The sequence below is a fragment of the Cupressus sempervirens genome, chromosome 8 (assembly GCF_028749045.1).
Source record: "Cupressus sempervirens isolate cs-2001-9-10 chromosome 8, ASM2874904v1, whole genome shotgun sequence".
NCBI lineage: Eukaryota > Viridiplantae > Streptophyta > Pinopsida > Cupressales > Cupressaceae > Cupressus > Cupressus sempervirens.
In genome coordinates, this window is record NC_143125.1 from 798,673,684 (window position 1) to 798,817,862 (window position 144,179).

Consider the following 144,179-nt stretch of genomic DNA (forward strand, 5'->3'; position numbering starts at 1 on the left):
GATGATCAATATTGCCTATGTGTGACTTGACATCTTCAGTCTATTGCTCGACACCCACTCTCTATTGCTTGGCAATTCATTATACTACATCATTTCTTATTTGTTGAGAGACTGCAACTTGATTTGCTTTATTCATTAGGAGTGGTGGGAGAATCATCATCCACATAGATGAATGTACTATAGTCTTCAAGTTATTCTTTGTATGCAGTGTCACTTCTTTATGTAAACTCATCAATTCTCATATTTGCACTTTCTACAACTTTGTTAGTGTTAGAGTTCAAACACTTTTAAGCTTTGCTCTTGGTGGAATATCCTAGGAAGATACCTTCATCACTCCTTCCATCAAGTTTTCCATTCTTATTATCAATAATTATATAATATCTACTTCTAAAGATTTTGAAATATTTAACATTACTCTTAACTATTTACTTTGTTGTTACCTAATTTAAATATCATATCTATTTGATTGATGAAGATGATTTGAGAAATTTCTCATAACAATAGCACCTAGAGGAAAGGTTGAGTTATGAAAAGGAAAATACAATGGACATTTGATTAGTTAGACTTTGATAAGACAAAGTGATTGTTTATACCAAGAAAGTTAAGACATTTAAATATTTTGAATATCTTAATCATTTATTCTATTGCTTAGCTTAGCTTAAATTTCTTGATATAAAAAAATCAATTTGTCTTATCAAAGTCTAACAATTTCTCAAATCCTCTTCATCAATAAAATAGATACGGCATTTAGATTAGGTAGAAACATGTCTTATTAATAGATTTGACATCAATGACAAAATAACAATTATTCCAATTGTATTTTTCCAACAAACTCCCTCTTTGGCATTAATGGAAATATCTCTACATCTCAATATTAGCAATATCTTAATGTATCAAATGTATCTCACTTTGTTACAATACAATTAAAAAAATATTCTGCCTCTAAAATAATAGAGCATCCTTTGTGTTCATATTTGTCATCTCTAATATAACTCTCTTCTTTGTCCAACTCTCCTCTTCTACTATATATTCTCTCCTCTTCATGTCTATCTCTCCCTCTTTGACAACAATACCAAAGAAACTTAACTTTCTTAGCTTCAATCTCTTCATACATCTAAGTTATGTAGATTTTGCATGTCTGGCTGATTTTTGTCATCTATATATGACTGATTTATTATTTTGTACTTAACTATCTATCTTAGGAATTTCCCAAATAATAGGTGTGTTGCATCAATGTGTAAGATATTTTGATTAGCACATTTGATGCAATGCACCTTTTCTTCTTAAATATCTTTATTTAGGGAAATCACCCCTAATTTACCTCTAAGATATTCATGAGCATCTTTAGGTAAGGCTTTTGTGAATATGTTAGCAATTTGATCTTTGGTGTGCACATATTCTATCTTCACTTCTATGTCTTGAAGTAAAGAACCCTCAAGGAGTGATACTTGATAGCAATGTGCTTTGTCTTAGTGTGCATCACTAGATTCTTTGAAATTTTAATAACACTTGTGTATTCACAATAGATAACTACTAGAAATATAATTTTTTCTTTTATACCTTTTAGTAATTGCTTTATCTACATAATGTTGAATAGTTCACTGTAGCTACCACATACTCAACTTCAACTGTTGACTGGGAAATATAATTATGTTTCTTGCTTTTCTATGTTACCAATCTCTTTCCTAGAAATAATGTGCCACACTAGTGCTTTTTTTGTCATCCACATTTCTTTCCCATTCTAAGTCAGTGAATACCTTCAATTCAAATCTATCACTTCTCTTGTAATACAATCTATAATCTTCTATATCTCTCAAATATCTCATTATCCTTTTCACTAACAACATGTGAATATCCTTAAGATTTTCTAAAAATATAGTAGCTATCCCAATTGCTAAAGCAATATTAGGTCTACTATGAAAACCATATTACAATTTTCCAATCATGGATCTATATAAGGTCTAGTTCACATCAGTAGATTCATTATTCTTAGATAGTTATGTCCTGTTGGCATAGGTGTGCTCATTGGTATTGAATCTTCCATACCAAAAGTCTTTAGCAGCTCCTTGATGTATTTGGATTGTGTAATAAAAATACCAAACTTCTTTTGACATGTAATCCAACAAAGAATTTGATTTCACCAAACATAGACATTTCAAATTCCTTCTTCATTTCATTAGCAAATGATTTGCATAATGCTCCTCTTCCTCCAAATATAATATCATCAGCAAATATTTTAGAGAGTAACACTTCATCATTCTTACCATTGTTCAAATATAGATTACTATTATCATATGTCCTTTCAAAACCAATCTTCACAAAATAATTATGTAATCTTTCATACCATGCTCTTGGGGCTTGTTTCAATCCATAAAGGGATTTGTTCAATTTACATACCATATTATTCTTGTCTCGATCTAAAATTCCTTCAAATTGTTCATTATACACTTCTTCCTCAAATATACCATTCAAAAATGAAAATTTGATATCCATTTGATATACCTTGAAATTCTTGTAGGTTGAATATGCAAGAAGAGTTCTAAATCCTTCAAGTTTGAAATGTCCCTTTTTTGATTTTACATGATATTTCCAACTTTTAATCAGTTCTTTAAGATCAAACAACTAATATCACAAAGATCCTCCAAATTTCTCAAGAAATCCCAAATCGGGTATGCCAGAAATTGTGCCAAAAGCTTCACAGCTTCACCAATTATTAATAAATCTGGAAGTGGACATTTTTACAGAAATTTCAGCAGTATAAAAGCCTAAAAAATGACATTTCCAGATCCATATAACCTTTACAAAATAGTTCTCAAATGTAGGACAGAAACTATGCTCATCGGGCTCCCGAAATTAACACAAAAATGCCCAAAAACACCACACAACACTAATAAACTATCTCAAAAGTTTAATCACATACCAATACATATATTCAGCTCTATTTTAACAGCTTAAAGTCTGAAATACAGCAGCAACCAAAACTGATATGAAATGCTCAACTGAAAACACCAAACTCATGCAAAAAAACACACCCAAAAATCCACAAATCTACACTGTTCAGCACAAAGGCAAACTCTGTATGAGCATGCACATGGAATGAATTCAAACTCCTATCCTTAGCCTTCCTAGAAACTTGCAAACTCTCATTCTTGGGTCTCCCTAGAAACCTGCAAACTCCCGTTCTTGGGTCTCCTTCTCCACAGGTTTGGCAGCCTCTGAAGAATAACAAAGAATGAGCAAAAATCAAGTTCTCCCCCATCCACCCAAAATGCCTCCAAACTCCTTAAAAGAGGGCATAACTGTAACTCATGTCCAAGAGAGGTTAATGAAACATATTTTAATAATAATTTTCATTTATTAGTCCAACGGTTTCCAAAGATTAACCCCCTTTTTTTGAAACTTCACTTTCTTGGGCCTGCCTGCCTTAGCAAAGATTATTATTTTTTAATTATTTGAAAAGGGGACATGACAAGTCCTCCCCTCCCAAAAATTTCTTGTCCTCAAGCAATGGTTGAATAATAAACCAATCAATCCACCTAGATCCCAAATGTAGTCATGAACTATACTACTACCAATTAACACAGGCTCCTGCAATATCCTCTACAACATGACCAAGAGGAATCCATAATCAAACTGACAATTATAGCTCAACCAAACTCCAAAATCACAACTTCCATAGTTAGAAACCCACGAGACACAAACTCTTAGAACATCAAAACCCAAGTAAAGTGGACTACCAACATAGTAAATACCATCAACGCATTCCACTGGCCTATACGGAATGTACAATCCAACTCTGCAACAATGGTGAATGCTCTCAAATGAAACTATACCAAGTATGGAGAATCCACACACTATACAACTCCTGCAGTCAACACAACTCTGTAGATCATCAGCCACTGTCTCATAACCATAACTCCCATGCACCCCTAATGGTGAAAAGCCATCACAAGATAAAAAACAAGAAATGGAACCCAAAACAAATTTTCCCACCATCAACTCCTCAACACAAGGATCAATTGCTAACTGATGTACATACCCTGCAATATAATTTTGATTAAAAAAACCAACCTCATTCAACAGCTCAACATGAATAAGTGATATAACCCACTGTGACTGATCACTAGCTAAGTCAGGAGATGTCATAGCCAAAGGAGTAGAATCAATAACAACACCTGCTGAAGCATCACTCCAAAACTCCTGCTCTAAGTCATGTATTATCAAGCTATCAACTGCAGGACCTATCGCCATGTCGTGACAATCACAACTCTCATCCTGAGGCATCAAACTATTCCATGACTGATGATAAGCACTAGGAACCAAAGTACATCTCTGTATCATAATCTCATCAACATGGTCATCAAAGGTAAATTGATGAGCATACCTCATAGTGTAATGCCGATAGAATGCGCCAATCTCAGTCAGTGGCTCAGACTGTAATCCAGATGAAACTAATTGCAATTGATCATTAACCATGTTGGAACTGACTACTACCTCCAAAGATATCACCAAGGGAGTAGTATTACTAGCAGGAACCATGCCAACTGTCGACTCACCAACATCACACACGATCTTTGATACATCTCTAGTCTCTGTGCCATCAGTACTAGAGGCCACCACCATGTTAGGCATACAACAATCTGCTACAACACCCAACTCAACTGAACTTGACTCTAGTGGGAATGAACTTGATATGCCAATATTAGTATCAAGGATGGATGCATCCCCATCTCCACTATCTTTGAAAATCTTGGCCATGGTCATCCTCAGATCACTAAAAACCACAGCTTGTGACTGTATAGAATCAGGTAAAGACTGTAGTCACTTTAACTCCATGGTCACCTTATCCAAATGAAATTGCGACTCCTTGAAAGCCAACCGTGTACTCTCAAGAATCTCAGAAGTCACCACAAGCTGCTCAGTAAGCTCACTCACCTCATCTTCCTTAGCCAACAATGCATCATATGCTGTACTACCCCACTCCATAAGATAATCTTTATTGGCTACCAACTGCATATAATTTTGTCTCAAAATCTGGATAGCCTCCCATAAAGAGTGGAACTCTGTCAAGGAAAGATAACTGGCTCCCTGCTCATCACTAGTAGGAGAACCCCATCCATAAACTGCTAACAACTGATGAGCAACATCAAAATGTTGGCAAGTGATAGCAATGTCTTGGTCACTAACTCTCAACTGATTAGACACATGATGGCACTAGCTTGACTGTCTCTTACAAACCTCCTCTGATGCACTGTCTAAAGGAGTATCCTCAAAGTTACTAGTCTCTAGAGTATTACCATCCATATCTTGTGAATCAAATCTAAAACTCATATCAACATATGGAGTATCAAAAAAATTAGCATTGCTGTCCAACTCCTCTATACCCAAGGAAACTAAGTCTTCAAAATTGCCCACTACATCCTCCTGGATGTCATCAATGCCAATATGATCCTGGGACTCATCTATACACACTGCCAAATATGAAATATCATCAACACATTCTAGCAAGTATGGTCGACTGGATATATGAACAAAGCCCAACATCGGTGTATAAAAACTAATACCAACATTGGACAAGCTGCTAGCACAATAAAAGACAACACTGTGCAATCTGCTAATCAAATCCATGATAGCACCCAAAGAAACACTGCTACCAAAAAGTGTTAAAGATCTCTTGTCAACTAAATCCCAAATGCCAATATAACAATCTTGAGTCCATATCTGTAAACTAGAATCAGCTGGTAACTCAAGAAAAATCCTCACTTGAGTAATACGACCAATACCAACTAACTCCACATACCTATCATGATGAGATAATGAAGTCAAAATACTATCTTCACTCACCTTCAGCTGGCGGGATAAATCATGTGAAGTACTACCTGCCTCAACCTCATGTGATGAAGCATCTAACTGTGCCTGGTACTCTTTCTCAGCAAAGTCATGAATGCTCAATGTTTGCTCATCTCTACCAAGTATCTCACCATCCTACACAACAACATCCTCATAATCATCATCTGAACCCACTACACTGTAGTCACTGCCTGTTGTAACTATACCATCCTGAATACCTGTGGCATCACCCTTTGACAACCTGTAAACAATTGTCCCAATTTGAGTATCAAGTTGACTGTTACTATCAATCTGTGTAATATCCTTTCCCACCACCTCCTGTGGCAGAGTAGAATCTGAGACCTCTACCTAGCTATCAACTAGTTTCTCAAACTCCTCATGCAAGTTCTTGGGAATTGTGTCATCTGTCCTGTGAGAAAATCTGCAAAATAGAAATCCAGTCAACTTATCCACCTTAGCTGGGTCAGATAACATGTCATTCATTATATGGTGGTGCTCAACCAACTGTTTAGACATGTCATGGCTTATTTTCATAAGTTTATCTCGAATGTCTAAATAACCATCCTTTCTACTATTTTGACTCTGGCTATCAATTGTCCAAGATCGTTCCCTCTGAGACTCTGTACTATACCTATCCATTCTGGATAAAGTAGAGTGTAACCCCAATAGGATATAACTTCTTCAAACACCAAGAACTAACATGAAAATGATTAGAAGTAGCATGCAACCATAGATTTGGACATGCAACTGATTAGAAGCAACATGCAACCATGAAATTATGACATGCAAGATCTGGGTAGTTGTCAAAACTGACATGCAAGATCTGGGTAGCTATCAAAACTGACATGCAAACTTCTAAAACTGCCAAATTCACCAAGAACTAACATGCAAATGATTAGAAGTAGGATTAAACCATAGATTTGGACATGCAACTGATTAGAAGCAACATGCAACCACCAAATTATGACATGCAAGATCTGGGTAGTTGTCAAAACTGACATGCAAGATCTGGGTACTTGTCAAAACTGAAATGCAAACTTCTACAACCACCAAATTCACCGAGAACTAACATGAAAATGATTAGAAGTAGCATGAAACCATAAATTTTGACATGTAGCTGATTAGAAGCAACATGCAATCATAAATTATGACATGCAAGATTTGGGTAGTTCTCAAAACTGAAATGCAAGATCTGGGTAGTTGTCAAAACTAACCTGCAAACTTCTACAAACCCTCAGGCTGGCAAGATCATGGTTCTGATACCACTGAAATGTCCCTTTTCTGATTTTACATGATATTTCCAACCTTTAATCAGATCTTTAAGATCAAACAACTAATATCACAAAGATCCTCCAAATTTCTCAAGAAACCCCAAATCGGGTATGCCAGAAATTGTGCCAAAAGCTTCACAGCTTCACCAATTATTAATAAATCTGAAAGTGGAAATTTTTACAGAAATTTCAGCAGCATAATAGCCTAAAAAATGACATTTCTAGATCCATATAACCTTTACACAACAGTTCTCAAATGTAGAACAAAAACTATGCTCATCGAGCTCCTGAAATTAACACAAAAATGCCCGAAAGCACCACACAACACTAATAAAATATCTCAGAAGTTTAATCACATCCCAATACATATATTCAGCTCTATTTTAATAGCTTAAAGTCTGAAATACAGCAGCAACCAAAACTGATATGAAATGCTCAACTGAAAACACCAAACTCATGCAAAAAAACACACCCAAAAACCCACAAATCTACACTGTTCAGCACAAAGGAAAACTCTGTATGAGCATGCACATGGAATGGATTCAAACTCCCATCCTTAGCCTTCCTAGAAACCTACAAAATCCCATTCTTGGGTCTCCCTGGAAACCTGCAAACTCCCGTTCTTGGGTCTCCTTCTCCACAGGTTTGGCAGCCTCTGAAGAATAACAAAGAATGAGCAAAAATCAAGTTCTCCCCCATCCACCCAAAATGCCTCCAAACCCCTTAAAAGAGGGAATAACTGTAACTCACATCCAAGAGAGGTTAATGAAACATATTTTAATAATAATTTTCATTTATTAGTCCAACAGTTTCCAAAGATTAACTCCCTTTTTCCGAAACTTCACTTTCTTGGGCCTGCCTGCCTTAGCAAAGATTATTATTTTTTAATTATTTGAAAAGGGGACATGAAAAAATCTTGCCAAAGGAGAAAAAGTTTGTCCATAATCAACTCCTTCTTGAGCATATCCTTTACACACTAGTATTACTTTATTTCTTATTACTTCACCATTCATTGAGTTTGTTTCTAAAAACCCACTTTGTTCCAATGACATTTTTGTCTTTAGGTCTTGGTACTAAAGTCCAAATATTGTTCTTCTCAATTTGTTCAATTTCTTTGTTCATTCCTTGAATTTGATCTTTATTATCTAGAGCATCTTTTACTATTTTAGGTTCAAATTCACAAAGTAAGAATGTGTCATCTTTGAGTCTCTTTCTTGTCATAAAAGTTGATTCAACATTACCAATGATTTGTTCAAGTCTATGATGTCTTCTTACAAACTTTGCTAGCATAGATGGTTTCCTTCTTTGTTCTTCTATAGGTTCAACTCAAAAAATTATGTTAGGATCATTTCATCTTTCTTGTTCAAGTTATGATTCATGTTATACATTTTTGATATTCTCTATTTGATGATTGACATTTCCTATCTATGACTCAACATCTTCAGTCTGTCACTTGACACCCACTCTCTGCTACTTGGCAATTTTTTGCACTACATCATTTCTTATCCACTAGGAGACTGGAGCTTGATTTTCTTGCACATTAGGAGTGTTGAGAGTATCATCATCCACATAGATGAATGTATTATAATCTTTAGGTTCTTCTTTACATGCAATGTCATTTCTTTATGCAAACTCATCAATTTTTACATTTACACTTTCCATAACTTTGTTAGTGTTAGAGTTCAAACACTTGTAAGCTTTTCTGTTGGTGAAATATCCTAGGAAGATACCTTCATCACTCCTTGCACCATGCTTTTCATTCTTATTATCTTTAAGTATATAGGACTACTTCCAAAGATTTTGAAATATTTTAGATCATGAGTAGATCCATATCATAATTCAAAAGGTGTAGTATGTGTACCTTTCTTGATTTGTACTCTATTCAAAGTATAGACATCAGTACTAACAAATTTTCTCCAATATATCTTTGATACTCTCTTCTCCATCATTGATGTTCTTGCATAGTCCACTATTAATCCATTTTATCTTTTAGGTATCCCATTTTGAAGAGGGGTCCTTGGTGCTGACATCTATCTTTTAATTCCCTTATCATTGTAGAATGTATTGAACTCTTTTGAAATGAATTCACCACCTTTGTTAGATCTCAAGCACTTTAGAATCTTCCTTGTTTCTTTTTCAACTCTGGCTAAATACCACTTGAATAACTAAAAAGTAGTAGATTTAGCTTTAAGAAACATCATAGTCATCATCCTAGAGTAATCATCCATAAACAAAATGAAATAATTATCTCCATAGTAGATTTGAACATCAATGAATCCACATAGGTCAGTATGAACCAATTCCAAAATGTCACTAGAAGTGTATGTTTTTCTCTTAAAACTAGACTTTGTCATTTTTACCAATTGACATTGTTTACACATAGCATTGTCAGACTTCTTTAGCTTAGGAAATCCCCTCAATTTCTTCATTAAACTAATACTTATCTAATTGTCAAAATTTACATGACATAACCTCTTGTGCCATAACCAAACATCTTCTTGTTGTGTAAAAAAAATGTCTCATTAGATAAATCTAGATAGAACAAGTTATCTCTATTCTGATCATCACTTCCAATCAGCTTACCATCAGCATCATGTATCTTGGCCTTCCTATAATGGAATTAAACTCTAAAACCTAATTTTTTTAGCTGTAAAACACTCAATAGATTATAGTTAAGTACTTCAACCCAATAGATTTTATCTTGTTAGTTAGTTGAATAGTTCCTTTACCTTTTTCAACACATGTAATATCTTTACCAAATTTAACACATCCACCTTTGTATGGACCAATATCCTCAAATTTATCTTTATCACCAGTCATATGATTTGAACATCCACTACTGATTATCCATCTTTCACTTTTTTTTACATATGAAACTAATGTAGTTTTCTCATATTCATCAAAATATTCTTTCATAGAAACATAGACAACTTCATCATCATTACTTTAAGATTCATTGTCAGTTTCTTCTTCAACAATATAACATGATTTCTTACCTTTTTCATCCTTGTTTCTCTTGAAGTCTCAGTCATCTCTTCTTCCTTTGTACTTTCTTTCTTTCCTTTCATCCTTATCCTCTCTATTAGAACACCTAGTAGGAATATGACTAACTTTGTTGCATGAAAAATAGATAATAGGTAGTTTACCTTTGTATTTACCTTTTCCCCTTCCAAATTGTTTTATGATAAGAGCTTCAAGTTCATCAATCTCATCATTATAAATGTTACTATTAGTCTTCACATGTTTTCCTTTTCTTTTTCTAAGAACTCAGCATGATTAAAGGAAAATTAAATAGTAGTAGGTTTGTACTTATCATAGTTAGACATATCAAAAGTAGTAAGTCTACTAATTACATCTTCCAAAGTCAAAGTGTCACCTAGTGTGCATCTTAGTTCTTGAATTGCAAACACTCCAATGAAATATATAGGGAGTAGAGTCATTAATATCCTTCTTATCACAATTTCATCTATGATTTCTCCATTTTCACCATGAATAACATTAACAACTTCTTTAACCCTTGTATAGTATTGTACTATACTCTCATCTTCCATCATTCTCATGTCATCAAATTCACCTCTCAGGCTTTTTGATTTGGCTCTTAGGACATTGTCATCACCTCCATATATGGTTTTCAATTTGTCCCATATTTTCTTTTCACTATCATAGTCTTTTAAGTCATTAAACTCAACATAACTTGGGGTTGAGGTAATCTCCAACATTTCTTGATTATGTTCTTTCTTTTTCTTCAGTTGATCAGCTATTAGAGGAGTTTTTGTTACCTTTACATACTCATTGTCCACAAGATTGATAGCAACATCACTGATACTAGATATATGCAACCTCATCAAGGTTTTCTATTTAGGAAAGTTATCCTTGCTTATCTTAGGTACATCTCTCTTGTGAGTCATGATCTTTGGCTTTAAGTACCTTCAAACTTCTTTCTATAAGCACTGAGCTATAATACCAATTGTTCAAAATGTTTACAATAACTAAGAGGTGGGGGGGGGGGGGGGGGGGGGGTTGGGGGCAGGTGGGGGTGTGAATTAGTTACTCAAGGTCCTTAAGTACCATTTGACTAATTAAACACAAAAATCTTACTACTTTGCTTATCCAACTATTTTTGACTCTCTACTATATCGATAAAAAAAATTATTGTCCCAACTATAACATACTTTGCTGAATATAAAATGTAAAGCATATAAAACATTCAACACAAGTTTGACACTAGAATTTTATATAGAACCCAACTTGGGAAAAACCACTAGCAACATGTCACCACTTTTTCACTCTTTCAAAGTGAGCTCTATTAGGAGCCAACCTTGTTAAAGGTTTATAATACACACTATTAAACGTGGCCTAGTTAAAGGATTTAATCAACCTACTAGGAGTGGCATAATCAAAGGACTTTGATAATTCCATTTAGAATATCATCTTGCTAAAGGATCTACATAGACTATTAAGTCCTTCTAATGATTGTTAGGTCAATCTCTGTTAAAAGGATTTCAATACAAACTATTTTCAATGATTAGAAAGAAAACAACAGGGTTTTGATATATAGGTTTACAACTCACTTTACATGTTCATATCACTATTTGGTTCATGTACTAAGTCATTGATAAGCTCTCCATTGTCATCTCTATTCTTGACTCACTTGGAAACCCTACAAGAAATTAGTCTTCCCCCTTTAACAAAACTTAAGCCTTCTACTTAGGTTCACTTATCAACATCTGCAACATCTACATAAGCAATCTCCTTGTGCTTCACATTCACTCTCACACTTATGCATCTTTGATCAACCTTCTTCTATACTCACCTCACAAAAATATACTTGTGCGTGCATGCACACACACACACACACACACACACACACACACACACACACACACACACACACACACACACTTACACTTGTTCATCATTGTTCCTTCTTAAATAGGTGATTATTTCCTTACCATTTTCCACTATCACTATAGATCTTAGTGTTTATGATCAAGTTCAACATGATTCATTGTATATATCCATCTTATTTACCTTCCTCTAGAAACTTCTTTGGAATCTATTTGTTATGTGTTTACCTAATTTTCACCTTAAATTTAATGATCCAACTCATCAATCTTATATTCAACACAATTTACATCTCCCAAGAAATCAATTGAATCATCTAGGAATCATGGTTTTCTCAAATTCATTCTCAACACTATTACTCAACAATCACTAAATTCTATCACTCAGTCATCACTTAACACTTGGCCATTGTAGAAATTTTAGCTCAACATCAAATATCTTTCTTATCAATATTAGATTTTCTTGTCACTTTTTCTAGCTTAGTTGACACTAGCATCACTCGACATTCCTTAACCATTTACTCTATTACTCAACTTAGCTTAACTTTCTTGATATAAACAACCACTTTGTCTTATCAAAGTCTAACTAATCAAATGTATATTATAGCTTCCTTTTCATAACTCAACCTTTCCTCTATGTGCTATTGTTATGAGAAATTTCTCAAATCCTCCTCATCAATCAAATAGATATGACATTTAGATTAGGTAGCAATATGTCTTATCAATAGATTTGACATCAATGAAAAAACAATCATTGTTCCAATTTTAAGTTTCCAACGATACCTTGTTGATTGTGTCTAATATTTTTTTCTTAGTACACTTTTCTTCATCTCTATCTTCTTCTTTTGATCTCTCCTTTGCCTTAGCAATTAAAGAGCATTGCTAATATCTTTAGTAACTCATCTTGAATATATGTTTTTAACTCACCTTTCTTGTCTATACAAGAAAGTGCTTTTCTTAAATCACTTGCCAACAATATTGCTCCACCAAGTGTAGTAAGATTCTCCATGAGACTCTCTACCTTTCTCATTATCATATTTGACCTTGTAGTAACATTATCCTTATTAGTAGGATCAATGCTACTCACTTGGGGTGAAGGATGTTATACCTGAATTCCACCTTGATCATCTACACCAATTATCATTAATGAAGGTTTACCTTTATTGATCACCTCTATAATCTCTTCTACAGTCATAATATCCTCCTTCTCCTTATTTTCATTTTCCTTCTTTTGATTCTCCTCTTTAATGATCTCTTCAACCACATCTTTCACTTCAAGCATAATTTTAATTTCTTTACTTGAGATGAATTTTCCTATAAAGTTCTCTTTATCCTTCTCCTTAGAGGGATTTAATGTGATAGACACACTTGACATTAAAAAATTCACATTTTTGAATAGTACTAAAGAATTGGTTAACTTCTTTGACTTCTTTGGTTAGTGTAACAATTTGTTTACTAATTGTAATACCCTTAGGCTTAGATGTTGGTGCACCTTAGTGACCAAATTACATCAAGACTTTAGATATTTCTTTTTCAATCTCATCTCTAATATCTTCATATTTTCTTTCCATAATTTTAACTTCTCATCTTTTTCCTCATCTTATCTCTAGCCTTATTCAAGATATTATTCATAACATAAAAAGTAATAAGATTTCATAAATCATGAAATTTTTTCTCTCTAATCCTCTAATATTCTTTTAAGGTTCTTTATCTTCTCACATCTAGTTTATCATAGAACTCATTTTGTATGTTACCTTTGATCTCTAACAAATTCTTTTTGAGATTCAACAAGTAATTGAAACATAATATTTTAAAAGTTTCTTATCATTTTTCTCATACCTATTGTAGTACCTCACAAGATGATTAATCCTTCCTTATTTTTCAGTCACTTCAATAATATTTTTCATGTTATGTTTCTACTTCTTCTTCTCATCTTCTTTCTTCTCTTCTGGTTATTATGGTTAAATTGTGGAAGGTTTCTCCTTTTCTTTCTCTTCTACCTTGGTCTCAGTTACCTTAGGATTCTTTGGACTAGGCCCTTTAGCCTTGGACTTGGGCCTAGGTGTCTTAATAAATCTTGTTGATGGTTTTGAAATTGGATTTTCAAATTTAATTGACACTGGGGTTATTCTTGATGACTTCCTTGTGGCTCTCTGAGGTACTAAGGTAGTACATCATCTAATATACATTTGACTAAATTCTTAGTGGTAGAAACATCAATTTTAGTCTATTCTACTACCTCACTCTCATTTCTAAGAGAGAGAATCTACTTCTTAGAAATTCCTTCTTTTTTTACTATCTTATCTACCAAGTTCTCAATTTTCCTCTTCATTTTTCTACTAGTAAGCTCCTCTCTTGCCTTACTTCACTTTTCCTTATATGTTCCCCATCCTTCTACATTAGGATCTCTAGAATATGTAAGAACTACATCAATATGTTACACAATAATGTAGGGGTCAACTTCATAACCCATAGGAGGGATCCATTGAATGCTTGGTTCAAATGCCTCCATGCAAGTATTATCTATCTCAACCATAAAGTACACAATATATGAATATTTCTCAAAAATGTGCCTCAAAACCTTTATTTTACCTCTTTCTAAAATCCTATAAAGAATCCAAATAAATTATTGGAAATTATATGTCTATCCAACATTTTGTGATGTTATATGATCAATTTTTTAGTGAGAATATCTTCTCTACATGCATGAGGAAAAATATTTGGAAATTTGTGAATAATGTGGAAAAACAAGTGCAATATTAAAGATCCAAATCTAAAGAATTGTGACTTTTCATAATTTATTCTTCTAATGTTCTCTATCAATTTTTTTCTTAAGAACTCATAAGTGCCAAAATATTCATGCTCAACTACCATCTTATAAGTTGTATAAATTACAAGTAGCTAATACTGAGCTATCTTTTGTTGATATAGTGCATCTTATAGCCTAAAATATCTAAAACTAACCTCACACCTTGTTTATATCTACAAGGGTCATTTCCTTTTTGTCCCATTTAGGTCCAATTTTCTTTTCTACCTCCTTCACTAGCTTGTTCACAATGGGAATACTTATAACATTGTCCAATCTAGTAATGGATAGGTTCCTTAGTAATTTTAAAAAGTTTATCTTCTAGCCAAAATAATTGATCATGTATCCTACTTAGAACAATATTTATCCATTCTAGTTCATCAAATTAATCAAAGTCCATTACATGCATGATCTTTAGAGTTTCCAAGTGTTGTTATGTGGAGCCTAACTAGACTTAAAGGTTAATTTTTCCCACTTCACTTAGCACAATTCCCCCCCTCCCCCCATCCTCAATTTTTCCTATGGGAGTTTGAGGGCATCCTCCCCATGATAGAGGTCAAGGGGAAATGCCCCTCTTAGGGTCAAGGAGTAGGATCCCTTGCGGGGTCCACGACATCAAAAATGAATCTATTATTGTAAAAGGTGTCAAGAGTTATTTTTCTATTGGATGACATATTCTAGCCCTAATTTTGTAAGTGACATAATTATTGTATAAAATTTATTAGGGTTAGGAATTTTATGATGTATGATGATATAGTAGCTTCTTGTGTCATTATTGAGTTGCTAGGGGTTAAAGATTGTAATCAGGTTGAAATCACTGGATAATAATATTAGACTTGTTGTTTGGTAGACATAGCCCATGGATTGGGAGAACGACATTAAATATCTGTGCCTTTTTTCTCTTATGTGTGTTTTATTCCTTTTTGATATTGGTTATATTTGTATGTTTTTAATTATTTATATCTCTCTTATCCCAACACCAAGTGCTTAAACTCATCCTTAAATGTCCTATCCTCATTATAAATGTATTTTAAAATATTCTAGATATTTGTATTCCCTATAATCCCATACTTATAATGTATGTAAAATCTTATATTTTCTATATGAATTTGAGGGTTTGTGAAATGCTCCCTTAGGGTTATCCTCCATGGATTTAAATGGGTGTTATCTATGGGGCATCCATGATCTATCCAACCAAACAAAACTTTGAGAAACTTCAAATAAAGCTTGTTGGATTATTAAAATAATTTTTGTGTCATCAATGTTGGTTTTGTATAAAACCTTCATAAATCTCTTGCTTTAATGCTCAAATCACCTTATGCTATTTCTTCTCTAGCTATGGAAACATAAATGGTGAAAACTAACTCACATTTACTTGTTAAATCCTTGCCATTTCCTTTGCAATTAATACATTTGGTCACATTATTTATAAAGATTCTATAGAGATAGTAGCAATGAATTTAATAGTGATGTGTCATAATACAAAACCATGGTCTATGATTAAAGATATTAAATCTCTCTAACTTGATAAATCTTAATTCAAGCTCACACTGCTTCAATTTGCAAATTTGGGGGTTGGATAAAATCTGCACAATTACCCCCCAAGGCCATGGTATCCATTTAGGTTGATGAAGAGGGTTTAATTCTTAGTATTGATTCTCCCTTGTCAAATGTAACATTTTTCTCTTTTCCCTTCTATGCCTTCTCATTGCTACCATTTATTTCTTTCACAAAAGTCTTATTGATATTTTCAAAATTTATCTAATTAACACCATTTTCCCTTCTTCCATTAAAGTTATTAATTTTTACATTAGACATCCTTATATTATTCAAAAATCTATAAAATCTACAATATCTAGATGTATGCCCTAGATTATTATAGTTATAACATGTAGCAACTAAATTTCCATACCTAGGTCTATTCTGATCAACTTGTAGTTTGTAATCTCTACCAATGTGTCCAAAGTTGTTGCATTTGATACATTTAACTCCAATAGATAAACCATTATTTTCCCCAATATTTCTTCTTGCATTAGGTCTAGCATTATAACTTTTGTTTATTCTTCCATTTGTCCTTTGATTAGATATATATTTTGCATTCATATGGCTTATGCCCATAAAGCCAACACTTGAAATAATAACTAGTAAAAGGCTTATTATTAATATTACCTTAGAAATATATTTTTATGTTTCTTTACTTGTTTCATGCATAACATAATCCTTTTATCTTCTTTGTTTTCTCGTTAGGTTCTTCATTATGAATGGTTGTCTAAATATTTTATTGCATTGATCTTTCCCCTACTTCTTTAGAACTTCCACCATCATGATATCCAATTATAGTATGTCACCTTTAGGTTTTAGCTATTGTAATTTCTCATCAAGTTTATCACTACTTGAGTAAAGCTTTTTAAAAATGTAACTCTATCTCCACAAGCTCATCCTTGATAATACTAGTATATTTTTCAAGTTTGTGGTAGTTAGATCTTGAATCTTCAAGTTCCACTTTGATGTAAGGTAGGGAGGGATAATGTATAATGAACCCAACTTAAGCCTACTAACACCCTTTCTCAGAGTTACAAATGGAAGCTTTACTTATATAGAGAGCATAAAATCCATATGCAAAAAATCAATAGTGTAATTATTTCACTTCACATGTACTTTATTATACCTAGTTGTGAGGCCTTCTAGGTTGTGGCCATATACAAGGATTATTACAAAAGAAGAGTCAAATCTTGAATATTCTATCTTCTTCTCTCTAAGATTCTTAAGATTCCCCTTTCCTAGCTTCATATATAGCCAACTTAGCCACAAGTTGTCTACTCAAGCATTTAATTACAAGATAGGTCTAGTATTGGAAGAGTAAACCAAAATCTAAGAAAAGGACAACATAGGATCATGCACACTTAGGAATAGGTCGAAACACAAGTTAGGAGTCAACTCACAACTACACAAGATTCCATGTCATCATAGGAAACTACACCAATAGAAATAACACATCTCATTGGACAAAAATTGTAGGAAATAGAGACCACACAGAATGACACATAACTCAAAGAATATGAAACATCCAAATACACACACTTCATACAAGGATCTAAAATAGGTCCTTGACATGATATCAACTATTGGAAATTTATAGGGAAACTAAGATACCGAGGGCAGGGGGGGGGGGGGGGGGGGGGGGCGGGATCTATAAAACTTTTATCCTTTAAAACAACTTTAAACTCTTATCCCTTAAAATAGCTTTGTGTATTCACCATATTAACCTTGTCATATCTAGTTTACACATAACTTAAATTGGAATATCAAATATTGAAATAAATATATCTAATTATTACATCCAATAAATGTAAAAACATAAAATAAAAATTTGGTAACCCAAAAATACTTCAAGGTGAAGTTAAAACTAGGGTGGGGATGACACCCAAAAATCTTCACTATTGTAGTAATAATGTTTGCTTATTAGGGTTACAATTTTGATCACTTCTAATCATCTAACCTATGAGGGACCTAATTTATTAAAATAAATATAAGACTGTGAGGTCTTACCTTGGTTAAATTATTTAACACTTACAGTCAATTAAGGACTCTATTAGGAGATTTACAAAGGTTTGTTAAAACCACTCTGTTAAGAGATTTTTCCTTATTCAATCGATCAAAAATGATTTAGTACTTGATCCTTTAGTCTACACTTATAATTATTGATTATGGATGTCCTCCTAATATTTGATCTAATCTCTAATCTGATATATCTTTATACAATCCTTTTTTGCTTCATTAGGTTGCTAACTCTGTTCTTTCACAAATTTTGTATGCAACATCCAAATCTTAACTCCTTCCCACAATACTTCACTTCCTTCACATACTTCACATTCTCATCCATAATTTATATAAAAATAGGATTTGGATTTTCCTTTTTAAAAGATATTTGTAGAGTCTTCTAGATGCTTCCTTTTTTGCCTCTTTATCTGATTGTTTGTTCATCCCTCATAGGGATCGGTGATCCACGTCAAATGTGTAAAAACCTTCATAAAAAAATCTATGATCATTAAATTTCATGTTCATGTTAGCTTGAAATGGTTTACCTCAAAGTTTTTACCATTCTAGACATTTTTGTTCTCTCTATGTTACTCAACACATACTGTCTCTGATACTTGGTCATAACTATTCTTCCTATTGTTGCTCGGTCTTAACTTACTTAGCTCCTTCTACATAATTTCACATCTATGTTCACTATTTTCTTAACATTCACTATACTTAGCTTACACTAAAAGTACTCGACAACCAAATAATTTCTCAACTCCTATAGAGCTAGGCATATACATGATTATTTACTAGTCTTTACATGACTCAATCTATATAGAGTAACTCAGTCATAGTGATGACTGATTGAATCTTCCTTATATATGAATAAGTGTTTGAAAATAATAGACAACAAGAGTTAGAGATACCAAATATCAATTTCACACATGATGAAACCAAAAGTATCAACAACAACTTCATGAACAACTGACTAGTACATAAAACAAGAAACATATTTGGTTGATGTAAGAGTTCTCAAAGACCTAAGATGCTCCTATAGTAGAGACTTGGGGTTAATAAAGAATTTATGTCCACATCAAAGACTTCTTTATATGTTGACCTGAATCATAAAGATCCAACTTAGCTTGTGTAATCCATGAACTATCTTCCACTAGTTTATCTTTCCATTGAACTAGGTATTCCATGTAGTTTTTTCCTCTAGTACCATTTCCTATTCTTCTATTTGAGATCTTCTCAATTTTGTTTGTCTTATTGTTAGGATAATCTAGGTTATCTTTCAATTCATCATCTAATTCAAATTACTCAAATATATTTTCAATATTAAATATAGGTGAAATATCCATATCTTCTAGTGATTCAACTTCAGAAGCCTTTCCACTTGCAAACTTTCTTAGGATCATACAAGGAGAAAACTTCTTCATTTTTAGCTTACTATAGGTACCAACTAGAAATATATTCTTCTTCAAAGAATAATGACATCATCTCCAACTCCAAAATATTTACATCTCTTTCTTTTATTTTCTCTTTATTTATATTCCAAATTACTATCCTCCAAGTTCCCTTTCACTTCCTCAAGAAAAGCATTCATGAAATCTACAAATTCAATACTTATATTTTTATCTTAGTGTTCAAATCCCTTAGTTCAATAATTCCCATAGGATTTATTTCAATAACTATCTCAAAAGGTGTCTTATTGTTGCTCCTATTCACATAATTTTTATATGCAAACTCTACATTCCAAATTCTAATTAGTAGGCTCATTCCAACCAAACATCTCAACAAGTTACCCAAAAAAATTTTCACAACCTCAGTTTGTCCATCTATTTATGGATGAAATACATAACTAAACCTCAACTCTATATTCAAATTCGTCCAAACTATCCTCCAAAAATAACCAATAAACTTAGTATCTCTATCTGAAACAATAGTCTTAGGCAAACCATGCAATCTTACCAATTCTTTAAAGAGTAAATCAACCACATGTATTACATCAGATGTCTTTTTACAAGGTATGAAATGATCCATCTTTGAAAATATGTCAACCACTATCAAAATATAATCATTAACTCTCTAAGTTCTAGGTAAACCAAGAACAAACTCCATGTTGATATCTTCCCAAGGTTAATTAGGTACATAGAATGGTGAATACAATCCCAAATTCTATCTAGTTCCTTTTTCTATTTGACAAATTCTACAACCTCTAACCAATTTCTGTACATCTTTATAAATCTAGGGCCAATAGTACCTATCTGAAATAAACTTTAGTGTCTTATCAATCCCAAAGTGTCCAACAAGTCTACCACTATGCTTTTCCTTCATGATGTTATGTCTCATAGATCCTCTAGGTATGCACAATTCAATTCCTTTAAATAACATGTCTTCCTAAATGAAATTATTAGTCCACTTATCTCTTACCATCTAATATTTACAATATTTCCAAGATTTTGCAAAATTAGGATCAATTTCATACAAGTACTTGAAATCATCAAAACCAAGTACCTTAACTCTCATTTCTATTAGTTAATTCCTTCTTTGGCTCAAAGCATCATCAACTTTATTTTACTATCCACTCTTATGGTTCAATGAAAATGAAAAGTTATGCAAATATTCAACCCACTTCATGTATCTCTAATTCAACTTTTTCTGACTTCCCAAAAATTGTAAAGCTTTATGGTTAGTGTACAACAAAAAATATTTAGGTATCAAATAATATCTCCATTTCTTCAAGGCTTGAACAATATCATGTTGATATCTAATTGAAAAGATAATTTGAGTGGAAAGATTGTTGAAGAAGATTGTGTGTTTGCAATCATTGTTTTGTCACTATTGTCAAATCTACTACATGCTAATAAGATAATTGCTTACATATTTCAAGCACTATCACTTGATTGATGAGGAGGATTTGATCAACAAGATGTAACAAAAGTACCTAGAGGAAAGGTTGAGTTATGATTATATATTGAAGTGCAAGAATTAGTTAAGATAGTGATAATATAATGTATTGATGATCTACTTGAGCTTACCAAATGACTTGCCACACTTAGAAAGTTCAGAAGAATAAGGTTAAACAAAGTTCATTTGCCAATCTTGATCAAGTTGATAGCAAGTGCTGAGCAAAGTTAGTGCAAGCAAAGAAAAAGGAAAGTTGGAGCCAAGTGAAAGAAAATTCTAGTGGATGTCAAGCAAGTTAGTAGGTGTCAAGAAATTTAGTTGATGCCGAGTAATTTTTAGTTGATACCAAACATTAGAAAATTGATAATGCCGAGTTGCTATATTATGACAAAGATCAAAGTGTCACCAAATAAAAGCTAACAAGTTTGCTTTCTTGGAGCTTGTGAATTGGGAGGAAGATAAGATTGATGAGCCGATGGCACAAAATCTTATGTAAACCATTTTTGAGGTGAATTCAAATGGATTTTAGGAGAAGTTTCTAGAAAAGACAAGATATGGGGTAGATACATTGTATCCTACCTAATCCACTGAAAGCCCTAATTTTGATGATGGATAATGAGTGGGAAAAGTGTTATAATTTCCTATATATAGGGATGTGTGGTCATGAAGTAAAGATGTTAGAGATCTTTGATGCAAAAATATGACAAGGAGAAGGAAAAGGGTTTGCTTCATCAAGTGAGCCAAGTGAAGAAGTCTACAATGGAAAACTAAAAAAAAAGGCTTAAAGAGGATGAATGGTTGAAGGGGGAACAAGCTATTAGAAATTAAAATATTGGAAGCCAAGTAGAGTTGGGGACTGAATGGTGATTTTTAATTTACAAGTAAGGTTGTAAGTTGTATTAGATCAAAGCTCTTCTGTTACTTTCTAACAATTGTATCAACCTAGGGTAAATCCTTTGGAGTAAGGTTCACTTAACAATCATTGGGAGATCCTTTAATAGGGTGGCATTCCAAGTGAATGGCCTAAAATCCTCTAACAAGGCTCACTTTTAATAGGGTGATTGAAATCACTTAATTAGGTCACATTTAACTATGTGTATTGGAACCTTTAATAGAGTTGGCCTTTCATAAGGCATCACTTCAGAGGAGTGAGAAAGGAGTAGCATGTTACTAGTGGTTTTTCCCAAATTGGATTTCCACGTTAAATCATTATGTGAAATGTGCTAATGGATATGTTGTGTTTTATGCTTTACATTTCTACATGTTGATTTGATAGTAACATATTAGTTATAGTTAACACACAATGAATGCATGCATGACTAAGAATGTTTTATGGGTTCACTAAATTGTGAAAAGTTTTATTTGTATATCTGGACCTTGAATAATTGATTCACCCCCCACTCAGTTATTCTAAAAGAATTCCAACATATCATAGAATTTCTAATCATAGACTAAATATATTTTCTTAACATCATTCAAATTCTCACTAAATAAAGTTATAGGTCTTCCTTCTTCACTTAGAACAACTCCAATAACATATCCACTAGCATCACATTAAAGTTGAAAAACTTTTCTAAAATTAGGCAAAGCAAGTGTAGGTAATTCTACAATTGTCTATTTCAATGTTTCAAAACTTTTATGTGCTCCTTGTGTCCACTTGAAATCCTTTTTATCCATTCTCATAGTCTCAATCTGAGAATTACATTCTAAATAGGAGTTTCTAATAATCTACCTATAAAAACTTCTCAATCCATGAAATGATCTTAATTCTCCAACATTCCTAGGTGTAGGCCAATTAAGAATATCTTTTACCTTTTCAAGACTCATCTTCAAACCATTAGCTGAAATGACAAAACCGAAATACACAATCTCTTTCTTCATGAATGAACATTTCTTCATGTTAATCAACAACTTGTCTAATATGCTAAAGGTGTTCTTCTTTAGTCTTACTAAATATCAAAATGTCATCAAGATATACAATTAAAAACTTACCCAATAATTTCTCCAAAAATTCATTCATTAGCCTCATTAAATTACTAGGTGCATTAGTTAAACCAAAAGATATAACCAACCATTCATACAAAGCATCATTAGTCTTAAAATCAATTTTCCATTCTTCTTCTTCTCTAATTATGATAAGATGATAGCCACTTTTCAAATCAACCTTGGTAAAATACTTAGCTCCACTAAAATAATCCATTATGCCATCCATCCTAGGTAAGAGAAACCTATACTTTACTATGAATTTACTAATAGCTCTGAAACTAGTGCACATTCTCCATTCTCCATTTTTCTTATGTGCTAACACAATAGGTGTTGGAAACTAAAATTGAAGAAATTATTATGTTGTTATTGATATCAAACCTATTGGAGATATATTTACTAATAGTATAAAGTTCCATATCATTTGATTGATGAAGAGGGTTTGAAAACAAGAGATCATGAGATGACCTTGTGAAAGGTTGAGTTGAGATGTGTTAAGTATCATGGAAATGCAATGGGCACTTGATAAGATAATGTATTACTCAATAAATATGAAGAAGATAGTTAGATGCAGCTAAGAATTGAAACAAGTCAAAAGGATAAGCTTGACTGAGTATCAATATTACATGGTCAATGAAGAAGCTAAAGTAGAAGATTAAGGAGCTTAAGTAGAAACCTGAGTGAAACAACTCAATATGAGTGTTAATAATTGTTCAAAAAATATATGAAGGAATGTAGTAATTACTAAGCATAGTAATGGCTGAGTGAACTTGTTGATGTTGAGAAAGTATAGTGTGTATCAAGCTACACAATGATGATTGAGAAAAATAATATAGTGATTGTAGTGTGACAAAAAAAGTTATAGTTTGAGAAAGATTTGATTTTGAGGCCAACATAATTGAAAATTTGAATTAGTCAAAGCATGTGAAAGATAAGGATTCATGAGATGTTATATATAGTGCATAAGGAGATTTTGTTACATGATCAAAGGAAAGGATTTTATTAGGAGTTTCTAGAAGAAGGAGAACAAAAGGATGGAAGGAATTGATGAATCTAACCTACCCCTAAGATCAATGATTATGTTTAAGTGGAAAAAGATGAAAATTAATTATTTAAGTAGGCATAAGGAATGACTTTTAATGTTGGTTTGTGGTTGATTGACATTCTTAAGGAGAAGATGTGATGATGAGAAAATAGAAGTTAAGTGTGAAGATTTTGTGAAGTGTGATTGCTTGAGGAGATGCCAAGCAGATAAGTGATGGAGATGTTAATGGAGGCTAGTCAATGAATCAACAGATGAGTGAATGGAGATCTAAATTTGAAAAGTGATTTATACTTTATAGATCAAACCTATTGTTACATTCAAACCATTAAATCCGTCCAAAATCCTTTAATCAAGGTTGAACTAACAATAATTTTGTAAATATTTTAATCAAGGTGACATTGTAATGGAATTTTCTAAAGCCCTCTATTAAGGTCATTCCTAAGATGGTGATTAAATCCTTTAATAGGGTCACATTTAATAGTATGTTGTATAACCTTTAAAAAGGTTGATTCTAAACCAAGCTCATTTTAGAAGAGCGAAAAAATGGTAGCATGTTACTTGGTAGTTTTTCCCAAATTAGATTTCCACATTAAATCCTAGTGTCAAAGTGTTATTTTCATATGTGGATGTTATTATTTTGCATGCTCTATTTTACAGTAGTTTATTTACTAGTATTTGGTACTTATAGAGTCAATAAATCAATAGATGAGTGAATGGAGATATAAATTTTCAAAGTGATTTATACTTTATAGATCAAACCTACTATTATATTCTAAGCATTATATTAGCCCAAAATCCTTTAATCAAGGTAACAATCATTTGTAAATCCTTTAATCAAAGTGACATTCTAATGGAATGTTTTCAAGTCCTTTGACAAGGCCACTCTTAAAATGGTAATTAAATCCTTTAATAGGGTATTATTTAATAGTGTGTTGTATAAGCTTTAACAAGGTTGGCTCTTATCTAAGCTCAATTTAGAAGAGTAAAAAAATAGAAGCATGTTACTTGGTAGTTTTTCCCAAATTGGGTTTTCATGTTAAATCTTAGTGTCAAAGTGTTATTTTCATATGTGGATGTTATTTTTTTGCATTCTATATTTTATAATAGTTTATTTACAAGTGGTTGACACTTATAGAGATAGAAAGTTAAGATATTACATGAAATATTAAACTATTGATGATATGTTGTAGAGACCGAGTGGGTATTTGAGATTGATTAATCTTTTTGAAGTGATTAAAAGTTGAATTGTTATATCTAGACCCAAGGATAACTAATTCACCCCCCTCTTAGTTATTATAAATTATTATAACAATTTTTATTAGAGCATGTTGGAAATATTTATCATAGGCTAAGTTACTGATAAGGGAGGGGTGAATTAGTAACTAATATAACTTAATCCTTCATGTGTATTCTAATCTAATTATATGCATGAAAAAATAAAAGCATTAAAACATTCATAACACTTTGAGACACAATATGGTGACGAAAAAACCTTCCAAGTAGAAAGTAAAATAGGGGTGGGGATGATACCGAAAAGCTTTAGTACTACAGTATAAAGTTGGCCTATGAAGGCTTATAATGATCAATTCTGATGATTTTCCCTATTAGGAGCAATAAGGATTGCTAGGTCCACCTTGCAAAAGGATTTACAAACATACAATGAAGTATGCAATCGGTAAAGAGATTTACAAAAGATTATTAAGTCTACCATGTGAAAGGATTTAGTTGATCCACCTATTAGGATGAAATAGTGGTTGATATCTGATCTACAACTTGGTTTTCTAAATGAGATTCCTTTGATTGCAATGATCACCTTGCTATGATAGATAAATCTTTGTTGCTCCTAATAGTGTTGTACCCTTTGTACTTCATCCCTTTACTCTTCTCTAGTTGTTACATTACTTTTATTCTTATTTCATACCCTTGGATGTGATACAATACATTATAAATATACCAATCCAAATTATAATTCAACAAAGTTAGCTACAATACAAGTTTACACAAAATACACAAAATTGACCCAACTACAGGAACTTGGGTTTTGAAGACTAACTCAGTGAGGTTCTAATACTCAACATCTACTATCAATGCTCAGCATCATCATGCACTCAATAGACATAGAAGCTTAATTCATACTAATCACTTTCAAGTAGTCTAAACTCAATCTATACTAGTGACTCAATGAATACTATGAAACTCAGTACATAAAATAAATCACTTGATTCACATTGCATAGCTCGGTCAATGGTATCACTACGAGCTCAGTATATAATAAATCACTTGGTTAACATTTAGTGGCATGATCAAAACTATATTCACATCACTACAACTATGAACTTGATAAGTACTACACAACTTGGTTTGCACTGAGAAACTTAGTAAACACTAAGAAGCTTGGTTTACACTGATAATCACCAACCTACTAGAAACTACTCAGCATAAACTAAATACTGTTCCTTGAACTTGGTAGCAACTGTAGAACTTGGTAGAGTTTGAAATACTTGGTTTAAAACTATTAACTCTAGAATAAGCTTAGTAGATACTGAATAAGTGTGTGTCACTAATAAAAAACTTGACTGTAATGTCAATAATCTCCCCCTTTGTGAAAAAAACACTTATTAGTCAAAACTGAATTCTCAAAAAGTTCAAAACACTTTTTATTCTTCATCTTGTGTCTTCAACTCAGTAGCATACTCTATTTTTTAGATTTTTCAAAATTACTTTTGTAAGAGACGTTTCTCTGAATATTTATACATGTATATAATATGATGTTGCTCCCCCATATGCATATATTTAATATTATATACATCTTCTCATCTTCTTCCCATTATACATCACATCTCTTCCCCCTTGACATATGCTTTACATGTGATATACATTTACATCTTTTCCCCTTTTACAATATACTTTATATACATCATCTCCCACTTTTTGACATAAATGCCAAAGGTGTAATCTATAAAATAATACCAAAATGTAACAAGAAACCAAAATGTACCTTTAGAGTTAGTGCCATTGTCTTGTCCCAATTTTCTTGCAACACCTTGCTTGTGTGTAATGCAATTTGAACTTTTTCTCATAGTTCTATCATGCAATCTATATTAGAGAAGTTGTTATCATGGATGAGAGTTTTAGCATGTATAATATTTTTTTGCAATGAATCCATGTTTGAGAGAATTATGCACTTTCCTTTACATCTTCATTAATCTTTGAAAGTTTATCTTCAATTTCCTTGGTGAAATTTGAAGTGTCATAGAGTTTATGAAATAAATAAGTCACATTATTGAAAGAGGTTTCCAATGAGCCTAGAATAGTAGACAAATCTACTTGATGAATTGCAATCTTTTGTGCTACTAGCTCCAAACTTTATTCTCAAATTTCTTCTCTACTCTCTACAACAATTTGTCTTTCCCATTCAAATCTTAATTGAATTTCTAGACTACTATTAGCTAAGCCAAAATTGGTTGAGAAGTGTCAACCTCAGTGCTGAGTGCCTCTATAAGAATGTTCTTAGCATCTTCAAGCACTTGAAATTCTTTATTCCTTTCTTCTCTAAGCCTCTCTTGCTTAGCTTTCTTCTAAAATAGTTTTCCTATTATGTGCATTTTATTACCATTAAGATTAGGGATATCCCAATTCAGGATAATATCTCCTCATCAAGATCAATTTATTCTTCCTTTTCTTTTCCTTTACTCAAAAATTTTGTACTTAGTGGAGGCTTGGTCTCAACTATGATTTTACTTATTATTTGCATGCTATGAATGGAAACAATAGTAAAAGTAGTAAGACTAGTAGAAAAAGAAGATACTACACTTATCAAAGAAATACCTTGTGTGACCAAGAGTAATGGAAGAGGAAGTGCTGACTACTTGGTAGATGAAGTGTTTGTCACTTTTGTCAATGAAGTTCTAAGCTAAAAAAGTGAAAATATTGATTGAGTGCTTGTATTGCAATGTTTGACCCAACCAATTCTATAGTAGCTTTCTCTGAGCTTGATGTCTTCAATGCTTCACTCAGAGAATGAGTAAGTGAGGCTATGACCACTATTACAATCTTTTCAAGGTTGATCTCCTCAATTTTCTAAACCTCAAGTAGATTCTCCTCATTAGCTTCCTATTCCTATTCCTCATCATCTATATTATCATAATGTGTTTCTTCCCCATCATTATTTCCTTCTTCTTCCTTTTCATTTTCACCATCATCATCCTTATGACTAACATGAACCACAAAATCACTTTTCTTATGAAGATTGAAAATATTTTTGCATTCCTTACCACATGTTCAATGTCATTAATCAATATCAACCAAGTGTTAAATTTTAGGGTAAGTTTCTCTTCATTTTTCTTGATGGACTCTTTCACGTCTTTGTCACTCAAGCTTGGCATGAGTTGTCTTAGGGTTTTCTCATATACATATTTAGCAATTTTCATAACATGTTCTCATCTTGGCTTCATTTTCTCCATTAAATCACTTGGAATTTTCTAAGAAAGCTGGTATGGAGAATATTTCCATTTTCCCATCTTAGACATAACCATGTCTTCAATTTGCTTCTGCTCCTCTGCAGTTCTTATTTCATACTTCAGTGATTTGAAATTTTCCATATTTTCTCCAAAGTCAATTTCCTTCAACTTTTATTATAATGAGGGTGGTGCCCGTTTGAAGATAACATCTCCTCCTTGTTTCTTCCTAGATGCCCTCCTTGTGAACACTATAATAGATGGCTCTACAAGTTTGGTTATAATAACCTTACCTTTCTTCTTTATTGTCTCTTCTTCTTTTGACTTTTCTTAATCTTTTACATCATATTCCTTAATGTCATCTCCTTTACCTTTAATCAATAGGAGAGTGGTGCTTGTTTGTTTCAACTTTTCTATTCTTTTCTTTCCTTTGTTGACTGCCTAAGGGAGTTTTATCTCTATTTATATTCTTTCTTTTTCTTCCTCATAAGTGCCAAAATATGTAGCTTTTGTATCAATAGGCTCATTTAATAATGATTCAATGATATCCTTGGTTTCATCAATATTAATCTGATAACCTAAAGGCTTGACCCATACAATTCTTGGCCTTATTACTTATGCATACACTTTATCACAATCAACCATGAAAAAAATGTCATCTTTGTAGACTTCTACAAGTTTCTTTGGGATTTCAAATCTATTATTCATCTTGTCCTTAAATGCATCAAAATAGTTATCCATAATGCTATCATAGTTTTCCCCCATTTCTAATATATACCCATTTATTTGGTAGAGAGCAAGTACATCTTTTCTCCACACAACTATACCTTTTAATGGGAATAAATTTTGCACAAATAAAAATAGACAAGTAAAGATTGAACCAAACTTACAAGGGTTATTCTTTGAAGTTCTTATGCTCTCCATATTCTTGTTGAACTAGTTCACCATCAACTCAGCTAGGATAAATGACATGTTGTTCTTGACCACTTTGAATGTGAGATCCACTGCTTCACATGATACACTATTTAGGAGAATCAAGCTATATATCTTATGTGCAATGACATGTATCTATAACACAACTAATCTTCATTCCCCTTCCATCCCACTCAACAAGAATTTTCTTTTCTAGCTCCACCTGACTTAGGGTTTTAGTCATTTTAGCTTTGGTTAGGATTGGAAAATCTATGATCCTATGGATCATTTTCTTTGTTATCACAAAAGGGTGCTCCAACCACAACTATCCATTATGCACATGGTTGAGAATAAATCTTATCTGTTTAATCTAAAATTCTTTTGGCTTGTGAGGAATGTGAGTCAAACTCTTCATTTCAAGGTGTTGATGATCTGGTTTTAATATGCCACTAACACACAATTTTTTCCAATGACTCATCCATTTCCAAATTTCCCATATCTTTAATCAAACATTAAAAATGTGAACAAATATCATTAATCAATAGTATGTTAGCTAGGATTTGAGATTGAGCATTGATTAGATCTAGGGTTTCCATAATAGCTGGACTAATCTTAAAATCTAGAGCTTTCCATTCAATACCTTGAACCAACATTTTAGATTCTTTCTTTATCTTGCTATTGGTGGATGCCATCACCTAGTAGGGTTTGCAAAGACATGAAAATATTTAATAGTACTTCACATGGATCACTCAGATGCACTAAAATCACTCTGCACAAATAGCTCTTGAAAATTTGTAGTGACAAATGAATTTGATTTTTCTTTCTTTATCAAATTTGACCTTTCAATTGCCATAAATGTCTGGTATGATCATTTTCTTAATGAGAGACTATATTCCACTTGGCTTGCATTAAATTCTTGATAGAGTTATCCATGACTCAGTGTACACACAACTATTTGAGTAACTTCCAACCTTGCTTAGTAGGGTCTTGGAACTTGATCTCACTCGGTAATGACTAGAATTTTCTTGAATGCTTGATCATTCCTTTGCATCTCAAATACTAATATGGATCTTTCCATTCTATTGACTAGAACTAATGTAAGATATCTATTTCATAATTCTAGTTCTAGTTCTCCTTATGGTAGATCAAGTGGAAATGCTTGAGTCACCCAATTCTTGAGTGAAATTTTATTCATTTCTCAGAATAGCATTCTCAAAATATTTTGGAATCCATTGTTGTCTCATCTACTTTTGCCTTCTTTTCATCTTCAATTCTTCTAGTATTCATATAGTTCTTAGAAAGATGACCAAGTTCTAAAGAAATGAAACATCTTTTTGTGGTGTCTCTTGTCCTCATGTAATATTTTACACAATTCATTCCAATGTGTCCAAATTCTCCACAGTAATGACATCTACACCTAGTGTTATAGTCTAAACCAAATATAGCTTTTACAATCTTTTCTACTGGATTCAATATGTTATTTTTGCATTCAAAAGATTGTCACCCATACTTCTTGCATTTGTGACAACTACCTTCAAATTTAGATTTCTCTTTGCATTCATTAGCTCTATGACCATGCTGATTACAATTGTAGAATTTTCCATTGAATTTAGCTTTACCATTGCTCCAACATTTGTTTGATGTATGACCTAACTTACCATAGTTATTTAAAGTAGGTCTTTGATTCTTTTGAGCTCCTTGCTTGGATGATTCAACTTCTTCTATATATCCAATTCCTACTTTTCCTTTCTGTCTATATTGGATTTTTCATTTAGTTGATCCATGTCTTCTTGAGATTTCATCATTATCTCATTGGTTTTCTTTTCAGTGTTTAGATCATTTTACAATCTTTCATTCTCTAATCTTAGACTCGTGATTTCTTTATTTGCATTAGTGGGTTGCTCAAGGAAGTCTACCTACTGAAGGGATAGGTGTTGAATTCATTGTTCTTTTTTTCTATCTCTTCTTTTATCTTATTTTTCTCTTCCATGACTTTAAACAATCTTATTGACTAAATTTCTTGCTCTTTTCTCAACTTTCTTACTTCTTCTTGAAGTGTACCATTCTTTTCTAATAGTTCTTTGATTGCCTCATTTGCTTCATCTAAATTACTTTCTGAATGGATGTCTTCAATTCTTTCTTCAATATAGAGTTGGTCATTCATCTATACTACAAGATCTTTTCTTCTTTTCAAGGATTGAGAGAGTTTCTCCTTTTCTTTCTTGAGTTTCCCAATAGCCAATTCCAAATCTAGTTTTTCATCATCAATAGCCTTGTCAAGTCTGAATACCTACATAGCCTTTAATCTTTACTCAAGTTGTTAAAAATTTTCTCTTAGAACCACAAAGATTTGATGCCAATTTTTGGAAATATATATGATAGGCTAAGTTATTGAGAGGGGAGGGGTTAATTAGTAACCAATAAAACTTAATCCTTCATGTGTATTTTGATCTAATTGCATGCTTGAAAGAATTAAAATATTCATAACACTTTGACAAATAATATGGTGACCCATAAACCTTCTCAATAGAAAAAAAAACTAGGGTGGTGATGATACCCACAAGCTTTAGTACTACAGTATAAAGTTGGCTTGTTAAGGCTTACAATGATCACTTCTAATGATCTTTCCTATTAGGAGCAATAAGGACTACTAGGTCCACCTTTCATAAGGATTTACAAACATACAATGAATTATGTACTCAATAAAGAGATTTACAAAGATTACTAAGTCTACCTTGCAAAAGGATTTAACTAATCCACCTATTAGGATGAAATAGTGATTGATCTCTAATCTACAACTTGGTTTTCTTAATGAGATTCCTTTGAGTGTAATGATCACCTTACTATGATAGATAAATCATTGCTACTTCTTATACTGCTCTAGCTTGTGTACTTCACATTTTTTCTCTTCTCTCTTTGTTACATTACTTTAATTCTTATTTCATACCTTTGGATGTGATAAAATACATTACATATATACCAATCCAAAATACAATTCAACAAAGTTAGCTACAAGATAAGTTTACACAAAGTCAGCCCAACTATAGGAACATGGGTTTTGAAGACTAACTTGGTGAGGTTCTAATACTCAACATCTACTATTAATGCTTGGCATCATCATGCACTCAGTAGATGTAGAAGCTCGGTCCATATTGATCACTTCTAAGTAGTTTGAACTCAGTTTGCACTAACAACTCAATAAATATTGCAAAACTTAGTAAATAAACTGAATCACTTGATTCACACTAGATAGCTCGATCAATGCTATCACTATGAGCTCGATATAAATTGAATCACTTGGTTAACACTAAGTGGCTCAGTCAACATTAGATTCACATCACTACAACTATGAATTTGGTAAATACTACACAACTTGGTTTGTATTGAGAAAATTAGTAAGCACTAAGAAGCTTGGTTTACATTGATAATCACCAACTCAGTAGCAATTGCTTAGTGCAAATTGAATACTATTCCTTGAACTCGATATCAACTGTAGAACTTGGTGGAGTTTGAAATGCTTGGTTAACACTGTTAACTATACAATAAGCTTGGTGGATACTAAATAAGTGTGTGTTACTAATAACAAACTTGACTACAATTTCAACAGAGCATTGTGTTGGTGTAAATACATATTTACTATTTACACTTACTTAAGTTTACTTAGGTTAATACATCATTTTATTATTTTGCATTATTTTATTATTTTTATTTTGTAAGACACTTAGGAGTTTGTGCACCATTTTGAGTTGTCATATTGACAACATAGAAGTATGCAACTCTATTTTAGCACATGGTGTCTACAACACTAATTTGCATGTCACACCCTTGTAGGTTTATCCTCTCATCACTGCACTTACTTTTGTGCTTAATGGAGGATAACTCATATCTGGTGGACATTTGCCTAGTTGTATGACTTATCATGATGTTGATTACGAGGCATTCTTGATGTATCTCAAAGGCCTTTATATACAGACACTCCTAGTATACATTCACATTGCATATTGAATGAATATATCATCATTCTAATTATACTCTCTCTTTCTAGTCTACATTTGTGCTTGTGTTTGAGTTCTTAGTTCCTAGGTGAATTTTTCCCTTAAGAAAATTCTTACATGGAATCAAAGCTTGGAGATTTTCTCATCACATAGCCATTCGAGACCATTGTTGCTTCAACACCTCAACTTGAATCTAGAGTATTGGAAAAATTGGGAGCATCTAGAGCTAGATCTGACCTTGCTATTGCGTCCAGAACACTGATTCGATGAAAATTGACTACCTTGGCCCAAAGTCAACTGTGAGGCAAATGTATTTTGCAAATTGAAACCAAAAGGCCTCAATTTGAAGTTTGGGTATGGTTATATTTTGTAGATTTAATTGATTTATTTGGATATGCATTTTATTTCTCTATATTTTCAGATAGATTTTTTCAAATTTTTTTTCCCTTCAGGTAAATAGCAGAGAATGTTTTTAGCAAAATTGGGTTGTGAGCTCCTAGCCCTACATAGAGAACGTTCCTTTGTTATAGGAAAAAATTCTATTTCATTTGTCAATGGGAAATTTCCATTTTTGATCAACACAATACACATTTTCTCAATAATAGTCAAAATTTGGCTACAACCTTACCGAACCAACCATCCCCACTTCTAACCGGTGGATGGGCACTCATCCAACTAGCGACAAGCCCTTTGCCTTCACAACTAAGAACTATGTGTTATAAACTCTTATAAAACTCATCGTAGCATAGATGTGGGATTTTTTTTAACACCCCCATCAATTTTTTGAAATTTCTAGCCCCCACATTCTATTTTTGGTGACCTACAACAAAAACTAGCATAGACATTTTTTAAAAAAAAGAAACCTCTGCAATAGTATTATAGTTCTGATCCTGTGCATTTGAAAAATGCTACATTTCTCTGGTGAAGTCATTTTCTGGCATTCACAGCAAGGATTTTGATGAGAGAAAGGTTTTTTTAACATTTGCTAAGTGGTTTTTTAGGTACTTCATTGATTATCCTTGGCCCTTGCTTGTAGTTTTGGTACCACCTTTATCTTCTCTGATGACCTATAGATATTTTAAACTTTTAGTGATCGCATATTGAGTTCGGTGCCTACCAAATCATTTTAGCTAGCTATTTTGTCAAACCTTGTGGCTACCTTGCCACATGGATTCAGTGACAACAAACAAGCTTTTGACACATTGATTCATCCCATTGACTCTAGAACTACCATGTGCCACATGGAATATGCACTATTTTGCTACCATGCAGACCACTATTTTCCATGTCATCAAGCCCAATAAGCAACTCAACACATTAGCACCACCTACCACATCATCTATACAATTGACACATGTCACATCCTTATAGTATGGATGACACATTAGTAGGGGTCCCAATTTTTTTGCTAACATTAGTGGAGTACAAGTTTAAATTTGATGGCCATCTAACCATCATTCCCAAGCCTTTTTCAACTACTATGATGGTCATTTGACTATCAAATTTAAGATCATAGTTTTTCTTTTAGACCCCTCTCTAGATTTCTTTTCAATTTGGCAGGCTGACTTTGCGAGCCCATAACTTGGACATCTAGACTTCAATTTAGGTGCAATTTTTTAAAAATTGGGTATAATTTCCTAGGTTTTCTAGTGGTAGTATTGTTTTCTAGTTTTGGTGTAAGGATTTTGTAGAAATTGCATTTTTTGGTGACTGAACTTGCATAGTCTTGCATTTTGCAACTTCAAATGCTCCGTACAGGCACATCTATTCACCTTTTTGGGTTTTGTTTCTTTTGAAAGTGTGTTATTTTTTGTCTACTTTCTAGATTTCAATTTAGATTCTAGGGTTGTATGGACCAAAATCTCACTTTCAAAATTAAGTCTTTTTTTGCATTGTAAAGCTTTGATTACTTTTTAAAATTGTTGTATATCTCAGCTACAGTACTTAGTGATAGATTTGGGCCTCGAAAGGAAATTATAAAAGGAAAATCAAAAAGTCCACTTTGTTCATTTTTGACAAGTGGCCCATTGTACACACACTACTTATAATGTGCCAAAAGCATATTTTTTGGAGAGGTCTTTTGACTGAGTGAAAAGGGTGGGTGTGTACTATGTTCTTATGTCTCTCTTTTGTGTTCTTTTAATTTTCACATCATGGGTTTTAAATGTCCTCCTCTAACTTCACACAATTATTCTACATGGAAAGATATTGCATGGAGTAGATTAATGGAAAAAGGATATAGTCTTTATGTTGATGGTACAACTACCAAACATATTGATGCTAAAGAATTCCTTAATTGGTAAGCTCAAGATCGACAAGCTTTAGGACTTATCAGAAATTGTGTTCATAGAGATCTCTTGTTTCATATTGCTAGTTGTATAGAATTGAAACCAACTTGGAATAAACTTGCAACATTATATGGTAAGGTGGATGAAGGAAAGGGATTTCAAATTAAGGATGATCTACTTCTGTTGGATCCAAAGAATTTTGACAAAATTCAGGATTACATCAAAAAAGCCAATGAGTATAGGGCACTTCTTAAAGATTGTAAAAATCCCATGAAGGATGAAAAGTTGATTCATCACATCCTAAAGAGGCTAACTTTAGAGTATGCTTCCTTTGTTTCAAGTTTTAATACTCAGAGGTTGACCATGGGATCTGCTTACTAGAAGCCTTCATTTGATGCATTTATAGAGATGTTGATTGTTGAACAATCTCACTTGATGGGTTTAGGACTCCTCAAGTCATCAAAGACCAAAGCCTTGGTGGCCAGTGATAAGCACCAATCAAGTCAAGGGGGGAAAAGAAACAAGAAGAAGAAGTATTAGAAGCATAAATCATAGTCTAAGACACAATAATCCTCCTCACAACAAGGTGGTTCTTCTTCCAACAAGAAAGGAAGTAATGAAAAGAAGGAAAAACTTTTTTGTGCATACTACAAAAAGCCAAATCATGATGAGCATTATTGCAAGACAAAAAGAATCGATGAGTTTGAAAGCCTACTTAGGAAGAACAAGATTTAAGTGCTAGGTACTTCCAAAGATTCTACTCCAACCTCTTCAAAGGGTAAAGGGCAAGAACTTATGGCAAACACAAGTTCTTTAGAATGGATACTTGACTCAGGTGCCTCCTACCATATGGGTTCTTCAAAGGGAGATGTTTCTTCATTGAAGCAGTCAAAGGTACCACACATCTTCATGAGAGATGATACTAAAATGGAAGTTTAAGGAAAAGGACACGTGGAAATGGAAAATGGGGAATTCAAAGATGTTCTCTATGTTCCAAACCTTAGCTCCAATCTCCTCTTAGTTTACCAAATCACTCACCTTGGAGATGGTCATAAAGTTGAGTTTCTTCTAGATTCAGTGATGGTGCGTAGTCTTAGAGATGATTCATTGGTTGCAGTGGGGAAAGTCAATGATGATAAGAGGCTTTATTCCTTCTCCCACTTAGTGCCTAACTCTACTTTTCAAGCCTTATTGATTCACTCTAATTCACAAATTATATTATGGCATGAGTAGTTTGGTCACCTTGCCTTCTGCCATCTTTAGCAACTTTGCTCAAAAGATATGGTCAAAGGTCTACCTAGGATCAACTTTTCTAAGGGAAAGTGTTCATGGTGTAGGAGCACCCCACACATTCATTAATGGGACAAAGGTTAGAAAGACACCTACATATGGTATATAGTATAAATACTCAAAAGTTTTAAAAGGTACTCAAGGAGGATTAATACTGCATTTAGAGGACATATTGGACAATTATAAAGTCTATAATGACTTTGGTTACATGTAATGAAGATACAACTTATAAGTCCTAAGCTTATTTGTAATGGAACAATAGAGTCCTTGAGTTAGAGTCTAGGATAGTTTAGGTGGTTAGTAAAAGATCAAAAATTGGTAATTTTAGTGGTATTTTGTTAAAGGACTTTAATAAGTTGGAATCCAATGGTTAGTTTAGTTTGTTATGTGTTAAAGTTTTAAACATTCTAACCAACAACAGATAGTTTTGGTTGTTCTGTTCAAACCTATTGAATGTTGGTTGCTTTTAGTTATTGGATTTTTTGTTATAGTGTGTCTCTATTATGAGGGGAACTAAAGACTGAGTACACGAGTTTGAAGAGAAAAAAAAAACAATAAAAGGGGTAGATTTAATAACTATTCTATTTTTATCAACTCTCAGATTTGAGTGAATTTAAATCTTTATGTTTTGATAGAGTTTTGCTGATGTAGCAATCATTATCATGGAATGAATTTGTCATTATACTAAAGTTTTCTATACATACTTGGTTCTCAAATTTCATTTTGAATTCACTATTATAAAAAGTTTAGAAACCAAAAGTCTTCGATTGAGTTGCTATTAATTGGAGTAGTGTATTAGTATTATGAAGATCATTCCATGAATGTGTGGGCCCAATATTCATGGAATGATTAAAGTAACATGTATTATATATGATTAATTGTTTATGTGAAGTAGGAAAATCATGCAAGTATAATTGAGAATCAATGTTGAAATAGTGAAGACTTAACTGTGATCGATCTGCCATTGGGACATCAAGTGCTATGTTTGGGGGTGGAATTAGGTGTGTGAGGAAGTCTATGAAGATAATGAAGATTTAGAGATAGATAAGGATCAAAGTATTGCAGAGCCTTAGAGGCTAAGTTTTTTGGTGAGTATTCAAATCAAAGCAAAATGAAACCTGTTAATGATTGGAGGTCTTTAACCCATACTTCCTTTCAAACTTAGTCACCTTTATGTACTAATACAGGGAGTCAGTTGTGTATAATGGTACTAGTTCAAAATAGTCATAAAGAAGTTTGGTAATGTCATTGTACAAAGATGCTAATAAGTAGGGCATTACATTTTTGGTATAGTTTGTGGAATTTTGATGCATTGAGAAAAGGGGATTGAAGTCCGAGTTTTGGAATTCCTTGAACCAAGATTTGGGAGTCTAAAAGTTCAAACTCCTCATCTAGGGAGGTTGTAGAAGGCATTGCCCAGTTAGACCCTTAAAGCAATTGAGTTGATTGATAGGTTATAGTGCCTAAACCTCTCAAGTTTCTAATCTAATTATGAACTTGAAACGAACCTTCCCTCTACATCAAGTGGTATCAAAGTAGGGAAAGGTCTTGTGGAAGTTGTAGTGGTCTTGAGAAGTTGGTCCTTGAACCCTTTAGTAAGCCCTTATAGTTGAACTATCATAGGAGGAGTAGCCCTAGAGTAGATTCTTGTGCCAAGAAATCAAGCAACCATGGCTAAGCGAGAAGAGAGAGAGTTTCTAGTCAGAATGACCAACATGGAGTTGGAAAGAATTATGAACAAGCAATTGGCTAATAATAAAAAGCTGAAAGCAGCCCTAGAACAAAGGGACAAGGAGAACTATGAGAAGAATTTATTTATGAGAACTATGATGGAAAGGTTAGCATCATTGGAGAAAAGGGATAAGAGCATCAGGTAGGATGAAGAAGTAGAAGAAGGAGGAGAAACCCAAGTAGAGCAATCAATAGATCCTAAAGATGCAAGGGTGGCTAAACTAGTGAAGGCCATAAAGAGTGGAGATGTAAGGGTAACGGTAGACTTACCTATGTATGGAGGAAAGATGGATGATGAAGAACTAATGGATTGGTTTGGAGCAATTGAAAATTGCTTTGAGTGTGAAGGGATAGAAGAGAAAGATAAAGTGAAGATAGAAAAGTCTCAATTGAAGGGACATGCTTTGTTGTGGTGGGATTGTATCCAAGTAGATAGATGGAAGAATGGTAAACCCAAGATCACATCTTGGTACACCATGATGGATAAAATGGAGGCAAAATTTTTGCCAAGGGATTATAGAGTGTAGTTATACAAGAAGATGAGGGATTTTAGGCAGAAGTAGTTGGATGTACAAAAGTACATAGAGGAATTCCAAGAGCTTGATATTAGAGTGGATCATGAAGAAGAGATGGAAGAAAAGATTGCAACGTATATGGGGGGACTAAGATTCAACATTTAGGATGAACTTAGTCTTGCTACCCTGAGGTTGGTTGATGAGTGTTACTAGTTGGCCTTGAAGGCTAAAGAGAAGCAAAGCAACAATAGAGGTGGATCTTCCATGAGAGGAAGAGGGGGTAGAGGTACTACTATTTTTCAAAGCAGAAATGACAAGGATAATGATAAAACATTTTCAAAATCAAGAGGGGGTTATAGAGGTGGAAGAAGTGGAGGAAGGGGAAGTGGAGTATTTATAGGGAGATGCTTTAATTGTAATGAAGTGGGACATTAGTCCTTTAGGTGTCCTAAATGGTAGGAAGACAAAGGGAGAAGAGTGCACTTGGTTGATGAAGAGCCAAGAAAGGATGGGTAGAAAGAACCTATTGAAATTCTTCTAGAAGAAGGATAGTGCTTACTAATGGGAAGAAGCAATCAAATACCAAAAGATCTAGGTATATTCAGATCTAATTGTCTCATTATGAAAATTTATAATTGATTTAGGGGAAAGTAATAATGTGCTATCTTATGAGGTTGTTAACAATTTGAATTAATTTTTTTTTGCACATGTTACTCCTTAATATGCTACTTGGGTGATTGAGAATCAGAATTTGTTGGTTAAGGATCAAGAGATGGTTGAGTTTTTAGTTGGGAGTTATAGGGACAAGGTACTATGTGATGTCATTGGCATCCCATTTTGGGAAGATCTTGGCAATGTTCAAGGAGAGTCATGCATAATGGCTATGAATATACATATGCAATTCAAAAAGGCAAGCTGAAGTATAATTTGCATCCATTAGTGAGGAGTCACAAAAGGTTGATACTGATGTGTTTTGGAAAAGATATTCCAATGAATGACTAGACTATTTTACAATATGATATTGGTTAGGTTTTAGAGTAGTGCCAAATAAAAAGGTAGGATAGTCCTAGGGAGGCAAGGTTGTTTGAATAGTCTTTTGTATTGATTGGGATAGTCAAGTGTCTACTAAGAGGCACAACTGATATAGGACATGAACTAATGACACCATTTCAAGGGTCTATAGTTTAGGGACTTAAACAACAGTACCATCCTGGGGATGGACTCTCCTATACCAATATATTTTTATCTAATAATTTGGGTGTGAGTGTAGGGTCTAATAGGGAATAGTAGGTTCCTTTTGGGGAATGTATCATTCCTAAAAAACAAGCTGCTATACACAAATACAATGGGCACAAGGAGGAAAATTCTTAGGAAAAGAGTTCTTTGCATGTGGGGAAGTTTGGTGCAGGAGCACAACACACATTAATTCTTGGGATCAAGGTTAGAAAGATACCTACATATGCTATATAGTATAAAGACTCAAAAGTTTTAAAAGGTACTCAAGGAGGATCAATACTGCATTCAAAGGAAAATTATAAAGTCTATAATGGCTTTGGTTACATGTAATGAAGATACAACTTATAAGTCCTAAGCTTATTTGTAATGGAACAATAGAGTCCTTGAGTTAGAGTCTAGGATAGTTTATGTGGTTAGTAAAAGATCAACATTGGTAATTTTAGTGGTCTTTTGTTAAAGGAATTTAATAAGTTATAAGTTGGAATCCAATAGTTAGTTTAGTTTGTTATGTGTTAAAGTTATAAACATTCTAACCAACGATAGTCAGTTTTGGTTGTTCTATTCAAACCTATCAAACATTGGTTACTTTCGATTATTAGAGTTTTGGTTAAAGTTATAGTGTGTCTCTATTATGGATGGAAGTGAAGACTAAGTACATGAGTTTGAAGAAAAAAAATAAAATAATAAAAGAGGTAGATTGTATAACTGTTCTATTTTTATCAACTCTCAACTTTGAGTGAATTTAAATCTTTATGTTTTGATAGAGTTTTGTTGATGCAATAATCATTATCACGGAATGAATTTGTCATTATATTGAATTTTATTGTACATACCTAGCTCTCAAAGTGCATTTCAAATTCACTATTATAAAAAATTTAGAAACCAAAAGTCTTTGATTGAGTTGCTATTAATTGGAGTAGCATATTAGTATTATGAAGATCATTCCATGAATGTGTGGTCTCGATATTCATGGAATGATTAATTTGACATGTATTATATATGATTAATTGTTTATGTGAAGTAGGAAAACTGTGCTGGTATGATTGAGAAGCAATGCTGAAATAGTGAAGACTTAATTGTGATTGATCTACCATTCAAAACATCAAGTGCTATGTTTGGGGGTGGAATTAGGTGTGTGAGGAAGTCTATGAAGATAACGAAGATTTAGAGATAGATAAGGATTGAAGTATTGTAAAGCCTTATAGGCTAAGTTTTGTGGTGAGTAGTCAAATTAGGGAAAAATGAAACTTTTTTAGTGGTTGGAGGTCTTTAACCCATACTTCCTTTCAAACTTAGTCACCTTTATGTACTAATATGGGGAGTCAGTTGTTTATAATGGTACTAGTTCAAAACAATCATAAAGAAGTTTGGTAATGTCATTGTACTTTGAAAGGAGTGTTTGTAATTGATTTTAGGTTGTCAGTGCATTTGAGATAAGCCCAAGTTATTTCCATTATCAGTTTATAACAATGCTAATAAGTAGGGCATTATATTTCTGTTACAATTTGTGAAAGGTTTATACATTGAGAAAAGGGGATTGAAGTCTGAGTTTTGAAATTCCTTGAACCAAGTTTTGGGAGTCTAAAAGATTAAACTCTTCATCTAGGGAGGTTGTAGAAGGCATTACCTGGTTAGACCCTTGAAGAAATTGAGTTGATTGATAGGTTACAGTACCTAAACCTCTCAAGTTTCTAATCTAATTGTGAACTTGAAACCACCCTTCCCTCTACATCAATTCATCATGTTCAGTGGATATGCATCTAAAGGACAAGTATGATAAAGGGAAGTCTTCTAGAGCTCTAATTGTTCTTGAGCTAGTTCACATGGTTTTAGCAAGACCCTTTGCAGTGACTTTAGTGAGCCAAGGCCACTACATCCTCACATTTGTTGATGACTTTTCAAGATTCACTTGGGTCTACTTCCTTCATCAGAAGAATGAAGTAGTTCATAAGCTTCAAGCCTTTAAGACTCATGTTGAACACAAATCAAGGAAAGGCATCAAGGTACTAAGGGTGGATAATGAGAATAGATATGTAGATAGAAGACTTAGAGACTTTTACAAACTTGAGGGGATTGATCTTCAGAATTCACCAGCATTCAGTCTGCAAAAGATAGATGTTCCAGCACTAAGGATTAGAACTCTCAAGACCATGGAAAATTACATGATAAAAGCCAAGTCTCTTGATCCTACATTAGAAGTTGAAGCCATTAGCAGTGCTACTCACATACTTAATAGGTCTCCTCATAATGCCTTAGCTAGGAAGACTCCTTTTGAGGCATGGTGTGGTTGAAAACCAGTTGCGAGTCACTTCCAAGTCTTTAGTTGTCCAACATGGGAAAACCTATCTTTTAGGGGATGCAAGGCACTAACACCTAGGCCTTGTACCTTCATTAGTTATGAAGACAATGCTAAGGCTTATAGACTAATGGATCTAGTGACATATGAGATTTTTTTGGAGAAGGATGTTTACTTTGAGGAAAATTCACCTAGCTTATCCTCTAATCCTCTTCACACTTCATACATAGTGGAAACTGATAGTGACACTAGTGATAGTGCTTCAATAGATTCAAACACATGGGGTTCTATCGACAGTTGTAGTGAGAGGTCATATCATCAGTTTAGTCCACATGCTTACATTGCCATAATGAAAGGTACAACATAGCATGGTAGATGTCATCTTCTAGCTCTAGCTTTAGTTGATAACTGCATGGCAAAAATTGCATGTCAGTCACACACCATAGACTTGGGAGAAAGCCTTGAGGATTTACATCTTCTCTTTGATGAAGGTGATCCTTCTACAATTGTTGTGAGGGTTCACTCTAACCCTCATGTTCATTCTCTACATGATCAATCTTCATAGGTTGGCATGATTGAGGATACTTATGTACAATAGTTGTCGAAGATCTCTTTATCAATTGAGGAGAAAAATGGTTCATTGGAATAGGTTCAATAGAAATCCTTGCTAGATTCACATTCATTCTTTTCCACACAATTGGAAGGGGTGAACATTAGCATCAACATAGGGATACTTGAGCAGGTTTTAGGGCCATCATACATCTTTAGGATTGTACCTTTGCCTTTGTTTCTTTCAAAGGAAAGAAACATCATCTAACACTCTTGGACCAACTTCTTCACCAGAGTAACTTTCATTGGCCAACATTCTTCATTTGGGAGGGGGACGACTACCTTGTCTCTCTTCCTCTTCTTTCTTATGGGGGGGAACTTTTTCCTCTTATGAGGTTTAGTTATTCTCATTCTTCACTTTTCTATATACTAGATATATGTTGTAATGGGGGAGTCTTGATTACTTCATCCATCCATGCATCCCTTTTGATCTCTCTTTTTGGGGGAGGGCTTTTCCCATGAGGTTTTCCCTCTTTATCTACTTTATAAGAGATTTCATTTCATTATGTACATGGGTACCTAACATGGCCTAGTAGCTAGGACTCATTATGCATCTTCATCCTAGTTTTTGTATGCATAAGGGCATTTCCCTAAGTTACATTTAAGGGGGGGGGGGGGTGTTGGTGTAAATACATATTTACTATTTACACTTACTTAAGTTTACTTAGGTTAATGAATTATTTTATTATTTTGCATTATTTTATTATTTTATTTTGTGAGACACTTAGGATTTTGTGCACCTTTTTGAGTTGTCATGTTGACAACATAGAAGTACACAACTCTATTTTGGTACATGGTGTCTATAACACTGATTTGCATGTCACACCCTTGTAGGCTTATCATCTCATCACCACACTTACTTCCATGCTTAATAGAGGATAACCCATATCTGGTGGACATGTGCCTAGTTGTATGACTTATCATGATGCTAATTACGAGGCATTCTAGATGTATCTCAAAGGCCTTTATATGTAGGCACTCCTAGTGTACTTTCTCATTACATATTAAATGAATATATCATCATTCTGATCATACTCTCTCTTTTTGGTCTACAATTGTGCTTGTGTTTGAGTTCTTAGTTCCTAGGTGAATTTTTCCCTTAGGCAAATTCTTACACATTGGTTTGTGGCTTAACTTTCTTGACATAAACAATCACTTTATTTTATCAAAGTCTATCTAATTAAATGTCCATTGTAGCTTCCTTTTGATAAATCAACCTTTCCTCTAGTTGATATTGTTATGATTAATTTCTCAAATCCTCTTCAATAATAAAATAGATGTGACACTTAGATTAGGTAGAAATATGTCTTATCAATAGATTTGGCATCAATGATAAAACAACAATTGTTCCAATTGTAAGTTTCCAACAATGCATGTACTATTCAAGAATGGGAGCTTGTAAAATTGTTGACCATACATTTTTTCACATAAAATGGAAGATATCAATTCCATTGAAGATGTAGATGGATGAATTATGTTACAATCCTACAAGGCATTGTTAGAATGTAAACGTATGCATATATACCTATGAACATCATAATGGTAGAAAAAAAACATGTATCCTATAATAAAAAGTTGTGCATGTGTTTTATTTTCACATTAAAATATTTACACATTTCAAAATATATTTGACTAATTTTAATTTGATGATACATACTTGCAAATTTTGCAGAGAATTGTACCCAAGTTGAATCCAAAAATGTTTTAGATATTGATCATAGTTTCTACTACCTATCCTCCTTACAACATTTCTTTGATTATGAGAAACACACGTGTTATTATTTAAAAACTCTTCCATGAAGGATTTCAAAGCTTCAAAATTTTTTTTCTCCTTTTGTAATAATCTACTGGAAAATCCCCATAACTCATTGCTATTTGAATCTTCCACTCTTTGACACTTTCCCACAACTCTCATTAGAGATTTTATACCCATCTAAAATGTTTTGATTGTCATTATAACGAGTCAAGATTTCTTCATTTGAGTATTTACTATTGTTGATATAAGTATGCATCTTGTGACTTTATTAGCTTTTGTGCATGATGTAGAACCCACATTATCATACACATGTTGGCATTTGATGCAAATAATCTATGTGTAGATCATGCAATTATGTTTTTGTATTGTCATTATTGGAAACATATATTGGGAAAGATTTATATTAGTTATACCAATCAAGTTAAAGGGTCAAATAAGAAAATTATCTAAGTATCCAGGTAATCAGTGAATAAATAGAGTTCTAGTTTAGCAAGTTGAATCTGAAGAGACTGATTTAAAGTATAAGGTCATATAAATGTCATATACATAGGCAGATATAAGTGTATCTATGGTTACAAAAGTTACCTAAAAGATTTATAGGAGTTATTGTAGATTTAGGTGATGTTACTAGTAAGAATAGGAAACAAGAAGAACACTTTGATTTGATTGATCACTTGGTCAATCATAAGAAAAACATTGACTTAATCTTAAATTGATATACTCAGGGAAAAAATTATTGATTTCAAAATAAAATTTTAACATTGTCGGTAGAAGGATTTGGGTGGTAGGATGACCTAACTCAAGACACTAGAAAAATTTATTACCAACCCTAATGAAGAAGTTACAAATTAAGGGTAAAATTAAGTTTTTTCAAGAGAGACAAAGGTGTGATTGTGAAATTTATTTATTTGATGCATAAGGTGGATAGTGATTAGTGCTGAAGTGGATCTATTAGATATGAAGTGTCATATTTAGGTCATTCTTATCTTGGGTCCATCTCAAGGAAAGCCTTACTAGGCTTGAAAGATAAATCCTCTAACAAGGTCATTTTCAATAGGGTGTGTAGAATCTCTAAAAGGATATAAAGCTTAAATTATATAACTAGGTAGCTCCTAGAAGGAGTTTAAAATCCCCTAATAAGGTTTTTTTAACATAAATTTTATTCTAGCTCTTAAGTGAGCTAATGATACTCTTAACTAGATTCATCAATGCACTAGTGGAAGATCTTGTCCATCATTCTCACACATGGTTTTCACCCTCTAACTAGTGTTTCCATGAGAAGAATTCTTGTGACAAGTTTTCCTTGTGTGTGAATTCTTAAAGTTCTTAGCTTATGTGTGATACTTTCTTGTTCATGAGATTTTTTGTTAATGTTAAGAAAGAATTATTTTAGATTTGGATGAGATGATTCAAACCCCTTAGTTTCTTTGAGAACTAACAATTGGTATTAGAGCCAAGCTCCCTTGAAGAAGCCTAACAACTTGGGTGAGATCCCTGAGGAGGGCATTGAGAATTACAACTACAAAATATAGCTTGAAGAAGAAAAAAAATTTGATTAATGAATTGAAAAATCAATTGAAGATCATATCTATTTCAAAGAGGTAAGAGCTTTGTGACAAACTGAATGAAAGTCAAGATTACATTAAACACTTGTTAGAACATGGATCTCAAGAATCTGAGGAAGCTATTGCATATATGATGAAGAAAAATAAAAGGTTGAGAAAAGATAAGGAAAACCTAAGGAAATAAATGAAAAGATGAGAAATGAGGATATTTGAAGAGATGAAAACAAGAAGGTTTATAGATGATGCAAGAAAAGTTGAAAAATAAGTGAACAAAATTGCATTAAAAACCCAAATAGTTTTTAAGGATTCTCTAAAAGAAAGCAAGGAAGATTTTTTTAAGGATTAAATAAGAAAGTTCCATAATTCATGAAAGGCTCCATGACACAAGTAAATAAAATCAATAGATTGTAAGTGAAAATGATAAATTGAGAAAATAAAATGAGAAATTGAAGAGTGAACTAAAGATTGAAAAGGAAGCCAATGAGAAATTGAAAAAGTAAAATGAAAGTTTTGAGAATCTTGATGAGTAGTTAAGAAGTAAAAGGAGAAGTAAGGAGACTACAAGACTTGGATGTACAATTCAAATAACATTTGAAGTTGGTAAATCATTTGAACCAAAGAAGCCACATAAAGATCCAAAGGTGAATCTAAGAAAATATTTTAAGAAACTCTACAAACCTATTTGTTTCAACTCTTATAAGGTTGGTCATACAACTAATGTTTGTAGAAGTTAACCTATGATTAGGCACTATGATTTTTATGGAAATTGCTATAATTTTTAGATGAATGGTCATACTAAAAATGAGTGCAAGTTTAGGCCTAATATTAGATCTAGTAACATTATCTTCAATCAATGTTTTTATAAATGCATCAAATATGACCATAAAGCTAATGAGTAAAGGTAACAAGTGAATGCTCCAAGGTCACCAATGAATTGGGAAAGACAACTCAATATCACATGCTCAATGTGTGATAATCACAGTCACTTAGCTATGAATTGTAGAATGAGGCCATGTTGGAACTACAATAGGATAGGTAAAATTTTGTGGGGGAAGGGGTGAATCAATAGTTTGAACTTTGATCCTTAAAAAATTCACCACACATCCATCTCATACATTCACTAATTAAACTAAAATACCTTGTAATGCATGTGCATCTAAATCATGTAAACATATAAGCATTCACACATGTATGACATCAGATATGATTACCTAGAAAACCTCCAATGAGAAGGTAAAATTGGGCTTGGGATGACACCCACAAATCTTCACTATTGGAGTAATAAAGTGTATCCAATGAAGGTTACAGTGTTTGATCATGAGACATGATCTACCCTATGAAAGGTCTACCATGTTAAAGGCTTACAAAGATTGTCTCGTCTCACCCTGTTAAAGGATTTCAACACCCTATTAGAAGTGTGCCTTGTTAAAGGATTTCAACTCACAATTAAGAAAACATCCTATTAGAGGATTTCAGTATAGCCTATTAGGACTAATTTTTTAAGAGATTTGATTGACTCACCTACTAGAATGACTTAGCATTGATTCTACAATTAGCACTTGGTTCTTGATGATAGATCACCTCTAAACTGATGTTTCTTGATCCTTCTTGATCATATGTCTTGCTTCTATATATGATCTTCTCCTCCTCTATTCTCCTTTACCTGATCCTATAATGTAATCTTAGATCATAAATCAGCCACCATGTATGCTTTGTCTCTCTTTTCTCCTTCATACACCTTAAAAAGTTTAGGGTTTGTCCTCCTTAAGAAGACTTAGGTGACTTAGGGTTAGGTATGAATCAACAGCTGTGATTCATCCATTTTTCTACTTAAACCTTCCCTTTTTTTGATTGGTTGCATGTAATTGCATTGGGAATCCAACTTAATATTTTTCCTTATCTCCAAAATATAATAATTTAATCTTTAAGTCAGCTCAAAAATGGTTTACATAGTAGTTTGTGCCATTACAAAAAACTATGTCAAAATTTTCTAACTTGGCATCAAAAGTCTTTGATTCTTGGCATAGGCTATTTCCTTTACAATGACTTGACATCTATATCACTTAACATACACTACTTATTCTACTCCTGTATCACTTGACATACAAAACTGTTTGGAACTTGAGTGAATCAACACATGAGTGGCTCAACACTTAATGTGGAATCAACATGCTCTATTATATACATGTTGTTCTTGACATGTACTACTTTTTTGGCATGAACTAATTATATGACATAAGTGTGTAGGCACTCATTTGTCAAAACTAATTTGAGATCAAAAATCTCCCCCTTTGACATGGTGTCAAAAACACTTGGTCATTCATTAATATCCTTATCCTTATGAGCATAACATATCTCTCATTCAACTTATGTACAAAACTTCAAATTTTCAATTTTTTTTAACAACTTATATACCTCAAAATTTGATAACTCCCCTTGAGTTGATAGGTCTTATTTTGTAATCAAAAAATTCTATACTCCTATGGAGTAAATGCATCTCAACTAATACTCTTTGACTTCATGCTACTCTTTGCTTGCTCTCCCTTAGCTTATTCTCCCCCTTTTTCTCTATCTCCTCTTTATCTCCCCCTTTTTGACACTAATGTCAATGGGCTATACATTGATAGTGTGTTCATCTAGAAAAGATTTATGGAACTCTAGAATAATCTTGAGAGCTACATCCCAATTTTCACATACTACATCTAAATACTTGATTTGGATGGCCAGCTTGAAAGCAAGGTGAACTAGGCCATCTAATGTAGAAAGATTGGGGTCTTTCTTCATAAGAGTTTCTATGTAGGCTAACTCCTCATAAAAAATCTCCATGTGTGGGGTCAATGTTTTTTGGATGCTAATGATTTTTTTCCTTTATATTGGCTTCATCTATAGACAATGAAACTAACTAACTCTAGGTTTGTAGAAAAGTTTTGAAGTGCTTCTCACTTTGAGCTATTCATAGGAAATTTTGAACCTAATGCATTTATTTGACTTTCCAAACTCAAAATGTGACTTCTTATCTCTTGTGTGAAGAGTGTTGGATTGCATAGTTTAGTGTATAGTGAGAACATGTTCTCAAGTACCTTCTTCATACTTTCTACCTTTGTTGCCAATGCAACTTGTGTGAGTGCTATGTCACTTGATATTTTCTCATTCACTTTGCTTTGGAATTTCTTTTTAGACCATTCTAATAGTTTAGCATTTGTATCAAGGTATTCATTACTAACCTTTTCCACTATGTTTGTAAATTGTTTAGTGAGTGTCTTGGTATCATTTGGAGTAGGTAGGTTGAATGCATCTAGAAAGATGTCTTTAATATCTGACAATGCTTGGTTTTTCCTATGCTCCCTTCTGAGTAGTTCTTGATGCTTCTTTCTAGATAGGGATTCCTTGAGTATGCCCATCTACTCAATTGTCATTGTGTTATAATCATATTTTAGTAACACAATATCTTCATCAAGGCCTACATCTCCATATTTTACATTACTTCTTCAACCTTTGATGAGCTAGGAATTGGCATTGAGATCTGTAATAGTGTTGCATCTATGCTCAACTTTTAAAGAGTGTGATTGGAAGGAGTGCCAAATTCTTGTCAAGTTACTAGGACTTGAATAACTACTTGCTCCTTTAGCTTTGGTATAAAATTGGTCTCTTTAGGCTTGTCCTTGTTATCTACAATATTTTGACTTGCACCTTGTACTTGTGTTGGAGGTGTAGATAAGATTATCTAACCTATTTGACTTTGTGCATCAGTAGTGACTTAGGTTTCCACTATATTATTCTCAACTATATAAACTTTTTTTGATGTGGCTTCTAGGACTTTATCCAAAGTTTGTACATTAGTGGCTTCAGGTGGTTCTTGTATATTCACCTCTTCCCTTGTTGTGTCAGTCACTATTTTCCACAATTCATCTATACTCACTAATACAGGATCATCACACAATTTTTCCTATAGTGTAGACTGATCTAGTATCTTTTTCAAATCTTCCTCTATAAGGGGATTGATGTTCTGAGTAGCTAGATCAAAAACATCCTTAATTGTGATTGTTTTAGTATTTGCACTTGTTATTTGTTGAGGTAAGACATCTAGCAATTTTGTATCTTGTACACTTTGTTCTTGTTGTTGGTTTGCCTCAACTATTACCTTGTGATCTATGTTTATTTTTGTACCTCCCTCAGCTGTGTCTTTATTATTATCATCTTCCTCATCATATTTAACCTCTATGAGTTCTTGTTCACCCACCTATACTATTGCTAGTCCATATGTGACCTTCCACAACTATGTTGACTTCTTCACAACATCTTCAATATTATTTTGTAGTATGCTAAATGCTCTATATTTTGGAACAAATATAACTACATATTTATTGATAGTCTTAGAAATTTGTGCCTTATTGAGTTCAAGCATCACTTGTGCAAGTGAAGTCTCCCTTATTTGTCTTTCCAAGTGCAAGCAATAGTGCCATTTATACTCAACTCTCTCATATAAACTTTTAGGCATAGAGTTAGAAACCTCTAGTGGGGATTTCTTAAAAAAATTCATCATGGCATATATAGCTTCCTCAACTTGATTATTTTCAACTTTACCAAGGTTATCAAAATCAACATGAGAAAATATTGACAAATCTAAACTATTCTTAATATTTTCACATAGGCTTTCAAGATCTAAAAATGGATTGTGACTCACCACTTTGAATTGGCTATTGTCATATGATTTAGTTCTTTCTTCATCAGATTCAGCTTGTGCAATGTATTTCCTCCTTGATTTTTTCTAAGCTCCTCCTTCCTACTCTACTAGTTTGGCTTTATTGGAAAATAGATGGGGTAACTGAGGGGGGTGGTGGGTGAATAAGTTACCACTAAAATATTATAGATCCCTTCGATGTTAACAATAAAATAGATTGTTGCTGTTGTTCAGTAAACACATAGAAAATGCTCTAACTCAGTAAATGTATAAATGTAGAGTGTGATTTACTTTTAATTGATCTTAAAACATAATAATGATTAATTTGAAAACATAAGAGAAATAACATGAATATAAGGGACACTAGATTTAACTTGAAAACCAATATGGGAAAAACCACCAATGTAACTAGTTACTATTTTTCACTCTTCTAAAGTGAGCCCTATTAGGAGCCAACCTAGTTAAAGGTTACAAAATGCACTATTAGGTGTGACCTTGTTAGAGGATTTAATCACCTATAAGGAGTGGCCTTATAAGAGGTCTTAAAAAAATTCAATGAAATTGTCACCTTGTTAGAAGATTTACAACTGGGTAAAAGAACAGATTTGTGTCACCATTTATGATACCAAAACCCATTTTGTCAAATCTCATTTCTCTATCAAAACTCTTTTTTTTCTCAAAAACTAAAAAATACCCTTTTATAGATCTCAAATTCAATATCATCATTATATAGATTTTTGAGTGTTTTGATTAATTATAATATGTTATAATCTCAAAATATTATAAGTCGATATTTCAACATTTCAAAAGATGCTCCCTCAAAAAAGGAAAAAAAATAATCAGTTAGATCCAAAAAGTTAAAAAATTATATTTATCTCTAGAGGAGAGAATCCTCTTCATGAATATGCAATATTTTTTCAAGAAGGTATAGATTTGATAGGAAAATTTTGACAGGAGGAAAAAACTATTGGATTCTCATAAGGTCGAACTTGAGTACTTATAAAAAAGAAAATATACATAAAAAATAATTATTAATTTTCTCTTCACTAGCTATACATGTCATCTATAAGATATTTTCAAATTAGAATAAAAAATGATGATTGACATATACTTTCTTGATGGGAACTACACCTTATATTTTTTATAGTTAAAAAAGGGACTTCGAAATAAAATAAAATGAATAATATTCTTACTGAAAAAAATTATAAAAATTATGGGCATAAAATTCATCCAATTCTACACATTTCATCAGTTTACATCATCTTCATATTTTTAAAAAAAATACCATTTTTTTTGTCATTAATGTTGAACTGTCACATTTTGATATCTTGTTTCTTTATAAAAGGTGATGTAGGTTTGTGCTTTTACCCAACTAGCTATTAAACCAACTCTTTTGAGAGATTTTGGATCACTGCTACAATGGTAAGAAAGTAACAATCAAATGACCTAATTGAGATACAACTAAATTGCTAAATACAGATATCTATTTTGCTTCATAGAAAACTTGATCCTTCCTGATCGAATATTACTTTGCCACTTCACAAGGATATCTGACCATCCTTCAATTTTTCTTACACACTTTCTTTCTCAATCAATACACTTGCATATTACTAAAAATCACAACTTGACCTTATATTTATATTGTTCAAATTGTCAAGTTGGTTCAATACAAATTATAATGACCAATAATCATTATCATAGTCAGCTGTAATCAATACTTGAAATAATTAAAATTCATATCCCAAATCAACAAAATCCTTTGATAGCTAACATATCTTGGTAAACAATGGTCCTAAAATGATTCCTTGTGTTAACCAATAGAAGCTTGGCTAACACTGTGAACTTGCAAAATCCTTTGGCAATCGAGTGAACTTGGTTAATACTAACTCTTACCAACTTTCCTTCATTAACCATGAGAACTTGGTTAACACTGCTTCTTGCCATAATTCTTTTGACACCTGAGTGAGCTCGGTAGACACTGACTAACAACTAATATGACATTTGTGTAACATCAGAGACAACACACAATTAGTCAATTATATCCAACAATCTCCCTCTTTGGCATTGATGGCAACACAACATGTCATAGCACAATAAATTTTGAAAACAAGACTTTCTTTGATAGAAAGTCTCTCCCTCTTAGATTTTTATACAACAAGCTTATCTTTTATGTAGTAATCTCCCTCTGTGAAGGAATTACATAGCTTCTTTCTCAAAAAAAAATTCAAAAAGATATGATAGTAGACTTCTCCCTCTTTGACAAAACATGCCAAAGACAACACATACCAAATTAGTATCAATGTACCTTGAGTACTGATTCATATGAAACATTCTCTTAGCTATGCTGCATCAACTAATAGAACTTCAACTTGGTTCTTGTTGATGCATCACTAAAACTTATTTAGCAAGATTTAGATAGGGGAATGACCCCTAACTTACCTCTTACAAACATGAATGTATCCTTAGGTAATGGCTTGGTAAATATGTCTGCAATCTATTCTTTTGTATGGACATACTCCAATCTAATTTATTTTTCTTGCACCAGTTCTTTGACAAAATGATATTTTATAGCAATATGTTTGGTTTTGGAATGCATCACTAGATTCTTTGATATGTTAATTGTGGTTGTACACATGACAAATGGTTCCTTGATTTCAACCTTCACACCTTGCAGCAATTGTTTAAACCAAACAATGTTAGAGAAATTTACTATTTCTGCAACATATTTTGCTTTTGTTGTGGATTGGGATGTGGAGTTTTTCTTCTTACTTGTCCAAAATACTAACCTTTTACTAAGATAGAATGCTCCACTAGTTGTGTTTTTTCTATCATCAGTATTTCCTACCCAATTAGCATCAGTAAATACTTTTAGGTCTATATTTCCTCCAATTTTATACCATAAACCATAGTCTTCAGTGCCTTTCAAATATCTCAAGATTATTTTGATTACCATCATATGATTTTCTTTGGGTTTTTCCGAGAATCTTGCCACTATACCAATTGCAAGAGCAATATTAGGTCTTCTATGAACTACATACTATAATTTTCCAATCATTGATCTATACAGGGTCTGATTTACCTCTTTTGAGTCATCATCTTTGGTAAGATTTAATCTAGTACACATGGGGGTTCCAACTAGTTTTGAATTACCAAACTTTTTGAGTATCTCCTTGATATGCTTAGACTGAGTGATGTAGATATCATTCCTACTCTACTATATCTGAAGTTCAATAAAGAACTTAATCTCACCAAACATAGACATTTCAAATTCTTTGTTCATTTTCTTTAAAAATTCTTTGCATAGATCATCATTCCATATAAATAAAGTATCATCCACAAATATTTCTGCCAATACAATCTTGTTATCTGGTCCTTCCTTGATGTACAAACTACTATTATCATTAATTCTCAAAAAACCAGTCTGCATAAGGTAGTTATGTAATCTTTCATACCATGCTCTAGGAGCTTGTTTTAGACCATATAAAGCTTTGTGTGGCTTGCAAACCATGTCCCTTTTATTCAGATCAACAAAACCTTTTGGCTATTCAATGTAGACTTCTTCATCAAGAATACCATTGAGAAATGTAGATTTAACATCTATTTGATATACCTTAAATCCTTTATGTCTTGCATATGCAAGTAAGGTCTTGACACCTTCCAATCTTGCAATAGGAGCAAAAGTTTCACCATAATCAATGCCTTCTTCTTAAGAGTAGCCTTTACATACCAATCTAGCTTTGTTTCTTGATACCTTACTATCTTCATTCAAATTATTCCTAAATATCCATTTTGTGCCAATCACATCTTTTTCTTTAGGCCTAGGTACAAGAGTCTAGGTCTTGTTCTCTATTTTTTCAATTTCTTCATTCATAGCCTCAATCCAACTTTCATTTTTTAGCACATCTTTAACAATTCTAGATTCAAATTCAGCAAGTAAACATGTACCTTTTAGCTTGCTTCCTGTCATAGTACCTTCTATTTTATCTCTAATAATTTGATCAGGTGTATGATGCCTTTTGACATACTTGGCTAATATAGGTTCCTTACCTTTTGAATGAATCGCATTGTCTTCCTCTTGAATTTCAACTTGAGACCCAGGTTGTTCTTTTTGTGACTCAAGTCCTTCAGACTTGGTAGGCATTGGCTCAATAGCTTTAGACTGTAAGTTGGATTCTTGTGATTTAGTCTAAACTATTTGCATTACGATAACTATACTGGGCTTAGTAGACGTAGTCTCCTTATTATGAAATATACTTGGCAAAGTGTCAGATTCATAGTAGATAAACCTTCTGTAGTCTTCAGGTTCTTTCTTTCTTTCTTCTTTAGCCTTTTCTACAAACTCATCAATTCTCACATGTGAACTTTCTATGATTTTGTGAGTGGACAAATTTAAATATTTATATGCCTTGCTTTTGTTGGAGTATCCTAGAAATATACCTTCATCACTTTTTACATCAAATTTTCCTTTTCTAGATTCTTTCAAGATATAACATTTACTTCCAAATACTTTCAGGTAGCTTACATTGGGTTTATAGCCATACCATAATTCATAGGGAGTTTTATATGAGTCCTTCTTCAACTTTACTAAGTTCAAAGTATGAAGTGTAGTGCTAATAGCTTCCTTCTAGTATTTGATAGCAACATTCTTTTCAATCAATAAAGTCCTTGCACAATCCATTATGGATCTATTTCTCCTTTTAGTTATTCCATTTTGCTTGGGAGTTCTAGGGGTTGATACCTATCTTTTGATTCCTCTTTCAATGAAATTTTTTTTGAATTCATTGGAGATGAATTCGCCACCTCTATTTGATCCTAAGAATTTTAGTCTTTTCCCTATTTCTTTCTCTACTCTTGCCAAATACCATTTGAATTTCTCAAATGCTTATGATTTCTCTCTTAAATACCTAACAGTCATCATTCTAGAGTAGTCATCAAAAAAAAGAATAAATAATTTTTCTCCACTATAGCATTGTACTCCAATAGGTCTACACAAATTAGTACAAACAATTTCCAAGATATCTTCAGATTGATAGTTTTTTCATTCAAAACTAGTCTTTCCCATTTTGCAAATTTGACAATTCTTGCATAGACCAACATCTGGTTTCTTCAAACAAGGAATACCTCTTACTTTTCTGAATTTGTTTATTTTCACCATGTTATCAAAATTTACATGACATAACCTTCTATTCCATAACCAACTTTCTTCAACTTTAGCAATAAAAGATGAGCAATCACCAAGATCAAGATAAAATAGGTTACCTTTTGTCTGTTTTTGTCATGCCCAAAACCTGAAGGCATAAACACACACACACATTTTTTTGATAAAAAACTAATAATTAAACATGCTCTAAGTTTGATATGATTGAGGTAGAAGTTTTAGTACAGGTTATCTACATTACGTCTGAAGATTATAAAAAAAGGGATGGTTATTAAAATTTAAGATTTGAAACTTTAGTTATCAGATTTATATCAATAAACTTATGTTATTACATTAACTTTTAATAATAAGAAACAATTATTTAAAATGACACTATCTTCCACTATTTAAAACTTTCTAACCGAAAATTAAGTTTACTAATTACATTACGAAATTGGAAACTTTCCAAAATAAATATCCATTTTACTTAATTTAAAATGTTTTGAATAAAAAAAACAAATTTAAACAATTGCTAACCAAGTCTCGATTAAACTAACATGATTACTTATAATTAGGTAGTGAAACCTTACTCATCGGAAATAACTGCTTACTGACTAGAACTACTAGATAATATTAACTAAATCCAATTTAATCTATATTTAATTATATAACAACTGACTAAACTAAATTAAAAGCTAAACTGAAATATATACATCTAAAAATTACAACTTTAAGCAAATTAGATTAACATCTCATAAACTAACACAAACCTAACCTAATCTAATTAGGACTATCCTAACCCCTTACATTCTAACAAAATTTTACAATATTGAATAAAACTCAAACTAAAATAAATAAATAAATAAAAACCTACTAACCTACACCTAACAAGCTAACCCTAACCTACTAACCCCTAACACTTATTGCTAACTTTCTATACTACCCCTTTTTTTTTCCTTAAACCCTACTCTCCACCCTACACACTCCTCACCCAAGAAGGGCTTGGGCGAATCCCAAGCATACCCACGCGACCCGAGGGTCTGCAACACATAGACCCAAGTGGACCTGACCCAAGTACATGGGACAGCAAGTCCACCAACCAAAAGCTCCCTAAGAAAGTGATTGGTGAGGAAGGTGGATGAAACACATAGTCTAATCTTTAACACACCTTCACACAACCCAAAACTGGCACCCAAAAAGGGGAAGCATGGCAGGTGACGTCATTACATAGGATGACACTACTCCAACAATGCCTAGTACATAGGTACTCCCACCAATCGACCCTAAGGATATCTTCAGCATAAATACTATGGTTGTTTTAAAATCTCTGCGCTTTCCAAGAAGGAAGTCGACCCCTGCACAAGTATAGGGTGATGTCACCTAAGATTGACATCCTCACCAATACAAAAGGGTCATCATGACCCTCCTACAAGCTGGCTTCAAGTGGGTGGAGGACTTAATGCATAAAGATTATATGGTGAGAAAAGACTTTAGTAGCTTAGATATAAATATATATATATATATATTTATAAGCATTGTTATTATTATATATATTTTTTTAAATTTATTATTTCATTGAGGAATCTATTATTTTATTAGCCTGTAATAGAATCAACTAAATATGTGTTTGCCATACAAATTCCAAAATCCTGTAGGTGGGTTATTTGATAATTTCTCTACTCTCTCTTGGAACTCAATGTATATTTTTCTTTTGCAATTATATTACCACAATAGGTGTATGCATTCTCCTATGAATTTCTAATTCATTATTTCCATGAACCTCAAATGGTCAAGCATTTCAATAATACCATATTACATGAAATAGCCATCTACGTATTCATTTAACTGTCTAATAAGCTGATGGATCAACATAATGACTAAACTAGTCTTAAGGCATTTGAGACAATAAGAGAGGTCAAAATGATAATGTTCCATTCCTTTTGAAAGGAGTATCCCAATACACAAAGTTATTTCTCTATCATGTTTTCAGATTTAAGTTGGATATCTTGACATAATTCCTTCCTTCATGTTCTTGCAAATTCACTTTCCACACAACCTTACATAGACTAAATCATACCAAACTCAAGGAAATACCATACATTTACAATTTGAATCTTGCATAATTTGATATCATTGTTTCATCTTATCTTTGATACACATTCATATGACAACATAGAATACAAAAATTTTAAGAGAAGAAAAATTTTCTCAATCACTTATTTATTATCAACCTGATTCAAGGCTCAGCTAGGAAAGAATCAGGAAGAAAACCCGGCTTCGTTGCCATATATAACAAGGTTAAAAAACAAATACAATTTACAATAGGATCTCAATCCCAATTTCCAATAATTTCATCAAATTTCCTTCATGATCCAAATCAAGGAGTTTGTAATGTCTTCTAAATCTCATATCAAGAACCATGGAAGAAACCACTAACTGATCGGGTGACAACCAAGCAGAACCCAAAAGAACATCAAGCATGCATAATCATACATGGTTTACACAATAAGATTCACATTGAATCAAGACTAGGGAGAGGTGGATTCTTCCAACTGGAGAAGTCAAGCACAACACCAATTCAGATGTCCAATCGGGGCCAATAACCAAGAACTTCCGTTCTTCCATTTAAACTTGCCATACTCATACTAGGCTTGTGCTGACGGGTAGGGGCCCATAACACCCTACCTTTTATCCCTCTTCTCATCTTGAGAAGAGACTCTACACAGGTTGGAGTCCAACTAAACAGACCTCTCCCAAAATTGGTCACTTCTGCCCTCTCCTAGGGTGAGTAATACCAAGACACCCATGCAAGGAAACTCAAAATTTCAAACATAAACAAGAAAGGAAAACAACCAAAATAACAAGGTTTACAAAACTTCCCAACATACCCACAACCATACAACAGTAAAACAATAACAAGGTAACAAGAACATGAAACCAATCATAAACACTGAATAAGGGAAAATGGGAGTTTCCTACCTTCACAAAGAGGTAATGGCAATGAACCAATTTGAGTAGAGTATCCCTCCTTCCTTCAAGCTTCAAGAAATCCTCTCTAAAAGTAGAGATTGGGTAACCCCCCACCACTAAACAAAGGAAGGCCTCTAATAAGCCTCCAACTCAACCACCCAAAAAGAGCAATAACTATCTCCACCCACTTAGCCACTCTAGAAACTCCTAACACAACTTACATCATGGTTAAACCCTAAAAAGGAGGTGGGGTAAGACAACTCATGACAACCACTTGCAATTTTCGCACAAAGGCAAAAAGCGACTTTTTGAGTGCCCTCAAAAGTCAAAGCTAGGGGCTTAGGGGTTGGAAAAGACCCCTAACCCATACCCATACCCTAAAGTTAGAAAAAAAACATGTTTTAAAGCCTTAGGGAAGAGGTTAGAGTCAAAATAAAAAATCTAGAAATAAAATAGGTCCATCTAACAACTCTAACTAACAAATTAAGTACATAAACATTTTACGAGTGTCAAGCGACACTGAAAGAACACAATTACGAACAATAGGGTTTCCAAATTTTAGCACATGGAGATCAGTTTTTTTTTTGTTCCTCCGTAGGGTTCCTCGGCTAAATATCTACACACTCATTGCACACATCAGTAGTCCTAAAATTCACATGTATATAAATGTATATGTATCAAAATTTTCATAAATTAAAACATGCATCAAATAAGAGTTTCTTCATCCTACATAATTCTTAACCATTGAAATATCTTGAATCAAATCTCAATTTTACTGATTTCGTCAACATACATATACAAGATCATTAAATGACAATCATCAAATATATCTGGAACTAACATCACACAACATGAAAAAAATAAAATATGTTCTAATCATCAGATAATGTCCCGACATCTCGAGTCACGGATAACAAAAAATAGTAGTAATGTATCACTATGCTACGATGGGTCGGGGCGAGGCTTCACAGTTTTCTTGATCCAATCAGTTTTCCTTTATCATCTAGTAGTCTTACCTTGCCATGCATGAATTCTACCTTGAATCTAATATTGATAAGCTATACTACACTGAATAAATTGTGTTTTAGTCCTTCAACCCAATAGGCATTGTCACATATAAGTTCTTTGGTTAATGAGATTCGACCTTTCCCTTTTATGCAACAAGGTTCATTGTTTCCAAAACTTACACTACCACCATCATAGTCTTCAAAGTGTTCAAACTTTGTTTTATCTCTAGTCATATGATGTGAACATCCACTATCTATGACCCATGTATCATTTTTGCTAACATGAGAGATAAGTGCCATCTTATCTCCATCATCAAATTCATCTTTTACAACAATGTAAACTATTTCATCTTCAGTATTATCAGAATCCTTAGCCATAAAAAAAGTTTTTTTACCTTTTTCCTTGTATGATTTATGACTTTTGAATACCTTTTTGTCTATGTACTTGTGACTCTTCTTCTCATCCTTATCTTTGTTTGGGCACTGGCAATAATATGACCAACTTCTTCACATGAAAAATAGATTAGGGGAACTTTACCTTTGTATTTTCCTCTGCCTCTAGAATATTTCCTTGCAAGAAAAGCTTCAACACATTCAAGATCAATATCAAAAATTTCCTCTCTTTTTTCTTCACTTTCTGACTGAATGTCCTTCATTTTCTTGCCTTTCTCCTTAAGTTAAAGCTTGGCCTCAAATGCAGATTCAATATTTTTGGAAGTTCGCAAAGCTATCAATCTTCCAATTAAGTTATCCAAAGTTATCTTATGATTTGTCTCACACCTCCTTTCTTGAATAGTAGATACTCTAATTGCATAGATAAGAAGCAATGTTCTAAGAACTTTACTTACAACAATTTCTTCCTTGATTTCTCCTCTAGATACTCTAATTGCACTGACACTAGCTTTGATTCTTTCCACATATTTGGCAACATTTTCATCTTCTCTCATTCTCATATGATCAAACTATACTCTAAGGCTTTCTACTTTGGCTCTCTTCACATTTTCATCACCACCATAGATTTCCTTTAGCTTATTCTACATTTCAAAGTGGTTTTGTAGTCCTTGATTTCATCAAATTCATCATAGCTAAGAGAAGATACAATATTTATCATCATGGTGTTATGGTTCTTTTTCTTAGCAATATCTCTAGTAGATAATGTACTAGTAGGAGTTGTGTATTCTTCACAAAGGTATTTCAATCCTAAATCACTAATGGAAGCTAGATGAAATCTCATGCTGCTATGCTAAAAAGTTGTCTCTATTAAGCTTTGGAATTTCTCTCTTGTAACACATCCTAATCTTTAGCTTAGATCCTTGAAACCTTTCCTACAAGCACCAAAAGCTTTGATACCAATTTTTAGAAAATAGATGGAGTAACTAAGAGGGGTGTGAATTAGTTACCAATAAAATATTTTAGATCCCTTGGATGTTAACAATAAAACTAATTGTTACCATTATTTGGTAAACACATAGAAAATGATGTAACTTAGTAAATGCAGAGTGTGATTTACTTTTAACTAATCTTAAAACATAATAGTGATTAATTTGCAAAGATAAGAGAAATAACATGAAAAAAAGGGACACCATATTTAATGGAAACCCAACATGGGAAAAACCACCAATATAACTAGTTATTATTTTTCACTCTTTTGAAGTGAACCCTATTAGGAGCCAACTTGGTTAAAGGTTATAAAACACACTATTAGGTGTGACCTTGTTAGAGGATTTAATGACCCTATAAGGAGTGGCCTTGTAAGAGGTCTTAAAAAAATTCAATGGAACTGTCACCTTGTTAGATGATTTACAACTAGTTGTTAAACTAACTCTGTTAAGAGATTTTGGATCACTGCTACAATGGTGAGAAAGTAACAATGAAATGACCTGATTGAGATGCAATTGAATTGTTGAATCTAGATCTCTGTTCTACTTCACAGAAAACTTGATCCTTCTCGATTGAATATTACTTTATTGCTTCACAAGGATATCTGACCATCCTTCAAGTTTTCTCACATACTTTCCTTCTCAATCAATGCACTTGCATAATACTAAAAATCACAACTTGACTTTATATTTATATCATTCAAATTGTCAAGTCAGCTCAATACAAATTACAATGACTAATAATTATTACCATAGTCAGCTGGAATCAATACTTGAAATAATTAAACTTCATATCCCAAATCAACAAAATCCTTCAATAGCTAACCTAGCTCAGTAAGCACTGGTCCTGAAATGATTCCCTGTGTTAACTAATGAAAGCTTGGTTAACACTACAAACTTGCAAAATCCTTTGGCAATTGAGTGAACTTGGTTAATACTAACTCTAACCAACTTTCCTTCATTAGAACTTGGTTAACACTACTTCCTACTAGAATTGTTTTGATGCTTTAGTGAGCTTAGTAGACATTGATAGACAATTGATATGACATTTTGTAACATCAAAGACAACACACAATTATTCAATCGTATCTAATAGGCTTTTTGCTTGGCCTTTTGTGTAGTGACACATACACTAGCCCTTGTAGTAGGTGCAGTTGGTTTGAGCTAGCTTGGTTTGATAGACTACTTGGACCTTGTCACTAGTTGGGCCTGAGCATTTCTTTTCTTTTGATCAGTGGGAGTAGGTGCTTCCTTGGCTTCTTCTCCCTCGACACCTTCAACAACTTCTATCTTCTCCTCTAGTTGATCTTCTCCCATTCCTTGTGTAAGTGCAAGTGGTGCTTGTGTCTCGATGTCTTCTTCCTCTTCATCCTCTTCTTCCTCATCCTCTTCCTACTCAATACCTTCACCAAATTCAGCTTTCAACTTCTTCACCAATTTATCATTCTTCTTTATAACAAAGACAATCTTTAGTTCCATAGTTATTTTAGACTTAGCCATCTCATAGTTTCCAAATGTAGTGGCATCTTTGTCTATATCTTCTACAAGTAAAGCGATAATAGCTCTAGAGGTTTCATCTATAGTTATGTCATATCCTAATGGTATTAACCATCTTATCCTTAGGGTTGCTACTTGAAAAAATGTATAGGAAACATCCACTAAGAAACAAACATCAACATAATGCTTTTCCACTAGTGATATTGGAATTCTTAATCTTTTCTTTGTAGACTGCTTAAAGTCCTCAAAGTAGCTTGTCATAACTGACTCAAAGTTATCACCCAATTGTTCAATGAACTCACCAATTTGTACTGCTACTTACCTATTTGTTTTCCATCCCATAATGCTAAATGCAGGGAATGGGTTTTGAACATAAAAGAAAATAAATATCAAAATAGAACCAAATTTGCATTGAGAACTCTTTGTCTTTCTTATAGCTTATAGGTTCTCAATCAACTACTATAATTGTAGCTTGGCTAGATGATATGTGTGATCCTTTTTCACAATCTTATAGCCAACATCTACTAAAATACATGGCACATTGTTTAAACTACTGGATTGGTAAAACTTGTGTGAAATAACCCTTACTGAAAAATCTATCAATGGACCTATAATGGTATCAGTTGTCATTCCTCTTTCATTCCATATGGCTCCTATATTCTTCTCAATAACATCTTTTGAATCACTCCTTAGAGTCTTAGGCCAATCTAGAGTTAGATATCCTATTACCTATGGATTATCCTTTTGGTGATTTTGATAGGTCCATTGTCTAACCAAAGTGAACTATTATGAATCCTACTTAGTACAATCCTAATTAATTCAATTTTGAACACATCCAAGAAATCTAGTGTGTGAATTAATCCTTTCTTCTCTACAATTTTTAATTTTTCCCTTAGTACACCATTCTAAAAAATTCTATCATATGCTTGCCTGATCTCCATATCTCCAATACTACCAATTTTGCAATTGTAACATTTCCTAACATCTTGAATCTTTAAAACATTCAGTGGTATCATGGATAACAGACTAGAGGTGTCTTGTTTGTAAACAATGTCTAGAATGGCTTTGAATATTGGTTGTTTAACTTCATTACTAACTATTTGAACATTCAAAATCTCCTTACCCTCAACATTCTTTGAACTAGATGTCATTATGCAAAACTAGGGTTTATAAAAATTTAAACAATGTAACTTAGAAAATTTTAAATACCTTGCAAGATCTAATGAAATTGTGTTGAATCTGTTGGCCTAGTTTTTCACCATTCCTATTTTGTACATTCACTAGTGAAAAACCCTAACTATGTGCCTTGAAAACTTTGAAATTAGGTTAAGAACCTAGGTAAAATTAATCAAAAACCCTAGTGCTTTAGCTTGTTTTACCCTAGCTTTTGAATTTTTTTGAAAATACCTTTTCAAAATGATTTTAGGTGAGACATTTTACCCTAAGTTTTAAACTTATGCAAGGATGACTTCATAAATTTTGTTAAAACCTTTTATATCCTTGCTTTTGATTGTAGTTATTGTGAATATTTTATTGAAAGTATTTACTGGAACGACTTTTTGACCCACCATTGATCTTGGTTAGATCTAATGAGGGCACTTCCCTACAACACTGAAATGCAAAGTTTTTAAAGAATGTGGGCAACCACCTTTGTTCCATGTAGCCCTTTCTCTTGTTAGAATTTTAGTGCACCACAAAGATTATGATTTGTTAGAGTTGGTCAAAACCTTTTTGCATAACTATCAGTACCATTAGTGCATGTTCTAAAATTCTTGCAATGTCATTGGTTGATCTTTTAAGTGAAGTTATTACTTTATTTTCAATTTTTATGCACCATTGATCTTTTTTAGATCAAAGGCCATGGCTTACCTACAATAATAAAATGCACGAAAATTAAACAATGCAGGGAAGTGCAAACAAGACACATAGCACAACGTAACATCATGGGCTCACCTTTTTAGAGGGTAATAATTGCATATCTTCCATGGTAGTTGTTAGGAAAGTTGGATTAAAGTGAAGTGTCTCATTGGTCATCCAATTGACTTGATGTGGTCAAGGTACAAGATTTGTGATTGTTGATCTATGTAAGATCCATGGTTAGCGCATGCCTACATTATGAAGTTGCAAAAATGTTAAACAAAGTGAGGAAGCACAAGTCTAACATGTGGCAAGGTGGAACCAACTATGTAGGGTATATGATGAGTCATACCAAGCTATACAAAAGGATGTTGAGGTGTAATACTAGCTGGGCCATTCAAAAAGGTTCTTTGTCAAAAATGAATTGAACATTCCTGACCATAGATCTTTCAAAGATGAGTGGTCAACACTTACACACAATATGAAACTACCTGACTTTTAAATAGTGTGGGCAAGTGCCTTTGTGCCATGCGGCATAGTGGGACCAAGTTCTAGAGAGATTGTAGAGTCATGCCATGCTATAAGACCATAAAGATTCAAGCACATTCATTGGTCGAATATGATGTGTATGCCAAGTTGGGAGTGATGATGTCATGGGCATAGAAAACACTACCATTTAATGTAACACTCATACTTGTCAGAGCATGAAGGTTAAAAGGCATTATTTTATTGGTTAAAGTGGGTGATCACACCATAAAGGACAAAGATTTTGATCTACCATTGATCTTGGTCAAATCGATGAAGGGCACTTGCCCACATTAAAAACTTGCAAGAAATTTAAACAAAGTGGATAAGTGACATGTGGACATATGTCCATAGTGATGTTAGCACTTCTATCTTAGACTATCAAAATGGTTTAAGTTGTGCCATCATTGATCTCATAGAGATCAATGGCTGGTGCTTGCTTGCATTCATGAAAATGCTCATTGGTTAAGCAATGTAGGGAAGCACTAACCTAACATGTGGCAAGTGTGACATTAGGGACCACTTTCTCAAATGCTGATATGGGACCCACTTGCATGGAAGTATGTTAGAAGGCACTAATTCACATGGAGACTTTCTATTGGTAAATGTAGTTGACTAGGTTTAATCAAAGTAAGATAATTCATGATCATTAATTCAATTATGATCAAGGGTTAGTGCTTGCCCACAATTTTAAGATGCAAGGAGTTTAAACAATGTAGGGAAGTACTAATGTTACATCTCCCAAAATGGGACCACTAGTACATTTTGGAAAATATGTGACTACGTGACTAAAAAAATTAGTCACACCACTAAAAGTTTTAGTCATGTGACTAAAAGTGATCACATTCTACTATTTCTTTGTAATTTACAACTATAGGTGACTAAATAGGTGAGTAACTTGGTCATTGGGTAAAATAACAAGATCAACCAAATGAAAGTGACTAAATAAGTGATTTAATAACTAGTCACTTAAATAAAAAATACTAAATAAACTTCTAAATAAATGATTAAACAATTAGTCACTAATAATCAATCACCCAAACAAAAATGAATGAACAAAATAGTACAACTACTTTATAGTAACATTTGATAAAATAATCATAGAGTAATAAATAAATTAGAAGTTTCATTGCACTAGAAATGCTTTCTTGCTAATAGGATTATTGCATGAGGAATCCATCTACACCTCACTTATGCCATATATAAAGTAATTGAAAATGAAAAAATAATAATTGAGAACTAGTTCTTCATATTTATTTATTTATGTTGGTCTTAGATGGTTTTGAAATTTGAGTGTCAATACACTTAACCATTTTTTATATTGAAGATGAGTACACTATGTATGCCAAGCCACAATGTGTGCTGAGTCAAATTTCCAATAGGTGCCAAGCATTATATAGGTGCCAAGTGATATATAGGTGCTAAGTCATAGTTGATGCTGAGCAAGTCAAAATGCTTCATATTCCAAGTGAGCTAGAACTATACATGTGCCGAGCAAGAAAAAATGTAATAGGTGCAAAGCATTCCAGGATCAAGCATGTGCCGAGCACTAGTAGTCCACTATGTGCTGAGTAACACAAAATTGACATATGAGTTTGTGCTCTCACAAACTTATATGTAAATTATTTTTGGAGTTGACATAGAAGGATTTCAAAGGAGAAAAGGGATAAGGATGAATCTTTTACATTTCCTATACAATTAGTATGCAGCCAATCAGAAAAATGGAGAAGGCTTGCAACCAATGAGAAAAATACAAGGAATGAGTGGGAACTTAAGATTCAATATGGATCATAGATCCATACCTAACCCTAAGTCTTCACAATATTTAAAAAGAGGACAAAAAACCCATTGTAAAAGGGGAAGAGAAAAATGTATGGGTAAACTATACTGAAATTTAGTGTGAAGTGAGAAAGACTTAGAGGAACAGAGCAATAATTACATATCTAATTGATCAGAATAGTACAAGGGACATGATCAGATACCAAATCTTAGAGGATCAAGATTAGAAGGAGTAGATCAAGTGCCTAAAATCAGCAATTAAAGATTCTAAGCAATCAAGTTAAAGGTTTCTAATACTCTCTAGCCATTGTATTAGATAGTGAAAATCCTACATTGATAGATTAGCTTAACAACTACTTTGTAGATCCTTTGAAGAGGTGACTAAATCCTTTAATAGGGTAACACTTCATGTAAATTGTTTGTAAATCCTCTAACTAGGTCACTATTGACACAATGTAAAGCCTTTAACATGGCAGGCCTTTCACAGGGCAGACCATCAGAAGTGGTCAAACATTTATTGTTGTAGTGATTTTTGTGGGTATCATCCCCACCCTAGTTTTACCTTCTTATTCCTGGAGGGTTTTTGGGTTACCAAATATAGTGTTATGTGTGTTATGTGCATGTGTTTTCTTTATGTTCACTTAATATGTTTACATGTATGCATCTTATTTTTAGTTATTTGATTTAAAGGATTAGAAAAGGTTAAAAGTGTGATACTTCTGATTTAGCCCCCCCTCTCAGAAGCGCTCTTTCCATTTTGAACATTCCAACAATTGGTATCAAAGATTTGGTTCTCACAAGGAGAAGCATATTAGATTAGAGAAAAGATCTAAATATGGAACTCTTCAAACTTGAGAAGATCATGGACAATCAAGTGATTGATGTACACCTCGCTCTACACAAATTGGAAGAAGCTAGAGAAGAATTGAGAAAGTCCTTAAAAATAAGGAAGGATATAGCCATAGCTGAAAATTACATACACTACAATGAGATTGATACTACACAAGTGTTTTCAATGGAGATTATAAGGAATTTGATATAGCAATATCTAAACTAATGGAGAAAAATAGAGCACAAGCTAAAGAAATCAGAATACTCAAGCTTGAACAAGAATCACAAGCCATAATACTTTGTGAAGTGACTGAATAAAAGAAGAGAATCATTGAAGACAAGGCCATAATAGAAGATTGAAAGAGAAATCTTACCAATAGACTAGAGGAGAAAAAAATTGAGTTTGAAAGAATCTCAAACATGCAGCTAGACTCCTTAAGTCAAATGATGAATGCTCATCATGAACTGAACATGAAGGACATTGAGATCTCCATTTTGAGAATGCAGAATGAACAATTGAAAAATGAGTTGAAGAGAGAAAAGGAGATAGTAGAGAGCTTCAAAAAACCCAATGAGTCTATCAAATACTTTGAGCAACTACTAAAATCACCAAGGGCTAGTAATGATACTTCAGGACTTGGTTACACTAGCACTGAACAAGGAGAATCATCCAAGACTGCAGAAGAAAGGAGTAACAAAGGTAAGAACACTAAACTTTCTTGTCATTTTTGTGGTAAAAAAGGACATACCTCTAATGTATGTAGGAGCAAGAATGGTCATCGACATGATAAGCATAAGAAAGTAAGCTTTTGTCACAAGTGTAACAAACAAGGACATCAAACACATGAATGTAGAATCAAGACCATTAGGACACCAAGATTTTATGGTCACTACTACAACTACAAAAAGTATGGACATAGAGCTTTTGAGTGTAGACCAAAGCCTATGTGGACACCTAATCAGCCCACAAAAGGAAACAACCATGGTCATCACTATGACTAGGATTACAATACCAGGTATAGCTGTCACTATTGTTAGGAGTATGGATACATTCCTAAAAATTGCATAGGGACACACTTTAGAGGGAATTATAGTATATGGTTAAGCCAAACCACATGTTTTAGATGCTTGAAGACTAGACATATTAGTAGGAAGTGCCCAAAAAAGTCAAAAGTACCCAAGACAAAGTCAGCAAAGGAAAAGAGAAGGTTGATGTTGAAAAAATAAGAGGGCAAATGAACAAGACTTGGAAAAAGAAAGATGAGTGCATCACATCAAATGGAGAGATCACTTAAGCCAAGAGGTCAAGTGATCACATCTCATCCAACTAAGTAAGAATAGGTGTATGAGAATAATATACAAAGTTATATCATACATTAGTTCCAAGACAAAGAAGTACTGTAAAGAAGAAATCTACATGAGCAAAGATGCCAAGTCAAAATTTAAAGTTTTTGCAAATACTGCCGAACTATCCTCAAATGCCAAGTAAAGCTCCAATGGATGCTGAGTTGCTAATAGAAGCTAAGTGAAGTGGAAAACTAATGGAAGCTGAGAAAATGAAATAGAATAGGAGTTGAGTCATGGTGAAAGCTTCAAGTGTCAAGTTTACAGTTGTATGCACTAAGCATTTAATGCTAGGTTTTGAATTATATAAGGTTGAATTTTGTTAATTTTTATGTCATTTGAACACAAAGAAAAGACAAGAAGAGTGAAGAAGTGATCAAGCAGCAATCTAAAAACCATTTGCATGGATTTCAATAGAAATTCAACACAAATTCATCGATTTAAAGGTATTTATCAGGTGCCAAGCTATGCAGTGTTAAAAGTTTATTACATATTTAAACCCTAGTTTGGTAAATTGACTTCTAGTTCAAGAAATCCCAAAGGAAAGGAAGGTCATGAGGTTCAATTAGTTAGCAATGGGGTAAAACAATTTGAGTTTAGGCGAATCCCTAAAGTCACCTACAAAAATGACCTAGTTGGTGCATTGCCTATCATTCCACCTAAAGTTGCCATGGTGCAAGATGTGAGAAAGTGTTAAAACTACAAGATAGGTGTAGTTGGTGATCTTGAAATCTTCCAAGCTTATGAAAAACTATGCAAGAACAAGATTCTAAAAAACAAATTTGAGATAGTTGAGAAAAAGGGTATGACAAATGTCCTAGTTTTTCCCATGGTGTTTAAGACTGAATGGATACAAATTGTTTTAAGAAGAATTCACAATGGATGTTTGTGGTTAGAAACATGACCAATAAAGATTACTAAAAGGATAGTGCATAGGGTTATGGGTTTCCCAATCCTAGATCAACCTAAGACCTTGCATAGTGACTCCAAAGAGATCATTGAAAAGAATACAGGTGCCAAATGGAATAAGAGGGGTATGACTATTGATACTGTAATTGATCCTCTTCTAGATTTTACTGTAAGAATAATATCCCACAAATTTTATCAATCTAGTAGATTGAATAGTGTGCCATGTATAGTTGTTGATGTAGCCTACAAACTCATGAAGAAAGATCACACATATGATCTCTTAGAACTTATGTTGTAGCAAATTAATAAAAATCTAGGAGCAATAAGGAGATCAAAAGTTGCTCAATGCAAATTTGGTTAATTTCTTATGTGTTTATTCTTTTATGTTATGGAAGAGTTTCCTTCTATAGGAAAGGTGAATTGGAACCCTAATAAAACTACAATTACATAAATCAATGAGTTCATTGATCAAATAGGTGACATTTTTTAGGAACAAATGACAAGTTACTTTGAAGATTTTAAGAAATCCATGAAACAAAGGGTTAGAATACTAGTTTCCTAGAGGAAAAGCACATAAATGACATATTCTTATTTGTTGACATTGACAACACCTACATCTAGGTGGAAATACCAAGAGTAAGATGGATAAGGCCATTGGGATATGAACTTGACATAGATGAAGTGTCAACAACAATCACAACATTGCTTGTAGAAGAAATTGTTAAGGCAAAACCTCACTTTGGAACATATGATGTTGTAAAATCAAAGGTTAAAACTAAATTAAAGATAACCATTGTTATCAAGAAGAAAGATAAATTAGTAAAGAAGATAAAGAAGAAATTTGGAGCAAGTTTGAAGGAGAAGCAGGTGGTAAAGAAGAAGAAGAAAAAGAAGTAGAAGGAGAAAGTGAAGAAGAAGACAAGCAAGGGAAAGACCCAATAGAGTTGATCTAGGGTTTAGGAGAGGACAAGGAGGAAGGTTCCAAGGAAGAAGAAGCCAAGGAATCACCTACACCTATTGAGCAAAAGAAAAGAAAGGCTAAAACTCAACCTCCAGCTCAGCCCAAACCCAAGAAGGTCACTAAGCCAACTCAAGCTAAGCCAACACCAACAACAAGGGCTACTACAAGGGAATCCACAAAATAGGCCAAGGAACAATCAAAAGACAAGAAGAAGGCCAGTGAATAGACTGATGAAGTGCTGAAGTGATGCAGGAGCATCCAGAGGTCTAAGGGCAATCCCGTGTCACCCAAAAAAATGTACTTAGACTTAGTTTCTATTTCATGTGTTTTCATTTTTGGACACCCATTTGGGTCAAATAAAGGTTCCAACTCTCACAGTTCAACTATCAGTGTGCTAGAAAATCCCAAAAAAAAGGAGAATGCAATTTGGCCATCATTTTGGTGACCTAGAAGGTGTGAATTGGCCAGATGAATGTAATTGTGATTTAGAGCATTTCAAAAAAAGAATTAGGTCAAAAGGCCCCACGGTTTGAAAGTTATTGCAATTTTTTGAGTTTTGGAGACCTCCTAAGAATGCTTCAAAGTCAGGTTAGGGGCATTAAATGACCTTGAAAAGGGCCAAAAAATGGGGGACAAGAAAAGCTAGTCCATAGGGCTATAGAGCACTTCTAGAGCTTTTTGAAAATGTAAATGGTTCATCAATCAGAGCTACGGTTCAAAAGTTATGCCTCCCAGAAGTTTGGTTACCATTTTTGGATTCTTCTAGATTTGCACCGACTTCTAATGCAGCTTCTGGAACCTTCTATTTGGTTGGTGGATGCCTACTAGCACTTTCTAGAATGTACTCCTAGTCCTTAACCCTCTGGGGTCTATTTAAGGATATTTTTGGCATTGTAAAAGGCAGTTCGGAGTGGAGTTTGAGAGGAGGTACTGAAAGGAGAAATTATCTCTAGATTTATGCTATTGTAAGCCCTTAGGGCATGTTTTGAAGTTTATTTTCTCTATATTGAATGTACTAGCTTATTTTTTAGTTAATACAATTTCTCTTTTCTATTGTGTCCATTCTGTTCTTGGGTTGTGTCCCTATCATGAAGAAGAGAAGAAAGTATGTGGCATAACTAGATACAAATGATGAAGGAAGAATAGAATCACTGGATATCAACCAATTTAGAGTGGTAAGCTATCCTCCTAAGTCTACAATTGACAAACTTTATGAAAAATTAGGAATGCAAATTTAAATGATTTAAAGACTCTTGATTTTAATCAGCTTAGTAGAGAAGAGAAAAATAAAAATAAAGTAAAGGAATTTGTGTATGCCATGATGGTAGAATTGAAAAACACACCTCTAGAACTTGATAATACCATGTCTAAGGAACTGTATGAGATAGTTGAAAATAAATGAAATTATTGTCTAAAAATGGAAAAGGAGATTAGAGAATCTACCTTAGCTCAAGTAAATCCTGACATGATAAAAGGTCAAATAACAAAGGCTAATCAGAAACATGGTGGAAACTTTGAACCTAAGTATAGAGCCTTTAGCATCCTACAAAACAAGATTGAGGATGTAGTGAATAAATTCACACAATTATGGAAAGCAATTTATAAAATAACTGAGGACAAGAAAGAAGAAACAAATAAGGTAGAGACCAGTGTCAAGGAAAAGATAGAGGAAAAGAAAGTAGAAGAGTAGAAAGGGGAGGAAGAGAAGAAAGATGAGGAGGGTAAAGAAAAAGGTGAGGAGGAAGAAACACAAAAAGAAGATATGGAAATAGCTGAACAATAGCAAGCAGAGGAATAGGGTGTGCAAGACACACAAATACCATCTCCTAGTCCACCTCATACAACCATCACACCTCCAGACACAATAATCATTAAGGATGTTCCTCACAATTTAGCTTAGAACATCAATTCCCTAACTATAGAGGATCTCTCTAAGATCCTTCACCAATCTACTCTACATGCATAGTTATGCACAAGCCCTATATTGGTGAGTGTAGATGAACTATAAAAGTTAGTAGTACAACCACAAAGAGAAAAGGTGAAACCAAAGGAACCACCTTTCACCTACATAGCTACTAGGACTAAAATTTTGATGCTTCCACCACCTATAACAATAGGTGACACCACACAAAAGTTGAGTGTAGTGGAAGGAATGTTAGATGAGAATGAGGATACATCAAAAGAAAAGGAGTAGGCTTCCATACATACATTGGTATAACTACCAAATATAGGCACTCCTACAAAGATCCTTCAGAAGCCAAGCACTAAAGCCATTCCTTTGCAAATCTCAACTCCAGGCTCAAGCTCAACTAAAATGGCCAAGGTAATTCACTATGGAGACCTTGAATTAGATGAAGATATTGTAATACTTGCCTATGACTCCAAGACCATCACAATGGTGCAAATCAATGAAATGCAAGATACATTAGATAGAAGGAAGAGGCAAGAAAAACTCATAAAAGAGTATAAAAAAAAGAAAGCACTACATGAGATTAAGGACATCTTTATGGATGCCTTTAGCTTGCAGTCACTAGATGAAGCAAAGCCCATAATATAACAACTATTTGATATATTTGACCAGGTGACTAGTGAAGACTAGGATTCAAATGTTAAACTTATGGAATGGTCTACAAGAAAATTTCAAGGGAAAGTGAATGATAATATATCAAGTGGTACAACACTTGAATAGGTTGAGTTGGCCAAGAAAATAGACAAGGTCAAAGCTATACTTGAGAACATTTCTCATTATACAGAAAGTTGTGTGATTTTTCCAACTTCACACAAGAAATAAATCAAAGGATATTGATCTTAGAAAGAAATTTGAAGATTTCTAGCATGGAACTGCCAAAGGATCTAGCTCAAAGTGAGAAGCATTTTGCACAATCACTTCACAATCAAAGGGAGTTAGCTCTACTCATAGTAGAGGAAGCCAATATAAAGGCTAAATTGATGAAAATTCAATCCTCTATCACCCCACATTTGGAAGTCCTCCACAACAAGCAAGTACATGTAGAAATAGTTCTAAAGAAAGATCCTAATCTTTCTACACTTGATGGACTTGCAAACCTTGCTATAGAGACTGCCATCCAACACAAATCACTAGACATTACTTTGGAGAATTGGGATGCAACTCTAAAAATAATAATGGAGGTAAATATTAACTTTTTGGCTAAGTATGGTATTACTCCTTAGAACCCTTTGACATAAGTATCAAAAAGGGGGAGATAATAAGGAAGATAGGGGGAGAAATAATAGTAAGGAAGATATATCTAAGGGGGAGAATACTAAAATTTGATTACATTCTTTCATGGAGAGAAGTAATGTTTTGAGGAAGATATGAATAAAACAACACATAGGTACACATGAATAAAAAAATACACAGGTACAGATTACAAATATAGGGAAAAGGCAAAAGAGTATCAGGCACATTCAACACATAATTTTGGTTGCAAGAATGTCAAGGCACAATTAGCTCAAGGAGAGTTATAAGGTATTTTGAACAAATTTTGAAATTTTGTGGATAAGGTACTCATAAGGATAGATTAGTGATGTCTAGTTAAGTGTTTTTGACACTCATGTCAAAGGGGGAGATTGTTGGTCTTAGATGGTTTTGACATTTGAGTGTCAATACACTTAACCACTTTTTATATTTAAGTTGGGTAAACTATGTTAGGATAAACCATGGACAGAAATAAAAACTACATGCAAATATAACCAATAACAGAAAATAATAGAACACACAGAAATGAACACAAGGCACCAAGATTTAACGTGGTTCACCCAATCCCTGGGCTACGTCCACCAAACAGCAAGTTCAATCTTATTATAATCCAGTGATTACAACCTGATTACAATCCATAATCCCTTACAGCTCAATACCGCCGCAAGAACTAATTTTGTATCACCACACATAAAAATACCCAACCCTAAGCCCTTTTTATACAAGTATTAAACCACTTTAGGGTTATAACATGTCGGCCATATTATGTCGGCTACCATGTCGGCTACTTCCCAAAAAAAAAAAATTTGGGGCGATGCCCCAAACCCCACTATTTATGAAGTATGTACAGTACTTTCCTGATCAGTCACCACAATCTAACAATCTCCCACTTGGGGACTGATCAGGCTCCACACTAAACAACAATCTCCCACTTGGAGACTGATCCTATAGCAATACAACTACCACATGGGGCTCCCACTAGATCAAACCACCCTGGACTCTGCTGTTCTTTTATTCACATTTAGTCTAAAAGACCAACTGAAGCTGAAGAGGAGTTCAACTTCTCCCTTGTTAGAACCTTTGTCAACATATTTGCTAGATTTCCATTGGTATGTATCTTCTCTAGCTTTAACTATCCATCCTCCAAAACTGACCGAATGAAATGGTACCACAACTGTATGTGTTTGGTCTTAGAATGCAGAGCTGAATTCTTAGCAAGATGAATGGCACTCTGACTATATGTGAACAAATAATTAGCCTTCTAAGGATGTCCGAATTCTTCTAAGAAGAACTAAAGCCATATCATCTCTTTGGCTGCCTCTGTAGCAGCAACATACTCTGCCTCTGTAGTGGAGAGAGCATTAATCTTCTGTAGCCTAGAAACCCAGCTCACGGCTGCCCCACCAACAGTAAAGACATAACCTGTAGTACTCTGCCTGGTATCAATATCCCTAGCCAAATCTGAGTCAACATAGCCCTATAAATCAATAGTAGAGCCCCCAAAGTGTAAACACTTATTGGATGTTCCTCTCAAATATCTGAGAATCCACTTGACAGCATTCCAATGCTCAAATCCTGGATGACTCATATACCTACTAATGACTCCCACTGCATGTGAAATATCTGGCCTAGTGCATACCATAGCATACAACAAACTTCCTACAACTGAAGCATAGGGTACCTTGGACATCTTATCCTCCTCTTCCTGTGTCTTGGGACACATCTCCTTAGTCAATTTCAAATGACCAAGTAAAGGTGTGCTGACAGCTTTAGCATTCTCCATAGAGAAATGTTGCAACACCTTCTCAACATAATTAGCTTGAGATAGTGTCAATTTTCTATTCTTCCTATCTCTACAAATCTTCATACCAAGGATTTGTTTTGCTGTCCCCAAATCCTTCATAGCAAATGCATGTGCTAATTGTCATTTCAGCCCCTTAATATGATCCATGTTAGACCCAACTATAAGCATATCATCAACATATAAACATAAAATAATGTAGCTATCATCATCCAACCTCTTAAAATAAACACAGTAATCTGAATGACACCTATTATATCCATGCTCATGCATAAAACTGTCAAATTTTAGATACCATTGCCGAGGTGCTTGCTTCAAGCCATATAAACTTTTCTTCAATTTGCACACTAAGTTCTTCTTACCTTTGACCTCAAAACCCTGTGGCTGAGCCATATATATTTCTTCATCCAAATCACCATGAAGAAAGGCTATTTTAACATCCATCTGCTCTAAATGCAAATCTTCAGTAGCCACAAGACTTAAAACAGTACGAATAGAAGTCATTTTAACAACAGGATAAAATATCTCATCAAAATCAATTCCCTTTTTTTGTGCAAATCCTTTTACAACTAACCTGGCCTTAAATATTTTCTTACCTCCTTCCTCCTCTTTCAACCTGTAAACCCATTTATTCTGTAAAGCCTTTTTACCTGCAGGCAACTTGCACAAATCCCATGTCTTATTTTTTAGCAAAGAGTCCATTTCATCTTTCATTGCAGACTCCCACTGAATCTTAGTATCCACCTGCACAGCTTCATCATAACTTTCAGGTTCACCAGCATCAGTAAGTAAAATAGAATACAAAGAGGGAGAAAACCTTTGTGGAGGTCTAATTGGCCTTGTTGACCGTCTAACATTCACTGGTGTGTGTGGTATTTGTTTTTGCAGTTGTTGCACATCATGAGGAATGGCTGGAACATCAACTTTTGGAGTATCATCCAGCACTACATAATCATCTTCTTTCTTCTCATGTTGCTGCAACAGATCCTTGTACAACACTTTTTCATTGAATATGACATCCCGACTTCTTATAATTTTATGATTTTCAAAATCCCAAAGCCTATAACCAAATTCATTAATTCCATATCCAACAAAGACACATTTCTTTGATTTAGCTTCTAGCTTGGTTCTATTTTTAGAGTCTATATGAGCAAAAGCTTCACAACCGAAGGTCTTGAGAAAAGAATAACTCACCTTCTTACCAGTCCATGCTTCCTCTGGAATACCACAACCCAAAGGAGTAGAGGGACCTCTATTAATCAAATATACTGCAGTATTGACAGCCTCCACCCACATGTGTAAGGGCAACCCAGCATGCAACCTCATGCTCCTTGCGTGCTCCATTATAGTCCTGTTCATGCGTTCAGCCACTCCATTTTCCTATGGAGTCCTTGGAACAGTTTTTTGTCTACATATACCATTAGTGGAGCAATAATCTTAAAATTCATGACTGCAATACTCACCACCATTATCAGATCTAAGACATTTTAATTTCTTACCAGTCTCATTTTCAACCAAGCATTTCCATTTCTTAAAAGTTTGAAATACATCAGATTTCTGTCTAAGGAAATAAACCCATACTTTTCTAGTTGCATCATCAATAAATGTAACATAATAATGAGAGCCACCAAGGGAAGATACTTGAGCTGTTCCCCATACATCTGTATGCACAAGCTCTAATTTCTCCTTTTTGTTTTCCTTCCCAGTCTTTACAAAACTCACTCTCTTTTGTTTTCCATACACACAACTTTCACAGAAATCCATATTCACACATTTTAGACTTGGTAAACCTTTCTTTGAATGAAGTACTTTCATACCTTTCTCACTCATGTGCCCAAGTCTATTGTGCCACAGCGCTGTATCAGAATCTACATCAGCTATTTGTTCTCCCTGCTCAACTACAGTAATTGTTCTTGAATATTCATTTTTCTCTAAAACAATCAAAGTAGAAGGAACAATATGACCTGTACAAAGATATAAGGTGCCTACTTTCACACTTTTTGCTACTACAAGGGAACCTTTTGAAACCTTCCAATTTTTATCATTAAAAGCAACTACACAACCCTCATCACCGAGTTTCCCTGCTGAAATTAAATTTCTACTTAGTTTTGGAACATGTCTTACCTCATGTAGTAGCCAATGATTCCCATTCTGCAACTTAATCTTAATTTTTCCCTTTCCAACAATCTGACAGGGTTCATTATCCCCCAAATAAACAAGCCCAAAATCCCCTTGGACATAATCAATGAAATAACCTCTATGAGGTGTAGCATGAAAAGAAGCACCAGAATCTAAAACCCATGAATCATCAACACTCTCTAAAGACAGAAGCAAAGCATCCTCTTCGGATTTGTTACTTACCACATTTGCCTCTTTGTCTCCATCTGATTTATCTCCTTCATTTTTCTTTCGAGTCTAGCAATCTTTCTTTTTGTGCCCTGGTTTCCCACAGTACCAACAATCATTTGGTCCTCTCGATTGAGACCTCCTCCCCTTTGACTTTCCTCTTGATTTTCCCCGATTTCCAGAGTTACTTCCTCTTTTAGTCATTCTGCCCCTACTTTGTGCATTTAAAGCACTTCCTGATGTAGATCCACCTGAGGATTTTCTATGAGTTTCCTCACTTAAAATAACACTGATCACATCATCATATTTTAGGGTACTAGATCCAGGAATAGAATTACTCACCGCCATTACCAAGCCATTCCAACTTTCAGGCAAAGAACACAAAATCAAGAGAGCCCTAATTTCTTCATCAAAATTGATACCCACAAAAGATAATTGACTAGTAATAGTATTAAACTCATTTAAATGATCTGCAATAGATCCACCTTCTGCTATTTTCATATTAAATAAATGCTTCATGAGAAATACCTTATTTGAAGCGGAGGGCTTTTCATACAGTGTCGCTAGGGTTTTCATCAAATCTTTTGTCGTCTTTGCTTTTGTAATATTAAATGCCACCGATGGTGCCAAGCATAACCAAATGCTTCCGAGTGCCTTTCTATCCAAAAGATCCCATTCAGACTCTGACATAGTTCCCTGATTCTTGGCTTTTCCTTCCAACGGCTTCCATAAATCCTTCTGATATAAATAGTCTTCCATTTGCATCTTCCATAACTGGAAGTTCTGCTCATTAAACCTGTCAACCCTCAACTTACCCTCATCTGCCATCGCTCCCACTCAATTGTGAGACTCCCACTTAACCATGAGACTTTCCTATAGAGGATAACTGAAAGACAACCTTGCTCTGATACCACTTGTTAGGATAAACCATGGACAGAAATAAAAACTACATGCAAATATAACCAATAATAGAAAATAATAGAACACACAGAAATGAGCACAAGGCACCAAGATTTAACGTGGTTCACCCAATCCCTGGGCTACGTCCACCAAACAGCAAGTCCGATCTTATTACAATCCAGTGATTACAACCTGATTACAATCCGTAATCCCTTACAGCTCAATACCACCGCAAGAAGTAATTTTGTATCACCACACATAAAAATACCCAACCCTAAGCCCTTTTTATACAAGTATTAAACTGCTTTAGGGTTATACCCATTATTTATGAAGTATGTATAGTACTTTCCTGATTAGTCGCCACAATATAACACACTATGTATGCCAAGCCATGTGTCAAGTCAGATTTCTAATAGGTGTAGAGTGACATTAGGTGTCAAGCATTATACAAGTGTCGAGCGATATATAGGTGTCAAGTCAAAGTTGATGCCGAGCAAGTCAAAATTCTTTATATGCTGAGTGAGATAGAACTATACATATGCCATGCAAGACAAAATGTAATAGATTCCAAGCAATCTAGGATCAAACATGTGTCAAGCACCAATAGTCTTGTATGTGTTGAGTAACATAGAATCATCATATGAGTTTATGCCCTCACAAACTCAGATGTAAACCATTTTTGGAGCTGACATAGAAGGATTTCAAAGGAGAAAAAGGATAAGGATGAATCTTTTATATTTTCTATACAATTAATATGCAACCAATCAGAAAAATAGAGAAGGCATGCAACCAATGAGAAAAATGCAAGGAATGAGCAGGAACTTAAGATTCAATATGGATCGTAGATCCATACCTAACCCTGAGTCTTCACAATCTTTAAAAGGAGGATGAAAAACCCATTGTAAAAGGGGAAGAGAACAATGTATGGGTAAACTACAGTGACATTTAGTGTGAAGTGAGAAATACTTAGTGGAATAGAGCAGCAATTACATATCTAGTTGATTGGAACACTACAAGGGACATGACCAAACATTAGATCTCAGAGGATCAAGATTGGAAGGAGTAGATCAAGTGCCTAAAATTAGAAATTGAAGATTGTAAGTAATTAGGTCAAAGGTTTCTAATACTCTCTAGCTAGTGTATTAGATAGTGAAAATCCTATATTGATAGGTTAGCTTAACAACTACTTTGTAGATCCTTTGAAGAGGTGACTAAATCCTTTAACAATGTGACACTTCATGTAAAGTGTTTGTAAATCCTCTAACTAGGTCACTATTGCCATAGTGTAAAGCCTTTAATAAGGTAGGTCTTTCACAAGGCAGACCATCAGAAGTGGTCAAACATTTATTGTTGTAGTGATTTTTGTGGGTATCATCCCCACCCCAGTTTTACCTTCTTATTCCTAAGGGGTTTCTAGGTTACCAAATCTGGTATTATGTGTTTATATTCACTTAATATATTTAAATGCATGCATCTTATTTTTAGTTATTTGATTTAAAGGATTACAAAAGGTTAAAAGTGTGATACTTCTAATTCACCCTCCCTCTCCCCCCCCCCCAAGAAGTACTCTTCCCATTTTGAACATTCCAACAATTTATTTGTGATATATATATATATATATATATATATATATATATATATATATATATATATATATATATGTGAATAATAGTTGTTCATATTACAAGTACCCCATATTAGTTCACAATTAAATGGAGATTACTCCATTGTAATCATATTTGATAATATTCATGTTTTTTCACCAATATTTTTACTCTATGAAAAATTGGTGTAAGAGCACTTATCATTTAACATTCCTTGAAAAACCTGATGATTTGTATTTATTCTTTAAAAAATAAATTGTTTCATTAATGATATCTAAGGTCCTAAGGTTTGTTTGAGTAAGAAAAAATCATTTTGCAAGGCCATAAGAGTTATTTGTCCAAATAGACCTATAAGATCCTAATGTAGTCGAAAGTGGTCAAATGGTAAAATGCATCAAATAAGTGATGAAATGGTTGTGATTAGGATTATTTAGTATAATTTGGTATGTTTAGGGTGCCCAAGAATAATTTTACAAGGTTGTAAAACCTTTTGTCAAAAAAATTGTAAAATGTTAAAAAAAATTATACATTTGCAATGAAATGATGTATATAGAAGAGTTTAGTCCTATGCATTGGTTACAACAATTGAGAAATTTTAGAGAGTGAATAAACTAATGTATGGTTGATAGTAATGGAGTGGATATTTTGGAGAGTGATTCGTCTCCAAATATAATACATCTATATCATAATAAAAACCCACAACCTAATAGTCATGGACATTGTAAAATACTACTAACACAACTATAGAAAATAATATTTTCAGACCTCTTAAAGTTAAAATTAAAATCTTTCTTTAAAATTTAAACCATTATTTATTTATTTGAAATTAAAAACTATTTTCATATTAAAAACAAATATCAAATATACATCAATTTTTGATCACCCACCAAAAATTGCTCCTCTTTAACATTTATAGCTGGTTAGAAGAATAGTTTCAAGCAAGGTGAGCATGAGACAATGGGAACTTGGAGGTTTATATTTACATAGGATTTTTGAATTTTTTTTGGATGCTTCTTTGAGGTATTGTGAGCTTCTAACATGAGCTTCCTTGTTGGAGATGGTTTATGGGAAAATTCCACAAATTCTTTATTTTCCTGGAGTTTCTTACAAATTTTGGCACTTAGATAACCAAGGTAAGAATTTGATTTGACCATTTATTATTGTAGTTGCCTATCATTTACTCCCTTTCTAATGTATATACCAATAACTATTTATGAAATATTGAGCTTTCTATTAGGGCATGATTTCATCCTGTGTAGTAGACTTGTAGACATTCTTGCATCCCTTCTTTGTACTATATTATCTTTGTTTGAGTGGCTTCAATTTTTTATTAAAACCCTCACTTATTATAAAAACCTCACAAAATTCTCACATTGTGTATTGGACAAACCCTATTGAACTTCATTATTGAAATTAGTGAACAAACTTTATTTCCTATAGGATGTATCCTAACATAGAGGTTTCATTAAGGCTCATTTTGAAGATTTCATAGAAAATTTTTTAGTTGGCCAATTTTGTGTGCAAATACTAAGGGAATAATTGCTGCTCTTAGACTTTTGGCCATCATTGATCATTCACAACATTCATTTCATTCATTGGACTACTATTAAATTCATTCATTGTAGTAATCAGATGTCCTGGGAACATTTTGGACTAATTCACAATTTGCAAGTGAACTTGGTGATTGGCATTTGGAGAGTTTCATGTTTGTTTTTCAGAATTTATTGTTGATGTTTATAACCATTTTTGGCTAGATTTAGAGTGCCATTTTTTGGAGAATCCTAATAATATTATTTACTTCCATCAGCATGCCCAAGGTTTCTTATTAATATTTTATTTCCATGTATATTTTTTCTTCTTCTGACCCATTTGCTTGGAGCATTTGCTCTAGAAAATATCCATACAATTTTTGGAGGGTTTAGAGGTGTTATTTACTATTGATATCATATGATTTAAGAGTGAACTATAGATTGAAGGATTTTGTGAAGGTTGTGATTACTTTTTAGCATATTTTTCATGATAAACAGTGGTTATATTGTTGATCAATGGGCTATTAGATAGCTTAAGGACTACAATCTAACTTGAAATAATTATTTTTTTAGGTACCATCCTTGAAAGGACCATCTATCATCATCTCAAGGTTAATAAACCCTCATTTATTGTTGATTTCCTTATTTGGAGGTTTGTTGCACCATTCTCTAAAGGTGTTAGGTTTGTATAGCAATCCACGCAACACTGTAGAAGCATTTAGAAGGCTATACCAGTTAGAGATCATTGCCTTATAATTATATTCATTGGATAATATAAATTAGATTTGCATGAATTTACTCAAGAAAATGATTCAGTGAATTAAGCTCCACATTATGATTGTGTAGCTAATTAAAAGTCATATATGGTCATATGAACTTATATCATACTTTTGCATCAATATACTATTGGGTGTAACACAAAGATTTGATCAAGAGTTTCTAGCTATTTGTTTACAATTTCCAATTGTTGTTCCAATTTATTTTGGTTGTCAATATTCAAGAAAATTTGTGTAGAAATAGTATGTGTACCCCTTGAAACCACAAAAATATGTGCAAAAACACCATCAATTATGCCCTAAGAACACTATAACCCTTGTCGCATTTGAGTAGCACAATTTGCGGCACTAATTTTTTCAGGATGACTTTCTATCAGCACTAAGTTGTAGCATAAATGAAACCCCCTAACCCATCTATACAACATGCCCATTTCATGGCATTGACCCTGATAATGGGTAGGGGAAGTTGACTCTGATGGTACTACTAGGGACAACCTAGGACATGTAGGGATAGATACATACTTAGAGATCATGATGGCAATATTTTATTATTCAAATCTAGGAAGTTTCCAATTTTAACAATTAATAAAGTAGAGTTATTGCTGGCTTGGTTTGGGATTCCAAAAATTGCATTTTTAATGAGATTCCATGATGAGATAAACACAATTTGGTGCAATTCTATGCTAAATTGGAAGTTAAATAAGTTACTACCTCACATTTGGCTAGAGCTGACCAAATTGAAAGGTTTCAAAATTCCACACATCTATCATGAAGGAAAAACATGGAGGCAACATACTATTAGAAGTGGTTGTTGAGATGAAGGCTAGTGTGGATGGATTAGATTTGGTAGACTTGAATCCCCCCAAAAAGGAGTCTATGTTGGTGGAAAGGATGCCTAAAATATTTGCATTAATTTACAATTTAGATAATTATTAATTGTCCAAAGGAGAATTGGTGGTAACCAACTTCATTAGCTGATGAAATATTTTGATGGTAATGAGTTTTGATGGATACAACGATTTCTCTTAAAGAGGCAATTAGCTTTCCATACAATGATCCTAGAGTAGCGGTTGAAGAAATTATTCAACATGCCAAATTTTGGGGGGATGGAAGTCATCAAGGGTATCCTTGGTGAAGCCTTCCTTTGCTCCTGATATTGCTAGGAGAACCAACTAAGAGTACAAGACTTATGTGAAAAGCCTTTTGAGGAAAAAACCATAGAGAATGACTGAGTGGATCTTCTATCTAAATCCAACCACAACACAAATAGAATTCTCATACCTTCTTCAAAAACTTCCAATTTGGTATAAGTACGGAGGTTGCACCTGCCAATCAAATTTTCTTTAACCTATTAGAGAGCCTTTTTAATTAATCCATCTTGTGGATATCTTGCATTGAAATTCGACAAGGCATTATGTCAACCAGTTAACCATCTACTGTTCCATATTTTCAATATGTGTCTACAAAATCCTTTCTAACAAAAATTATCTTTCCTAACATAAACCTATATTTTCATTCCAAATCTACCAATTAGAAATAGAGAGGGAGGATGCTGGAAAAGGTTGTGGAATACCTACAATTGCAAAAGCCAAAAAATGTGGACTTAATGTGCAAGGGTTAAGTAGGTTTACCCACAATTGTTTTGGAAATCTATTATGTGTTTATCCTACCATGAAATCTATTGTATGCATATATTGCCATCATTGGAGTCCATATGATCACATTTCTTAGAGATAGGTTGTCATATAGTATCAGTGCATGTCTATTTTTCTAATAACATAAAAATTAAAGACAAAAATGTTGATAACTAAGAAATTTTTTTCCACAACAAGTCAAATTGTAATATTTCTATCATGTTTTAACTATGTAGTTGTTGAGTCAAACTCATTGACTGAGGTTTAATAAGTAGTGATTCACATGAACCCATCTTTGAGAATAAATGGAACACTTTGCACTCATTGGAGATGGGTTCACCTCTATGAGCATCATCTAGATCCAATGAGTGCTAAGTTTTCAAAAACTACATAGTTAAATCCTAATAGCAATATCACAATTTGACTTGTTGTGGGAAAATATCTCCTACTTATCAATATTTGGAAAGTTGATGGTTATTAACTTGGAGGAAGTTGAACTAAATCCACAACTAGCACAGGCATGGTCAAAACTATCTATAGCCATTTAAATATTAGTATGTGACTCTATTTCTTGGATAGTATACTTATGTTCAACTATTATCAACATTCACACTAATGTGGTTCCTTGATCTATAAAGATCTATGACACATAACTTAAGTGAATTTTAAATTAGGTAAACAAAAAATTCTAAATTCTAAATTTAAATAAAATTCTTTTAAAGACAATTTATTAACTAGAAATTGAATGATAATAGAAGAAATACGAGAAGAAAAAAGGGCACAAGTCGATAATGGAGGTCATCCAAATTGGACTGCATTTGAGGAGCTTCTCTAAAACAACACCAAGCTTGAACACTTTATAGTTTGTGTGAAATGTCCTATTGATTAGATTGGGGAAAGTATGGAAAAAAAAACCTACAAGCAGGGTATACTCCTTAAAGCACATTCTTTTTTTGGGGAAAATTATGTTAGGAGTAGTGTGGATCCTAAATGTCATGCCCTATTGCAACATCTTAGAATAAACCAAGATAGATTTCAAAATTTTTTTTGGGAGATAGCAATAAAATTTAGTATTATTTAAGTTCAAGCATAATCAACCTCAACTATTGTAGCCTAAGATGTAATAGAAGGCTTGATTTATTACTAGCCTATGAGAATGATCTCTTAAACTAATTGATTGAGCTTTGAGGTATGTGAGACTTGGGTGTTATGCACTATTGAACTATCTTGATGTAAAACAAGATAACTTGCTAAAAGCTACTCGAGAGGCAATCAAGAAAATCTCTATCACTAGGTCCAAATCTACTCATCCTAAATAATTTTCTGGTGTTCTTTTTTTGGTGGATTCATGCCTGTAAAATGAAAGGAGCATTGAAAATTTTGTGGAGAATAAAAATCTACCAACTATCCCTTAAAAGAGCTAGCTTATTTAGATATACTATGGGTATGCTAGAAGAAATTTCTCAAGATTGTCAAGGGACAAAATGGACATCATAATGAAGCCATTATCAATTTTCATTAGTAAAATCCCTATGGATAATGAAATCACCTTAAATTTAGGCTATAAGATATGATTAAATGTACTATTCTCATGATTTGGCTATTGAAACCATCTTTACACTCGGACAAAAAGAACAAATATTACACAAAATGAATTTGATGAAAAGACTTCAACATAAATGCAGAATCCATAACCTTTTCCACATCAATAGAGTAAGGTATCAATTATTAAAAAATCCCAACCAAAAAATAATGAACTCTTTCTTTATCCTCTTAATGCTACCATTTAAGATGTCTTAGATAGTCAAATTATCATTGATGATAATACCAAACATAGTTTAGACATCTCTAGTAAAAAGACATTCAGAAAAAAATGGGGGCTAATTTCAAGGATTCCATAGATCTTATATAGAAAAAATTTATGAAAAATAATTCAGCACATGAAAAATAAAATGTTTCAAATATTTCAGCAAAAGAGGATTATATAAACTTAGATTTGGAAACATGAAGGGGAAAGACATCAAATATTTGAAATAGGCTTTGGTATTTTTCTAAACTAAGTCATCCTTCAAAAAAGAAAAGAATATTTAAAACATAATTAGAAGCTCAAAAACAAGTGAAGTAAAAATATGTAAAACTAATGGTTCAATGTTGGAAAGTTTAATTTTTTTAATCACTTATCTAGATTGACAAATTTGTTTAATTACTATTTAATAAATTGATTGATGGGGTAGAACTATTTTTTCCTTTTCATCCATTGTTGCTCCTTAATTCTCAATTGCACCTTACCTAGATTCTTCTCCCTCCCTCCATACTAAGTCTTTTGATGCATCAAAATATAACTATTAACTTTCATATGTGAAGATTAGAAAACTGTTTAACAAAATGCCTCAACAATAGCTTTAATAGGAACCCATAATGTTGCACATGGTAAAATTCATATTATGGTCTTTTGAAAATTTTATTGTTGCCATAAATTAAATATATATGGTTTAACAATTGGCTTGACCTTGGACCTCCCAAGTACAAGTGTTCTTTTGGTTGCTCTCAGCTAGAACTACCTTTTAGTGAGTGATGTGGCAACCATTATTCTTGGGGTAGATGTTACACATTTATTTTGAATCCAAAATTCTAGAATATAATTTATGTATTTTCTTGTTCGAATTATAACTAGATTTTCTAACATTCAATCTTCATGTTTAATTTGTAAGTTGTGGTGAACTAACACCACATTGTTTATTTATTGTCAAATTTAATTTAACACTAGTTTTAACTGCATTTAATTTAGATCATGAATTAAAAAGGTAGATTATTTTGTGGTAGAATAAGAATCATCCATATTACATACCTCTTTTTGGCAAGAAGTTTGGTATGAGGAAGCATTGGTGGATGAGGATTCCAATATAGGAGGAGCCAAAGGGATAAGGATCCTTTGATTATTAAGGTATGTTGTTAAAATCTAGCATGTTCTTGGGTTGCTAATGGTTTTTGTTTTCATTCATGTGGTTGTAGACATCCTTCCTCCCTCCTCTCATCTTCTCATTTTTTCCCTACTCTCAACCAATATTCTAATTGATCATTTCTTTTAGTTTTTGTTACAATTTTACATCTTCTTCCCTCGTACATCCTATTCTCTCATATTTTTCTTGATTTTATTTATAGTCTTACTATAATTCCAAAACATATTGAATTTGAATCTATGAATTGAACCATCAAAGGAAGGAGGAATGGATGAGACTTCTACCCAAGATCAAGAGGTAGGACATGTTTTTAAATATCTACTTATTTAGATTGTTTCAAAGAACAATAGATGTAAACAATTATTTTATTTCTTTTATCTATTTAGATTAGTATAGTATCTTATGACACAATGTTGCTTTTAAGCTTGTCTAAGTTAAATTTTTTAATCTTCATTTGAAACAAAGTTTGTCATCACCTTCCATCTTTAAGATTTCTTCTTTTATTAACATCTATGGTTGAACCTTAAAATTAATGTAGAAACATTGTTCTATGATACATCAAGTATGGTTTTCTACATTTTTTTTCATTTAATTTTCAATGTGTGATTTAGGGCTCACAATTTTTATTATAAAGCATGGGAACCTTAAATATTACATGCATCTTAGCTAGGAATACCAGGCTGAATTTCAAGGTAATGCATCTTGAGGGGAATACAAAATGAGGCTTCCAAGGTTAGATACCAAAGTTTCCACCATGCCAATTGAGAATGTAAGAATGCATTAAGAAACCACAACTGACAATGTAGTCCAATTTTATCTGAGAATATAACAGATGTAGCTTTTAACAAACCATAGAAGGATAACATATTTTTAGACATCCTTTTGCACAAGATTTATAGACTAGACATATCATTCAACCTAGAGATGTCACTTTAGGCACTTAAGAAAATACCCATGCAAGATATCTACATTTATATGGGGCAATGAAACTCAACATTTCATAGGAAAGTTTCCAAGCCATTTCTTGTAGCTAAAATGCATCTTTCTATCAAGGATTACGTAGGCTTTACTACTGAAAGAGGCCATAAAATTAGGATCCTCTAGAAATAGGAGGATAACACCTTCTCTTAGAATGGATTGTCCATCCAATAACATGGTCCTTGGTCTATGTAAATTCTAGTGATACTAGATTTGTTTCCAAATGTTACTATGTTTGATTGAAAATACAATAATACCATTCCACTAAGTGTTGAGTACCAATGTTCTTGCTATACACACAGACTTCAATAGGGTGGTGACTTCCTTGGTCATGCTTCTAACTAGGCACATGCTCTTCATTAAATCTTAGGTACCTACCTTGTGTGACTTGGTTCATTTGTGTGATGTTTTCATGATGATAATATTAGACACATTTATTTATTTTGAATTCTCAAACTTCTTTATGTCTAAAAATACCCCTAATCCTAAAGACATCTATAGAAACCTCTATTGTAGGAACTTTAGTTGCACCATTTAGGAAACTTCCTTAAAGAATCATGTTCCTAATTTTTGTGCATGCTAATTCAATTTATACTTTCTAAGAGTAATATTGGTTGGAAGTTTTTCATGTTTGTTGATTGTCTTGTTCTAGGTTTTGCAAGACATTGATTGTATTCTTCACATGAGCCCCATTTCCTAATGGTATTACTTGGTTGTCAATCTCTATCACATTCTGATATGTTCTCTCCCAATATTGTTGCTACACTTTTTTGAGGAATGTAATCATTTCTGGTATGCTATAAAGATATAACAACCAAGAAATGGAGTGTTCGAATTATCAAGATTTTTTTAAATTTTTGGCATCTCCTATGATTTTCTCCATTGTAGCCACTTTTTGTAGATATAAAGTTGTGTGATTAGGTTTTTAGAATCATCATGTGAGTTGATGGGAATGAATTTACATGTTACCAAACATAGCCAATCACATTGCTCTATCTGTAATTGCTAGCATGTGTAACCATCGATCCTTACATCATTTATTGGTCACTATTGTTTGATAGTTTGTGTACTCCTTAACTCTGCTCAGCATGGCATATACCCTCTATTTTTAAGTGCTAAATATTAGTCAACCATGACCTATTGATAAAAAATGCATATTTTAATATACGGTGCTCTAGATTTACAGTGGATATAAAAGTATTTGATTTGTTCAAATCTGATAATTGTATACTACTGAAGAAGTCTCTTTTGTATAGTGATAGACAAATGCCTAATATATCAACTTCATATGTTGTTTAATATCCACATATATTATTATTGTGTAATCAAGTCACTTCCATTTGGAAGGGTTTTTCTTTGACTATGTTTTTCGTATTGTTCCAATGATGTCTTTGTTTAGGAGAATCAATATTTCAAGATCTATGACAACATCATTATACTCTATGTCATGATTTCCTTTAACCATCGCTACCTTAAAAGAATGTTGCTATCATTTGCTATGTAAGTTTGAATGCTAGAACCATTCTTCGTTGTCTTCTAGTAATTCTTCTAATCTCATTATTGACATGACATAATCTCTAATGATTCACTTTCCTTGTATTATGGATTCACGACTTCCATATGATAGCTTATTTAATGAGAATATGTTTATGATATCCTTATCTTCTATGATTTTACCTTCGTCAATCATTTATCTATTAACGATAACATTTCTATCTATAAATATCTTTAACATTAATCTCTAAAACCTAAAACTTGTTCACATGCTTTCACCTTTGACATTGATGAAGGTTATTCTGACAACCTTGTCCTTGCCTATGAAGCCCTTAGACATCAATGACAATATTTCCATCAAATAAAATGTATTACAACATAGAAAAATGTACCATTAAGCATTGCATCTCATGAACCATCATTGCAAGTTGTAACTCCCTACCCTGATAATTAGAACAAGAAAGCTAGTATAAAACTGGACCAATTTTAGGATAACTTCATCTAGAAACATTAGAATAAAATGCAAAGCTAGAGATTGGATCTCCATGATGCCTAAACTACACCATAAGGATTGCATAAGAAAACAAGCCAACTGGATTGATCACAACTTAAAACAACAAGAAAACTATGAATAGTGAACAAATAAACCAAAAGGAAATATTTTTTAGTGATACAAGATTACCAATGACCCAAGTATACTCTTGCATTAACAATAAACCTAGCAGGGATTCCATGTTACAATGAAGGTTGGAACAAGAAAGTGGATAGTAAGATATCTCCAACTAGGAAGAAGAGTGCAAACCAATGTAGGAGATTGCAGAACAACAATGTGGTCCTGTCAAAATCGGTTCTCCATTATCTAGAGGAGTAAAGAAGAAGATCTTGTGGAGGATGATCCACAAGCTGTAAATTTGAGGGAAACTATTAAAATCCCCCTTAGAATTTGTCTTAATATGTGTAGAATCTATAAGATAAGAAGAGGAGAGTTCCAATGAACTCCAAGTTGTCAGTATTGCCATGATTGTCATCATTCATTATTTATCAACATCTTGAGTGGTAGGAGGAGGAATCTAAAGAAATGACATATAATGGTTTAGTTCCTTTTTCTTTTCCCATAATTTTTTCTAAGGAGGCACCAAAACACATGAGTTTGACTTGTTCTACCACAATTATAGTAACCAGAGCAATGCAAAAATACTTAAGTTGTTCCCTGCTTGGATGCAACTCGGCAATGATTTATGGAGCTTAGAAGAAACACTTTCAATACTTACAAGTAGAATACTATGGAGTGTTTAATTAGAAAATTCCAAGAATATTGTAAAACCAGAGACATAAATGATGAGATCTTCTGAATGAGGTAGCAAGAAGAAGCTTTTGTAGATTATATGGAGTTGCTTTTGTTAGATTGGCAGCATGCTTGTCAAATTAGGTTAGATCAACAAGCAATTAAGATTACATTTGTATGAGGATTAATAGATGATTGTATTTATTGACTCAACTTAATGGGAGGTAGGGATGTGACCAAGCTTTGTGTGAATCAAATATACAATATGATTTTCATTTTCAGTTTTCTAATAATATGTTGTAGGAATATAGACTCATATTGTTTCAACCATGTTATTTGCAAGGATATGCAATAGTTAAATCTCAAATTCCTAAGTATTGGAGATTTGTTTCCATAATTTTGGATCCTTTTTGTGCATTGTAGGGCTTAGTCAATGCTATCACATAGGTACCAAAGTTGCACTAGTAACCATCAACACATTGTTTTGTCATTCATAGATCATTGTTACTTATATCTTAGGCTACTTTTTGCTGACTTTGTTTATATAAAACTAATGCATTTCTATATTACTTTCCTTGCTGTATTTATCAGCTTATGTTTTATAGTTAGTTCTTAAGCCATTTGATATACATAGATTGCCTTTTTTCCAAACATGAATTTAATTTTTCCATGTGCCACTTTTTTTAACTTTATCATCATCGAAGTTGACGGGAATATATTTGGTAGTTCACATGATCAGTCTAATTCACTATTTGAGGAGACAAGTGCAACTTGCTCCAACATTGAGAGGGATGTTTCTCTTGTTGAGTTGAGTAGTCACATTGACAATACTCCTGAGGTTTGTTTGCTAAGAATGTACCTCTTGCTAGCATTTTTCTCCTGCAATTACATCTAGTGTGTTCTCCCTTCTAAAATTTACACACATAGGATAAGTTTTTATTCTATGTCATGAATATGGACACCACATTTTTTTGCCAAATATGAAGAGGATACTTTCTTGTAACCTATTAATGTCTCTAAGTATTGGATTCTATTGGGAAATAACTTGCATTGTTCTATCATTAAAGGGTTTGTGATGCTTCATTTCATAAAATGGTTTGGAATTAATAGAAAGTTGAAAGTTTGAATCCATGGACAATAAATGACTTTGAATTGTTTGCCTTGTAGTTGTGTTGATGCCTTATTGTGTTTGTTTACCTATCTTCTTTATTCTCCTAAATTGCCAGTTTTGTACAGAAAAAAATATTCATAATAAAATTTCTTTTAGTATGGGCATCGTAAAAGTATTATACTTAGCATGTTAAGCTTTTATACCTTTTGATCTACATCTATGATATAAATATGTAAGTAGTGTAATCTATTTTAAAATATGTGCTAAGTCTTAACAATTTGATGTATATCCCTCAAAATGATGGCAATAGCCATGAACTCTATAATTCTACAAGCATCCATGGAGAATTTAGGTGTCCAAACTTGTGTTCGGATAGCTTTCAAAATGGTAGAGATTGCAAAACCATATATTAGACTATGATATTTTTATCAAGATTTAATCCTGATAGCAATATCACAATTTGACTTTCTATGGAAACTATCTCCTACTTATCCATATATTAGACATCAAGCAATCCATCATCTTGAAAAAGGAAGAGTGGCCATATTTGGTGGAGGGACTGGAAATCATTTCTTCAGTACTAATACAATATCTACTCTCCGAGCTTCTGAGAGTATAACCTTCTCCCTTTTTAACTACAAAAATTATTGGGTATTTGGAGGCATCTTTGAGTAGGAAGCCAAGGAATTTATTTAGAGCCTTTTGCTTTTGTAGTTAATGCTAAGGTGGTTTTAAAAGGAGAAAACATAGATGGTGTCTATTATTGTGTTCTTAGAAAGAGTAATAATGTTATAATTGACCACATATCATATAGGGACTTCACTACCAAAGGTCTTTCAACTGCAATGGAAATAAAAACTATAACTCTATGTGAAGAAAATTGCATTCGAAGTGAACTAAATGACTTTTCTTCTCATCACGTGTTTTTTGCACATTTGATCTTACACAAAAGGCTTTTTGGCTTATTGTTGCTCTTTTTTCTATGTAGTTATGGTGTTTAATTTGCACGAGCCAAGAAATATTTCAAGGGCTCTAAATGGGGACCAAATTGGCACTCTCATTGACCAAATGGGGAAAATTGGTTAGTCCATTTTTTGCAAGAGATGGATCTGTAGTTAAGAAAAATGGTAAAAATTGGCTAGTCATGTTTCTTATACAAGAGATGAATCTTTAGTATGGGACATTTGATCAACTTGAGAGGCTGAAATCACTAATACATTAGGGGTCAATTTGTGACAGCAAGCAAATGTAATGTGTTTTTGGCTTTTTTTTTCAATTTTAGCACGATGTCATCGCAATTGCGATGCTATCTCCAATACATATGGAGTGGAATTGTTAGGGCGGAAAATGTTATGTGATTTTTGGCCCTTTTTTTTCAAATTTAACTCAAAAATGTTGTAATTGCGATGGTAATGGGATATAAGAGAAAAAAAAACCAAAATTGCTCATTTGAAATCGACACAGGGACTTTGGGTTCTTCAGAAAGGAAAGGCAGGAGACTTGAGCAATGAGTTGACTCAATGCAAAAGCCTGATCACCATCTACCAAACTTCTCATTCTAGCTAGCTACTCCCTCAACTCGAGGCATTGAGAGGGGCAGAGACTCGCATCTATTAACTTCTTTCTTGCCCTACTATTCTATGGCGATCTCTATGGCGAAAGGCCCAAGGGCAACATTAAGAGGAGGATGATGGCAAGGTGCAAAATAAAAAAACCCATTACTCTTAGAATCCTTTTTTCTCCAATTATTATTATTATTCCATAAAGAAGACATATTTGTTCAACCAAACCTAGCAAATATGATTATATCAAGGGCAAGATGAATATGAAGATTGAATCAAAAGTTAAAGTTGATTGCATATTGAGATATGCTTTCGAAAAACATTGCCATTTCAATACAAAAGGCACCTCATTATGAATCCATATGCAATAGTGACGGCCACCAAAAGAACAATATTAAATGATTAGCAGAAGTGGCTAACCTACATTTACCCCATGGCAAATTTGCATTAACCATAGGTTATTTGCAACTGGTAAAGTGGCAAAGATATAACTAAGCAGTCAAAGAGTCAGAAACTAGATCACCAACAAATTTTCTTCCTTTTTCTTGGAAATTGATCTTTTTTCTTCTAACATTGTGAAACATGGAGCTATTATAAAATTTTCCATCCTTGTGAGATTGTTAGGTAATACTAAAAACTGATGCTTGGGCATTGGTCCCTTGGCATTATCTGGCACAAAAGAATCCAAGATAGAAAGTATTGCTGGTATTAATTTGATACAGTCAATATCTAGGATAAAGTGATGATTTTGAGAATGATTGTACAAGCAGCAACACCCCTCAGTGACCATTTGAAGAGAAAACTAATAATAACTAAGAAAAGACCATAAATCATTTCCTTCAAAATCAAGTTTTCTAGATAAAAATCATAGAATGGAAATTCAAAAGCCCCTTCATACCCTTGATATTTGACAAGGTAGATATATACACTAACTATAGTATTTCTTCGTATCATCATGCTTAAAGAAAACACATACATTGTTTGCCATTTGAGGCTATATCTAAATTATGGGAGGCAAAATATTAGTATTTGAATGGGGAGATTAGAAAGCTGACCAAAATTTGTCAATCTATTTGTAATTTATCTTAATTTTTTGACTGTGTTCAAGAATTATTTTGTTTTCTTGCAATTTTTGGTATGGATTGTATGATGAATGTCTGAGAAAATATGGAAATGCAAATGTATGGAAGTATTTTATAGATCTCTTTGATTACTTTCCACTGACAGCTCTTATTGAAAGCCAGGTAAAGAAAAAGATATTATACACTATTTTGTTGGTACCCTATGCAACACAACAAACTTGTTCTTACTATAAGAAAATTTTCTTTTCTTTTGTTTCATTGCAGATCTTCTGCTTGCACGAAGGTCTCTTCCCATCATTGGACACACTTGATAACATACAAGCTTTGGATTGCATACAGGAAGTGCATCTATACACATAAGTATAATGTTCTATGCTACATATATTTGAAAAGAAGATCACAACCATAACATTTAGTTCTATGGATGATACTGTCTTAGATCTAGTTCTATGTAGTGTTCTCTATTAGAAGAATTTTCTATCCTAGTTACTAAATAGTTTCTATTTGAAAGTATTTTGGTTGTACTGGCTATGTAGTGCCCCACCAAGGAACCCTTGGAACTAAGCATAAAACATGCAAGGAATTTTGTTAAAGCAATTGCATCATTACACACTTAAATTAGGACAACAATGCTAACAACATGAACAAAAATGAACAAAAAATCACTATCACTTTGTGCTTGTGTACAAGTAGAAGTCTTGACACACTTCCAAGGATCACATGAGACTCTACTAAACGATTGTAATGAAATTCCCATATTCCATTATTTTTCCTGACACAAATGGCCTGTTATCAAACTACTAGGGATGAAGGTGCCAATTACCAATTGGAGGCACTAACTAATGCATGTGTTGAAATATTGGTGGAGACATTAATCTAGTAAACTTGCCTACAAGATGAGTTAATATTCACCCAAGACTTTGCTAACTCCAACATATGGCTGAATACATAACATCCTCTTTAGTTAGGGTCCAATAACATGATTGTCAAGGGCACATCACTTGAGTATAACAACATACATATGCATCAATTTTCTACATTACAATATCCATGAATACATGCATGACTCTTACTAAAATTGGAAGAGAGAGAGAGAGAGAGAGAGAGAGAGAGAGAGAGAGAGAGAGAGAGAGAGAGAGAGAGAGAGAGAGAGAGAGAGAGAGGTGCAGAAGGAACTCATGTAGGTGCCACTAAATTCAGTTTAATACTTGTACACCGGTCCCCAACTGTGCCTTGTCACACCACTCAATCATGTGGTACTCTCAGGTCCGCTTCACTATGCTTGTGGAGATAGTCACATAGCCCAAACAAGAACACAAGGCATGCAAGGAGGTATAAGCATACTCACACCAATCAATGTATATAGAGTGCAAATAAATCATAGTCTTATTTAAGACAAAACATGGAGCAACGCAACATGAAGCAATGGCCACAATGCAATATCTAAACACACTCAATCAACCAATACCCAAGAGGTGCTATTCATACTACTAGGACTTCGGTGGTTGAGTACAGTGCATAGGGAATGTCATCACATGCCCATACATGTGTCAACTATCCTCACAAGTCACCCATTGCCTTGAGAAAGTGCTCATGGTATTATGCTCATGGATTTAATTGTGAAACTACCCTCACAAGTCACCCATTGCCTTGAGGTAGCACTCTTGGTATTCTTGGGGATTTAATTGTGAAATTACCCTCACAATTCAGCCATAGCCTTGAGAAATCACTTATGATGTGCTTGGGGATTCTATTATGCATACTACCCTCAAAAGTCACCCATAGCCTTGTAAAAGCATGTATGGCATGCTTGGGGATTCTATTATGCATACTATCCTCACAAGTCACCCATGGCATGCTCGTAGATTCAATTGTACAGCTACCCTCACAAGTCATCATAGCCTTGTGAAAGTGCTAACATGCTCATGGATTCTATTATTTTATTTTACATACCTAGTCAAAGCACCTAATCCTATGGCTTAAACTTTTTAGAGAAGGTAACAATATAAACTCAAAAGATTTGATTGGTCTTCACCAAGAGTGCAGGTCCCAAGATGATCACACAATATAATAACATGACTCCATTAGCCAACATGCCAAGAGGGTGGATCTCAATAAGATCTCACATTACCAAGAAATATCCCAATATATTAATATACCAAATCACAATATCCACAAAATCGCATAGATCCCCTTTTACAAGCAAAGGCAATGTGCAACAATCATACTCAATTGGCATCTTAGCCAAGAGTATGAATCCCTAAGTGATCCAAAGTACATTTCACATCACATAGCCATATAATAGAACATGTAAAGTTTAAGTGTATTACCACAAAGAATATAACCTCAAAATGACAAATTTCCAATCATACACATATGCACACTCAATCGACCTCTATACCAAGAGTTCAGATCCCAATGCACCTGAAATGAAAATTCCACAACAGTTATACCCAATGCTCCACATGGGGATAACATATCACAATGCACAAAATCCAGTGCTAATAAAATGCCATTAATGGCCTAAAACTAGTTTTAGAAATTAATAAAACTGATCTAGACTTTACCTATATACAATAATCAGAGGTGCAATTAGTTAAACAAAGATACATTGACCCAAACAGAAATGATAATAGCTATAGATTATGAAGGGCCAATGTGACTATCTCCTCTAACCACTATCAAGGATATAGACACAGGTAGACTTGTGAACTTAGTTGGAGTTGATGTAAGTTACTTGCCATCACTACAACACACATTAAGTGTAGCTGCTCACCAATTAAACAATTTTTAACCAATGATAAAGGGTGATGCTGATATCTTGGACTGGTGACTGATATTTGACTCAACTTTTAACTATTGATAATATAGCCTCAACTTCCCAAGGAGTATCCTTAGTTCATTTATTTTAAAGTCAATGATGGTCTGCCCAAATAAACTTGTTATGGAAAATCTGTAAGGCTTAATAGAAAAAGTGAGCTCTATGCTCAAAGGAGGAATCGATGTGATCTAAATATATTGCTAGGATAGACTAAATTTGGGGGAAACCGTATGTCCCCAACTTAGTATATTTCCAGCACATATCCTATTTGACATTGGCATTAATGTTCCTCCTTTACTTCCCATTCCCTTCTTCATGAGAATAATGCAAGGCATGCATTCAAGGACCATCCAAATTGAAGACCCACCTTGAGGACACTTAAGAGAGTGTAGAGGCAATTTGATCTAACGATCTATGGCTAATTATGGATGTCTTTCTCAACTTGATCCTTTATAAACAAGGCTCTGAATCAATGAAGAAAAAAAATAAACCTAGAAATGAAATCAAGATGATGAGACTAACAACTAGATCTAGTATTGACAAGAAGTCTGAGAGACTATCCATTTACAATAGGTCATGAACTGGAGTACCAAAGGATGAGCTACAATTAAGTTTATAATTTAGTATAACCAGTCAAAGACACCTTTTTGGACCTGTGAGGAAATCAGCTAGAAGAATGGTTACCCTACATATCCATATTTAATCAATCTTTGAGCTCCATGAAATCTGCAGACTTGATATTTTAACTAAAACTCCAAACTTACAGTGTTATTGTTGCACTTTTGCTTGCAAAGTTTTTTTTTCGATGCAGATCAAGGATACTATAGGTTGAAGCCTATACCAAAATTCCCATTGCAATATTATGAACACTAAATGACATGTTACTTCTAGACTTTTGTTCATTAACTTTGAGGGGACACTCTCAATATAAAATTCAAATAAAAAACCAAGATCTTGCATGCTCCATTAGTAAACTAAGCAATGTAAATTTATAATTTGTCTTCTAGCAAATGCAAGCTATAGCACTAAATAGTCTAGAACATAAGAGATGATATTTAAATACTCATTATTATCCAATCAAAATTTGGTTAGATCTGTCTTAAGAATTTGAAATGGAGGCAATAATTCTAAGAACTCCAGATTTTGAACTAAGACTTAACGAATGGAAAAACGGCTTCACACTACCCATTGCCTTTCAACATGACAATTCAAAAACATGTCGAAGAATGGAATTAATAATTGAAAAATCTTCCTAAAATTAATAATGTTGAATTCTAATAATTAAAATTTAAAAATACAGTCTCCTATTTTTTCAAATATTATTGCAAAGATCATTCACACCAGTCCAAGATATCAGCATCACCCTTTACATAACAATAAAGGGGCATTTGGATGGTGTAATCATTCTTATATATTCAAATGTTAGGACATTGACCCTTTCATATCTGATCACCATTTAAACCATCATAATAATAATGTAATTAAATATATGCATTTAAATAGCATTTAAACAACAACAATGGGTATATATCAAATCTCCCAACTAGATAATAACAAAGCATTATCAACAACAATATGTCAACAAATCAATAACTAGATAATTTATGTACTTTTTCATGACTATGTTTGACTCATATAATTGTGATATCTCTAGCACTATGATGTCATTTAATATGTCTTGCTAAAGCTTGTAAATTTTATTCCTTTTGCCATGTCATGTAATATGTCTTGCCTTTTAGGTTAAATTTTTTGAAATTGTTGTTAGGCCTTGTAGCTTGTATAATTTGATTGCTAGAGAGCTTCTACAACTAAGCAAGAAGGTCATTGCATGAGTTATAGCCGCACACTCGGGTATGAAAATTGTATATTTTTTAATCTAATGTATATTTTAATTAAAATTTTAGCTTATATGTTTTGAAATTTCTTTTAGTGGCTTAATTTCATAAGGTCTCTTGAAATAAGACCTTCAGGCGGTTGGTCAAAGTTTTACAAATAATCTTATCCAATTTGCCTAGAGAAATTGACTGAATGTTATAAAAGGTGATTAGGTTAAATGTCTTAGGAATAAAGTCAATTAAGAAAGTATTTTTAAAATATTAAAGTATTTAGCTAGGTCTAAGAAGATTTGTGTACTTTTGACAATTTTGCTTAGTTTGTGAAAGTTGTAGACCGAAGTTTTCATAGCTTGATTTTTGCTTCCTACGAAGAACGATCATGTTAGATAATATAAGTGAAGAACAAAATAGGGAGACAATTAATAGATTGTGGTCTAACTTGAAAATAAAAGGTGATGGAAAATGTTATTTTCCTTGAAAATTTTGTAAGGGCTTAAATCGTAGAAGACTACTAATCAGAATAGTTAAGAGACATTGTAGGGAGAATGGTGACATTGAAGGGGGGCATGACTATCATCCACTAGTAAGTTGTTCATTATATCATTTGAAAAATTTATATACATATGAAATCACTTGATGACTAGTTGATGATCATAGTTTATTTATGTTAATCAATTTTATATAGGTTGATATCCCTAGGGAAGTATATGATATGAACCACAACAATCCAAAGAATATGGTTTTTGACGACAACGATGACAACGATAGCAAGGATGATGATGATGATGATGATGATGATGATGATGATGAGGATGATGATGATGATGATGATGATTATGATGATGATGACGAGGATGATGATGATAAAATTTAGAGGTATGCCATCAATCCTTCAACTATTTAATATTCATTTCTTGATAGAAATATATTTGTCTTATATATATGGTTACATAGTTTATTCATTATCTATTTAAAAGCTACAAGTTTAAACTAAAAATATAATACTATTAATCTAAATTAACTATTAATCTAAATTAATTAAATAAAATTATTTAAAACACATATTGATGCATGAATGTATTGAGCCTTATTTTCTTTAAGGTCAAAAGCATTTGTAAGTGTTTAGTTTAGAAAAGGGAATTCATTAAATATCTATAAAAGGGAGTTGTACCTAGAATAAAATTCATAGGGAAAACATAATATAAGTGCTTACCCAATTTTTTGGTTAATAATTCTACCTCTATAGGTGATGCAGAGACCCTAGGTGGACTTGCAATCATTCATAACAAGAGGGACTTCCATAGTGTTCTCACAACACCAACCAAGCATCTTCATAAGATCCCTCTCCTTGTTCCAAGCCAACTCCATAAGCTATCAGAGTGCACACCAAATCCTTATGCCACCTTAGGTTTTACATCTTTGGAATAATCCCATGAATGTCCCTCAATCCATCCAATGGATTCATCCAAGTAATCTAATCAACAAACTATCAAATGCTCACAATGCCTCAATAGGCACCAAACTTGACTTCACCTTAACTAGGTGTTTCCTCCACCTCCACACACATCAAAAAACTTCAAATAGCATGTCCCCAAGGTGACTAAGCTCTCAACTCATCAACTGATACAAAAACCCAGTTTTAGCCCTTTACTAGGCCTACTTCGATTAGGCTTATAATGTGAGCCTGATTTAAGTGTTTTATTGTGTACCTTTTAATATTTTTAATTTTTTATGTGATGCTAATGATGGATGTGATTATGATTATGATGTGATTATGCTCATGATAATTGAATTACATTTTTAGGAAACTGAACCCCTTTCAAGAGCATCTCGTACAGTCTCATGGATTGATAGGTATAAGTCAATGCTCCTTATAGATAGTCTATTTAATACACTTATCAATAGTAAGATTGATGTCTTCTAAGATCTCTCCCATTTGCAAGTACTAGTGAATAGGTATTTGTCAGAAGTGTCTTCCTCGAGTGAGGGAAATATAAGAATAGAAGAGGAAAGTGAGACATGTAGTTTATCTAGAACATGGAGATTAAATAGAGGTCAAAGGACTAGAAGGAAATTCAATAAATGCATGAAATTCAATAAACGCATGAAGAGGGCCAGTGGTCAGAGGGAGGGAAAGGAACCTACAGTCCTTGATCAACAATCCTCCCCTAAGGAGGACCCTTTTTATATTGATTTAGCAGACACTAATGACTCAATCGGTTTGACTAAAAAGTTGCTAAAGAAAATTGGCAGAGAAATTTTACATTTGGCAACCATAAAGCCTACTACTTAGGAAATAAGAGATAGGGGATCTAAATTGATGCACACCTCTAAAAACTTAAAAGTATTAATGAAATTTTTAATTATAACAAGAGTTCAATAATGGTTTTTATGTTATGCTCTTTTATGGCATTAATTAAAATATGGATGCATTGTCTTTACAGAGTTTTTTGCATGATTTCGAGCCCTGTTCCCATGATGAGGGTGCTGCAGGTGGTTTAGGTAGATTGCATGTTCCATTCTCCACTTTTTTTTTCCACTGAATATATATAGGAATGATCATAATCATTGACAATACATGCTCGAACAATCCTTTTTTTTAATGCTCTAACAATCTTGTCCATGCTAGTCCATGCATTCTATATTTATGCATGCTCTAAAAAATTTATTCTTCAGCTTCACATCAATTGAATCCTATGATGACATTGCCTCCATCAAGGACAACCACAAATCTCTTTCTGACTACTGAGTCGGCAACATACAGTTTACAGGTATCGACTGTTGTACCATCTACTGGTACACAAATTCCTCTTTTTCTCTCTTATGACAACAACAAACAGTTTTTTTTTTACAAATTTTTAACATCAATTATCATTTTTTCTTTTATACTTTGTGACAAATACTTATGAAACTTATGAAACTTTTTGCAATAGGAGTTGTAGCATCATTTCCTGGATGTTCCTATGTTCCTAGTATGGGAATGATGAAGGATTTCATATTGATCGTCAGCGACGATGAAGGCATTCCATTAAAAGTAGCCAAAGTTCTAGGTACTTTAAAGTTATTATTATTCTACCATGATATAATAGTAATTTAGTTTTTGATCACTCGTCGTTGACTAATGATCCCATGATTGTTTTGTAGGGAATGATATTTTTTGGAGTAAACTTGGTGATGAGTGTTTGCAAATATTTGGGCCCACCCTGCATACCTGGTGGAACATCATATCCTAACTAAAACCCCAAAGCACTATTTTGATTTCATATCATTGCTATAATAGTTTTCCTTTTCATCCATTTCTTGAACTATATTAATGGTAGCTTCACTTTATTTATGAGTCTAACATGTCATTTTTTACTTAAAAGGTGGAATAACCAACACAAACTGCTAAAGAATGATCTTATAGAGAGCATGACCCAACTCTTTGGACCTCATTCATTTGAGAGAAACGAGCTCATTAAAAAAGGTGGTTTATGTTTGAAGTATATTAGGGACCAGTATAGAAAAAATTTATGAGATAACCCCAGGTATGAGCATCCACCCTATGTTCCTAAGGCTGAGTGATAGGCTTTGATTTTGGATGAAAAGTATAAAGCTGACAAGAGAAATAATATTACACTAGTGGAGAGTACAACAAGGTATGTGATACTGTTGAGAATCTAATTATGTACTAATTAACCTCTATATTTATACTATCTAACATATTTCAAACTTTTCATAGATTGCCTGACACATAAAAGGCAACAAAGGCAAGACTAGAAAAGCACGGGACATACAAGCTCGGCTCTGGTGGTTTTTTGAAACTTCAAGCAAGAGTTGTAAGTATTAGTAAATGAAAAATTGTATCAAATTTTTTATATAATGTGATGGGAAATGCTAGGATAGACTAGCTTGTCTATGCTCCTGATCCTCAACTTGGATCTCAGTGTTCCTCCACACCAATATATGATGCAAACTAACATGCTTTGGAAGCACTGGTGTAAGATAAAACTCCTAGGCTTAGTTTTCCACTTCCACCAAGAGATTTCTCTTATCTCCTAGTAACCTATTGTAATGCCCCGCCAAGGGATCCAAAGAATTAACCTAGAATTTCACTAAGTTTGGTAACATTTTTTTTTTTAAATTACATGAAAGTAAATACCACATATAACTTATTCACAATAACAGAAGCATTAGCAATGTCCATCTAAAAATAAACATAACATACTTAACATATTACATTCTTTAAAGATCCCTTAACATTGAATTACATACATGAATCCATCTAGTACAACATCCACATGAAATAATAATGATAAGTCCATTGTTTAAATATTACATTTCAAATGCTCATTCATCCTCTGTACATGTCATAGGGTATGACAAGCTCAAACAATATACATATTTAGAACAAGGTACATCATCCTATTCTAATCCATGATACATCAAAGTAAAGATAATCACATGATACACATGATACATCATCATATAATACATATACATCCATCATAAGATCAAACATAATAAACTAAGTGCACGGTTCCTCCCAACCATTAATAGCATCATTAGACCATCGTGGGCCCTAGCCATCCCTCCGTGCGTAACATCCCAAATCACTGAAGAGATCATCGGCATTAACATAGTAGGAATGTCACTCCTAATAAATACAACATAATATGTAGAAAGTAATCTAACATGAAAATATAAGCATAAGATAAAATCATCTAACATATGCTAATCATCAATGAAAGGATACATATCCACCATCACGAAGGATGCTTCAGCCACGATGTCTCAATGAATATCAAATGATAAGAGTGGAAAATACACTACCACCCGACCACGTGGTCCCTAAGTGGTCCACTCCCACCATGCTGAGGAGATAATCTCAAGTCCCAAATAGGCTATCAAAATCACATAGCACAAGTCTCTAAAGTCCAGGAATCCTAAAAGTATACTAACTCAAAGGTTCCAATCACAAAATAGACATCTACTTCCCAGAGGCACACAATGACATGTAGGAACCTACTATGAAAGTGGGAAAGTGTCATCACATTTATCTCGTAAAAGTTACCTTGGCAGTTAGCTAAACTCCACAGGTCCATACAGATCTCATGCGGCCACTAGTATCCTCTCATACTAACAAGGCATACTATGGAATGCAAGGTCACAACCATGCATTCTCACTACTCCCATCCTAGCCTATACAAGCACTCAAGGCATGGGCGAGAACCAAAACTCTTATCTTTTTAGGTTCATTTAGTTAGTATTAAGTGTGAGTGTTATCACTTATTAATCCAACTTACAATGAGTTACCTTGGCAGCCTCTTAGGGCCCCGGCCCCCATTGCAAGCCACTTCCCAACACTACATGCAGATATCCTACCCTAATGCTCATGGTATCATAAATCATCAAAATCACCAAAGAAAATCCATAGTAAAATCATCAAATATCCACAATAAGAATCATCAAATATCCATGAGAAAATCATCAAATATGCATAAAGCATCAAATCTCCATGAGCAACATCCATAGAAAATCATGACCACAACAGCTCTCTATTGGAAACTAAAGTATCACTGATAATCAAAGTATCCATTGGTTCTCAATAACCAAAATATGTTTCAATCATACCGATCGAAGACTCCAAAAATGGTTGAGTCAAACATGTCACAACATGACATCATTAAGAATAAATCCACATTTCAGTCCCATCATGGCGACTAGAATATAACCAAGGATAACTGATCGATGACCAAAAATAATGGTTAAGTCAAGGGTCTCAAACATAAGAATCTCAACTTTAACAATCAGTAATCACAACCAATACATAGAGCATTCCATCACATAATCATGGTTGGGTTTATAAAGATCGAGAATAAAACATCATCATGACATCACAATCACATAACCTCCAAGCCTCTGGTAGACATCCTATAACTGGTCAACACTAGTCAACCCAAAACCCAAAACAATAGCATAAAGAATACACAATGTAAACACATGTTTTGGTTTTGCTAAGTTTTCAAATTTGAATACAAAAATCTCGGTTTACATTTTCAAGTTAAAAGAATAAATGGAGGAACAGTTGTATGTTTTCCCATGTATTGTTTTTGGATGGATAAAAGTTTTCCTCTAAAATCCAATTTCCAATTATAATATTTTATTAAAATCGTTCCCCACCAACTTTAATTAAATTTCATATAATTCATATATTTTATAATTTAAAAACTATTAATTAAATCTTAATAGTTAAATTATAAAATTATAAAATTATTCATCATTATAAAAGATGAATTATTAAGTCTTTTATCAAATAATTTTAAATCTTTTTAATAACATATTTACATATTACATATATACATATATACATATATTTAAATATATATATATACATACATATATAATATATACATATTTATTATTAACGCATTTTATAAAAAATTGAATAACATCGATATTTATTATTATCGCGTTTTATAAAAAAAATGAAATATAAAAATCGAATTATAATATACTAACACTAGCCAAAAATCAAATAACATTAAACATATAACACTCGATAGTCTTTTTAAAAAAAAATGACGCTGTCCGCTTGTTATGACACGGTGCCAAGTGTCTAGGTACTCTGCTGTCGCAGAGTACTGTGGCAACAGCGGGTACAGAGTACCCCTGTCGTCGCAGTACCTGCGACGGTAGGTACTCTGCCAACCCGAGCGGCCCGAACACAATATTATATATATATTTTTGTTTCAATCGCTATGCGATTGTCATTTGCGAAAATCATTTATTAAAACATTTCTGCCCACAGTATGATATTCGATTTTTAACACATATAAATATATATATATATATTATATATATACATATATATGTATGTATATATATATATATATATATATATATATATATATATATATATATGTACAAGCAAAATGACAATTTATGAATACAAGCTTCCATTTTCAGAATTTCTCTATGAAACTTGATTTCCAAAATTTCTAATAATTAACCTAATGGGTTTTACTATGAATTTTCAACCCTAGCCCTGTGTCATTTTCAGATCTAAGCATATAGAATCCTCAAATAAATTTTAATTGCCCAAATTGAAAATGCATAATGAAATATGAGATTCCTCAGAAGACATATGGAAGACACGAAGAAGACAGGAATGCATGATGTGGAGATAGCATAAGTAAAATCACAAGAATCTACCCGGATTCTGATGCTAATTCACTCTTCCTCAGAAAACTTGTAGAGCAAGCTCCCTTCTTCAGAATTCTCGATTTTTCCAATGCTCCAATTGTTCTCCACGCTATCCACGCTATCCACGCTATGTCTAAGCTTCTAGGAATGCCTGAATATAAAGAGCTCTCAGGAAACCTCTAGAATGCTTCTAGAAATAGCTGGAAGGTGTCACCAACTAAGCATGTGTCTTTTCCAACCTTTTTGATGAGTCATAGGGTTGTAGACACCATGTGCTTAATTGATGCAATAACCCCCGTGTTGTTGACACATGAGAAATAGAGAAATGCGTTAATTCCCATGCAAGCTTATAACTCCAATTTACTTTTTAAATAATTTTCATTTAAATATTTATAACTTCCATTTTAATTTTTATAACTTTTATTATTATTATTTTTTTATTAATTTATTAGTATTTTATAATTATTATTTATTTTAATTTCTAATTTTCTTTTATTTAATTCTTTTCTCTCAATTAATTCTCATTTAATTAATTATAATCAAAATATCAAAGATCATGATATTTAATTTTCTCAAATAATTAATTTATTAATTAAATCTATTTGTTGAGACTTAATTAATAGAAAATTCACCATAGACCTCCAAGATAAAATATGAAAACCCATCATAGGACAATTCATACAAAATCAGTCTAAAGGATTAAAAATCACGAAATATGTCATCTGACACATTTAGTGGGTACTCAACTCTAATACTTGTCCTAACTCACTAGGAAAAATGGTTTTAGGGTTTGGGATTTGGACTTGAGAATTTATCTCCCCTCTCTTATCATTGAGATAGTATAATAGGGTACGCTCATCCTGGCAATTCAGGGAAGTCGATACCTAGTACCTGCAACCTGTAGAAAAACCATGCATGTACATACAATATATATAGTGCTAAGCTAAATAGGCAATGGCAGGAAGTGGTGCATCGTGTAGATCCCAACTAAGCAGGAAACTATGACTCCCTTCCTTAACCACATCAAAAATGCCATACAATGAGAAAACATGCACACCATACACATGCAAGTATGGGGTAAGTATCCATAATAAAACACATGAGATAATAAACCATCTAACTAATCATCAACAATAACTGAAAACAATATAATGATCATCATACATACATGAAATGTAAATTCTAAATGATCTCATCATATAACAATTGAATCCATAACATAATGTCTGATAGTCTCAAAACAATACCACTAATCCATTAACATAAAGCTTGTCTATCATAGTCTGATAATAATAGCAATAATATGTCCAGAAAAGATGTGAACGAGGGTAGGCACTACAGCTATACTTCTATAGGATCTCCTAATAGGATTAGATCATTAACTAAATCCTATTCACTCTTTAATACAAGAGTCACACCTTGAAAACTCCACCTTGGATGATCCACACCTTAATTTTGGTTCTCTTTTTCACTTTCACTTAGATGGATCTAAGTGCCAAATCCACTAAAACATCACAAATTTCAAACTTCATTGTGGGGACCTTCTTCACATTGAATTAATTCATATTCCATCCCATTTTACTGATTTGGGAAGGTTCTTGGCTCTTAGGTTTATTATATTCAAGATTTCATCCAAAAGAGATCTTAAAAATAGGCCTATTTCTAGTAGCCTTCACCAGTCAGTTTTTCCCCTTTTTAGAAATATTTTCCCAAAAAACTCAAAAAAATAAAACCTAATTTGGATACCATTTTGAAAGTTTTAAAAATTTCATTGTGGTTTCTGGGTCTCAAAGTGACCATACACCTCCTTCCTAATATCAAGGAGAAATAGGGCTAAGAGGCCTAGTTTCCAGGACAGCTTGTCTAGGATTGATGAAAAATGCTCAAAACCTATCCTAATGGACTGGTATGACTTCCCAATGCTTAGGATGGATAACTAACATGAAAAACTACCATAAAAATTCCTAGGGATGTATTGTACTTCCCATTCCCCACATGAAATGATTTGATTTCTCCCTGTCAAGCCTCTAACTGGGAATGTCAAACTCGCCTAGGGCCTGATCATAAAGCTAGCTCCCTTTCTCATGATGCTTCCTAAATTTAGATATAATATGTAAAGAGGCCCCTGTTGAAGATTCAACCACTTATTTAGTATTTCCATGGTTGAAACTCATGTGGGAGCCATTTTTACAAAATCTATCACAGTGTGACCAAAAGAAAGTCCTGAACTAAAACAACTTGAAAACTATGATAAAACTACTCTAAACCCTTAACACATAAAATTAAAAAGTCTTCAAAATGACTATATAACATGTCTCAACCATTTTATCAAGACTTTTTAGGCTTCAAGTATGACTGTTCCTTCAAAAACCGAAATATCACTTCAAAAATAGAGTTTTCCAGCCACTTCATTAACTCAAACTTTTTACAATATGCAACCAATGCTTGGAGATTCAAGACATCACTCCATTAGGTGTCTTCTCCACCATTATAGGGCATATTTGGTCGAAAATAACCTCCCACAATCAAAGGAATCCAAGGCTATCCATGTTGCATGGAATATTTGCAATAAGTGCAAAATGTTGTTATGACAACATTCTTACAACACTTGGCAACTTTGATAGATGCCTTAATCCTATATTATAGGATTGTTATCCTCACATATTTTGAGGATCCAAGATAATTCATGATCATCATATTTATTTAATAACCATTAACCATTCTTAGGCCTAAGACATATTAATGACTCAATCTCTCCAACTCCTAACATTAAGAATTTAAATAACAACTAACAAAGGCTATTTGTGTGACTTTAGTCTTAGTGACTAATTCACGTAGCCAACATAAAACAAGAACTTCTAAGTTCCTCAACCAAATTACACTAACTTCTTGACTTGGCTAGAGTCAAGTACAAGCCAAAATTGACTAACTAGTAGAGGTTAGCCTAGGTGCTCCTACACCAAGCACCAACAAAATCCTAGCACCTTGGAACAACTAAGCAATTCAAGTTATCACTCCAATCCTCTATTCTCTACAAGAACATTCAAGGCTTGATTCACCTTCAAAAAATGAACTAATCTACTATTACAACATTTTCTCTTTTAATTCATGGACCCAACTCATCACATAAGGCTGCATACTAGTTACTTCTCCCTTGTACCATTCAAGGCCTCATACACCCAACCTTGACACCAAGTGTTTTGGAAAACTCCAACCCTCTAACATAAATGGAAACCAAAAAAACATCAACACAACCCAAAACAAATTAGGTCTAAGGAAAACTTGTTGTTACCAGTGACAGGGCAGATTGCAGCACTTGACCTTTATTCTACACACCCAACCAAGAGTGAAATTGGATCCTCTAGAACTCCCAAAGACCAAAGATAGTTTAGTACAACTCCAACATGACCAAAATAAGGTGTAAAAAGGGTTGGAAACCTTGCTAACTATTTACCATTTCCTTTTGATATTTTAACTACCCTCCATTGGTTGATGAAACAATGCAAGTAAAATTCACCATACCATGCAAAAATGTAGGGCTCAGAGTTCAAGAGATGCCTCACAGAAGAGGATAAGAGAATTGGCTTCCAACAAGGCTATACAGCCGTGGCTGAATAACTATGAGCTGAAATTAGTGTGGAAGGTTCTAATAATGATGCATCTGAGCCACAGGTAAATAAGCTAAATGAAATTTATTTCAAATTGAATACTTTACCAATTAGTCTATTTGATGTTAAGTTCTAATATAAAGTGAGTATATCTATTTTAAGCAAGCAATGATAACAATGTGTAGGATGTTGGAATGCAGCCTGACAATCCTTCTACATAATCTGTGGATGTTGAAGGTTCACATGATGTGCATCCTAGTGGTGGAGGTATACATTTTCTATTAAATTTTTTATATGTAATTTCAATTGGTGTTTGGATTAACATAACATTTTGTATAGCAGCTATAGAGGATCAAGGGGTCGATGTTTATGACCATGTTGACATTGAGTCCAGACAAAATGATGTGGTCAGATCAGGAAAAGAGCACCACAATTATGTTATTTAAAATAATTAAATACTTGTAACAATTATAATAAATTATTTTTAATTTAACTCTTTTATTTGTTATTGTAGAGGACCCCCCTTTGCAACAACATAGGAATTTGAGATCATCAAGAATAGAGAACTAAACAATTGACGAGGGGGGAATTGATGATGACACTGATGCTCCTCTTAGAGCTTACATAGAAAAAAGAAATAGAAAGAAAAAAAAAGAAATGATTGTCATCTACATACCTTAATTGATAATGACTGAATTTTATGTCTCAATGAATTTAATTATGTGCTAATGAATGTTCATGAATTATGTGTTAATTCAGAATATTGATGAATGTTGCATGTTAAAAAATCTAATGTGTTAATGAATGTTATCATGTGATATTGATTGAATGTTACATTTATTAATGGTTGAAATAATGAATGAATTTTAGATGTTAACGAGAAATGTAGAGTGATGTTAGGGGGAGGGGGGTGGGGCCAAATGAGCTTCCACCTTCACGTGGTTGGCCCTATTTAGTAGAGAATATTAAACTATTCTCAAAACAAAGTGAAGCTCAATAAGATACTAAATATTTCTCTATTGTGTCCTATGTTTAGACCTATAACACTATGTCTTGCTAAGGCCCGTTTCAAGTGGAAGGACACAAGCATGTTTTACATAGATGCAAATTTGATAGGATCTATTGATGATTACAAGTAACAATTGGGTATACTGTCAACATGAGCTCAAGAGCAGTTTCTAAGGTTTGTAAGAAGAAGATTAAAAGGAAGCACATTGAACAATATGGAAAAAAAATGGTATTATAGAATCTGAGGTGATGTTTTTATTTTCTCCAATCCATCTCCAATAATATACTGCAATGCTCAATGTTTTGAAGATGGTGAAGAATCCACCAATGTATGAATGATTCAAACACATTAAGTTTTATTTTCATTAACATGTACTGCTTGATTAAATGTTTGCTGTTGGATTCACATTGGATGACATTTACATCTTATTCTAGATTGGTTTTGGCAAGACATACACCATGGGACTGGTTATGCAGAAGATGAGGAGATAGGAATTATTCCTCAAGTTATGGAGGCAATATTCAGAAAAATTGAAACATTGAAAAATCAAGCAGAATTTTAGTTAAGAGTTTCATTCATTAAGGTATGCTTCAATGCTCCTTTATTGTATTGTTTGTTCCAGTTTTCTTCCTTATCTTCATCAGTCATGATACTCAATTTGTTTATCCTTGTTTATCTCTCCTTTCTATATGTTGTTATTTAAACCTCAAAAAATTACTTTATTACATCAGTTGCATTCCTCTTGGGCTAAAGAGAGACACTTCTTGTCATGTGGCCCTTCTCTACATGGTATAGTATTATTTCTTGAGAAATGTAAATTAGGGTCTTGATGTATTTAGTACATATTATTTAATTGATGAATTTAAGCAGGAATAATCAACATTTCCTTTCACTTGCCCTTTTCTTTGTGCTAAGAGGCACAATTTAAATCCCAAATCAGCTTGGGCTTTTGTTGTGTATAGGTGAAGGTATGCGTGGATAACTTTGAAGGTTAAAATTAATAGGGATAAAATGAGTAGAACAAATTCAAATAGGATAGAATATTCAAGCCTCAATGAAACCTAGATTATATAAAAAAGAAAGTAGACCAAAATTGTTGTAGTTGTGCATTAAAACATTGTTTAAAACTTAATTTGTCAAAGAATTTACTCTAGATGATTCTTTCTCTAGCTAATTACTATTTTCCAATTTGGGAATTGATCAGAATGCAAGATCTTGATTAACATTCATCAAGTCACATTCAATAACTAGCCTTCTACCCCATGAGTGGCGGTCAATGCTATAACTAGTGCAGCATCCCATTCTACCACCTTATATGTCTTCATGGGTGGCCATGGTTTAATATTTTAAACAATGGTGCAATTTTACACATGTGCATGTGCACATGTATAAATCAATTTTCTTTTTTATTGACATTTGACAATTGTCATTAAGTTATCAATTATTGTATGTGTTCCATATTTAATTTTGAGTATTTTGTAAAAATCTTGATTATATGCCAAACACAACTGATGATTGATAGTTCAATGTCTACTGTCAAGTGTTTATAATAAATAAATTTGGTTTATATTACTTGATATTGAATTATCAATTTGTAGCTGTGTTCTGTATTTTTAGTTCATATATTTTGTGCAACTATATATTCAACTAGTTTTGAAGAAATGTGCAATTTCCCTAAAATCATCTATTGTCATTGAAATAACTAAGGGGACATCTTTTATTTAATCAGTATTTAGATGCAACATGTCCATCAAGTAGTTTTGAATTGTTAATTATTTTGATTAAGTACTTTGTTGTTATGTATGGTTATTGTGTTTCTAATATACACATGAATATTTCCAAGGTAAAACATTGGCATTTGTGTTGCCTATTTTGGAGTCATTAACAAGTGGACAATATTCCAAAGGTAGGAATAAGTCCTATGGAAAGCTACCTAGTGCGATTTTTTTGGTTCCAACTCGAGAGCTTGCAAAATAGGTATTATGTCAGCATTGACCTGTAAACTGTCTGATTATGTTAGTATTTTGAAAGTATATTCTTTCTTTGGAAATTTCTCTACATCAGCAAATTTGGGAACTTTGTATGATGACTTTTGATATGTAGGTTCATGCGGATTTTGAGTTTTATTGTGGATCTATTGGCATTAATACATGTTGTGTGTATGGAGGTGCTCCGTATGGTCCACAAGTGAATGCACTACACATATGTGTAGATGTTGTTGTTGGAACACCAAGTCATATCAAGGTAAGTGAGTAGCTTTTATTAACTACTTTCCTGATATGCAATAGTTCATCGGTAAAAAAAATGTTTCGATTTCTTTACATAGGATCATATTGAGAGAGGCAGTCTAAACTTGAAATCATTGAAATTTTGTGTCCTTGATAAGGCTAATGAAATGCTTAACATGGGCTTTGTGGAGGATGTGGAAAACATCCTTGGTATGATTTGTAATTTTGTATTGAAATTGTAACTAATAGACTATATGACTTCTTTTGTGAATGACATAAATTACATGTTTGCTAAGTTTTCAATAAGAAGTGCCAATTTCCATGATGTATCTTTAGCACCTCACTTTTAATGGTTACCTTCTCATGTTTACTTGTTCCTATTCTCAAATTGAATTCAGTTTCAAGTGTTTTTTTTTTACAGTGTGTCAAATTATACTATCTCTGCATTTAATTAAGATATCCAAATTCTTACAATCTTGTGATTTGTATAGATTACTCAAATATTTGGTGCTCTATACTATATCAGTTTGTGCTTATTTATCTAGATTCAACTTACAGTGATCCATATTTAAATGAGAAGTGGTTAGTGGTTAACTAAAGTTCATATCTCATGACCCATGTTTAAACTTCGTTGAACCATATTGAACATCAAAAATATTCTCAAAATTTGTTTGGAAAAATTGACCTTATATTGTGATATTGCTAACAGGATTCAACTCTTGACCCATGTTTCACAAGTAGTGGTTCATAAGAACAAATTTCTCATTACATTCGCTTGTATGTAGTCATATAGTTTGCTGAGACATTTTTTTGATGTTATTTTGAGTCAGAAAAGCTGCTTCTGGGGCACTTACAGGGCCAACACAAGATTTGTAAAGCCAATATGTGACCAAACTCTTCATAGAAAGAGCCATCATTTATAAGCTTTAGCATAAAGTCTTGTTAAAATCTTAAATAGCTTTTGTTTATATTTAACATTTATTATTTAATCAACTTTTTGGAATTTAGATTTGAATTCTATAATTTTATGGAAGTATTGGTATTTAATGTTTTAAAGTTATTTTAATTTTTAAAGTATAATGTTGATGTGTGTTTTATGATCGCACCAACAACAAAATAAAATATGAAGGTATCTTATCCTTTCTTGAGCAAAACCCCCTGTATAATTAGATTGTGAAAGATAATACATGATTCCAAGGTTCTTTACCAATCATGTCTTGACTTGTGATAAGTTCAATGGTTGATGTGATATGTTGGTGTCATAAAGGGACTTACATTTAAATTGTTCTTCACTTCCACAATATTGATTGAAACTACATCGCTTATTGCAATTTCGCTATGATTTTTCTTTGAATGATATAATTGAAGTAAGTGCCCATTGTGTAAGTCCATTGAGGAAGAGGGGTGAAATGAATGCCCACTATGCATTAAATGTCTTGCACCATGTAAGTGTGCTAGGTACCATGTAGGTTTGGGTCTTTTCTACCTGCATCATTTAATAGGTTGCTATACTTCAAAAATTTAATGTATGTCCACTGCATCTCTTAATAGTCTCATTTCTTCCTACTATTTTGTGAAAAGTCAAGGATGCGAGTAAGGTTCAGACACTTCTTTTTAGTGCAACAATGCCGAATTGGGTAAAGCAGGTGGGGTTTTTGACAATGCTCAATGTGGCCTTTTAATTTTTTATAAAGCATGTACGTTGTTTATTTGTAGCAACTACAGTACATGCTAACACTTGCACTTTTCAAGTTGGTTTCCAAATTTTCTTATTACATGCTAACACTTGATACCTTGTTTTTACCTCTTCAACAGATTGCATCAAAATTCTTTAAACCTGATAGAAAAATTGCAGATCTTGTTGGTGATGATAAGATGAAGGCAAATGCAAGTGTGAGGCACATTGTTCTTCCCTACTTTTATAAAGCAAGAGCAATGGTTATACCAGATGTCATTCACTACTACAAAAGGTTGGATGAGAAATATATGATCTATGTATTTGGAAATGGTTTCTATAAATTTTGATTATTGTATTGTCAAGCATCTCACATGAGCAACTCCATTCTTAATTGGAAGGTAAATTCTATTTTACTTTTGGAGTGGGGGACGTAGTATTATTTTTACAGAGACAAAGAATGATGCATCTAAGCTTGCTAAATCATTTCCTGGTTAAGCTCGTGCATTGCATGGAGATATAGAATAGTCACAACGTGAAGTAGGTTATACTAACTCTTAGCTGTGAACTATTTTTCTTTAAAATGCTTTGTGCTAAATGAGGATACTTGTTACAAGTGGGAGGCTTGTCTATGATGTTTACTCACCTATGTTTGTTTCTTTAGATTCAATAGAATTTTTTGGATATTTTTGAGATATTTAATGTTTGAGATACTTGCACTATTGTAACCAAAGAGAGAACATCAGTCAGTTGTGCTCAAGTAACGGTGGTCATGTATTATTTCATTTCTGTGAAAAAGGCACCGTGCCCATACAAATGGGATGCAATGAAAAGTGTGAATTATTAAAATTGTGGAGTTATGGTGTTTTCATTTGGTATGGGATTTTTGGGAGCCTGGGTATGTTTTGTGCAGTTTTAAAAAAAAGAAAAGATTTTGAATGTATATTACAACCAAAAAACTGTAACATATTGATATTAAATTACATTGTATAACTTTTTTGAAGTATTGAAAAATCCATTTCAATATCATCCTCTAAATAACCTATCAATATGTTCTTTTTTAATTGATGTTTGAGAAAGTTACTAGTTTAGAGATCAGAAATTGATGAGATTATTTGGGGACTTCACACTGTTGAGAAATAATGTTTGATTGAATGAAGACCATATATTCTAGTTTTATCAAGAAGGAAGCAGGAATGGTTTTGTTCAGTCAAATATTGAAGTCATTGGCTGAGAAATGGAAAAGTATTTTGTTAGATATGGTTGTGGTTTTCTATTGTGTAGTTGCTATCATTGTTCTTATGGCTTGTCAAAGTGGTGTTCAAGTAAGCAGAGTTTTCTCCTTCACATTTGTGTTCGATCAGCAAAGGGTTCCCTTGTTTCTTGTGGCATCTAAAACTCATGAAATGAAAGGAACACTATCATCAATGGTTTTTTACTTTGAAGTTGAAGCAGGAATCCTAGCCTAGAGGCACTATGAAGATTGGTGCATTGGTCAAGATAGATGCACATATATGACCAAAGTTGTTGTAGTTGTGCATTAAAACCTAAAAAGACCTATGATTACAATATCATTCCTTGCTACTTTACCCTAGAAATAATCTCAAGTTGCAATTATTTTACAGTGGAAAGGAGACAAAAGGTCCCCTGGGTGAATATTATTACCCCTTATCACTATAGACTAAGATTTTCCTGATCATATTATGATTTAGGTGAAGAATTCTTGGATTGTAGTGTTTTTCTCATCCTTGGCCCTTGAGGCAGTGGCCTATTGTCCATATCCATATGTTTTTTTGAGATAAAACAAGATTGCCTTTATTAAAATAATATCCTCACTTAGTTCAAATAATTGAAGTTATATAACCTTAGAAATGCTTGATCCTTTAACATTTACTAAACTTGGATGGTACATTCACCAAATGGATGTGAAGATGCATTTTTTGAGTTAGAATCTCCAAGAGGAAGCAAATATGTAAGTACTCGAAGGATTTGAATTTCAAGAAAGAAAGAAGTAAATATGTTAGTGTCCACAGATTATAAAAAGTAGGTCAATGCATCTCAAGAGTACAGTAGATTATAAAGAAAGTTCAAGGAGATTCCTAGAGCATCAGTTATGTCAATTGATCAAATCATTGTATGGGTTGAAGTAAACTCCTTCTGTAGGGTACAACACAAATTGATTAGCACCTTTGAGCTCATGAATTATGTCAAAGTCTTTTAGACAAAAAATTTGCACACTTTTAAACTGGACTCTTAGTAATTGAATCTACACAAATTAATATTCAGTGTGTGTGTGTTGAGCAACTCGACAAAACTTTTTTTCATTATAAAACTACAGTGTTAGAAATACAGTAACAATAATCTTTACAATTTCAACTCTCTTGTTGTTTAATTACACTTATGTATCAGACACAGCTTTCAAACTACTAGTTTCTTTTGTATATTAATATGTGCACATGAAAATACTATCATGCCATTTATTTTTTAAATAATGCATGATGCATATTTTCTCAGTACTTGCTTCAATTTATTGAAATCCATTAATGCCTTGTATTATAATCATATAGATTCTGAGATCTAGATTTTAAATTCAATGGAGTCGTAGAGTATATTTCTAACTTCTACCAATTTTTTATTATAATTTTGCAGGTGCAAATTGGTACACATTCATTTACATTTGATCACGTGTATGGAAACATTGGTTCTCCATCATCAATGATTTTTGGAGAATTTGTTGCTCCACTTGTTGATGGTTTGTTCCAAGGTTATAATGCCACAATTCTTGCATATGGATAGGTGTGTGTCATCTCATCATGGCACCTACATGTTGATTGATCGATTTCTTTTTTAAATCTCTAAACATGTAAAACTAAATTTCACAAATCCAATCTCTAATCCATAAACTTTTAAAATTTAATAAAATTCATATTCTAACTTGTTTATTATTTGAGATGTTGTTCCTAGAATCATAATTGTAACTTAGTTTCATCACAATGATCCTTATGAACTTACATGTACATTCTCTAACAAGTAACTCTAGATGAAACTTTAAGTTTATTTACCAAATTTCAACATTCTCACCAAAATTTGAACTACATTATCTATGATTGTTGCAGAGTACCACTGCTCACATGTGAAATAGGCATCTAGATTGCTGAACCCTTCTTAAAATTAGTTTCATTGAATTAATATATGTTATGCTATCACTGTGTGTGTAATTTGAGCATGAGAATAATGTCATATCTATCTATGTGTTTTGCCTAACAAACTTCTAAAATATAATTTCTATAAGTTTTTAAAATTAGAGTAGATGAATTATTCTATAGGAAAAGGTGTTGCATTTAGGCATTTATTGATAGGTTTGGACATGAACAATTTTCTATTTCTAGTAGATTATAATAATGATAGTATTGGATTTTTTTCCATGTTTAATTTTTCTCGTGATTCTTGAACTTTCAGGTTGTTGCTTCACAAGATTAGCCTAAACTTATAAAGGATGCAGGTTTTTTCTATGTATGCTCAAGCACATCGGAAAGAATTGACTCAAGAGATAGAAAGATCATATGAGGGGCACTATATCTACACTTTCAACTCCCATGCATTGCTATATATTTCATATTTGGAACAAAGGAAAAAATCATATATTCAAAAAAACACAGAAAAAACATAAAACTTTCTTTCACTAGTATGAGTATATGTATCTATATTGTTTAATTGAATCATCTATTGCTTATGAGAAGAGTCTAGTACATAAAATATTTGGTGGCTGACTCATAAGTTAGGTTGTGATTTTTAGGTGTTTATATTTTCAAAAAATTTCATACTTTGTTAACACGGATGAGTGAATGTAAGAAGATATTAGAAGAAGTTATTCATATCTAAACACCATCTTTTTAAATATTAGTGAGGGAATAGAAAGGGGCTTATAGACACCTCCAAGATTTACTGTTCATTTCATAAATGGGATTTTTTGAGTCACTTAAACCTTTCAAAATTATTTTTATGCTAGGAACTCTAGGTTATAGTCTTAGAAAAGTATTTTATTCATTAACAATTGCTTCAACCTGGCTTGTAGGTGAAGTGCACACAATGTTCTTATTGCTCAAATAAATTTGATCATTTCTTAGATTTGAGCCTAGAGATCATTTGATTAGATTCCTTGTTGAAAGCGTTATCCGATTACATGGCAATGGACTAGTTAGATGGGGGTGTGAAAAGATATCAATGTGAACGATGCAAAGTAAAAGTGAAGGCTCTAGAACAACTCAAAATTGATAAAGCACCACATGTTCTTGCAATTAATCTCAAGCACTTTAGTGTAGTTGGATCTGGAGGAAAAATTGACAAAAAAGTAGACTTTGGTTGTACGTTGGATGTCAAACCATTTGTTAGCAGTTCACATGTAAGTAGCCCTTACAATATTATTTTCCAGTGGATCACATTTTTAGTGGAATCTAATAATATAGTTTTTGTAATATCTACTGGTTTTTTAATAAATTTTGCACATTTGAATGATATTCTAGTTTCTCTATCTATTGATCAATCACATGAGGGAAATTTTAAGTACACTCTTTATGGTGTTCTTGTTCATGATGGCTGGAGCACACATTTTGGTCATTATTTCTACTTTATTCGTTCATCCATAGGCATTTGGAATGCTTTAGATGATAATCGGGTATACATTTACTATAGTTGTGAAGACATGTTTAATTTTGTGGAGCAAACTCATTATAATTTGTGTATAACAGAATACACAAAAGAACTACAATTTTATGTAGAACCTTTTCTTTATATGGTAACACTAATTATACTAAAGTTTCTTAGACTAATTGAAGTTATTCTTATGACATTTTGTACTCTAGGTCTATTCAGTCAGTGAGAAAAGTGTTCTTTCCTAGAAATCTTACATGCTATTCTATATATGAGATAAGGAAACTAGCATTCAAACAACAGGTGGGTCTAAATCTTAGTATAATGGCTCTAAACTAAAGAAGAGGGTGTCATTGAACATTGGACATCCAAAGGAAAACCACTTACAAGATTCATATGCCCCCCAGGTGACAAAAAAAAATGCATTCTTTCCAAACGATAGCAATCTCTTTTCATGTTGCAGATGTAAACAAGATACCCCAACAGGTAGAAAATTTGTCAAATGTCAATTTCATTTCAGAAAGTCTAGAAAAGAACACAAGTTCTGGCCAGTCATGTAGTAAATCCAAATCATCAGCAGATCATGATGCTACATTATAGATGGTGCCTCCAAGAACCAATGGTATTCAAAAAAATAATGTCTTCTAGTCAAGTCATACCATAAGTAATGGATGCACATCGAATGGGTCTAGTAATAATGTTAAGAAGTAGGAATATGAAATAAAGGGAACTAATTCTGTGCATAATTTTAATATTATGGTTGTTAGACATTCTCAAAACTGTGATGTGAGCAATGATAATGAGAACTATATTGGTAGAAATTCTGAAGCTTATTAAAAAATTAATGGTAACAGATCATGAGAATGTCAAACATTCTACAAATGGTTTGACAGGTATTATTAGTCGACATCATGCTACTAAACTTCCAAAAACTGATTCAAATGGTAAACTTGTAGCTGGTGAGCATCTAGAGAATGGTAGTGTGGTCCACAATTGTATAGATAATGAGAGTGAGGCTGCTAAGCTCCTATTCCTGGAAGATGGTTCCTTATTTTAGGTGCTTGTTTTTTGTATTAATGTTGCAGTGTATATGTTTGTTTTTGAGAAAATTGTTTTTAGTCCTAATGAATCTTTATATGCTCCTTTTGGCAGGGAGGAAAAAATGGTACTTTTCTCTATAAGGGAAGGGAAATGAATGGGTCATGTGTAAAAGCTATGCATCCACATAGGTTGCAAAAATATAGTCAAGAAACTAAATGTATTTCCAGCCAAAAGTACCAAAAACACCATGAGGACAACCACTACCTCGTTAGTAGAAATAGATTGAAGCTTATGAAGCATCTTCCATGTCCTCAATTTTTACAAGCATTGTCTTTTAGGAGGCATTTTCTTCTAAGAACAATGCATATTTTGAGGAAGAAATGATCCAATGAAAGGAAGAAATGCACAAAGTTATAGTTTAAGAAGGCTAACATTTTTCTTAAGCAGAAACGCTCTGCAAAAATGCCTTTTGGAAAAGAGTATCCAGCTGTGAAAAGTTTTGCATGTTTAGTCACTTCTAAGTATCCACAACAATCCCGTGGAAAGGGTTTGTCAAAAAAAAAAAAAATGGTTGTGTTTTTGTGTAGCAAAATGAGACATTAGAAATTATAGTTGGTGTGGTTCAGAATGGGTGTAACATTGCTAATATTTGTGGCTAAAGTAGTAGGCTGAATATGCGTGCGGTGGGGTCACTATGGTGGTGACAGCAGTTGGCATCATTGCCACAATGGCCCCATCGCAATGCTTGTTGTGGACATTGTAATTGCGATGTTTTCCCCGACCATTGTGATGGCCCTTGGCATCACCACCACAGCGGCACTGTCACAATTCTTGTAGTGGACATTGCAATTGTGACATCCACTACAAGCATTGTGATGGCCGTCGACATCACCACCATAACGACCCCGTCGCCAGATGCTGATGTGACCCCATCACAATTTTCCATGGACGTCACAATTACGATGTCCAGGGCAAGTATTGGGACGACTACCACTATAGTGACCCCATCGCCAGATGTCATCGTGACCCCATCGCAATGCTTGTGGTGGACATCACAATTATGATGTACACTGCAAGCATTGTGATGGGATTCGTGCCATAATAAAGTGGTCTCATAGCAATGGATAGTTGTCATAATTACAACAGCATAGGATAGACATCATAATTTGTGACTAAAAAATAACATCTATTATTGTCACAGTGGCAACACATTGTGGTCATAATTGTGACACTTAGCCATCGCAAATCGATGCTAAATGTATTAGTGAATTGCCTAAGGAAATCATGTGCCATAATGGAAAATCATGAATTAAAATAATTGTTTTTCACTCCAAACAAAAGAATAATGCAAGCTATACCATTGTGGAAAGATGAGGGTTTCAACATGATTATGACTTCCATCCAGATGAATGGCTATTAAGAATATGGAATTTTTGGTTTAATGAAATTATTTTAGAGTAGTATTCTTAACCATGCAAGAGCCTACTTGAATATTTCTTGTCTTCTACAGATGACCAAGCTATTGGACATTCTAGAGGATTATTGTATGTACTGAGGATACTAGTATTGCCAAATTGATGGAAATACAAGTGGTGAGGAGCATGATGCTTCAATAGATTCTCTCAACCAAGAGGGAAGTAACAAATTTATTTTCTTGCTTTCTACCAGAGCAGGAGGTTTGGGCATTAACCTTGCCACCAAAAATGTTGTCATTCTGTATGATAGTGACTAGTATGCACCTATTATATGAGGAATATTGTATTAGGTGTGAGCATTTCTACCAAAGTATTTGGAATCTAAAGTTTTTAGGGTTACAGGAATCCTCAAGTAGATTTACAAGCACAAGATTGTGCACATAGGATTGGCCAAAAGAAAGAAGTTCAAGTCTTCCAATTTTGTACAAAGGTTTTCCTTTTTACTTTAGATGAACAAAACATTTTCAAGTTTTGCTATCATTTTTAAAGATTTACTCTTGTTTATAATTGTAGTATACTATAGAGGAGAAGGTGATAGAGAGAGCTTATAAGAAACTTGCACTAGATGCTTTGGTCATATAGCAAGGATGTTTGGCAGAGCAAAAAGGTAATATATCATTTAGGCTTTTGGGTCAATGGCAGTGATTACATGCTAGTTCATTTTGTTTTTATGAATCAAGGTATAGCCCAACTACTTATTAAAGTTAATGCCCAATTTTAATCTATTTCCTTTTTAAAGGATTTCTAATCAGTTACCGATGATTTTTGGTCTTCTTAAATTATGTAGGCAAACATCTGTGAAAATATGTTGGTGCTAGGGAAATTTGATGTGTGTGTCACTAGTTTTGAGATGACAATTAAATAAAAGATAACACTTTCAATGATTTAGTTAGTGATACAATATTATTGATGAGGCACATCAAATTAAGAGTGAAAATTCACTTCTTGCAAGAACAATGAGAATCTACAGCACCAATTATAGACTTCTTATAACTGGGACACCTCTTCAAGTATAATGCATCTCTAATCTTTCCAAGGCTTATATTATATTCCTATGACATTTTATGTTGACATATAACTTGACTCTATGGGTGTTGATCCAATAAGAATGAGTCTTATAGCTAGTAAGAGCAACCTTGTTATGTGTTAACTATTATTTAAATGTGTTGGATACAATTGTTCAATTGTGTGTTGTCTTTGATGTTACACAAATGTCATATCATTTATTAGTTAGAGTCTACCTAGCTCAGAAGGTTAGCAAAGTGAATTACAGAGTCTACCAAGCTCAGAAGGTTAGCAAAGTGAATTTCAAAGTCTACCAAGCTCAAAAGGTTAGCAAAGTGAATTATAGTTTCTACCGAGCTCACTCAAGTGATGAAGGCTTCTGTGGTAGAAATAAGTTTCTATTGAGTTAGCAGGGTTAGTGAAGGAAAGTTAGTTCTTATCAAGTTCACTTGGTCTCCAAAGGATTTTGCAAAGTTTGCAGTGTTTACCGAGCTTCACTTGGTTAACACTGGAAATCATTTTTGGAGTAGTGTTTAGCAAGTAGGGTCGGCCAATGAAGGATTTCATTATTTTGGGAAATAAATTTTATTTGTTTAATGTAATATTTGTAACCAACTGATGTATGGTTTATTGGTAAATATAACTTGTAAATGAGCTGACTTGACAATTTGTAATGTATAAATAAAAGGTCAAGTTGTGGATTCTAATTGTAAGGAACAAGTATGCAATGAGTTTATTGTGTGAAGAGGAAGCATAAGCAAATTTTGAAGAAGGATTAGATATCCTTGAGGAGAAGAAAAGTTGTATTTGATTAGTGAGGATCTATTAAAGTAGAGAAAAGATCAGTATTAGCAAAGTCTAATTGCATCTCATTCAGGTCACTTATTGTTACTTTCTCACCATTGTAATAGTAATTCCTAAATCTCTTAATAGAGTTGGTCTAATAGCCATTTTGTAAATCCTCTAACAAGGTGGATAGTTCTACTAAATTTTTCTAAAGTCCTCTAGCAAAGCCACTCCTAGCTAGGTGATTAAATCCTCTAACAAGGTCACATCTAATAGTGTGTTTTGTAACCTTTAATAGAGTTGGCTCCTAACATGGCTCACTTCAAAAGAGTGAAAACTGGTAGCTAGTTGCTTGGTGGTTTTTCCCATATTGGGTTTCCACATTAAATTTGGTGTCTCTTGTGTTCATGTTGTTTACTTTTGCATGCATGTTAATAATTGTGAATGCTTAAAAATCAGTAACAAGTTAATCTACCAAGTTACATCATTTCCCTATGTGGCTATCGAGTGACAATAGTAACTAGTTATTTAAGACATCTAAGAGATCCATGGATTTTTTTTTTGTGATAACTAATGCACCCCCCCCGCCCCCATTTCAGTTACTCCATGTATAATTCCAACAATTGATAGCAAAGCTTTTGGTGCTTGCAGGAAGGATTTCAAGGATTCAAGCTAAAGATCAAGATGTCTTACAAGAGGGAAATTCCAAGGCTTAATAGGGATAAATTTTTAGCATGGCAAGGTCTCATGAGACTCCATCTAGCTTCCATTAGAGATACAAGACTAAAATATCTGGATGAAGTATATTTAACTCCTTTTGGTACATTATTTGCAAATGACATTGCTAAGAAGAAGACTCACAACATCATGATGATAGACAATGCATCTTCCCTAAACTATGAAGAATTTGATGATATCAAGGATTGAAAAACTACTTTTGAAATGTGGAACAAGCTAAAAGATATCTATGGAGGTGATGATAATGTGAGAAGAGACAAAGCAAAAAGTTTGAGAGGTCAATTTGATCAGATGAGGATGAGATAGGATGAAAACATAGAAAAATATGTTGAAAGAGTCAAAGCAAGTGTTAGTGAAATCAAAGCTTCTGGAGGAGATATCAAGGAGGAAATAGTTATAAGTAAATTTATGCAATTAGAGTTTCTACAATTCAAGAAAGAAGATGTGAAGCAAATCATAAGATAAATCTAGAGGCCATAGTTGGAAGATTGACTACATTTGAGCTAGATAACTATGATAACTATGTTCCAACTACCAATAACATTAAATCACCATTTGAAGCCAAGCTTTCACTCAAAGAGAAAGGAAAGAAGGTAAAGGATTCTTAGTCAAAAAGTGAAGAAGAATCAGAATAATGTTTAGATAGTGATCTTGGGGTGGTTAAAGCTCTGCTAGCAAGGAAATATTCAAGAGGCAAAGGAAAATACAAAGGTAAGGTTCCTCTAATCTATTTTTCTTGTGAAGAAATTGGACATATTGTTACTAGGTGCCCAAATAAGCAGAACAAGGATGAAAAGAAAGGTCACAAGTGCAATGGCAAGAAAGACTTCAAATCATTCAAAGACAAAGGTAAGAAAACATGTTTCATGGCTAAAAATTCTAATGATTCTGATGATGATGAAGAAGATGAAATTTTTTACATTGCTATGAAAGATGATTGTAATAATGATGAGGAAATGGCCCTTATTTCTCGTGTGAGAAAAAATGATACATGGATCATAGATAGTGGTTGTTCTCATCATATGACTAGTGATAAAACTAAGTTTGGACATTTTGAAGACTATGATGGTGGCAGTGTGAGGTTTGGTAATAATAAACCTTGTTGCATAAAAGAAAGAGAAAGAATCTCACTAACCAAAGAGCGTGTATGTGATAATGCATATTAGGTAGAAGGACTAAAACACAATCTGTTGAGTGTGGCACAACTACTCAATAATGGATTCAAAGTGGAATTCATGCATGGAAAAACAAGATTGTTGGATGAAAAAGGAAAGCTGATTGAATCAAGCACTCAAATAAAAGCTAACTTGTTTTATCTTGAACTTGGTGAATGTTCATGTTTTATTTCTCAAGTTGAAGAAAGTTGGTTATGGAATAGAAGGTTGTGTCATGTGAACTTTGATAACTTGGTGAAAATAAGTAAATTTAGGAAAGTAAGAGGCATTCCTAACATAAAGAAACCTGAGGTTGGCCAATGCAAGAATTGTCAAATTGGCAAGATGGGAAAGACTAGCTTTAAAGGTAAGAACTATCACTCTAAAGAAGTTTTAGAAATTGTGCATACTGATTTGTGTGGATCTATTGGAATTGAAAGCTATACTGGTAAAAAGTTTTTCATTCTTTTTGTTGATGATTATTTAAGAATGATGAATGTCATGTACTTGAGAGAGAAATCAAAAGTATTTGAGAAGTTCAAATGGTATTTGGCTAGAGTTGAGAAGAAAATAGGTAAAAGACTAAAATGTTTGAGATCAGATAGAGATGGTGAATTCATCTCCCATGAATTTGATAATTTTTGCATTGAAAGGGGAATCAAAAGACAAGTATTAGCCCCTGGAGCTCTATAGCAAAATGAAATAGTTGAAAGAAGGAATAGATCTATCATGGACTATGCAAGAACCCTAATCATTAAAAAGAGCATTGCTATCAAATACTAGAAGGAAGCTATTAGCACTGTAGTTCAAACCTTGAACCAAGTATAGCTAAAGAAGAACTCATTCAAAACCCCCTATGAGTTATGGTATGGCTATAAACCCAATGTAAGTTACCTAAAAGTATTTGGAAGCAAATTTTACATTTTGAAAGAATCTAGAAAAGGTAAATTTGATGTGAAGGGTGATGAAGGAATATTTTTGGGATATTCTTGCAAGAGTAAATCATATAGATGTTTGAATTCGTCTACTTACAAAGTCATAGAAAGTGCACATGTGAAAGTTGATGAGTTTGCAGAAAGAACTGAAGAAGAAAGCAAAAGGAAACCAGAAGACTACAGGAGATTTGTTTTCATTGAACCTGATATAGTGCTAGATAAACCTATCAATTAGGAAAATTCTACTCCCAAGTCTTTAGTAATTGACTTGTAGGAATTTCAAACCGAGGTACAGGAACTTGAGTCACATTTTGATGCTACCAAGCCAATACCTATTGAGTTTGAATGACCCAAGCAATAGATAGAATAGCCAAAACCTAAAGTTTAAATGCAAGAGGATGAGAATGAAAAGTGTTCAAAAGGAAAGGAACTTGTATTAGCTGAGTATGTCAAGAGATCATGCACTAGATCAGATCATTGGAGATAAATTTAAAGAAACTATGACAAGAAGTAAGTTGAAAGGTACATGTTTACTTGCTAATTTTGAACCTAGAAATGTCAAAGATGCATTAGAAAATGAAAGTTTGATTGAACCTATGAATGAAGAGATAGAGCAGATAGAGAAAAACAAAACATGGACTCTTATACCTAGGTCTAAAGACAAAAATGTGATTGGAATGAAGTGGGTATTCAGAAATAAGCTGAATGAAGATGGTAAGGTGTCAAGGAACAAAGCTAGACTGGTATGCAAAGGATACTCTCAAGAAGAAGGTATAGACTATGGAGAGACTTTTGCTCCTATTGCAAAATTGGAAGGTGTAAGGACCTTAATTGCATACACTACATACAAAGGATTTAAGATTTATCAAATGGATGTCAAATCAACATTTCTCAATGGTATACTAGATGAGGAGGTGTACATTGAGCAGCTTGAAGGTTTTGTTGATCCAAACAAGAAGGACATGGTCTACAAATTACATAAAGCATTGTATGGTCTAAAACAAGCCCCTAGAGCATGGAATGAAAGACTACATAATTATCTTATTCAAATTGGTTTTCAAAGAACTAATGATAACAGTAGCTTGTATACCAAGGAATGACTAGATAATAAGATTGTTTTGACAGAAATATTTGTAGATGATACTTTGTTCACAGGAAATGATGATCTTTGCAAAGAATTTTTACAAAAAATGAACAAGGAATTTGAAATGTCAATGTTTGGTGAGATCAAATTCTTTATTGGTCTTTAAATTTAGTAGAATAAGAATGGGATCTACATCACTCAATCTAAATACATCAAGGAGATATTGAAAAAGTTTAGTATGAAAGACTACAAACCAGTTGGGACTCTTATGTATACTAGATTGAAACTTACCAAGGATGATGAATCAAAGGAGGTAGATCAGACATTGTATAGATCTATGATTGGAAAATTGTAGTATGTTGTGCATACAAGACATAATATTACCTTTTTAGTTGGTGTTGTAGCAAGATTTTCAGCAAAACCAAAAGAAAATCACATGATGAAAATCAAAATAGTCATGAGATATTTGATAGGAACTAAAGATTATGAATTATGGTACAAATTTGGAAGTAATCTAGATTTAAAAGTGTTTACTAATGTAGATTGGGCAAGAAACATTGATGACAAAAAAAGTACAAGTGGAGGAGCTTTCTTTCTTGGAAAGAAGTTGGTTTCTTGGACAAGTAAAAAGAAAAATTGTGTATCCCAATCCATAGCAGAAGTAGAGTATGTTGTAGCAGTAGTAAACTGTTCTAATATTGTTTGGTTCAAATAGTTATTGGAAGGTATGAAGGAAGAAATCAAAGAACCTATTGTTATGTTTTGTGACAATACAAGTGCAATCAACATATCCAAAAATCTAGTGATACATTAAAAAACCAAGCACATTGCAATAAAGTATCACTTTATCAGAGAATTGGTGTAGGATAAAGAGACCAGATTGGAATATGTCCATACAAAGGAACAAATTTTTGACATATTCAGAAAGCTTTTACCTAAGGATGCATTTTTGTATCTAAGAGGTAAGTTAGGGGTCATCCCCCTATTTGAAGCTCACTAAAATGATGTTTTAGTGATGTATCAACATGTATCAAGTTGAAGATCTTTTTAGTTGATGTAGATTAATCATGGAAATACTGCATATGAACCAATACATAGGGTACAATACTATTCATTTGGTTTGTGTTGTCTTTGGCATGTGTTATCAAAGAGGGAGAGTATACTATCATCTTTCTGAATTTTGAATCTATTTTTTTGAAAAGTTTGATGTTTGTATAGAAGCTATGTAATTCCTTCACAGGGGGAGATTACTATATTTGAGGAGTTTGTGGAATGAAATGTAAGAGGGAGAAGCATTCTGTTAGAAAAAGACTTGCTTTCACATTTCATCCTGCTATGACATGTTGTGTTGCCATCAATGCCAAAGAGGGAGATTATTGGATAAAATTGTTCAATTGTGTGTTGTCTTTGATGTTACACAAATGTCATATCAGTTATCAGTCAGAGTCTACCAAGCTCAAAAATTTAGCAAAGTGAATTACAAATTCTACCAAGCTCAGAAGGTTAGCAAAGTGAATTATAGAGTCTACTAAGCTTAGAAGGTTAGCAAAGTGAATTACAGTTTCTACCAAGCTCACTTAGGTCCTGAAGGCTTCTATGGTAGAAATTAGTTTCTATCAAGTTAGAAAGGTCAGTGAAGGAAAGTTAGTTCTTACCAAGCACTCAATCTCGAAAGGATTTTGCAGAGTTTGTAGTGTTTACCAAGCTTCACTTGGTTAACACTAGAAACCATTTTTGGATTAGTGTTTACTGAGCAAGGTTGGCCAATGAAGGATTTCATTATTTTGGGAAATAAAGTTTATTTGTTTAATGTAATATTTGTAGCTAATTGATGTATAGTTTATTGGTAAATATAACTTGTAAATGAGCTAACTTGAAAATTTGTAATGTATAAATAAAAGGTCAAGTTGTGGATTCTAATTGTAAGGAAGGAGTATGCAATGAGTTGATTATGTGAAGAGGACGTGTAAGAAAATTTTGAAGAAGGATTAGATATCCTTGAGGAGAAGCAGAGTTGTATTTGATCAATGAGGATCTATTGAAGTAGAGTAAAGATTTGTATTAGCAAAGTTTAGTTGCATCTCATTCAGGTCAGTTATTGTTACTTTCTCACCATTGTAATAGTAATTCCTAAATATCTTAACAAAGTTGGTCTAATAGCCATTTTGTAAATCCTCTAACAAGGAGGACAATTATACTAAATTGTTCTAAAGTCCTCTAGCAAGGCCACTCATAGTAGGGTGATTAAATCCTCTAACAGGGTCACACGTAATAGTGTGTTTTGTAACCTTTAACAGGGTTGGCTTCTAACATGGCTCACTTCAAAAGAGTGAAAATTGGTAGTTAGTTACTTGGTGGTTTTTCCCATATTGGGTTTCCACATTAAATTTGGTGTCTCTTGTGTTCATGTTGTTTACTTTTGCATGCATGTTAATAATTGTGAATGCTTAAAAATTAGTAACAAGTTAATCTACCGAGTTACAACATTTCCCTATGTGGCTACCGAGTGACAGTAGTAACTAGTTATTTAAGATATCTTAGAGATCTATGGATTTTTTTTTGTGGTAACTAATCCCCACCCCCACCCCTCCACCCCCCCTCTTAGTTACTCCATCTATAATTCCAACAAAATGGTCTATTTTCTTGTCCTTATATAACAATATCCATGAATTTTGGTCATTACTGAATTTCTTACTCCCATAAATATTTAGCTCTACTGAGACTTTTGATGAATGGTTCCAAATATTTGGAGAAAATAATAAACAAGAAGTTGTCCAATAGCTTTGTAAGGTACATTAGTCAAATTTCTTTTGTTATCTACTCTTTTTTGGCAATTTGTATGCATTAACACATGGGTCTCCTTGGCTAAAATTTGTTTCACTTCAAGGTTTTTCAACTATTTATGTTATGGAGGCTTAAATCTAATGTTTACAAGGGTTTACCCCCTAAAAAGGGAACAATATTAAAAGTAGGGATGTTAGAATTGCAAAAATAGTTTTATCAAGCCCTTCTTCAAAAGGACTTGGAGATTATCAATTCTAGAGGAGAGCATAAGTGCCTACTAAATATAGCTATGCAACTAAGAAAATGTATAACCATCCATATCTTTTTTGATGTGCTAAGATAGGACCACCTTATACCATTGGTGTCTCCCTTGTAAAGGCAAGGCATGCAAGCTGGTAGGAGAGAGACCCATAAACTGAACTCCTTTTTAAGTATAATAATTCAAACCTAGAAAGAGAATCCTTAGTGGTATTTATGATCATGAATTTAGTTTTATCTAGGTTGGTCATAGGTTGGTGAAGATTATGAAACTCAAAAAGTGCATCAAATTGTCTCTGCAAACTATCACCAGAATTAGATAGGAGGAATACATTATCCACAAAGAGTAAATAACAATCAGAAAATGATAAAGAAGCCAACCATCATCTGTAGGGGTACCTTGTCTAAGAAAATTCTCATAATCATCAATATAGATTCCAAAGAGTGTTGGTGGGAGAGGGAAACCCTACTTAAATTTAATTTAGTCTAGACAAACTCAAAGAGGTAACAATGATTACACCAAATAACTTCCTTTTAGAGCTGAATGTTGGTGGTAATAAGAGTATCAATAAAACCTATATTTCATAGTTGCTAGGACAAAAGATATCTGGGATTAAGTAAATGGCTTTCTTCAATTCCATAAAGTAATGTGAGACTTTATAGGATCAATGAGACTTCTCAGTGAAAGCAAACTTGACAATGTAAGATATTGGCTATACTAAATAGATCTGATTATTTGTACACAATTACCAAAAGATATGTTGAAATAAATTGAATAAAATAACTAATTCCTCAAGAAAGAAAATTCTTTTCCCTCCAAGAAGAGGATCCCAACTCTTGGGCAATCATGTGATTGTCTTCTAGTGGTATTTCTCTGATCATGTTCAAATTAGGGCCATCACCTTTAAGGTTAGTTGGATTAAGATCTATTAGCCTTTATTGTTGTTTATGTAAACCTAGTACATACCATATCCATTTTATATTGTCTTACCATAGCTTGAATAAACTAGTATCATTAATTCTTGTGTCCATCCAGTGACACCTTTGGTAGTATGGTGATTATGGTATTAATCTGTATTTCTCCTTACTGAGGCTTAGCTTCCTTTTTTCTATACATTTCCTCTCACCATTTAAACTTCCTATCATCTCTTATTTGTTTTGTTCCAAGTTTTGACTACATTGACTCTTTACACCTATATGATCCACAACTCTAGTTATGTATATGTTCTAAGATATATATTGCTAGAGGTTGACATGCTATCCTGAGACCCATTGCCTTATGGATGTTTTCCTATCTAGGAATATTTATGCCATACATTAGATGCTGAAGGTGATATATAATATCAAATGCTATATTATGCCTCATTGAAGGTGCCTTTCCTATTTGATATCCCATAAGAGGACACTAAGGCAAATGACAAGATGGTGCAGGGGTACCTCAATAACATCAAACCATGTCATTTATTTGTGTTTTAATATGATATTGTCCATAATGTTTGTGGGGTCCATTTGATGAGTCCAAATGATTATGCATCAATATAATAAGAAAATATTGCAAAATGTCTAATTTATTCAATGTTGTGCCAAGTTTTCTATTAGTTAAAGGAATTTGAATAGTCATAATGGTTGTACCAACTATGTGTTAGGAATTTTTTTGTGACAAGTTAAAGAGTCATAACCGAAAGTCTTGTCACAACATGACCAAAAATGTTAACAAGGGGCTAGATTGTGGAAGAGATAGATAGAAAGTGAGAGGGGGAAAATATGTAGATGCTTTGGTTCACTCTCTGGCTGCTAGCAACAAATGGATAACATAAGATTTAGTCATGAGTTTGTATTTATGATATCAACTAATAAATTGTATTTGACTATTTTAAAGATTTGTGTTGCTCTTATGTTCTCCATATAATTAACTATTTCATAAAAATAATTTGCTCTAATTTCAATGTATTAGCCATTTGAAAGACCTTGTGATAATGTAGGAATGACCTATGAAATCTTCAATTTTATAGATAGTTTGCTAAAATTCTCAATTTAGTGAGCTTTTAAATTTCTTTTAATTTTTCATCCATAAATGCAAGCTATTCTATTGATATCTATTGATGTCTGATGAACATTAAGAAGAGCATTTGTCACCCAAAAAAAAACAAGAAACTACATACTTCCCCATGGCCATCTCCATCTCATTTATGCTCATTGTCAATTTTTATTCTCTTCTTCCCTCATCTTGTATCTAATCCATTATCCTTAAATAGATGTCTTTCCCATGCATCCCATGCTCTTATTCACTTGAAAGTTACCTTTAATGAATCCATCTTAATGAGAACAATGGTAAATGGAGAAATTTATTGCATATGTGGTTTGGCATATCCTACAACAATCATGCCAATCTTGTGGTCTCTATTAACACATGTGATTTCTTGAATTAATACAATGTTATATCTAAGAGCCTATGCCAACTTTGTTTTCTCACATTACTTAGCATATAGATATCTAAGAGCCTATGCCAACTTTGTCAAGATAAGATTTTTGTGAATTTGTATGAGTGATAATGAAGAGGCATTTTTTATATTGTGTGGCTAGGGTTTTTATGATTCTCTTAAGTGTAACCATTTTGTCTTTCCTTGTTTTAACTTTAAAGTCATGTTATGATATAAAGAAATTTAATCTAATATGGAGAGGGTGGAGTAGAGAGAATGTATGGAGAAGAGAAATGAAGTGTTTTGTATATAGTTGTGAAATGGAAATTAGTATTTTGATGTAATATTGCTACTATACTAGCATTTAGATTATAGTCCTATCTTCTCTTTGAATTCATGGTTATGATGATCTTTAAAGTTTCCTATTTATGTTGAAGAGCATAGTACTTCTAGAGTTGATTGAAAATTTGTATGTTAGCATTATATTATTACCAATAATACATTACTTGTTGTTTGGATAGTAAATTACATATATTTTTAGAATATGCGGTGACAACAAATGCATATTTCCACCAATCTTCTGGTCATGACCAATAAAATAATATTATAAATGATTATGTAAAATGAGGATGTTTGAGCAGCTACTAAATGATTTTATCTCATATTTGGTGCTCTTCACATGGAGAGAACCAATTGTACTGGTAATATGAACATTGAGTCTAAAAATCATGCAAGCTTCAAAATCTCATTGGTATAAGAGTTTTATCTTGATGATTTGTCTTTATTATAACATTCTTAATTCTACTTTATTGTTCTTGTTTACACTCATGTCTTTTTAATGCACTTTCATGAATCTTGTTTTCTTCTAAATGGTTGTAGGTTTTAACAAAAATGTTGTTAGATGTTCCCAATCTTTTGTTTTTTTCTACATACACACATGCTTGTTTTGTTCTAGGCAGAGATATATTATTAGGTATGCAATCAAATTATGTTTTTACTGTAGTGCTTATGTATATTTAGTGTCCTATTGAAACTTAAATACTAAATGCAATGGCATTGTAATTAGATCTTCTATTGAAGGCAAGAAGCTTTTCTATTGATATGCTTCCGCCTGCCTATGCAATAGTCAATGGTATTGTTTATTTTGTATAGGTATGTACTTAATTTCAATTTTTCCCTTTTTAAATTTTTTTAGTATTACTTTTCTAATTCTTGATACATCTTATTCTGTTACAGCTCATTTGTCCATCTTTATTACATGAAGTGATGCTTATACCTAGAATTGTTTCATTATATGGTGATGGGTCTAGGACATGGAATAAACTAGCTCCACCATTACAAGATACGTCACATCTGCATCAAGATATTTGAGTTCTCTTTATATAGTTCTATGCTATATAGTATGTACCAATTGTATTGTGAATAGACTATTTATTTTGCATATTCACGCTCTCATGTATTCCATGTGAAAAAATATTTGTGAATTCTACCCTTAGTCATAGAATATGCTATGCTAATACAAAAATGTTATTAATCCTCATCACTAAAGGTGGACTATATCATTACTGTGGGACTTTATTTGTGGCCTTTTGGCAACATTTATGATCTACATATATTAGGATGTTACATATATCAAAAGGAGTTGGAACACATTGAGAAGGTAAGATAGATATTTGTGTTTCATCTCTCTCTCTCTCTCTCTCTCTCTCTCTCTCTCTCTCTCTCTCTCTCTCTCTCTCTCTCTCTCTCTCGTATTAGTTTTACAAAAGTGAGTAACAAGTATAGTTTGAGAGATTTGCTTGATATGGATTAAAATGTTTTAACTTTGAACATATATAGTAATTTGTTGTAGGTTTTTGTTCCTCTAGTAGAGAAATACAAGAAATATGGAAGGGCAATCCACATTGGCACAAAGAATGGAAGTCTTTCTAATCAGATCATGAGTTACTATGGTGATTCTCCTAAGGGAATGGTAAGTTCATCTATTATTTATATTTATATTAAGTTGGGTGTATAGATTTTATGTTTAAGTAAATTTTATTTTACTCTACAAAAAAATTGTTTTATATTCATAAGTATTGTTAGTTATATTTTTTCGAACATACTAATGTCCATTGTCTTAAAACAAGTGAAATTAGTATTTGAATTTACATGCAATTTTTGGGAGTTGGATTTCTAGATCTTTGTCTTCTCAATGAAAGAAAGCAACCTAGTAATTATGGTCCAAGCATATCATTTTCTTATTTTAGAGATGAATGTCCTAAGATGGGATTATCCCTTGCATTTGGGAGTTACTAAAGCTGGTGAAGGTGAAGATGGGCAAATAAAATTTGTAATTGGCATTGGAACACTTTTAAAAGTTTATTCTAATGATTCTATTCCTCATTTTTGTGTCAAGATATCAAAAATTTTCTTATACCTTATCATGATATATGCTGCCACTTATCAATTTTGTATACAGGATGGTTTGGTGATACAATTCTAGTTTCCCTGATGGAAGCTCTAGAAGAGTAGATAGATCCATGTAGAAGACTTGTAAATCTCAAAATGCAAGCTGCCAAGCTTGAGAAAGGAGTGGTAAGCTTGCAACTAGCTTCTTTGTACATATATGGTGTTGATGTTTTTCTAAATGATCATTTTACTTTTAAATTTAGTATTGATATTTTAGAAGCTATTCTTTTGATAGGCCCTTTTTGAGGAGAAGCACCACCACTACTTTGATTTCCAAAGGAGAACTAATCAACTTCCCATTTAGAAGGGGTGTGTTACACATTATTCTTGTAGGGTTTCTTTTTGTAGAATTTTTATACTTCCCTTTTCCCATTCGTTTGATATTCTCCATTTCAAATTATATCAATGTTTATTTTTCCACTGTGTAAGTCTTTTTTAATTATTTGTTTATTTTTCCACAATGGAAGTCTTGTTTAATTATTTATTTTTGTACTTCTACTCAGTCAATGTCTTGAGTAAAGGAATTAAATGCTGTGCTATTTGAACTTCTTAATTAATTCATTAAATTTTATCATTTTGATTTGTAGTCATTTAAAATATTGACACTTGATTTGGGAGGCTCAAATTGTAAAAGTGAGCTGGTTTTGATGTCAATACATTTTTAAGAAAATTATATTTTGTTTCTATATGTCTTTCTATAGATGATTTTGATGCTTATCATTAATTGAATTCCTTTCACATGTATAGGGTGATTAGGTACATTATAGGGGTGTTTTGCATCAAGATGGGTTAGTTTTAATGTTTGTCACTCTTGATCAGTTGAAGGTGAATTTTAGATTTTTTTTTTTTATTATTGAATGATAGTTGCTATAATGTCTTTGTGGCCCCAAATAGTTGCTGAGTTGTAATATTTTATTTGATTATTCTTAAATTCCTTATACATGAAATGTGAATTTCTTAGCTTTGACTCTTTGTTATATAACCTTTTTGGGTGCTATATTGAGAATGAAATGAAACAAATAATGATTTTTTATGTATTCTTTAAAGGGTGCTAGCTCAATGGAAGAGCACTTTCTTTATAAGTAGGAGGATGATGGTTTGATTCTATAATGCCCTATTATGACCAAGTACACTACCAAATATGTGACTATATATACTATTGAATATGCTACTGAATATGTGACCAAATAAACTATTAAATATGCTACTAAATACACTATCAAATATGTGACTAAATATGTTGTTGAATATGCTACTAAATACACTAACAAATATGTGAGTAAATATACTAAATATGTGATTAAATATGCTACTAAATATAACACTATATATGTGACTAAATCCACTATCAAATATATGACTAAATATGTGATTAAATTGAAGATAAAAATTAGTGATCAAATAAGTGACTAAAATCATTTAGTAGAATATTTAGTAGCATTATAAATGACTGGATATTAACTACTATTAGTCACGTGACCAATTTTAGCCACATATATATAAATTTTAGTAATTTTTTTAGTCACATATTGCTATTTTTGTACTAGTGGACTAGTCACGACCAAAGTGGGATACTCTATGCCAGGTTGGAATATTTATTAAGCTAGTTGTATTACATTTCCCACTTGTTTCCATAAAAATATGTTATTTCTCTTGGCCATTGATCTGGAGGAAGATCAACAGCTAGTGCTTGCCTACAATTTCAAATTACAAGAAGTTTAAGCAATGCGGAGAAGTGCTTGTTTGACATGTGGCAGAATTTTAAAGCAATAAAGAAAGTCTACTTTTTGAATTGGGACCATGTGATCTACTAAAATCAATGAGTAAGATTCAAATCTAAGTGTAATATGCAAATAATGGCTAATGGAAATTAATAATACTCAAAGTTCATTTGTGTGATCTCAATGCATGAATAAAACTCACGATTCCACCATTATTGAACCACCAAAGCACAAAAAGTTATCAGAGCACAAAAGAACTTCTAGAGCTATAGTACAAAAATCATACCAGGTGATTTAGTGACTTGTAGAAAAAAAAATCCATAGAAAGGAAGTGTCCATTTAGTGGATAAGAGGTCCGCAACTCATAAAATTAACTTTTTGGTGTTATGAAAGCTTAAAATCTTTAAAATGCCTCCATGAAAGGAATTCTCAGGATAGACTGATTACTTTAAAAGGGTTGTGTATGATGATTTACTTGAACAACTCCCATTGTCTATAAATGAAATAACCTAAGGGAGAGAGCTTATTCCAAAGCACTCTAGGTTATCTATAGCTGTGGGTTTTTATGATAGGGAAAATTGGGTCAGAGATGTGAAGGTTTCTCTAGGAGGTCCTAAATTGTTTAAGAAATGGTTTGCTAAGAGAAACCTTGACACCCCTTTGAGTAATGTTTGGAAATTTGACATTGGGAAACTAGTAGTACCTGGGGTTTTCTTTGACAATGATATGTTGACTAGTTTAGCCAAGAAATATGATCATATTATGAATTTTGTAATGAATTATGTTAGAGACAATCTTTTTAAGGTTTCTCCTAAATTGATTAGTGAAGTTTTCAATCTAAACCCTAATCATGTGTGCATGAGACAATTGACATGGATGACCTTTAGACAAGGTATGATGCATAGAGGACATATTTGAGGATAGTGCCTCTGCATCAACATTTTGCTAGGATTGGTACATTGCCTTTGGCTACAACTTGTGTACTAGAAAATGTGACTTGTTGGGAGCACAAATCAACAAACAAACATTAGTTAAAAATTCAAAATATGCATCAAAGACACAACAAAATGAAGGAACATTAACTAACTAATGCTTGCTTGAGTTTTGCAACTCTAAGAAGCCAACAAACTAAATCCTCTAGCCACCTCTATAGCTAAACAAGGGTATTGACGAGAGGCCTTGTTGGTGTGTTAAGATGGAGGGTATGTTTGGTGTGCTCTTCTAAACACAAAAAAGTGTTGAATCTCTTGAGTGAATGTGCAAATGTCAGTGATGATGCAATATGAACCTAAACTATATGAGATGAAGAATGCTTCAAGAAATGGCTATGGAGAAAGCCATACTTGAAACCATTCAATGGTAAAACTATGAAATGTAATACAAAAAGCTAACCAAGTATGCAAGCTACACTAATATGTAAATGCAATGGAAATGAGAATGCCTAAGTAAACTAGATGAACAATGCAAATGCAAAGCTAAACTAGCTACCAAATGGTTAGTATGCATCTAGAAATCACCATGAAAACTACCATGAAAGCTACTATTAAAACTTAAATTAGCATGCAAGCTCAACTAAAAACTCAAATCTCAAACCAACATGATAACAATGCAATAATGAGAGATGCAAATTATTGAGACAAGGCCTCTATTTATAGGCTCAAGATAGAGCTTGGTGAGGTGGCATCCATATAGGTGCCACATAAGGTGATATGTGAGCCATGCAAGTGATCAAGAATTCAAATTTTTCTCACATGTGTGAGAAAACTTGAGAAGAAGAGTGGGAGACAAGAGTGCAAAGGGGAGTGTGTAGGCATGCCATCTCACACATGTGTGAGCACACTCTTAGGCTAATGAGGGGGATTAGGAAGGAGGTTAAGAATGATTAAGTGGGATTAGAGAAGAAGTAGGATTAAGAGGATGATAATGATGGTTATAGGCTAGGCTCTAGGTTATGCTTAAGATTTAATTTAATCATGGGTTTAGAGGAATTAATATGATGTGAGGATAAAAAGAAATTATTTTAAAAAGGAGATGATGGAGGATCATGTGTTAAATTAATTTAACACATTAAGGCTAGGAGTATTTAAATTGAATTTAAATATTTAGGAGAATGAACTCATTTAATTAAAATAATTTAATTAAATAAGTAGAAGAATGTGAGCAATATAATTAATTAACTAATAATTAATTACAATGTCACGGGCAATATTAATAAATTAATATAGTCTTTAGGGACAATTTTAAGTGTCTACACAACCCATACACAGAAACCTTTAATGAGAAAACATTTCAATCCTAGGGCTTAGGATTTATATTTCACCTCGTGAAATTTTTTTGGGATGGACAAGGAGGAGCATATTAAAGGCTCTATTGTTCTTATTACAGCTTAGACATTACAATTTGGAATAAGTAGTATTCTTGATTTTGCTACTTTTCTTTCACAAGAAATTCATAATGGTTTGGTGGGAATATCCCAAGGCAAGGTAAATAGACCCTTCTATTGGAATTCATTACTCATGCATATATGTCTATTTAAAGGAGTCACATTTTTCTCCAAGGGTATGGAGTTAGAAATAATAAGGGATGGAGAAAAGAATCTAGTCTAGTTGTGGAGTGTGGACATGATTTTAGAGGCCAAAGATGCCAGTTTTGTAAGATTCAATAGATATTTTGCATCTAAGCTTAGACTGCTTCTAAGAGGAGATAGCCCTAGGATTCCACAATCACTGCTAGAATTGGTTAGACTCAAGGACCATACAAAGGGGCTTTTGGTAAGTCAAAATTGGGGGGATATAATCCCATATAATGTTTCTATAGTGACTAGAGTATATGGCTTTCTAGGAAAGTCTCATGTGCTACCTTTCCATGTGCCTCTAAAGATAGGGATAGAAGAATTGTTATGGCAAATTGGGACTATTGATGAAAGAGATTTACCTAAGAAAGGTACTTTCTTCCAAGTTGTCACTCTGGCACATGATTTTTTTTTGTCAAAAAGAGATGGAAACATCTAAATTTATTTATGGATAGATACAACATTGTAAAGTCCCATGCAAGATTTATTGACCCAGAAGGATTTTATGATCTTTTAAGAGAAAGGACAAAAGCTACCCGTTTGACACAATAGGTGTATTTTCTTGAGGATGTTATAAGGAACATCTTTTCTTTACAAGAACAAGAAGTTAGGAATGAAAAATGGATTGTGTTTAATAAGACTTTGGAATTCATCAATGCTTTTGACTCTAATTATGATCCTCTAAAAGATTAAAAAAAATATTAGGGAGCCAAAATGTATGCATTGATGAACAATTTTTCTATAATAATACAAATAATGAATGAGAAGAAGGTTACATATGCCAAAACTTATCTAGAAAGAGCTGCAAAAGTACAAAGAAGAATAAAAAATAGAAACATAGTAGCTCCTGGCCAATACAAATTGCAGAAGAGGGTAGGATATGTAATGGTGTAGCATGTACAACAAGTTCCCCCTTAGGGAAGACTAAGGCTAGAAAGCCCATCTACATCTAGTACCCCAAAGAGAAAAAATTTGGAACATGGATCCTCTTCTCGTGTGGAAGAGTAGTTCCCAAGCCAAACCCCAATCTAGATAGATGACGAAGCATCCTTAAGGGAGCAGCTTAGACAGATTGGTGGAGAAGGTGATATTATTGTCAACACCAAAGACCTGGAAAGTGGAGAACCACAAGAGCCTCTTGTACCCTCCATGGAGCTTACAATTTTTGATTATCAAGGTAAGGAGATAGATCCAATAATTTCTTAGGCTTCTAAGAATTTTATTAATGATGAAACTTTTTTTAAATCTAGAGCTTTTGCTCAATTTTTGTGGAGGAAGAATATAGGACATTTTTAGAAAAAATGTGAGAAAATAAAAGTAGAGCAACCGAGAAGGCCTCATGGCCACTTATTCTGAGGATTCATAATAACTAGAGAATCAAATCATAAAGTTTAATTGTTCCAAGAGATGCAATAGAAAAGAGGCCTAGTAAAGGAATGTAATGATGTATAAGTTTTTCTATTACACAATTTTTTTTCTTTTGTGGCAACAAATTGAAAATATCTTTTTTTTAAAGGACACCTATTAGTTCTCTACACCTAAAGCTTGTTACATCTCACATTATATTAGTGAGATTCTAGGGCTAGAGAGGGGTTTGATTTCTAATGCATTTTTAGTTTTATACTCAAGATGTTTTTGGTCTAGTCTTTGAGAAAACTTTATGATGTATCTTCTCTGCACATTTTCTAGGAATACCTTAATGTTAAGTGGTCTTTGTGTTTCTTTCTAGAGTCATCCTAAGTTTATTACAATTGTATACAATTTTCAAGGAAAATTAACACAAATTTGGATTGTCCCCATATCAATTCTTGTTGAATTTTGTCTTCTTTGGTGTTACCTAGTTATTTTTAGATTGTGTGAGTAAAGCTTGTTCAATTGAATGCAATTCATTTAGGTTGTATGTCAATTCTTTATTGCTATTAATTTAATGAATTGAGAAAAGGTTTTCATGAATCTGATGGGATTTCTATGGCAATAGAGAGGATGTTTTTGAGCATGAATTCCAGTAAGAATTGCTGATAATATTTTTTTTAATGCAACAAGTTAGATCTATAAATTGGAGTAGACTCTAAATCCCAATGGAATAGGCACTGATCAAATTAATTTAGTCTACAAATAGGTGTATCATGAATAAGCACCAAATATAGAATCACAATCAACTCTATTTTACTTTTCTTGAAGATTTTCAAAGGTGGTCAACACTTATTTGCATGGAATGTTTTAGCCTTAGTTAGCCACTATCACTGGGAGTACTTGTAAATATATAGAAGAATTGTGATCAAATATGCTATATGGGATGTATTTTATCTTAAAATGTCAAAACAATTTATGTGTCTAAGGATATAAGATGAGAATTATATTGAAACTAATATAATTCTTATACAATAGCATTCAGCCTAAATCATCCCCTAGGTATACCCACCTTGGTTTTGTAGAGCCTAAAGAGTAGAAAATTATCCTTGGTTTTTTTGAAGTTGGTTCCCAATGGTTTGGACATGTAATTGTCAATAAGAATTAGATAATCCTTAGGTTGTGTGAGTAATATCATTTTGGTTTTAAGCATTTTGTTGTTTAGTAGTTTTAAAACACCAACAAAATGTCGACTCTATCGGGGAGTAATCCAACACATCTATGAAAAGTACTTTAGTTTCTTTGGTCCTGTTGTGTATGTGTGTGTCAGATCTTTTAGTACTAGTTGTGG